Raw genomic sequence first — 125,200 nt, 5'->3', positions numbered from 1 at the left:
TCCGCATCTTCTGCTTCTCAGGAACAACCTGGGTGCAGAGTAGCCCCTACCATCCCCATACCCCGCTCCTGCTGGAGAAAGGAATTTGGGTTTTACACCTCAGTGGGAGCCCGTTCCCTTAAAGAGGTGAACTTGGCCAAGTTTTTCTGAGATCTAAGGGTCCTGTCTCCACTTCTTCCACCACTCCTGTTCTATCTCACTGCTTTTGGCATGACTTCTGCCAATTTTGTGTCGTACACGTACATAGCAACAAGCAAACAAAAAGCACCCCAAAGGTATGCAGGAAGTAGGTTTTCCTCTCATCCTTGAGACGCATTCAGTCCCCAAGTCACCCCCAAGAGTCAGTCTCTGCTCCCCATTTCTTGTGTGTCCCTCTAGAGATAGTCTATACATATTCAGATATATGAAGCTGCAAAAAACTAACCTGGGGTGTTTTTATTTTTCACTGACTGTGACTTCCTACTGTGCTCTGTCCAACATCCCTTCTCTGCCGGATGGGCAGAAGATGAACAGATCCCATAGCTTTCTGTTTGCCTTTAGTTATTAAGAGTCTCATCTAATTCAGTTTAAAATTCCAATCTCGGGCTTCCCTGGTGGCGCAGTGGTTGAGAGTCCGCCTGCCGATGCAGGGGACACAGATTCGTGCCCCGGTCCGGGAAGATCCCACATGCCGCGGAGCGGCTGGGCCTGTGAGCCATGGCCGCTGAGCCTGCGCGTCCGGAGCCTGTGCTCCGCAACAGGAGAGGCCGCAACAGTGAGGGGCCCGCATACCGCAAAAAAAAAAAAAAAAATCCAATCTCATATCAGCTCAAACTCCACCCCCGTTGCTGGCTGGGGAACCTGCAGCAGGCATATCTACTCCTTCACTCCTGACCCAGTCCAGCTCTTGGGGTGGACACGGGAGGGACATGATCGGCTCTATGAGATCTCTCCCCATCTTTTTTCAAGGCTGGGGACTGAGAGGGACGAGAGGGAAGGAAGGCAAATATCTCTTAGTGGCTTACATTGTGGTCCGCTCCCTGTGAATGGTCACAGCTCCCTGGCCAGCACTAGCCCTTGGTGATGTGTTGTGAGTGGCTAGCACCCTAATGCAGGCTCTCTGGGGCTCACAGGTAAGGTCTTCAGGGAGAGCTCCTCCCACACAGCTTCCCCAGTGTGGGAGATCCAGCTGCAGGTTAACTGCTTCCAACCTCCTCAGGTCCCTGCTGCTACAACAAGACGGCTCAGTGCTGTCACCCTTCCTGGTGTTCATTCACCCCAGGGGAAACTCACACATCTTCTTTGAGCCAGGCCCTGCCATCTCTCCCGAGGCTCTTCGCCCTCCTCGGTAGGCACCAAGGTACTGACAACCTGAGCAGCTGACCAACTGGCAAGTGAGGTACCAGTCTCCCTTGTTGCAGGTACATGCCAATCTTTAAGAATGCTTCTCTTGGAGCCCTTCTCACTTGGCTTGGAGGAGGAAAAGGAAACACACCCAACATTCTTTTCTAGGCCCCCAGGGTCGGGGGAGGTGGTGGGGAGAGCATGCTGATCATGGGGTCAGTTCCGTCGTCCTTCGGCAAGCCCTGAAAAGGAAGTCTCACCAGCTGTTGGTGGCTTTCTATAGCAGGTGCAGTATTTACCCTTCTTCATCCCCAGCTCTGGCCTTCCCAATTCTAGTGCAAAAAGAAAGTCCCACTCAACATACCATTTCTTTGTACACAAGTGATGATAGATAGCGTACTGCTGCCATCCTGCTGCATCTTAATAAGAGACTGTCCCAAACCAGTTCACATGTGTCTGCCTCTTCATGGGACATTCCCTGGCTGTCCAGTGATTGAGACTTCGCCTTCCAATGCAAGGGGTGCGGGTTCGATCCCTGGTTGGGGAGCTAAGATCCCACATGCCTCACAGCCAAAAAACCAAAACATAAAACAGAAGCAATATTGTAACAAATTCTATAAAGACTTTAAAAATGGTCCACATCAAAAAAAAATGTCACAGTCTTCCATCATATTCCTATATTATTACTAAATTAGTGCACACCGATGGGTATTCAAGTTGAGCACTCATCAGTGTTTTCTTTTGTACTGACATCAAGGGAATTAGCAAGAAATAAAGCCAGCTTGTAGACTGTTCAGGGGAGTGGATGTGTATCAACAAGAGGTATCCAGATAAAAGCTAGACTAGAACTTAGGTGATAACAGGAATGTCTAATTTGCGTCGTAGGGTGAGTTCGCCATAGGTCCAGTTAAGCTTTCTGGGCTTTACCAGCTTTGTGGAATCAAGCTGAGCTTCAAGGAGTGAGTTGGCACTCAGGCCACCAGCTGCGGGAGAGACACGGCTAAGAGACTTCAATATGAAAGAAGAAATGTGCTCAGGTGTGCTCTCAGAAAAGCCTGGCAATGTGATTTTATCTTCACTCCCATTTGGAACCACTATGTTCTTTGTCCCAAGCAAAGCTGTGATTGTCTCTCACATGATGTCCTTGCACACACCTGCTGCTTTCTTCCTCGTCCTGGCCCTATAATCCGCATGAAAGTATCAAATGTTCCCTCCTACTTGAAAGTTGTGTTCGGGTGGGGCGTGGGCATTTGCTTCACAGCCAGGAGCAGGCTCCACCCTCTGTGGGAGATGCCCAGCGTTCCTTCCATTGATTCCAATCCCTGCCTGTTCTGCGGAGGGGCCCTAGGGCAGGCTGAATGAGCACGGCAGAAAAATGCCCTGGCGGGGATGCCAGCACGCGACAGGGCTAGTGTAGGTGGCCTTTGAGGCCCCTTCCAGACTGACGCTGGCCTTCCTCTAAGACCAGGGGCTTTGCTGGGCAGAGCAAAGCAGAGAGCGCCTGCTTTGGGCTCAGACACGCCTGGGCTTGAATCCCAAGTCTATCGCTGGAGGGCCTTGGACAGCCTCCAAACCTGCCAGGGGCTGCTCTCCTACCTGCAAACGGCAGGTATACAGAGGGGATACTTATCAGATAGATATCATTTTGATAACCTGCCTTCGGAAAGAAGGAAGTGACAGATCTGAAACCGCTGAAAACATTTAGGCTTGGAAGGCATTGCGTCAAAAAAGTGGATACAACCATCTATTCGACAGCAGAAGCTGTCATCCTTTATTTCAGGGTTTTCAGCTTCATTTGACTAAACAAGATAAAGTCCCTGCTGGCGGCTCTCTGCTTCCACGAAGTTTGTCCTGGGAGCTGGCGGTTGCCTCTCCCACGTCCGTGTTCCCCTTCCTCCTCCCAGCTTTGCCCAGGAGTCCAGTCCTCCCCAGCATGGCCCCCGCCCTCAGGAGAGGCTAAACTGTCTCCACTCCAGGCATGGGCCTACTCTCTCCAAAAGTGTGGTCATTCCATGTGCTAATGTGTGTCAGGAATGAGCCTTTGAGGCAAAGCAGACCGACACCACCAGGTGAGGTTTGGGAAATCTTCAGAAGTGACCCTCTCTCACTTCCCCTGGACATTGCTGTTCACAGAGATGAGGGATTCCACCGCCAGGCTGAGGGTGAAGCCATCACGTGGACAAGGGCAGGGGAATGGAGCTGAGGCCTATCAACTGTGCCAGCCCCGAAGCTGCGCTACTTCAGACTTTTGTTTTTTTTGAATATTATTAGTTAAGCCAGTTTGAGTTGGGGTTTCTGTTCCTTACAGCCAAAGGCATCCTAGCACATACAGGAATGATGGACTAGTCCAGAAAATCCCTTCACCTCCGATGTAGCTACCTTGGGAAGGAGGCACCAGTGAAAAGCAGACCCCTGCTCTTGATGGTGAAAGGTGGGTGTTAGTCGATAAAATCAGAGTGCCACGTATGACAGAGAGTAAGGCGGGTCGATTATCCAACAGCTGTGCTGTCTCTTTTTGCTGGCCCAGAGAACTCAGGTATCAAGCACACATCAGTGGGCTTAGGGGAGAGAGGCCCTAACCTTGGGGAGGGTACGTGAACCAGTTCCAGCCCAGGAAGTATAACGGGAGTGTGCTGAGGGGAAGGCATGGAGGAGGGATGCTCTACCTGTGTCACCCCCTGCCGGGGCCACCCTCTTCCTCCTACCTTTGAACACAGTTATGTGAGGACGGATGTTTGGACCAGCTGCAGCCAACCTGCAGCCATGAGGGGAGGACCAAGACAATCTCAGATACACCCACCCAGAGCCCTGGATCCCTGAGCCTCTGAGCCTGCCTCCTACCTCCAACTTCCTGATAGCCAAGAAAATCAACCCTCTAATGAAAACTGGTTTAAACTGGGTATTTTGTTTCTTTCTACCTAAAATATCCAAGCTGATAAACCCGGTTAGAGGCTGGAGCTATAAAAGCAGGAGTTATCATATTTTGCTTGTTTCTACGACGCTCTGAAGTCTAAATCTATGTGCTTTCTCTCAAAGTACCCTAGAACCCCTTAGAGGGAATCCAAGTCACAGCCCAAGGGGAATCCTTCACCTTTCATCTTTCCCCAATCACAACCATCCCAAAGGAGACAGGCCAGATGCCCTGTGAAATATCCTACCTCGGCACCAAGAGTTGGGAAAAGAGAGAAACATAATGCCACTTCCTTCCTGCTGTCCCTAATAAAGAGATTCCTAATAAACGGCTCAGTTTGGTTTGCCTGACATGATTCGGTTGAGGAGAGCTCAAGAGAAAGCCCTCCCATGAAGCCAATAGAAAGAGTAAGAGCTGCATGTGGTGAAACACTTGGAAAGGTAAAGGATACAGTCTTGAGCTCAAATGATAGCAAGAAACCTCAGTGGGTCCCAGGGACTCTCAAGGCACCAGTATCAGTGGGTGACATGCTATATCGAACTGAGCCTGGATCTTAGAAAAGGTGGCAACTTTTGGAGAGACTTCCCAAGTATATGGTGGAGCCTATTGGAAAGCAGCCTCTACTCCTGACCTTGGTTGAACTTCAAGTCCTTCAAGTCAGGGACCCTCTCCTTATTCCTCTAGTCAGTTTGGGATCCAAAGTATCTACCTTTCAAAGTCGCTGTGAGGATTAGAGATGATGTATGTAAAGCTCCTAGCACTGAGCCTGGCACACAATAGGTCCGTAGTAAATGGGAGCTGTAGTATTTCTGAGTTCAGCACCGAGCAGCCGCCCTCAGCGGTAGAAGGTGAGGGACCACAGTTAGGGTCAGCATCAGTGTCTCCTGAGGTCAAATTGGAGTTAGAGTCTACAGTGAGAGTCAGATTGGTGCTCTGTGGTCAAATCTAGAGAGATCCAGAGAGAGAGCATCAAACAAGATAGACTCTGAAAACGGGCACAGCCACACACCAGAATCTTCATGTGTCTGAGGCTGGAAAGGGTTGCTGGCAACGTGGTTCATTCACCTGAACTCCTGCAGGTGCACGTAGACAGGGCCAAGGGCAGCCATGATGAGTCTAGAGGTCTTGAGGGCAGCTCAGAGCACCGGCAGCCCATCACCCACTGAGCTGCCCTTCTGCACACTCCAAGCCTTGTGGAAGCCAGGACCAGTCCCAGGGTGAGCCTTGAAGGACCCTAAATGCTTACCTGCTTCAAAGCATCCCTACCACTCCTTCTGTGGTCAAATTGCATTTGGCCACTCACTGTGCTAAATGGAAGATGTCACAATATGCTGAATTCATCAAACATTGAACTGCAAATCTACTCGTGCCTAGAATATATCTATTACTGCCCCTCACTGCCTATATGTAAAGTCCTTAGTCTTCAGTTTGGTAAAAGACACCCATGATCCGCCTGCTCTCCAGCTGTCTCTCTCCTCTCTCCCCACCTCGAACCCTTAATGCTCTATTCACACGTGACTACACATAACACCAAGTGCCCTCTATGTCGTTCTTGCACTTCCTGTTCCCTCTGCCTGAAGTGCACTTCCCTACCTTGTAGACTCCAAAACATCTCCTCTCTCAAGATTCAGCCTAGCTCATCTTTGTCTACCTTTCCCTAAGCACCCTCCAGGCGGGAATGACCAGTCTCTTTTGGTCACCCTCATTCCCACACATACTTCTATTATACTACCTAGAATACTTTATAACACTGGGTTCATTTTCCATGTCTGTATTGTCTCCCCTAGACTATAAAGTCCTAAGGGCTGGGGCTGCATGTGATCTTTGTGTCTGGCCCAGAGGCGCTGATTCATGTTTGTAGGGTGGATGCATGGGTGGATGGATAAGGACCAGTGTGCATCTGGCCTCTGGTAATACAGGGATAAAAGCTCTTTCCCTGCCCTCAGGGAGCTCACTGTAGACGACAGAAAAAGAGTAAAAAAGAACAATGAAATGGCATGAGTCAGGGTACAGCATGTTATGTGAGCTCAGCTGAGGGGCACCCAACCCAGCAGGGAAAAGAGATCTGTGTTCAGGGGTACTTCCTAGAGGAGTCAAGCTATGATCTGGGTCGTGTTGGACCAGCAGGAGTCCGCCACACAGAAATGGGGGCTGGGGCACCATGGACAGAGAGGGGAGCAGGTGCAAAGGCTCAGACTCGAGATAGCTGTGGGATAAAGGAGAAATGTGGGGCAAAGGCAGTGACATGGCTAAGGCAGGGAGGACCAATCACACAGGGCCATATTCCCACTAGGGAATCTGGAGTTTATCCTGGAGAAAAATGGAAGTTTCCTAAGAAAAAGAGAGAACGTGACAGGATGTACATACATAAAGATCATCCCAGCAGCCGTGTCAGGCCAGGCAATGAGGTCAAGGTGGAGATTCTAACAAGATCCGGCAAAGAACTGATGAGGGCTGGCCCAAGGCAGGGGCCATCAGACTGGGGAGCTACTTAGGAGGCAAAATTGTTAGAGGTTGGTCACTCTGCATAAATAAAAAGCAGGGAGCAGGGGAAGAAGCAGCAGTCAAGATGCCTCCCAGGTTCCTGCCCTGGCTGATGGATAGACGACAGTACTCCCGGGAGGATAAGCAGGGATGGAAGAGACAGGAGGTTGCCTTCCATTTTGGTCACGCAGAGGCTGAGATGCCTGAGGAACCCCAAGTGGGTCTTCTCAGTAGGCAATGAACTATCAATTCCTGAGGCTTAGGAAAGAGTTCTGGATGAGAAAAATAAATGTGGAGCTCATCAACAAAAAGATGATAGCCACCTTTCTGGAGCCACGTGTGCAGACAAAATCTTTCAAGGAGGGTGTACACAGAGTGAGAAGAGGACCAAGCCCCAGGATATACCCCATGTGCAGGCAAAACTGAGGAAGAGGCTGAGACAGAATACCCAGAGACACAGGAAGGAGAAAGAGATCAAGCTGCAAAGGACATTGGGAACAAGAGAGCTGGGGGGAGGAGGGGAAATGGAGAGACAGTGATCTATGGGGTCAAATCCTGCAAAGCGGGCAAGTGAGCAAAAGAGCCTGAAAAATGCTCATTTGTGGCCAGATTGTCCCAGCCCTCAACAGCCTGCGGTACAAATGAGATCGCATTAATAGTAATAGCCCGTATTTCACATTTCACATGGATCACTAGCTTGTTGCCAACTATTTGCAGAGCGGGACCTCCACTGCCTTGAAAAACGTCCTTGCTTCCCAGTATTTCTGGGAGTGCCTGGGGGGTGCACAAGCCCAAGAAGAGTCCTCATGTCTCTTCCACACACACCCCCTCTTGATGTCCACAGCACTCCAGGACGGCAGCCCCCATGGTGGCTGCCCACCCTGAAATACCCCCGAGATCCATGGGTTCCATCTCCTGATGTGCCAAAGCTATAAACTTTCATGATGTTAACGCAACAGAGTATTCTATGCTTTGAATTCTCCACTGAAGTGAAGCCACGGCATTTTCTGAAAAGTGGAGAAGACTCCCCCTCTTTGCCATCTGTTTTTGTTCCAAGTCTCATGAAAAGGCCTTCTTCAGCTGTGTCCCGTGGCCATCTGTCCTAAGGCTTCAGACACCAGTCCCTGGGCCTCAGCTGTAGGGCAGACAACAGAAGCCCTCTCCTCCTGCACCCTGATCTCTGCCCCAGGTACCCAACCCTCCAGGGACCCTATGCAAACAGATCCTTTGGGAGTTTCACTCCACCAGTTTATCAGAAACTCCACACCCACACTTCTGGGTTAGTCTCAGGCAGGACACCTGGCTGCAAGGTGATTTAGCAACGTGGTGGTCATGATTGACGTTGGCCAAAGGAGTTTCAGCAGAACGGTTGAGAAGGAGGTCAGACTGCACTGAGGTGAGGAGAGGATGGGAGGTGGGTCAAGTTCAGATGGCAAACATAACAGCAAGTCCTATGAGACCTGGCTTTTCGGGAAGGGCAGGAAAGCAGGGTCAAGGAGATGGAAGGTGGTGGTGGTGGTTTGTAACAAGGCAGAGACTTGACCAGAGTCACATGCTGAGGAAAAAGAGCCAGCAGAGCGGGAGAGGCTACGCCCAGACGCTGAGAAGAAAGCGGTTCGGAGGGAAGTGCCCGGCGCGAGGCGTGCTGCGGACCCTTGCGCGGGAGAGAAGAAGGCGGCCCTGAGGAGGCCCCGGGATTCAGCGAGGGGCCCGGCCACAGGAGTCCGAGCGAAAGGACGAAACGAAGAGAGACGACAAGGACTCTGCCAGGAGCTTATTCGGGAGAAAATGAAGCTGCAAGTCCCAAGACTGAGTGGACCCGTCACCTCAGGCCTCCCGCCCCAGCACATTCTTTCTGGTGCCAGAGATCTCGTATCTTAGTGCCTCTCTGTGACTCAGAATCTGGGATTCTTGCTTTGCCATTTAATTTTAGTAATAATTAGAGCTGCTTCCGGGAGTCAATTTTCTTCCCTTCTCTCAATCATGCTATGCTTAGGATTCTGACGTGACAATCAGTGAAGGTGTGCAGCTCCAGCCTGGGCCCTAGTTTCAGTGGAAAACCTCCTGGGGAAAAGGATAGTTCCCTTTTCAAGGAGGTGGTTTTCCTTTTTTCCTTGCTTTGTTTATTTAACTTACTGCACATGGAGGGGTCAGAACTGGCCCTAGAATAAAAGACTTCGCTCACCCCACTTGGGAGCATGGGCACCACAGGGAAGAGCATCAGGTCCTAAGCGTCTTACCACACTCAGGTGAATGTGAGAAGTGGGTTATTACACCCCTTAGACTCACAACAGTGAAAACCAAGGGTCACACACAAAGGGTCAAACAGAGAAAAAGACCTTCATTGGACCTGCAGTTTGAAATTTGGGTTTGTGTTGCAATTCACTTCCATGCTAAAGTGCAGTTCAAGGGTCACAAACTCAAATGCTTAGGGACGCACAGCAGGTGTCTGGAAGGCGTGAGCCAGCCCGGCGGGGGGCAGGCAGTGGCATACCTGAGCCGCTGTCTGCCCTACCCAAAGAACAACAACTCCTCAGCCCCAGCTGCTGCCACAAATGAAGACGACCTGACTTTTCAGAGAGAGGTCGCGGGTCCAGATTCTTTTGTGAAATCTCCAGATGTTTAAAAGTGGGGAACTAATTCCACTGAACAGTGACCACGACAAACAGTGCAGGCCAAGCAAGACGGCACACAAAGTCACCATCTGAATTTCACTCCTTCTAAAGAGATTTCAGCGCATTCTGTTTCTTGAATGATTCTGTTTGCATGTGTTTTTAGAAACTGTGTCTGAGACAACAAAGGTTTGACTCTGCCTTCTCCGCCCCCTCCCTGGGGCTGGGCTGCACACTTTCTGCTTCCCCAGAGAGTGACAAGACTCTGTTCCCTTCCCAAGAGCAGGCGCTCCCGAAAGGGCTGAGGACAATGACACCCTGGACATAGCTACTGGACACACCAGCGGGCGTTCCTCCGAAGCTCTAGCTGCTGAATCACTCCAGACTGAAATGACTTCAGGACTGGCCCTTTAAAAATCGAGCGCGCTACCGGGCAAACTCCTCCTCCAGGGAGGTTCCTTTAAATAAGAGCCAGCTGGCCAGGGCCCCGCTTTTCTCCCCAGCGATACCTGCAATCGAGGTTTCCTCCCCAGGAGATAGCAGCCTGTGAGCATGGCTCAAGCATTTGTGAACAGCAAAATCCAGCCTGGGAAGGTAGTTGTGTTCATCAAGCCCACCTGCCCCTACAGCAGTAGGGCCCAGGAGCTCCTCAGCCACTTGCCCTTCAAACAAGGGCTTTTGGAATTTGTCGATATCACAGCCCGCAGTGACACCAACGAGATTCAAGATTATTTGCAACAGCTCACCGGAGCCAGAACGGTGAGCCTGGGGTTTCCTTCTAAAAGGCTGGGGAGGAGGCTCCCAGATTCCTTTTTCTTGTCGGGGCTGTGAACGTGGTACGCCTGTGCCTTTCTCTAGGACACCGCTAAGGTTCTGTCACTCCAGGCGGCTGGAGGGCTGTGCAGGTGGGGGAGGGCGCCTGAGAGAGGACACTGCTTCCTTGAATGGACGGCTGGACTTCGGCCAACGGTGCTCAGATCAGAGGAGGGAGCACAGCTGACTGTGTTGGGCGCCAGGGGCAGCGGGCCCAGCAGCTGCCCAGGAGTCACTGAGGAACTATCTGGACTCTTTGTTTTAAGCACTGACAGTCTGCGCTTGCAGGGCTGGGGTGGAAGGAGGGATGCAGGGGCCATGTGTGATCGGTGCAAGAATCGCGTGCACTCTTTGCATTCACAGGGCCAAGTGGGATTTGCTGTCCTTCCATCTTTTCTCTAGGCTCTCTTTAACCTTCATCTAAATCGCTCATTCTTCCCTATCTTATCTAACTCCTCCCTCTGGAAAAATCTAACGGCTCATTATTGCTCCTTAATCTAAATTATGGGATGTTTCCAGGCCTGTTAGGGAGTCCAGAGGCCAGAGCTCCGGATGGCTCTCACAATGGTTTGCTGTGTGATCCGGGTAAGTCACCAGCTCTGTGACTCTCAGGGACCTCCTGGCTGCAGCACCAGACTGGAGGAGGTGACCACTACATCCCTTCTTGCTATAAGTAGACAGTGGGACCCTAAGAACCGCTGTCCTTTACGTGAACAGCCTTCCTCTTTCTCAGCACCCACGGCTTCCCAGTGAGATAGCCAGCCGACCAGATCCCCAGCATCAGTTCAGGTGCTGGGGCGGGGGCATGGTGGTAAGTTCTGTCCCACCAGATCACCCAAACTCCCTTTCAGGGCGCACATTCTAGGACACAGGGTTTGCAGAAGCACATATCCTAGCTCAGGTTTAGTTTGACTTACCGTGTTCTTTCTGGCTTCTCAGTGTAAAGCCTGGGAGGCTGTTCTTCCCGCCTCTCCAGTCAGAAATCAGCCTTCTGGTGCAGAAAAAGGCAAAACACGCTACCCCCATTGCTTCCAGGGCCCCTGCTGTGAGCTGAGGACCCTCGTCTCTGGAAGGAGGGAAAGGGCAGTGTAAGTACGGCTGTGGACCCCGCTGTGAGGCATCCCTCTGGGCCAGCGGTTCCCAAATGTTGCTGCTCATTAGAATCACCTGAAGAGCTTTTAAAAAAAAAAATTCCCAATGCCCAAGTCACACCGCATGCCAATTAAATCACAATATGGGAGGTGGCAGCTAGGCATCAGTAGTTTTAAAGATCCCTAGGACATGGATACAAACATTGAGTTATAAGATGAATAAGTTCTGGGGATGCAACGTCCAGCATGGTGACTATAGTTAGTAATACTGTATCGTATGCTTGCAGTTTACTACGAGATTAGATCTCAGGTTTTCTCACCACACACACGTGCAAATGGTAGCTGTGAGGTTATGGGTATGTTAATTAACTTGATTGCGGTAATCATTTCTTAATGTAGTATATGTGTATCAGACCATGACATTGTACCCCTTAAATACACACGTATTTATCTGTCAGTTATACCTCAAAAAATCCGGAAGTGAAAATAGAGTTTATCTCCTGTCAAAAAAATAAAAAGGTAATTCTAATTTGCAACCAGGTTTGGGAGCTACATCTTTCAGCCCGGCAGCACCTATTCTCTAGCAGGAAAAACCACTTCACGCATTCATTCAACACCTGTTTTTTCAATTCATTGTAAAGCAACACTTTTTCTTCTAGTGGTCTTTTAAGTTTGTTTTTGAATTTTTCAAAATACTTTTCACAGGTTCTTGAGTCCTGAATGACATTCCTCCAAGGGAAAAAACAAACCCTTTGAAGTTGTATACTTCATGATCCCGAACAGTGAAGGGTTTCTATTAGAAGAGACTGGAAACCTTGAGAGCTGTCGCTATCTTGCTTATCCTGGGATGCCTGTGTGCTGTGCAAATAGTAGGAGCCCAGCAAGACTTAATTGGTTACAGAGACGTAGGCCTTCTATCAGGCCATGTACTGGAGAAACTGGTTCTGGTTTCGCCATAGCCACAGCTGCTAGATCAGTGCATTCACTTATTCCTTTTCCTGATGTTCTTTCTTTATGTAAATCCAAGTTTCTGACCTCTATCATTTTCCTTTTCTCTGAAGAACGTCTTTGAATGTTCCTTACGAGGCAGATCTTTGGGCAACAAATTCCCTCAATTTTTGTTTGTTTGAGAAAGTCTTTTTCTCCTTTGGTTTTGAAGGATAATTTTGCTAGATACAACAAATATTTTTAAGCACCTACTACACTAGGCACTTTTCTGGACATTGGAAATACTGCCATGAACAGAACAAACAAAAATGACTGCCTTTGTGGAACTTACATTCTAGTAAATGCAATTAATAAAATAGTATGTTGGAAGGTGGTAAGTGATGTGTGCTATGGAGAAAAAAACAGGCAGGAAAGGCAGGTGGGCTGTAGGCAGCAAGGTACGGTTTTAAATGGAGTCATCAGGGCCTCACTGATTTTAGCAGATCTCTAAAGGGAGTGAAGGAGCAAGGCATGCACAAATGTAGGGGTAGGGCATTTCATGCAGTGGGAACAGCAAGTGCTAAGGTCCTGGGGTAGAAGTATGCCTGGCAAGGAGGCCTCCATGGGTGGAACATTATGAGTCAGGAGGAGATGAGGTCCGACAGATCACGCGGTATAGGTTGGCGAGGCCTTTCAAGCTATCACACGGAGTGTGCTTGTGACGGGAGATGAGATGCCACCGAAGGGTTTTGAGCAGAGGAATAACCCTATCTGACTTGATTTTGAAAGGGTCGCTCCAGTGGCTGTGGGGAAAGAGACTACAGGAAGGCCAGGGTGAGGGTTGAAGCTGGGAGACCTCTGGAGGCTAGAGCAGTAATTCAGATGAGAAAAGATGGTGGCTTGTACCAGGGAGTAGCCAAGGAGGTGCTGCAGAGTGTTGGGAGCCTCTGAGTAACACCAGAGTGCAGGAGATGCCACCTAGCTGAAGCTGGGGCTGGAGAAAGCTCCGGGAGAGGAAGGGCCCCAGAATTCCCAAGCTTGCTTTTATGGTGGCAGCTCGCTGCTTCCTGGCAGTAACAGACTCAAGCTCCTCCGAAGAGGCGGATGGGCCAGGAGGGGAGGGCACGGAGGACGAGTCTCCCTTCCTCAGCTGCATCAACAGCTTCCTGTTTTGTCACCACAGCCTCCCACACTGTCCTGCTGCCAACTGATCACACTGACCAGAGCCAACTGTTGCCTAGCCTAGAGGGTGGGTGTGAGGGCAACAGGGCCTTTCAGCTCTCAGGCAAGCCAGCTTGCGTGCCAGATGGTCTGCACAGAAGTCCGCCCTGATCATGTTTCAGGGCCTGCCTCAGGTGGCTGGGGGCTGCTGCAGAGCTGTGTGTTCCCAAAGCCTCAGTTACCGCAGGAGGAATGAACCACTATCAGTGCCAACCAGTGGTTTGCAGATGTGACCGCTGAGAGTCAGCATCACCTGGGAACTTGTCAAAATGCAAATTCTTGAGCCCCAGCCTGGATCTCCTGTATCAGAAATGTGTGGGGAAGGAGTAGAAACCTATGTTTTAACAAGCCCTCTGCAGTTCTGATGCCGGGTTCAAGTTTGAGAACAGCTATCTGAGGAGAAGACTCCTTACTCCTCAGGGCCTTCTCTCGAAATAACTGAACTCAAACCCCCTGGGCCAGCACCCTGGCCAAAGGTGGAGATGTGGCAAGTGGCAAGAGGAGTGACCATTGCTCAATTCTTTCTGAAAATAACAGAATTGACAGAAGTTCAAGAATGAATACATCTCGTCCTTATTTAAAGCTCAGATGAGTTTTACTCATTTAGGTAATGGCTTCAACAGAAGGATCCCTGTATTAGAATTACATTAGAATTACATTAGGATTCTGTTTTATTTACCATTGCAACTGACCACAGCCAACTGTTCCTGGGGAGATAGAAGCCAAAAGGCCCCCAGCAATTTGAGAGGTGTTTTATTTTCCCTAAAATGGCCAGATCCAGGGGGAAAGTTAGGTTTCTGACCTCGTATTTCTGCATATTCTTTCAGCTAGTAAAAAAGCAGTGCTGCCTTGGTGGCGCGTCCATTTGCAAAGTCCCCACACAGGCGTGCAGTGCAGGTGGGACAGGCGTCACCTTCTGTGACTGAGGTGGACATTACCAGGCTTTCTCGCCAGAACACAGTCCTGTGTGCTCTTCCCCACTCTTGGGACATAGGAAATTGCCATGGCAATGGAGTGTAGGAGTCTTTCAATTGGGGGCCTTAATTTTTAAAGCCTACTTCCACTCAGACCCCCTTCTTAATAAAAATAAGGTAAGGACTTACCTGAAATAATCCTGCCCTTTTTCTCAACTCTCACACTTAAAAAAAAAAAATTTCATCTGAACATGCACCCCAATGTTCATAGCAGCATTATTGACAGTTTCCAAGATATGGAAGTCACCTAAGTGTCCATCAACAGATGAATGGATAAAGAAGATGGGGTGTATATATATATATATATATATATAATGGAATATTACTCAGCCATAAAAAAGAACGAAATAATGCCATTTGCAACAACATGGATGGACCTAGAGGGTATTATGCTAAGTGAAATAATTCAGACAGAGAAAGACAAATACTATATAATATCACTTATATGTGGAATCTGAAAAAATACAACAAATTAGTGAATACAACAAAAAAGAAGCAGACTCACAGATATAGAGAACAAATCAGTGGTTACCAGTGGAGAGAGGGAAGGGAAGAGGGGCAATACAGGGGTAGGAGATTAAGAGGTACAAACTATTATATATAAAATAAGCGACAAGAATATGTTGTATAACACAGAGAATATAGCCAATATTTTATAATAAGTGGAATATAATTTATAAAAATTGTGAATCACTGTGTTGTACACCTGAAACTTATATTGTACATCAACTATACCTCAATTTAAAAATGCATCTGAATTACTATGCCTTCTGAGGAAAGTCGAAAGCTTTGAAAATATTCTTGCCGCCTTCTGTCTTTCACCTCTCCTGCCCCTTCTGGTATGTTCCTAGTGTTCTGGGACAGGACCTGCTTGCTCCTGACCACTCAGGGTACCCGCATTGTGGTTGTTTCTTCACTGCCAGTCAGCCTTTCTGTAACATCCCTGGCCTGGAATTTGCCTGAGCCACAGTGAAAAGACTTCCTCCTCTCCTCCTTCCAAGAGCCGTCTAGAACCCTGGAACACGCCTTACCTAGCAGCAGGGAGGGAGCCTGAGTGTGACTCAAGATGAACATGTTCAGCAGGTAGAATGACTGTGTCAGCCTGGCTGACCCTGGGCCACCCACCCATGCCAGGTGTGAAACCAAAGCAGATGCATGTCCTTGCTCCCAGGGCTGCAGCACTTAAACATCTTATGATGGGCCAGGTATTAGAGAAGGAGATTCAGACACTACCACCCCTTCCCCAGCTGAGGACAGAGCTCACAGATGAGAGAGACGACTCTAATAAACTGTGAGTCTAAAATCAGAGACAGAGAACTGATGCAAATACTTTTCCAGCTGTACTTAGAGACAGACTCCTTCCTGGTTGCCATGGCTCAGTTTAAGGGCTCAGGTGTGGTCCCAGCTGTAGGGAAACCAGAATTCAATCAGGGTGGTCCAGCTGCGGCCAACCAAAACTCTTTCCCTGAAACAGAGTAAAATTTTTAAATCCCTTTGACAAGTTAGACAATCTCACACACACAGAACATTCTATTTGAAAAGCATCTTAGCTTAAGAAGGTTCTTGAATGAATAATTTTATATGTATAATAAAGTTCCGCTCTGAAAGAGTATACATGAGGAGGTTGTGAAGTGATCTGAAAAGCTTTGGATCATGGGAAATATTTAGAGGAAGGATAAAATGTCTAATCTAATAATGATGTTCTCTAAATGTCCTGGCTTGTTTGCTTTTTTAGGTACCTCGGGTCTTCATCGGTCAAGAGTGCATAGGTGGATGCAATGATCTAGTAAATATGCATGAGAAAGGGGAGCTGTTGACAAGGCTAAAGCAAATTGGAGCTCTACAATAATTATAGGTGAGTGACAGGTGGGACGCCGGGCCAGGAACACTGGGAGATGGTGGAATTGTACCGCCACGTTTTATTACAATCTAGGAAGGCACTCTGGATAGGGAAAGAATGATCAGGGGTGATTTGAGGAACTGTGATGTCATGTATGAGTTTCCCATTTTACAAATGGGTTAATTTCATCAATGGGAGGAAAGCTTTTCACTCAACCTTCATTTAACAAATATTTATTTAGCACTTACTATGTGCCAGACACTGTACGAGGCACTGGGAATACAGAGATGAACAAAAAGATAACATGGAACTTATATTCTAGAGAGGTAGACCGATCCAAAACAAGTAAATTCCTGAAACAAATGAATAATTTGATAGAACATGGCAGGGGGATGGGGAGCAAATTAAGCTAATGTAGTAAGGGAAGGCCTTTTTCAGAGGGGCTGGTTGAGCTGAGACCTGATTGACAACAGGGAGACGGCCATGTACAGATGAAGCAGAAGGGCTTTTCGGGCAGAAGGAATAATAGCGAGTACAAAGGCCCTGAGGTGACAAGTATGGAATATTCAAGGAACTGAAAGCAAGACAGATCAGACTGAGTGAAGCGCAGAAAGAAGGAAAAGTAGTAACAAATGTGGGCAAGGACCAGAGCACAAGGCCATGGGAAGCAACCTAGATTATTCTAAGTGCAATGTGAAATCAAGGTAAGTTTTGCTTTACCTGTGTTCACGCTGCAAATCCATTCAATCTAATTGGCTTCCCAAATGACAAAACAGAGTTTTCTAAAATTGTAACCTAAAGGAGATCTTTGACTGAATGGAAAACCACAGGGTGATGAATTCTTCAGAAAGGAAGCAAGATACCTTTGGGGTCTGATGGACTCCCCTCCCCGCAGCTCTTGTTAGTGCAAGCTAGCTTCTAAGCAGGCCAATTGCACTGACTCACACGTGGAAAGACTCTGTTTTAGCCAAAGGAGAAAGGGGTTCAAATTAAAATGTTCTTTGAAGAGTATTTATTGCCCACTAATTAATAATTAACCCTTGAGCAATGAGTATGTATAATTTGTGGTGGTTACTCAGAATAGCAACAGGAAGTGACAAAACAAAGTCTGAAAAATGCAACTGAATCCCTTGAAATAAAATAGTCAATGTTATAAACTTTTAATCACAATTCTACAACATCATCCCCTCAAATAAACACTGTGTCTGTTTGGGTTAGCTTTCTGGCCTCACCCCATGCACAAAGCACTCAAAACCCAATTAACTGCTGTACCAAATGTTTCCTTTTCTGGAACACTCTTTAGCAATTTAGGCTTAGATGAGAATGAAAGAAAACTTACAACTTTCCTGGGAAGGTGGGAAACACCATTTCCCCAGCTACCTCTATGTTGGCATGGGCACTAGAGTCCGCCATATTCCCCAGGTCTCTTTATCTGCATTGTCCTTCAGTATATTATACTCTCAGTATTCTACTGGCAACTTGCATCTCAAGGCTATCTGTAACCGATTATGCTTAAACAGCAAGAGTAAATGTTCTGGTAATGAAAGGGAAATGAGAGGAATTGATCTTTTCCAAGAAAATCCAATTCTTTGTATTTTTTCCTAGCAGAGCAGACCCCAGGCTGATATCCCCCTTGAGAGCTGGATGGCATTGCAGATAACGACAGCACTTCCTTATGGATGGACCTGGGGCTACGTTTACCCAGCTACAGCAACTGTTTACTTAAAAGTTTGAAATATGTTAATGCAAATAAAATGGGTGGGGGGCATTTTGGGGGCAAAAAACAGCTTTTTCTTCTTTTGACTCAGTATTAAAAGGGGACCAACTTGCCCAAAACAACAGGTCTGAGAAGTTCAATGGGTGTCTCAGGTTTCTTGTGGATTGGCCCTTTGGTTTCCAAAAAGACAAGATATGCTTAGGATTCACTCACTGACCCAAAAGATGTTCCTTCTCTTTGGCACATGTTCCTTACTACGTGTTCTCCACATGCTGGGGCTCCTCTACCTCAACACCAGTGTTTCTCAACCAAGTATATCCCAGACCTCCTGGGTTGAATCTATAGTTGGTTTTCTGCTACTGTCCAAAGATTATTTTGTTGAGTTTGACTTTATAGAATGTGCATTATGAAATCAATAGATATTCTGAATATGCTTTTTCAAAGGGTATCTCCCTAGCCACCACCCCCACCCCACCTCCTACGCCCTCCTACTGTGAGAATCACTGCCGTGAACCAGTTTTCTGAACCGTGACAACTCATAGACCTCATAGGAAATATTCAACAATTCCGTGAAGGGTCTGAGCACGCAGTCTGAGAGACGCCACTGAAAAGTTAAGCACAGTTGGTCTTCATTTTGGGCCACAGGGATCAGAGGTATAAATGCAGATGCTACGATCACGTGGTAACACTCTGTTATGTAACATGGTTGTCCAGGGAATCCTGAACAAGTGTGTATTAATTTGTTTATAAGCAAAAGTAAAACATAAGGGCTTCCCTGGTGGCAAGTGGTTGAGTCCGCCTGCCGATGCAGGGGACACGGGTTCGTGCCCTGGTCCGGGAAGATCCCACATGCCGCGGAGCGGCTGGGCCCGTGAGCCAAGGCCACTGAGCCTGCACGTCCGGAGCCTGTGCTCCTCAACGGGAGAGGCCACAACAGGGAGAGGCCCGCATACAGCAAACAACAAAAAAAAGTAAAACATAAAATTTTAAATGTTACATAGAAAACTTGTATCCCCACCTCCAAGAATATGTCTGTGAAAGTAGCCAAATTTGGGAAACTCTGTTCTAAATGATTTTCTCTCTCCCCTTTCTTTCCCCCTCACTCTATGAAAACTTAAGAATTCCTTATTGTGAAAGTTATTCTAGAATTGCAAGATTAAGTTAATTTCCCTCTGTAGTCTCTGGTATGAATGGTTAATTTCTTCTCTAATAAAGAAGTACCCATGGATCACACAGTGATTTTTGTCCAATTCTTTTCTACGTTCTCAAGACCTTAAGGAATGTGATTATTGCAGAATATACCAATTTAAAGTTTTTTCATGTTCATCCCCTGCAGGCACATGCTATTGTCCTTCATTGAGTATAAACGGTTGGTGTAATTTTGTAAATTTCATAATTTGAATATGTCAACACTGGCCTATTGAATAATGTTTAGGATTCAGTAATAGTCTTTTTCATACCACATTCCATTTTCCTATTTCTCTCCTAATGCTTCCTCTCCCTTCCCTTATGCACCCCACCTCTGGAGGCTGTGCAGTGTGCAAACTGCACAGTCCCTGATCACCTCCCGACCGCTTGCCTGCTCTTTCTTTCACATTTCTATGTCCTTGCTCATTGTGTTCCTTCCTCCTGAGATACCCTTTCTTATCCTTTGTTCTTCTTTCAAACCCTGCCTTCAAGGCCTGATTTACAGACTCTCCCCTCTGGACCTGCCCTCTCCTCTCACTGCCTCTTGACTAAAAAAAGTCATTGCTCCTTCTTCTGTAATCTTAAAACATCAGGCTGTATTGTAGTTAATCATCTGTACTGGTCTCTCACCACATTCAGAAATACTCAAAGGCAGTAGCCTCGACGTAAAAACCTTCATATGCCCAGTTTCTAGCACAGAGGTTCTATTTTATCAAAGCAATACATGCGTGTGGTTTAAAATGTCAAACAACGCTACAACACTACTCGACCCCTCCCAAACCCCAGTCCTGGCCACACATTTATCAGTGTCATAGGTATTTAAGCTATTTAGAAATACTGTAAAATGTATTAGACACATATAAGAATATACAGAATGCATAGTTCTATTTAAATGAACACCCATGTAATCTGCTTCCAAAGTTAAGAAGTAAAGCACCCATATAACAGTGTGCTTCCAGAGGACTGATAAAGTACCTTAGAGGCCCAGGACTTCCCTGGTGGTCCAAGATCCCACATGCCGAAAGATTAAAAAAAAAAAAAAAAAGTACTGTAGAGGCCCATGTGCCCCCTCCCAATGTATCCCCTTCCTCCCTTCACAGAGATGATCTCTAGTTCATTTTGTTGTAATCATTCTGATCCTTTATAGTTTTACTTCCTACAATATCCCTCAGCAATACATTTTAGTTTTGAAAAGCAATAGCAAACACCAACCTAGCTGTGTAAGGAAAGGGCAATATTCTCACCATCAGATGAAGGGCCCCAGGAGAAGATAAGCTGAACAGAGGCTCTGAGTCATAGATTAGCTTCTGTTTCCCTGGGAGTTTACCAGAGGGGTATTCCCAAATGAGTCTTTGGAAACACTGGGCAACCCATGGCTGGGGAGGTTACTGTATGAACAGGTACTGGGCATCCCCCAGAAATATGTAATGGAAATGGGCTGCTCTGCATTTTCGGCTTCCATGGCCAGCCTCCAGCTTTCAGGAACAGGTCCAAGCACACCACGTCCATAGCAGTGTGTCAAGCCCATACCCCCTCAACTAGCCAAGGTTGTGTCATGGAGAACAGAAATGTCATCAACACAAGGCAGACTAAGTTCAGTTAACAATCTGATTCAGGCTCATTTAAGCATTCTCACCTCAAGTTAAAAAAAAAAAAAAAAAAAGACAAACAGTTGAGCTCTCAACATGGGGCATTTCACTGCTCCAATCTGGACTGTTTGCTGTCCACGTCAGAGCACAGCTCTCTTCCTGGGATCACCCTTCACTGTCATCCTGGGGATTCCATTGCTCTCTATCCTGAGTTGGATCTCCTGTTTCCCACACCCCATAAGTATTTGTTATAGCTAAAGTGCTGTAACAAAAACATAATGACAGAAGCTTATTTCTCTCATAAGAGTTCAGAAGCAAGCAGGTGGCTTTGCTCTCTGAAATCACAATCAACCCAGGGGTTGTGTGCACCACTTCTGCTCATATCCCATTGCCCAGAAGTTAGCTGTGGGTGACACTAGGCAGTGGTGTCCCTGCTGGCAAGCCCCTTGCCCAGCTAAAACTCAGGGAGGTGTACATTGAAAGAAAATAGGAGTTTGGGATTAACAGATACACCCTACTATACATAAAATACATAAACAACAAGAACCTACTGTATAGCAGAGGGAACTATACTCAGTATCTTGTAATAACCTATAATGGAAAAGAATCTGAAAAAGAACATATATATGTATATAAACGAATGATTTTGCTGTATACCTGAAACTAACACAACATTATAAATCAACTAAACTTCAATAAAAAGTTGTTTGTTTTGAATAAATAAATGCTTAAAAAAAAGAAAGAAAGAAGGGGAGAATGGCTATCAAAGGAAAATTAGCACATTGTATCTTTCTCTTTTTAGTCTTGTTCATTTTGGAGGACCATATATCCTCCATAAGTTTTAAGGAAAAGAGAATGGGAAGTAAACTTTTTGAAACCTTGCTTTTCTAAAAATATTTTTATTTGATTGATATTTGATTGATAGTTTACCTGGATAGAGCTTCTCGTTGGAAGTCATCTTCCTCTGGAAGTCTGAAGACACTGCTTATGGTCTTTGGCTTTCACTGTTGCTGTTAAGAAGTCTGAAGCCGTTCTCATTCTTGATGACCTGTTTGGTTTTCTTGTTTGTTTTACATTCTGGAAACTTAGAAAATCTTCCCTTTGAAATATCACAGTGATGTGCCTTGGGGAGGGTCTATTTTCATACATTTTAGTGGCTACTTGGAGGTTTGAAAGGCCCATTGGAAATTTCATTGGATTATTTTATGGATACTTTCCTCCCCTCCATTTTCCTTGTGTCCTCTTTCTGGAACTCCTACCAATCCGATACTGGCTTTCCTGGACTTGTCCTCTAGTTTTTGCTATATTTTCTCTCCTATTTTCTTTGTTTTATTCTGAGGGATTTACTCATTTTTCCCTCCTTGTTTTTCTATCAAGTTTTAAATTTCTGATAATGTTTTTAACTTTCAATAGCTCTTCAATATTATTTGAGTGTTTCTTTTTTTTCTAGAATTGTTTTTGCTTCATAAATGCAGTACCTTACCTTGCTGAGGTTATTGAGATTTTTAAAAACATTTTTACTGAGGTTTTTTTCCAACTGTGATTTTTTTCTTATTTCCAAGAATTTTTCCTTGTTCTCAGTTGTTTCCTTTTTAATATTTTTTTGTTCTTGTTTTATGGATGCAATCTTTTTTTTTCTCTCTCAAAGGATATTAATTATAGTTGGGGCTTTTTAAAAAAGCTGTCTTCTGATTCCAGCATTATCTCTGAGTTCCTAATGTTCTGTTTCTGCTTAAATTTGAAGATCTTCCAATGTTCTGCATTGAACATTTGCAATCTGGCTGTGCGTAAATATTTAAGAATGAGGCACCAAAACCTGGTTGGAAGATTTGTGTGTGCATGAATTGGGCTTGTCAACTGGTGGGCTTCACCATAGAGCCTTTGTTCAAATGTCACCTTCTCAGCAAGTCCTCACACATCACCCTATTTAAAATTTCACTTGGCATTCTCTATCCCTCTTCCTTGTTTTTTCTCTATAGCATTTATCACCTAATATGTTGTATAATTTGCTTATTTACTTTATTTACTATCTGTCTTCACCACTAACCCCTTGAGACCAGGAATTTGTGTCTGTTTATTTACTGCTGTATCTGCAGCCTCAAGAAGACTGCTTGCACATAGTAGGTACTTCATAAATATCTGTTAGGTGTTTGAATGAATGAATGAGTGAATGAATGAATGATTAGCTGCAGACCACCCATCTGTTAGCTCCTGGACGTTTTTCTTTTCAGCTGTTCAGTTTCCAAGGTGGGGGTTGAGGCATGCCACCAGGTTCTGGCTGCCAAGCAGGGGAAAGGGATTTGGCAGCCCCCTGGTCAGTGTGCAGACTCTCATGTAATCTTCTGTTTTCTGTCTGTTCCTTGCTGAGTAATTCTGTGTGATATGCAGGGATAGAAAGCACTGTCATCCAAAGACCACCAAGAAGTTGGCACACGGGGTTGGCAGAGGGAAGCAACAAGAATAACCAGGCGAAAACTTCATAGCCAAAGCTCTATTCCTTTGGTTTACTTTAAAAAGCAAATGATTCAATCTCCTGCATGTATCTCATTTTAATAACTGCCTTCAGTCTGCCCCTTCTAGCCTGGCCCCTGTTGTGGGACACCTGACAGCCATTCTTCCCAATTCAAGGTTGTCCAAAGAGATGGCCCTTAAGGGGAAACAACAGTCAGGGGTGATCAGTGTGGCCCAGATCACACCATTCATATCTCCAGTGGGTATCATTAGGCCATTATCTTGAAATTTGGTTGTAAGAGAAAGCCATGCTCCCTCATTCACTGCGCCATAACAATTTTTAGTGGGTCCTGGGAAATACTTTAAAGAATTGGGCTGAGATATTTTAACTAAAATCCCTTTGCTATATTAATAGTGATCTTTTCTTATTAAGTACATTGGACATTTGAAGGGGAAGAATTTAATCTTCCTAATTAGTGGAAAAGAATTCTGGCCTGGTCCCTTTAAGCATAAGTGATATTTAAACACGGGTCTATATTTACACATGATTTATGTTTCCTATCCGCAGGTGACTTTTCTGGTGAGCTATGCAGAGCTGAAGAGGGGAGGAGGGATGAAGGGGTATCGCAGAGCCAGTGAAAGCGCAGAACTTTGCGTAATCTCTCGGGGGCCTCGCCTAGTATGCCTGGGATTTTATTCCTAGTGGGTCTTCCTGCTCGTTTGGGGTCCTCCGTCCCACCCAGCAGGGCTGGAGCCTCTGGATGCCTGTAGCTGAGCTTTCTCAGGAGAGAGCAGAGCAAATGCCTTCTTAGTTTTCTGTCGTGTGCCTTGTGAAACTTGGAATAGTCTGTACGTAAAATTACAAGCTGTGGGGCTTCCCTGGTGGCACAGTGGTTGAGAGTCCGCCTGCCGATGCAGGGGACACGGGTTTGTGCCCCGGTCCGGGAGGGTCCCACATGCCGCGGAGCGGCTGGGCCCGTGAGCCATGGCCGCTGAGCCTGCGCGTCCGGAGCCTGTGCTCCTCAACAGGAGAGGCCACAACAGTGAGAGGCCCGCGTACCGCAAAAAAAAAAAAAAAAATTACAAGTTGTCTTTAAGGTGGGAAGGTGGGGATTTTGCACTGCCTTTCTTTATGATTCTTCCAAGTCATCCTGAGGGCTGAGGATGGATGACCTTTAACCTAATCTGCCCTGGGTTCTAACTCTGGTTAGACTATGGGGACCAGAGGACTCACTCTAGGAATGGAGGACTGACGGCTCCCCGGAAGACCAAATTAGCTCAGCTGGAGCCTGTGGCCACCCAGGCTGCCCCCCAACATCTAGAATGCAACCCCCCTGTGTGGCAAGAGTGGATGTGCAAAACTGACTCTAAGTGCCCTTAGCTCACTACTTGGAACATCCCAGTCACAAGCACAGTCGCTGAATGTTTGGACAGTGCCAGAGAGGGCAAGAGAGTGCAAGGGAAGGAAAGGATGGGTCTCAGGCTGCCTCCAGAAAGGGAAGAATGTGGGTATGTGGGTGGTCCCAGATAGATAAACCACAGGTTAACCAGAGAGGAGCCCTGGTTCTTCTCTCCATCTAGGAAGCCCCAGGCAGGTAGCACTAGTGAGGGTACAATGTGGCTTTAAGCCACTTTCCCTTTTTTATAGTCTGATTCCATTTATTTTGTTGACATGTATTAATATTCTTTTTCATATTCTTTTCTGGTTTATCACAGGATATTGAATATAGTTCCCTTTGCTATACAGTAGGATCTTGTCATTTATCCACCCTACATATACAGTTTGCATCTGCTAATGCCAAGCTCCCAATCCTTCCCTTCCTCGCCCCTCCTCTTAGGCCACTTTTGAGGCCAATTTACCCCAAACTCTTTGCATTCAGGTGAGGTCCAATGGCTGATAGACTGTCCTTAACCTACCTGAGAAATTCCCCTTGTCCACATTAGGGATGGATCAATGGATGCAGAGTGTTCCCTTAAACACCCCTGAGCTGGCACAAGAAGGGACATCCCCCCTTTGTAAGATTTTGAGGAGTGAGGGATAAGTGTTTCTTACTAAAAGGATGGTCTTTAGTATGAGGACCCTTTCTCCACTGATTATTCTTTGACTACAGGAGAGTGGACTCTGTGACCTGCAACCTGGGGAGGAGGGGGTCTCAGAGTTACTGAGAGGGTCAGAGAATATACAGATACTCTGATTTTCCACGGGTATATATAAAGAGGTGCTATCGCATGTATCTTTCACTGCATCTATATTTTCTAATATTTTAATAAAGGTGAATAATTGATATACCCAGTTAAAAGGATTTTGGGGGGACTTCCCTGGCAGTCCAGTGGTTAAAACTCCGTGCTTCCAAGGCAGGGGGCCCGGGTTCAATCCCTGGTTGGGGAACGAGCATCCCACATACCACGTGGCATGGCCAAAAAAAATAAAATAAAATAATAAAAATAAAAGGTTTTCTTGGTCTATTTCCTTACATGGCAGCAGCAGCAGGGAATAAAACATAAATTCATTTCAAGGATCACTGCGTGTACATATAATTATCTATTTAAAACATTTACTTTTTAAAAAAGCATCCTAACATTGATAATAGCTTTTGATTATTACTGTTGTCTCAGTCGATGGTTAAAGCACAATGACTACATGTGGAGAGGCTGTGGCCTGTCCCATTTTTTAATATTGAAAAAAAAGAGGGGTGTCTACAAGTTTGGAAATATTGGAGACTAGTTCCCTGTACCAAAGAGAGGGCTAACACTGGTCCTCCTCCGTCTTCCTACTTATACAGATCAAAATCTAGAAAACAGCTGCAGTGTAAAGGTAGTATCAAATAATGGTTAACTCATACCAAAATCAAGGTATGGGTTTTATCCCATGTTTCCTAGGCATTTTAAAGAGGCTATATAGTGTCCCCTTTGGTTGAAACAGGTGAATGTGAGAGTCTGCAGGGTACACTGATGGAAGAAGCTTGGAAAGACCCAGCTGCACACACTGGGTGCCAAGCACTTTCTAAGTTTTGACCATGTTTTCACTCATGTGATCCTCACAGCAGCCCTATAAGCCAACTAACATTAGTCATTATCATTTCCATTCTACAGATGGCAAAACTAAGGCGCAGAGAGATTAAGTTGCCCAGGAGCTCTCAGCAGAGCCAGAATTCGAGCCCAGCAGGGTTCCAGGAGCACACAGCACTGCTCTGCCTTTAACCAGGGCTTTCATTGTAAAGGGGACTGTGTTTCCTGGTTTAATGGAATGACCAAAGGAGGGCCTCCCTGGGCCTCTGGGTTCTGAGCCACAACTTCAAGGAACAACTTGATACTTCTCCAGCATGGACTGTCCTCGAGCTCAGTGTTCCTCAGAGTAGGTTCTTCAGAAAACTGGTTCCATGGCATGTTGATAAATGGTACACGAGGAAAGGGGCTTCATGGTCAAATGCGTTTGGGAAATGCCGGGCTACGTGATGTGCTGGCCTGCAGGACTTGCACTCATTTTGAGAGTCCGGGCCTTTTATCTGACAAACTTTTTTTTTTTGTGGTACGCGGGCCTCTCACTGTTGTGGCCTCTTCCGTTGCGGAGCACAGGCTCCGGACACGCAGGCTCAGCGGCCATGGCTCACGGGCCCAGCCGCTCCGCGGCATGTGGGATCTTCCCAGACCGGGGCACGAACCCATGTCCCCTGCATCGGCAGGCGGACTCTCAACCACTGCGCCACCAGGGAAGCCCTGATAAACTTTTTAAATGTATGCTACTGAGGACTTCCAGTTTCCAATTCGGCATGTAAGATGCTTGGAAGTTGCCACTCCATCCTAACAAAAAGTGAAAAGCTGAATAACTGAAAAATCAATAACTCTTCTTAGATCCATAAGAGAAGTGAGGTCATAGAGCAAACCAGTGCCCCCCAAACTGGGGAGACTGACACGCAAATACCGAGAATCTCAACTTATATGAGAATTAGTGCTGGGGGAGGGGAACCTAAGCTGTGATCCAGGAACGGCTGGAGGCTCCATGTGGACCAAGCTCAGAGCTAAAAACTCCAAGAGGACCCAGTCATCAGAGGGTCCATGCTTTTGTGAGTTTTACCACCTGGAGTTCTAATGAGCTTCTCACAGTGAATGCTGGAGGGAAAAGCCCTCATGCTTTAAGCAGGGGGAGCAGAAATGGAACCATTTGGAAATAAACCAGAGCATTCTGTCTTTCTTAACAAGGTCTGTTTTTAAGAGTTAACTCTCTAGCTACAGCCTAATGTTCTGGGGTTTTATCAGAGCCTAACTGACCTGGGGGAAGGGAAAACCCCAACTCCAGCTCCCTCTGGCCTTCCTTAAGGGAAAAGGGAAATACCCAACTCCATTCTAGCTGCCCTACTCTACTTAGACAGGGCAACCCATCCCAGGGTGTGGGCACCAAGAAGCACATGTGAAGCTCACAGGCTCCCTAAAAAGACTGAGACCTAATCAAAGGGATGTAACAGGCTCCCCTCCTTCCATACATCTTACCACCCCATTACTAAATACCTACTTAACAGCAGTTACCCAGTTCATTGTCTCATGCTATAGAGAAAACATTTCTAGTATATTAAAAGGCAAAAACCACAGTTGGAAGAGATGGAGAAGCATTAGGCAGGGCTGTTGGAATGATCAGACTGGGAATTTAAAACAGATATGATGAACATGCTAAAGGCTATAATGGATAAAGTAAACCACATGAAAGAACAAATGGGCAATGTAAGCAAAGAGATGGAAATTCTAAGAGCCAAAAAGAAATGCTAGAGACCAAAAACACTGTGACAGAATGAAGAATGCCTTTGATGGACTCATTAGTTCACTTGACATGTGCTATGATCTGAATGTTTGTGTCCTCCCCAAACTCATGTTAGAATCCTTATACCCAATGCAATGGTGTTAGAAGGTGGGGCCTTTGGGAGGCAATTAGGTCATGAGGGTGAATTAGTAAATTAGTGGGATTAGTGCTCTTATGAAAGAGATCCCACAACACTCCCTTCCATCACGTGAGGATGCAGTGAGAAGCCGCAGGCTATGAACCGGGAAGAGGGCCAACACCTTGATCTTGGATTTTCCAGACTCCAGAACTGTGAGAAATAAATTTCTGTTGTTTATAAGCTACCCAGTCTGTGGTATTTTGTTATAGCAGCCCAAACTAAGACTGAAGAAAGAATCTCTAAGCTTGAGAATGTCTCAAAAGAAACCTCCAAAACTTAAGAACAAAGAGAAAAAAATACTTGACGCAGGAAAGAGAGTGGGACGCGAAAGGATGGTCACATCCCAGGTCATGTCTGAGTCCCTGGGACGGCCGCCAAGTGTGGGTTCTTGGCTTCATGCAGGAAAGAATTTAAGAGCCAGCCACAGCAAAGTGAAAGAAAGTTTATTCAGGGAGAAACACACTCCATAGACAGAGTGTGGGCCATCTCAGAAGGTGAGAGAGGCACCACGGTATGGGGTTGTCAGTTTTTATAGGGGTGGGTAATTTCATAGGCTAATGAGTAGGAGTAGTATTCTGGCTATTTTGGGGAAAGTGTGGGGATTTCCAGGAATTGGGCCACCACCCACTTTTTGACCTTTATGGTCGGCCTTGTAACTGTCATGGTGCCTGTGTGTGTGTCGTTTAGCTTGCTGATGTGTTACAAAGAGCATATACTGAGGCTCAAGGTCTAGTGGAAGTCAACTCGTCCACCATCTTAGGCCTAGTTGGTTCTGATCAGTCATGTCCTCTGGCTATGTCATTCTTGTAAATGTTGTGCCCTACCCACTTCCTGTCTCATACTGAAAAACCCAGAACAGGATATCGAATAACTATGGGACAACTACAAAAGGTGTAAGATATACATAATAGGAATACCAGAAGGAGAAGAAAGACAGAAAGGAACAGAAGAAATATTTAAAGAAATAATGACTGAAAATTTCCCCAGACACCAAACCACAGATCTAGAGAGCTCAGAGAACACCAAGCAGAAAAAAAATGACGAAAAAACCCACTACACCTAGACATATCATTTTTAAACTGCAGAAAATAAAAGATAAAGAAAATATCCTGGGCTTCCCTGGTGGCGCAGTGGTTGAGAGTCTGCCTGCCGATGCAGGGGACGTGGGTTCGTGCCCCAGTCCGGGAAGATCCCACATGCCGCGAAGCGGCTGGGCCCGTGAGCCATGGCCGCTGAGCCTGCGCGTCTGGAGCCTGTGCTCCGCAACGGAAGAGGCCACAACAGTGAGAGGCCCGCGTACCGCAAAAAAAAAAAAAAAAAAAAAAAAAAGAAAATATCCTGACAGAAGCCAGAGGAAAAAACACTTTGCTTATAGAAGAGCAAAGATAAAAATTACATCTGACTTCTCAGAAATCATGAAGGCAAGAAGAGAGTGGACTGAAATATTTAAAGTGTTGAGAGAAAAACCCCACCAAGCTAGAATTCTGTATACTGGGAAATTACTCTTCAAAAGTGAAGAGAAATAAGGACTTTCTTGGGCAAACAAAAATTGAAGGAATGTGTTGTCAGCATACCTACCTTTCAAGAAATGTTAACAGTTCTTCAGAGAGAAGAAAAATGATATAGGTCAGAAATTTGGAACTACATAAAGAAAGGAAGAACACTGAAGAAGGAACAAGTGAAAAATAGTTTTATTTTCCTTATTCATAATTGATCTAACAGATAACAGTTTGTTCAAAATAATAATAACAACAATGTATTTGATTACGGATGCTTATGCATATATATGAGTTTATGGATGCTTATGTATGCATGAAATGAGTGACAGAAATGATACAAGGAACAGGAGGGAGGAATTACGATTATTTTGTTATTATAAGGTACTTGCACTACCTGTGAAGCAGTATATTGCTTTTTGAAAGTGGACTTGAATTAGTTGTAAATGTATATTGCAAACTCTTGGGCAACCGCTAAAATAGAGAAGGAAAAAAAAGTGTAACTGATACACTATGAAAGAGAAAAAACACAATCAAATAAAATGCTAAATTAAAGCCACAAATGGCAGGAAAAAAAATGGAAAACAAAAATTGGAACAAAGAACGTGGGCAACAAATAGAAGGCTTTAACAAATACAATAGATAATCCAAGTATATCAGTTATCACTTTGAATGTCAATGGTTTAAAGGCACCAATTAAAAGACAGAGGTTGTCAGAGTGGATCAAAAAACAAGACCCAATAAGATGTTGTCTACAAGAACCCCACTTTAAATATAAAGACACATAGAGGTTAAAAGTAAATGAATGGAAAAAGACATACCATATTAACACTAACCAAAAGAAAGCAGACAGACTTCAAAGCAAGGAAAGTTACCAAGGATAAAGAAAGGCATTACATAAAGATAAAGGGATAAACTCTCCAGAAGACATAACAATGCTTAACATGTATGTGCTTAACAAAAGAGCATCACAATACATGGGGCAAAAATTGACAGAACTGCAACAAACAACAGATGAATCCACCATTAAAGTTGAAGACTTCAACACTTCTCTGTCACAAATGGACAGATCCAGCTGGCAGAAAATTAGTAAGGACATAGTCGAACTCAACAACATGATCAATCAACTGGATATAATCAACATCTGTAGACTACATCCAACAACAGCAGAATACACATTCTTCTCAAGCTCACATGGAACATTCACTAAGATAGACTACATTCTGGGCCATAAAACACACCTAAAAAATTTAAAAGAACAGAAATCATACAATGCGTGCTCTTGACCACAATGGAATTAAGCTAGAAATCAACACAGAAAGATACCTGGAAAATCCTAAAATACACGGGGGTCAAGCAACACACTTCTAAATAAGACATGGGTCTAAGAGTAAATCTCAAGAGAAATTTAAAATATTTTAGACCTCAATGAAAATGAAAAGACAACTTATCAGAATTTGTGGGGTGCAGCAAAAGCAGTCCTTAGAGGGAAAGTTACAGCATTAAATTCATATATTAAAAAAAAAGAAAGATCTAAAATCAGTCATCTAAGCTTCTACCTTAGGAAACTAAAAAAACAAAAGCAAATCAAACCCCAATTAAGTAGGAGAAAAAAATAATGAGAATGAGAGCAAAAATCAACAAATTTTTTTTCTTTTTCCGGTACACGGACCTCTCACTGTTGTGGCCTCTCCCGTTGCGGAGCACAGGCTCCGGACGAGCAGGCTCAGCGGCCATGGCTCATGGGCCCAGCCACTCCACGGCATGTGGGATCCTCCCAGACCAGGGCACGAACCCGTGTCCCCTGCATTGGCAGGTGGACTCTCAACCACTGCGCCACCAGGGAAGCCCTCAACAAAATTTTTGAAAACAGGAAATTAATAGAGAAAATCAACAAAACCAAAAAATGATTCTTTGAAAAGATCAGTAAAATCAATAAGCTTTAGTTAGGTTACTTAAAAAAGAGAGGGAGAGAGGAAAAAAGAGAGGGAGGGAGAAAGGGAGAGAGGGAGAGAAGGAAAGAGAGAGAGAAGAGACAAATTACAGATATCAGAAATGAAAGAAGGTACATCACTAAAGATCCTATAGACATTAAAAGGATAATAGGGACTTCCCTGGTGGCACAGTGGAAAAGACTCCATGCTCCCAATGCAGGGGGCCCAGGTTCAATTCACGGTCAGGGAACTAGATCCCACATGCATGCCGCAACTAAGAGTTCACATGCCACAACTAAGGAGCCCACGTGCCACAACTAAGACCCAGTGCAACCAAATACATATATATATATATTTTAAAAAGGATACTAAAGGAATACTATAAACAACTCTATGCCCACAAACCTAGATGAAATAGATCAATTCCTTGAAAGACACAACTTGCCAAAACTCACCCAAGAAGAAATAGACAATCTGAATAGGACTCTAGCTATTAAAGAAATTGAATCAATAGTTAATGATCTTCCAAAACAGAAAGCACCAGGTCCATATGGGTTTGCTGGTGAATTCTAATCAAGCATTTAAGGATGAAATTATACCAATTCTCTACAATATTTTTCAGAGAAGAGAAGCAAAAGAATTCTTCCTAACTCATTATATGAGGCCAGCATTACCCTAATACCAAAACCAGACAAAAACACTACAAGAAAACTACAGACCTATACATCTCATGAACATAGATGCAAAATTCTCCAACAAAATATTAGCAAATCAAATCCAGCAAAGTATAAAAAAAATTATACACCTCAATCCAGCAGATTTATCCCAGGTATGCAAGACTGGCTCCAGGTTTGAAAATCAATTAATGTAACCAATCACATTAACAGGCTAAACAACTGAAATTACATGATCATATCAAAAGATCTAGAAAAAGCATTCGACAAAAATCCAGCACCCATTCATGATAAAGACTCTCAGTATACTAAGAATGGAGGGAACATCATCAATCTGATAAAGAAGATCTACAAGAAACCCACAGTTAACATCACATGTAATGGCAAGAAATTTAAAGCTTCCCACTAAGATCAGGTACGAGGCAAGACTGTCCCCCTCCTTTACAACATCATACTGGAAGTTCCTGCTGATTCAATAAGACAAGAAAAGGAAACAAAAGGTATACAAATTGTGAATAAAGAAATAAACAGTCATTATTCATAGATGACATGATTGTCTATGTAGAAACTCCAAAAGAATCGACCAAAGAACTCCTAGAACTAATAGGCAGTTACAGCAAGGTTTCAGGATACAAGGGTAATAATATATGAAAGTCAATTGCTTTCCTATTTAACATAAATGAACCTGAGGATTTTTAAAAAACTCAAAGGGAATTCCCTGATGGTCCAGTGGTTAGGACTCAGAGTTTTCACTTCCAGGGCCTGGGTTCAATCCCTGGTTGGGGAACTAAGACCCCACAAGTAGTGCAACATAGCCAAAAAAAAAAAAAAAAAGTCAAAGAACTAAATAACTGGAGAGATATTTGATGTTCATGGATAGGAAGACTCAATATTATCAAGATGTCAGTTCTTCCCAACCTGATCTATGGATTCAATGCAATTCTAATCAAAATCCCACCAAGTTACTTTTGGATTTTACAAACCGATTCTAAAGTTTACACAGAAAGTCAAAAGACCCAGCATAGTCAACAGCAGAACAAAGTTGGAGGACTGACATTATGAGACTTCAAGACTTACTATAAAGCTACAGTAATTAAGATGATGTGGTATTGGCAAAAGAATAGACAAATAGATCAATGAAACAGAATAGAGAACCCAGAAATAGACCCACATACATAGAGTCAACTGATCTTTGACAAAGAAGCAAATGCCACGCAACGGAGCAAAGAGAATCTTTTCAATATATGGCACTGGAACAACTGGGCATCCACGTACAAAATAATGAACCTAGACACAGATCTTACATCCCTCACAAAACTTAACTCAAAATGGATCAAAGACATAGATGTAAAATGCAAAACTATAAAACTCCTAGAAAATGACATAGTAGAAAATCTAAATGACCTTGCGTATAGTGATGTCTTGAGATATAACACCAAAGGCATGACCCATGAAAGGAAGAATTGATAAGCTAGTCTTCACTAAACTTTTAAAAATTCTGCTCTGTGAAAGTGTTGGAAGGTGGAGATATTGAATAATATCCTCCAAACTGAGAAGGAACTTTGAGACCAAAAAACAAAGCAGGCAATTCCATAAAGTGTAACTATGAAGTTTATTGGGGGTAACTGACACAGACAGGATCGGGTGTTTGATGATCCAGAGGCATTAGCAGCTGTATGCCACACTGCCTAAAGGGGTATAGGGGAATTTAAAGGGGCCGAAGCTAAAAATAGAATCTGACTAGTAGGGAAAATCACATCCTCACTGACAGGAACCAGGGGTCTCATTATCATCTGGTTCAGCAAAAGGCATTCTTCCAGTTTTCATATCAGATGAAGGAAAGGGTAAAAGTTGATAGGGAACCTAGCTGGCTTGGGTGCATTCCTTGTGAGTAGACTAAAGCTCAGTCCTGCAGAGAGGAGGGCAATACAACTGTGGGCTTAAGGTGGAGCTGACAAAGTGGAGTCAGTGTAGTTCAGCCACACCCAAAACACTGTGAAGGGAATGAAACAACAAGCCAGAGACTGAGAGAAAATATTTGCAAAAGACATATCTGATAAAAGACTGAAATGCAAATTAAAACAACAGTGAGATATCTCTGCACACCTATTAGAATGGCCAAAATCCAGAACACTGACAGCAGCAAATGCCGATGAGGTTATGGAACCACGGGGAACGCATTCATTGCTGGTGGGAATGCAAAATGGCATACCCACTTTGGAAGACAGTTTGGTGGGTTCTTACAAAACTAAACATACCCTTACCATGTGACCCAGCAATGCACTCCTGGTAATCACGCAAAGGAGCTGAAAACTGATGTCCACACAAAAACCTGCACATGGATGTTTATCACAGCTTCATTCATAATTACCAGAACTTAGAAGCAACCAAGGTGTCCTTCAGTAGAAGGTACTGAAAATAGACTGTGGTACATCTAGACAATGGAATGTTATTCAGTACTAAGAAGAAATGAGGTATTAAGCCCTGTAAAGACATGGAGGAAACTTCAAAGCATATTACTAAGTGAAAGAAGCCCATCTGAAAAGGCTACATACTGTATGATTCCAACTATATGACATTCCAGAAAAAGCAAAACTATGGAGACTGTAAAGATATCAGTGGTCGCCAGAAGTTGGGTGTAGGAGTGATGAACAGGCAGAGCACAGAGGATTTTTAGGGCAGTGAAACTATTCTGTATGATACATGTTGTTACACCTTTATCCAAACCCACAGAATGTACGACACCAAGAGTGAACCCTAATGTAAACTACTGACTGTGGGTGACTATGATGCATCCATGTAGGTTCATCAATTGCAACCAATGTATCACTCTGGGGCGGGGGGGGGGGGATGTTGATAATGGGGGAGGCTATGTACGTGTGGAGGCAGAAGGAATATGGGAAACCTCTGTACCTTCCTCTCAATTTTGCTGTGAAGCTAAAACTGCTCTAAAAAAAGTCTATTAAGGACTTCCCTGGTGGCGCAGTGGTTGAGAGTCCGCCTGCCGATTCAGGGGACACAGGTTTGTGCCCCGGTCCAGGAAGATCCCACATGCCGCGGAGCGGCCAGGCCCGTGAGCCATTGCTGCTGAGCCTGCGCGTCCAGAGCCTGTGCTCCGCAACGGGAGAGGCCACAACAGTGAGAGGCCCACGTACCGAAAAAAAAAAAAAGTCTATTAAAACAACAACTATGCTCTTAAACTCACCAAACCCCTCACATATACACACTTTCATCTCTCTCCCTTTGCTGAGATATAGGAAGAGGACAACAAAGGATAGATGGCAGGGAAACAGCCTCCCTGAGGGGCACCTCCAACTTAAAGGGATAATGTGGGAATGGGTCACAAAGGGTCATAAGCAGGTGAGCCGAACCAGGCCCTAAATCCAGTCTAACTCTTTAGCCCTTCCAGAGGTACAGAATCAGCATCTGGGATGTGTTAGTAAACAACACGGTCCTAAGCATCAGCAGCTGTATAAATGGCATCCTTAACACAAAGCTCTTTCAGTCAGTCTGAGATCCTAGGACTCTGTGGACTGCAGCAAGCATGCCTTTACCAAAAGCAAACATACGCACAAAAAGGTGTTTATACTCGCTCTTCACGGAGTGTAGAATTCTCTTGTCCCAAGGCTGTACTGTGGGTGTGATATGCAGTGGGGAAGGGGGAGGGGGGAAGGCGGGGGGGGGGGGGGAGATAAATTCGCAAGCAGTTCACAAGGGCATATGCAAAGCGTTTACCCAGAAACAAAGTTTTCCAGTTTTTATCCAGTTCTGTGGGGCTTCACTGAACCCAGGCCACTGGTTTACAGTAGTTATTAAACCAGTAAGAAAATATTTTTCTAGCTACTCGTATTTTCCCTTCCTCCTTCCCTCCCTCCCTTCTTTTATTCCTTTTTTCCTTTCTCTTTCCTCCTTTCTTTTTAAAATAATTTTATTCAGGCATACTTTATAGCTTATGTAATTCATCCATTTCAGTTGTACTATTTAACAAGAGAATGTTCGTGTTAAGCTGCACATTTCCTAGAGGAACTGGCCCAAGAACCCAAAATTGCTGCTCCAGGTATATTCTCCTGGAGTAGAAGCCACATGGACATTATTCAAATCCTGGTTAGGCCATTTCTTAGCTGTGTGCTTGTGGCTAAGCAAATCTCTCCAGCTTGGGTTCTTCCTATGAGAATTAAAAGTAACTAAGTTAACTAATTAAATTAAAATTGATTAAAAGGAAAGAGGACTAACAGAGAAACCTCATTCCCTGGCTGTTCGTGCCCTGAAACCAGCTACCTTCCTCTCTGACACTTCATACCAGGATATGCTGTTTGTTTTCCAGTCATCGGTCTCAGGTTACTTAACTTCAAATATTAACCACAGGGTGGTGTGTTAACCCATCATAACATTTGAAGAATCATGATCAGATTAGACCTTGGAATAGCATCCTGGGAGGAGGGTGGGGATGAAGGTGGGAGAGGAGTGATGACCTGGATGACTCCTTGACCTTGGAGCCAGGACATGTCCAGACTCCATTTGTTTTCCCACATTGCACAAAGCCAGCGGTGTTACAACACCTTCAAAGGGAGCATCAATTCCCACCTAAGCTGGATGATTTTACATTTTTCTTAGGATGCTTATGGAGGCTGTTTGCTAGTTGGCAGAGCATGTGGGCTTTGCGGTCAGGTATGAGTTCTGCCAGCTCTGCCACTTATTGACTACGTGGCCTTAGGCCGTCACTCACTGTGCTCATGCTAGAATGGAGATACTGAGAGCGCCTTGCTCACATGATTGCTGGGACAATGTGATCATACTAATCCTCACAGAGCACTAACTCTGCACGAGACACTGGTTTCAGCCCTTTACATGTATGATCTCATTTACTCCTCCTAGTGAATCTACGAGTTTGCTACGTCCGTTAGCTCCATTTTATAAATGAGCAAAGTCCAGAGAGAGCCTACCTCACCTATCCGTGGTCACACAGTAAGAGGTGGAGCCGGGATCTGAGTCAATCCGGGCAATCTGGCTTCGTCACTGGTGTTTAATCACCTCACCAGATGACTTTTCTGTGCTATATATTATCTTTTTGAAGAGGAAATAACATATGCAAAATGCCTGGCACTTAGTAAAAGGGCAATAAATAGTAATGTTGAAATAATAAATAGTACTTCAATTTCCCCAAGCCTCGCCAGCTTATGGAGTTCCTATAAAGAGTAGTAACAGAAATTTCACTCGATTACATCTCTGCCTGCAGGACACGAGCCCCAAAGTCTCCTGAAGTTATCCCTCGGGTGTCTCCTGTCCTCCCACACTCACCCCTCCCTGAAGGCCCTGCCCTTGAAGTCCCTTGAGAGTGGGGCCTCACTCTGCTTCTGTTTTGAGTGGCTTCTCTGCCCCTCCCTGGGGCCAAACCTCTGGTCAGGTTCCTTGGTCCCTAAGCAGAAATGGGGCCCCTGGGCCACAGCAGTCAACACTGTCAACTTGGAGGCCAGTAACTCTGCTGGGTTCTCCATCAACTGTGCCCCATTACATTCAACAGACATTTCTGAAGCAACTATTATGTTTTGGAAATGGTGATAAAAGACACATAAAAATGAAGTAAAATACAAGTAGTCAGATGCCTACTAATACTAAGGTCCCATACAAGATCAGCCTTTCTTACCATATCCATGAAAACTAGTGAGGGATATAAAAGAGGAAGTGTTGTTTCTTACCATATCCATGAAAACTAGTGAGGGATATAAAAGAGGAAGTGTTGTTTCTTACCATATCCATGAAAACTAGTGAGGGATATAAAAGAGGAAGTGTTGTTTTTGTTGTTGGTGGTGGTGGTGGGTACCTACTTTAAGTGATCATCTTCACGTCTGAATTCTTGCAAAGGAAATTATCCTAACTTCTTCTTTCTAAGTCAAGGAAAGCATGTGAACCGTACCTGGACATTGCAGCACTTTGATCTGCCTTTCTACCCTATCACCAGGGGTTTTACCCATAGCCTCTGAAGGACTTTGGTATGTAGTTACTCTAGACCAAAATGTCCTAATTTACTCTGAGGCAATTCATTCCTCAGAGAAACTCACTATAAATTTAGAAAAACCACCCTACTCCTATTCCAACAAAGGGGCCATAAGACCCAAGAACCATGATGTGTCCAGTTACCCAGGTGACCCTGGGGACAGAATTAGACAAGAGATTTCTAGGAAAATACAGTCTACATAAATTTTAATTTTATGAAAACTGCAACTGAGGAGTTTGTAGTTATTTTTCAATAGCCTTAAACTTACTAAAGTACAGGCAAAAGCAAGATACTTCCATTCAAGAGGAGGAAGAGAAAAGCACTCAGAAGTTGGAAGCAAGCCTGTGTGAGGGGACAGTGGTCACCTGCTGCCTATAAAAAGAATTCCCAGGACTCACAAAACTGGTTTAACCAAACTTTGTCCTATGAGGCCCTCTAGAGTAAAAAACATAATTTATTTATGATTGTGCTCCAATATTGTTTCTAATTCTTACAGGGAAGGTGAATATATATTTTTTTAATTGGAAGATAATAAAAAGGTAGACAATTTTCAGGAAAAAAAGTAGATTCTGAGATAGTAGTAAAATCTGTCATTATAAACAGAAAAGATTGATGGACTCAGATTTCCTGTTTAAAAGTGCATATAGGGGGCTTCCCTGGTGGCTCAGTGGTTGAGAGTCCGCCTGCCGATGCGGGGGACATGGGTTCGTGCCCTGGTCCGGGAAGATCCCATATGCCGTGGAGCGGCTGGGCCTGTGAGCCATGGCCGCTGAGCCTGCGCGTCCGCAGCCTGTGCTCCACAACGGGAGAGGCCACAACAGTGAGAGGCCCGCGTACCGCAAAAAAAAAAAAAAAAAAAAAAGTGCATATAGGGCTGTTTCTAAGTCCTTTCAGAATTTAATTTTACACTAATTCACTGAGAATTCCCAGCCCTATATCATCTGTTGGATAACAGGGTAAAAGGCCCAGTACTCAGCATAAGCCTAAAGAAAGCCCAAGCTCGACAGAAGATTGGAAGGTCAACGGCAGTGCAAGGTGAGGCCTGCAGGCCTAGTGTGTGATTCTGAGAGTGTCTGAGTCGAGACCCCACCTCCTGAAACCTCCCTCATTGCTTCCCCAACCAGCAGAAATCATCCTGGGATGCTCTGCTCTGCCTGACTGCTCCACAGGCCCAGGCCTCAGGGGGAAACTCTGGTCTTTTGGTCAAACCCTTATGAAGCAGAATTAGCAAAATGAAGGGAAGGTGAAAGAGCCAGAAGAACTATCAAGAAGACAGAGAGGGACATGGGTCTAGAAGTCAAGTTAAACTGATGGAGGAGGGAGCCCTGGAGTAGTTGGGTGCTTCAGACCCAAGAGACATGGAATTGTTTAGTGGGTTCTCAAGGCCCAACCAAGACTGACAAAATCAGAACTCTGGGGCTGGAGTCCAGGGTTCTGTTTTTATTTTATTTAAACTTTTTTAAAAATGTGGATCGTCTTTATTGAATTTGTTACAATATTGCTTCTGTATTATGTCTTGGGTTCTTGGCCATGAGGCATGTGGGATCTTGGCTCCCCGACAAGGGATCGAACCCACACCCCCTGCACTGGAAGGCGAAGTCTTAACCACTGGACCACCAGGGGAGTCCCGGGTTCTGTTTTTAAAAGGCCTTCAGGTGATTTGATGATGGCTACAGTTTGAGAACAACCAGTTTAATGAATTACTAATGTTCAAGGTATTGAGACCCACCCAATCCTCCTTAAAGAGAACAAAAGATATAATTCATGTCATTTTTATATAAGAAAAGAGGTATATTTGTTTCCTTTTGCTGCTTTAACAAATGATCATAAACTTAATGGCTTTAAAACAATACAGATTGATTGTCTTATAGTTTTGGGGGTCAGAAGCTCAAAATCAGTCTGACTGGGCTAAAGTCAGGATGTCAACAGGGTTGGTTCCTTCTGTAGGCTCTGAAGGGAGAATTCTGAAACCAAGCAGGAGCGAATGGGGCTCCAGGGGATGAAAGTCTTTCTACGTCCCCTATTTCCTGTTTGTAGGAAATAGGCTTCATTCAGCCTCTGTGACCTTCCCTGAGTTCTAAAGGGCAGCTTCGAACAGTTGCTAAAATCAGGGAAGTGAGAGAATGCAGAGACAAGGGAGGAGCAGTCAAGAAACAACAGTGTAGCCTTGGGGCAGGGTCCTGGTTCCCCCTCAAGGGATGTACATAACAATATCTTTGAGCTCTTCTGCAGAACTAAAACCCCCAACAAATGGAAGATGTTAACTACTGGATGAAGCATTCTTCATTCCAGAAAGCAGGTCACAGTTCAATATTCTGAGAACCACAGATCACAGGGATCACCGGATGCCAGATGACCTCTAGACTGAAGGGATGCAGGCCCTGCAGGCACCCTGATCCTTATCAGAAATCCCGCCCCTTGACTATAAGACTCCTCACAACCCTCACCCTCACCACCACCCCCACCCCGGTATGGGATACACTGTTTTGAGGATATTAGCCCGCTGTGGCCCCCTTTGCCTGGCAAAGCAATAAAGCTATTCTCTTCTACTTCACCCAGAACTCTCTCTCCGAGATTCAATTTGGTGCCGGTGCACAGAGGCCAGGGTTCGGCATCAGTTCGTTGCCTTTTCCAGCTTTAGAGGCAGTCCTTCTCCCTTGACTCATGACCCCTTCCTCTATCTTCAAATGGTAGCGTCTTTAAATCTCTCATCCCCACGTTGCCTCCTCTCCTCTTGCTCTACTGCCTCCCTCTTTTAAGGGCCCTTGGGATCAAAATGGACCACTCGGGATAATCTTCCCCTATCCAGAGTCTTAACGTAATCATGCCTGCAAAATCCCTTTTGCCATGAAAGGTTAACATTCACAGGTTTGGGGGATTAGGATGTGGATGTTGGAGGGAGGGCATTATTCTGTTGACCATAGGGAGAAAGATGAGACTATGCATTTTCCTTTGCCTGTACTCCCATAAATAAACACTGTAATGATGCATAAAAAACAAAGGAAGGTGATCACCTATGGGAATGTGGGAAATGGGGTGATGAGGGACAGAGATGGGAGCAAGAACTCTCTTCCCAAAGTATACTTTTTGTAGTATTTTGAGCCAGGTAAATATATCACCTATCACAAAATGACAACACTAAAATATAAAAAGAATGAGAAACCTTTTAAAAAATGTTTGGCTGTTCTGCTTGAACATGACACATCCGAGACGAAACCACTGGGAACTCTGGAGTAAAAGGAGTTATAGGTATTAAGAGAAAAGTATTTTAGTGGTGATGCAGTTACTAGGGGAAGAAGAAACAAGATAAAAGGATGCACCATTTGGCTTGGATGTGAACAAAACAAGATAAGCACTAAGTCCTGGATGAAGGACTAAGCTCAGCCTTTAAGGAAAAGTTACTGGTTCAGTTTTGGTTAGTTTGTTTTGAGTTAAAGAGTTCTGCGGACTCTCCAGTCCAAGTTGCCAACAGAGGAAGAGGGGCTGAGATCCCATCTCCTTTTCACTTAATTTTTTAAAATAAGTAATATATTGTGTCTACTAAATTGTATTTTCTTAAATAGGAGTAAATAAGAGAGCTCTTTGCTCTGAACATGTAAGAGAATCTCAGATACGCTCCTAATAATCTGATCGTTACTGAACATTAAGCTGTGACACTAGAGCAGGACAATTAAGATTCTGAGAACACAGCCAGCGCATGCCAGGGAAACTATTTGTATGCAGTTAAACATTATGTGTAACATTGGAGTTGTTCCCCCTTCGTTACGCACAACAGGAACTTTTCTGTCCGCCACAGCCCATCTCACTGCTAACTGTCGTGGTCCGAACGCGGGTTGGAAAAGAATTTCCAGACACAAGGCAGAATGTAAAGAAGATAGAATTTATTAGAGGGAAGGGTCACTGTCAGAACAGCGGGCCAACTTCCTAGCAGTCTGGGAAAGTCGAGCCCGAACATGTGCTATTGATCAGTTTTTATAGCCAGAAAACAAAAGAATGGTCTGAGGTGAAAATTTCGTTCACTGATTTGTCGAGGCACATATACCTTCCTTCTATAGGGTGGGAGTGGGACAGGCCGGATGCCTTATTTGGGACAGGTCCCGTTGCCCAGGTGGGCTCAGGAATTTTGTAACCATCGCAACATGGTGGGGAGGGCGATTAAGAGTCCGGTAGAGGGTGTAACGCCGACACTTTTTCAGGCAGGGTCGTCCTTTGTCCTTGAAGCATCATTGTCCTTGGAGCACCACACTAACCTCCAGTGAAGACTCCCAGGCAGAAGTGTCCCCAAGGATCATTTTGTACATGTTCTGCGTCCCCTCAATGACCTACCACTCTTCCAGTCTATCTGTTCATCAACTCCCCATTCAGCCAACCACCTGGGTCACAAAGATAAATCAAGACATGATACCTGCCCTCAAGTTATTACCATAGAGAGCCCAACAATACGTAAATACCTAAAATGCAATAACTGCCGTAAGAAAGGTATGAATAAAGAGCTAAGGAAAGACACATGCAGAAGCAACTAATTCTTCCTGGGAGAGTCACGGAAAGCAAAAGAGATATGATAATACAAGTGGCACTCCACAGCATATGCTGGAGTTTGCAAAGTAGACAGAAAACGGCAACACGACCCAAGCCATGGGAAGAGCGTGAAGTGTGCACGTACACAGACATCTGGATGGACAGCTCTACTTGTCAAGGCAGAAAAGATGCGGCTAGGCTAGGAAAGGCCTTGCTGGCAGTGAGGACTGTGGAGGTTCTCTAATAAGCAATGGGAGTTTTCTAGAAGGGTACGTTCCCAGGTCAGATTTGTGTTAGGAACAGAATTCCAATGGAGCTGTGGAGGCCTTTATGGGTTTAGGAGACTTAACTGACAATTCAGGAAACTTCTAGGGAGGAGTTGTTGTATTATATAGCACACATTCCATCCTCATGTTATGGCTGCCTGATCTCTCTCCCCCTGCTACCTGGGCTCCTCCACCCTGGAAAGGTCTAATTTTTAAAAATTGAGATATAATTGACATATAACATTATATTAGTTTCAGGTATACAACATAATGATATTTGCATATGCTGCAAAATGATCACCACAAAAAGTCTAGTTAACATCCATTGCCGGACTTGAGGACACGGGGAGGGGGAAGGGTAAGCTGGGACGAAGTGGGAGAGTGGCATGGACATATATACACTGCCAAATGTAAAAGAGATAGCTAGTGGGAAGCAGCCGCATAGCACAGGGAGAATCAGCTCGGTGCTTTGTGACCACCTAGAGGGGTGGGATAGGGAGGGTGGGAGGGAGACGCAAGAGGGAGGAGTTATGGGGATATATGTATATGTAGAGCTGATTCACTTTGTTATACAGCAGAAACTAACACACCACTGTAAAGCAATTATACTCCAATAAAGATGTTAAAAAAAAATCCATTGCCATACATAGTTACAGATTTTTTTCCTTGTGATGAGAACTTTTAAACTCTATTCTCTTAGCTTCCAAATATACAGTATAGTAATATTAACTATAGTCACCATGCTGTACATTATGTCCTCATGACCAATTTTGTAAGTGGAAATTTGCATCTTTTGATCCCCTTCATCCATTTCACACTCCCCCCATCCGTTGCCTTAGAGAACCAATATGTTCTCTAAATCTATGAGCTTAGTTTTTTGGGGGGTTTTAGTTTGTTTAAGATTCCATATATATGTGAGATCATATGGTATGTGTCTTTCTCTGTCTTTTTTCACTCAGCATAATATCCTCAAGGTCCATCCATGTTGTCACAAATAGCAAGATTTTATACTTTATGTCCGAATAATATTCCATTGTGTGTATATATATATATATAGCATATTTTCTGTATTCATTCATCCACTGATGGATACTTGGGTTGTTCCCGTATCTTGGCTATTGTAAATAATGCTGCAATGAACACAGGAGTACAGATATCTTTTTGAGTTAGTATTTTCATCTTCTTCAGATAAACACCCAGACGTGGAAATGCTGGATCATATGGTAGTTCTATTTTTAAGTTTTTGAGAAACCTCCATAGTGGTTGCACCAATTTACCTTTCCACCTACAGTGCACAATGGTTCCCTTTTCTCCACATCCTCGCTAACACCTGTTATTTCTTGTCTTTTTGATGACAGCCATTCTGACAGGTGGGAGGTGATACCTCATTGTGATTTTGATTTGTATTTCTCTGAAAATTTATGGTCTTGAGAATCTCTTCAGGTACCTCTTGGCCATCTGTATGTCTTCTTTGGGAAAATGTCTATTCAGAACCTCTGCATATTTTTATTTGGATTATTTGGGTTTTTTGCTATTGAGTTGTATGAGTTCTTTACATATTTTGGATCTAACACTTTACCAGACATATGACTTGGAAATACTTTCCCATTCAGTAGGTTGCCTTTTCATTTTGTTGGAAAGATCCAAATTCTCAACCCTCTATTATGTGAAGTTGCTTCTCCATTTCTCAGAAGTCTTGCCCCCAGCCAACACTAAAGCCTATAAGGGCTCATTTCTAGGCTACATAATTATCAAAGCATTTTTCTAAATAATTGCAGTTATTTTTGTTAAGAGAAATTCTGCTATCAGCTGTTAAAGGTAATATAAATTTCTTTATCTCATCACACACATCTAGCATATCAACATTCTAAATATTTTATGCATAGTGGTTTTCATGAAGCACAATTATGCTTGAGAAATACAAGGCAGAATTCCCAAAGTTACTTCAGCAATTCAACAAGGTGAAAATAACTACATGACACTGTGTTGAACTTGTTTTAAAAAAAGGTTTATTTGTTACAAAAATGTTAAATACTGAAACTAAAAACATATAAATTCAGGTCAGGCTATATTAAAATACACACATACCCTTCTTTGCAAAATTATTAAAGATTGAATTAAACAGATGCCTTAAATTAAATAAAATACTCTTGAGGATGTTTTTATCTAATTAGCTATATCAGTGTAGTGTAGTTTTTAAAACTACAGTTGAAAAGTTCAGCTGTCTTGGAAGTCAACTTTATCCAATTCTTCAGTTTTCTGCTTCTGCCCAATATGAAGCCACCATGCTGGCTTAGAAAGGGTGAATTTCAGCTAAGTTACTGAACCTTCTATATTATAAGCCTACTCTCTACAATATGAACACAGAGTAGTCAGAAGTATACAAGGGTTATATAAGGTGAAAACCTGGCCCAGAAAGAAAAAGCCTTAGTTCTACCATATAGTATCTTCTCTAATTAAAATGATTGGTAAATATATTGAAGCAGAGATCAGCACAAAGCATACATTCATCTAGAAATAATCTTTCAATTAGAAAAACTCAAAAAGAGCACTCATTTCTCCAAGACAGTCTGTAAGGTTTTTTCTAAAAAGAAAATTCTTGTTATTTTAAATTGAGTTAATTCAAAGGTATTGAAGAGTCTAGTCTAATTTGACTACTGTTCTGACTAGCCCAGGAGAGCTGTGACATCGGGGCGTTTGAGTTACTCACAGGTGGCAAAGAACTTTCATAATAAAAACTACATGCACAGCACCAGCAGAGCACCAGCTCCCAAACCCAACTTCCACTTTTGTCCAACAACCTAGAAACTATCTATGGTCTACTGAAATGCTAAATAGTATTTTCAAGAAAATATTTTGCTTTAGAACTTATATTTTTTAATTTCCTAGATTAAAAGTTAAGATTGACTTAGAATTTTAAGTGTTGTAATTAATGCAGGGGTAAGAAAATGCTTATGAAAAGCAAAAGGCTATCACTGTATTTTAAAAGGCCTTAAATGTGAATGAATTTCTAAAAATCTACTACAGTATCTACTCTTTCCAATGCTAATCTTTGTCAAGTGGAATTTGTCAATAGTTGATTAGCTCAAGTAAGTTAAATACAAAAAGTAAAAAATGCATTCCAGTAATATTTATCAACACAATCCAATTAAAATCAGGTTTCTTGTAAGATATTTGTAGGGGATTTTTACTGTTTTACTCTTGACAGTGTTGGTATACATCCAAGAACTAACTGTATAGTACTGTGTCTATACTATGGTATAAAACTGTTTAATCAAACCTTTGAACAGTTGGAAAAACTATGTGTATTCTAAAGTCACTGGCAATTAGAAGAAAAATATATTCCAATACTGAATTACAGATGAAAATGATGCTAACAACAAACAGTAATCTGGTTTTCCATCTCTCAGCTTGTGAGCTTCTGATGTAACTGTTTCTGTTGACATGTGATACAAGAGAAACTATAATTTTGTCCTCTATCTTAGTACCATTTTCTCTATATGTAACAAGTCTTGATTTATATCCTTTCTCTGAACTTATTAGATAATCTTGAAGGACAAGATTCATGCTATTCCTCATCAAATACCCTTTCAGTCCTCAGAAAGAATTCACAAAATTCAAGCCACTGACATCCTAATCTTAGTAAATACACTGAAAGAAGAAAAACTCTTGAGCCTTTGATTGCAAATTCTCTAGAAAGCGTCTTTTCCTATGAGCATTTTTATAAGTGCATATTAAAGTCACACTGGTCAGTCACTTTTACCAACATCCTGGTCTTAGAGAATGATCAAGAAAGTATTCCTCTGTGTAGTGCCAGAATTGTGAGTGTTACAAAGTGAAACCAACATGATGCATTTCTCACTTGCCAGCGGAGGTGGCAGAGGAGGGAGGCCATGGGTGGTACAGACTTTCCCATGGGGGGAACCCCATATGATCTCTTCCCTCAGCAAGCTTCCTTCTCTTTCCTTGATGTCAGTGCCTCTTTTCTGCTTTCAGAGATAATAACGTTTGAGCAAGAAAACATACCCTGCGAGGAGATATGCATAATCTGGGGGCCCAGTACAGAGTGAAAATGCAGGGGGCTTCTTCAAATTTTAAGACGGCGATCGCAGGGCACTGAACTGAGCATGGGGCCCTTCTAAGCAGGAGGCCTTGTGTAAGCACACGGGTTACATGGCCACAAAGCCAGTCCTCTATAGATTTCTTGCCTAATCAGAATCCCAAGGGAGAGACAAGGTAGCTCATTGTTCAGATAAAAACCAGATTTTTTTTTCCATTATGGTTCAAACACTGTCATTGATTTGGAATGAAGTGGCATTTCACTTTCAAAATCCTAGGCAAACTTCTATTCCTAAGACCTCAGCCTGATCAGTCTTCTCCTAGATTTCTCACTATAGAAACAGTCATACTGGGTCTTTAAAAGGCCCTTATTTTAATAGAGCAATTAATCAGACATGATGAAATTTCTGTATTAATCCTACATGATATTTTAAAAATTTAAACATTTCTTAAATGGAAGGGGTATTAATATCACTAAACCAATAGGGCATCTTAAAGGGAAAAATAGCTGTACACAGCCTTATATACTCGGGTGAAGTCTTAATTTTAGCCTATGGTATATTTTGTTCCCTTTTAAGATCATAATAGTAGTTTTTTTCAATAAGAACTAATAAGCATATTAAGCTGTATGGTGATTTTTTTTTTAACTCCCATACTGGGTGCAGTCACAAGAATTTTCCTAGAACCCAGAAGTACCCCATTCTTCATAATAACAAGAAAAAGTGTATGTATATAAAAACTCCAGGGTTACATTACTAAGCAACGACATTTCCGGGAGTGAATATACTTCCTGTATTCCGCAAGCTGCTTCAAGTACATATTTGATGGCCATCTGTGCTTTTCAACAAAACTGCGTTCTTCCACTAAAAGTTTCAGAAAAAGAATATTAATTGAATATATTTTATTTGGGATCAAGCTTCGATATTAACTATTGGTTTCCTATGTAATAGGTGAGATCCAAGCTCTGCTGTATACTTCCTCCCCTCCCCTCAATCAGTCATCAGTATTTATGTTATTCTGTGATTCACAATTATATACTGTTTTAGTTTTTTTCCTTTAATTAGTTTTCTTTGTAGCTAACTCAACCTTCCAAACTCTTTGAAGTCCTCTCAATTCTGTTTTCCACGGGGCCACAGTTATCAGAGGATCTAGCCATTCCTATGGGGGTGGTGGCGGTGTTCCCCTGGGAGACCCCTCTCTTCACAGCCCTGTACCCTCTTGCCTTCTATGCCTGCTTCATGCTTTTGCATTGGATCTCTCCACTCCCGGACTCCAGATTCTTCACTGTTTTCTCTAGTTTTGATGAAGCACAACTTTTATTAGCTTCCTGAAGCAGAGTATGCATAAGAAGTATTTTTGAGACCTTGCTTGTGATGAAACGTCTTCAATCTGTCCTTACACCCAATAGATCATTTGGTTTGGTATGAAATTCTAGGTTGAAAATTTTCCCTCAGTATGTTGAAGACAGTACTCCACTGCTTTCTAGTTTCCAAGGCTGTTAAGAACTCTACTACCATTCAGATTCATGGTCGCTGATAAGTGATCTGTGGGTTTTTTTATTCTGTAAACGTTTAGATTTTTCTATTTATAGTCGGTGTTCCTGCACGTCCCAGTGATAGACCTTGTTATTCGTTAAGCTGAGCACTTAGCAGAGCCTTTTAATGTGTTGACTCAGTTCCTCAGTACTGGGATAACTTCTTGTATTATTTCTTTGACAATTTCCTCCTCAGCATTGTTTTTCTTTTTTCTTCCTGTATTAACTTCTATTACTGAGATACTTCACCTCCTGCATTGAGCCTCCAACTTTTTTAAAAAACCTTTTTCTGTCTCTTCATCCTTTTTGTCCTACTTTCTAGATTTCCTTACCTTTATCTTTCTATTCTTTTATTTATTTAGTTGTTTTTTTTTGTTATGGTTTCATTTTTGCTATACTAATTTTCAAGAGCAACTTCTTGTTCTTTTATTGTTTTTTTAAAAATTATGGTAAAATACACATAATATAAAATTTACCATCTTAACTATTTTTTTTTGTTTTTCCATCTTAACTATGTTTTTTTTTCACCTAACTATTTTTTTTTTTTTTTTGCGGTACGCGGGCCTCTCACTGTTGTGGCCCCTCCCGCTGCAGAGCACAGGCTCCAGACGCGCAGGCCCAGCAGTCATGGCTCACGGGCCCAGCCGCTCCGTGGCATGTGGGATCTTCCCGGACCGGGGCACGAACCCGTGTCCCCTGCATCAGCAGGCAGACTCTCAACCATTGCGCCACCAGGGAAGCCCCCATCTTAACTATTTTTAAGTGTATAGTTCAGTAGTGTTAAGTACATTCACATTGTTGTCAACCAATCTCCAGAACCCTTTTCATCCTGCAAAACTAAAACCCTATACCCATCAAACAACTCCGTTTCCCCTTTCCCCAAGTCCCAGCAACCACCATTCTATATACTCTGTCTCTATGAATATTGTTTCTTTTTTATAACATTCTATCCCTGTTTTATGAATGTATATCTCTTATTCTTTGAAGATATTAATTATAGGGTTTTTTTTAAAGGTTTTCTTCTACTCTTTGTTCTTGTAAGTTCCTTCTCTTCTGTTTTTATTCATTTTGTTTTGTTTTTGGTATTCATCTTGCACATTGGACACTGCCTCAAATATCTGTTGACCCTCAGTTGGCCTCTTTATATTTAAGAGTGAGATGCTAGAAAGCTGTCTGGAAATCTTTTGGGCATGGGCAGGACTTGCTGACTGGTGGAATACACTGTAGCACAACTGAACAGATATCCACTGGGTTAACTGAGAGAATTCTCAAATGACTGCACCTACAGTTTTTTATGTGAGGTCAGGGAAGGATGCTTCAATTTCATGCCCAGTGTATGAGTGTCAAAGTGGTAGTCAAGGTGGGAGTCAAATACCTGGCTGCCAGAATTCCAGAACCTGGATATGGGAAGAAGGCTGGAGGGTTACTATATAATGTGACACTTTCACATATCTCTGTGTTTTCAGTCCAGCTCCTTGCCCCAATCTCAGCTATACTCTGAGTTCATGATTCTATAACTTTTTTGGTTTAACTTATCCAGGAATAAACCTCCAAACTCCTGTGATGATGAGGGAGAAGCACTTGCCTGCCTGGGTGGGATGGAGTATAGCAAAAGCATTCAACTAATCCTATGGCTTTCAGTCCCAAGCCTCATCCTGCTTTCTGAAGTACCAGGTACCTCAAATTTCTACGGCTTTACAGTATTCTGCTGGGTGAATCAGTTTGTCTCTCATCAGTATTCCCTTCTGTGGGCACTTAGGTTTGCTTCTGCTAAGTCAGTTTTCACTTCTCCATCTACTGTTTGACCCCATCTATTATAATTTGTATTAACAAGGTCTTGATCCAGGCTGCAGGGCCTGGATCAGAAGAAACAACCTAGCTGCCCGGGGAAATTATTTGTAGGTTTATTAGGGAGCAAAGGTGACATAAGGCTGCTCCCTCAGTTAAGATTAAATAAACAAAAGCAAAAAAACAGAGAAAACTTGTCAGAGATGAGCTCTGGTAGCCAGCAAAAATCAAAACGAGACAAAAAACTCCATAATATATAATATATAACATAATATTGAGATAAATTAAACTGTGAGAATAACGAATCCATGAATGCCAAGGGTAATATATTCCTGTGCATTGCTGTTTGTTTTCGTATAAGAGTCCAGTATATAAAATATGCCTAGTATTTAATGAACTATTTCACTGAGTTCTGATGTATTGGTGCCAGCATTAACCTGAGAGCTTTTCCAGTCTCACTTTTAAATTTCTAAATACCTCTAAAGAAGAAAAATCCCCAGTTAAGGGAAAACATTTCATAGAATTCCAATAATAATTTGATGATTTTTGAAGTTGAAAACGAGCAATTCTTTAAGGAAACTGTAAAGAGACTGTGACAAGAACCCTTTTCAATTTCAAGTGACCATGTGAGGTAGGCCAAGAGTAAGGCAAGAGGGAGGAGAGGAGACTATGGCACCATGGAGAGGACACGTGCCTTTAAATGAGTAGCCACTGCTCAGTTCCAGGCTGTTGCCATGTGGAAAGATGGGCCCAGAGAAGCCAGATCTTCCAACTTTGTCAAAAGAAGCCAGAAATTTGGATTTTCAAATGTGACATGTTACAATTTTTAATACTGACACTAAAAAAATTATAATACCATGTGGTCCAAATAAAATCCCTTAGCAAGTTACATTCAACCCATAGACTGACAGTTTATGACTGCTGATATAGACTATCAAATTCTTCCTTATCCACAGGGGCTTTCTTTTTCTCTGCCCAAAAGGACACATCACAGCAGGTCCTGGACATGAACAAGCACCGCTAAATCAGAGCACTCAGGATACTGTTTTAATTCCCATCAAAGGAACATAAGACAATCACTGACACAGCCTCATTTTCTTACCCTGCCTTCTCAACTTACACCCTGGAGTCCTGCTTCTCACTGTGCCAGGTGGTGGTCATAACACACTTTATAGGCAATTGTGTAAGTATCAGAATAAAATAAAGATTAATAACTCAAAGGATTCAGAGAGTATCCTTCCCCCAAGGTTGTAATAGTACTCTATGTGTATCACATATCTACACAAAATAGTAAGTAGAAAATCATCTGACTAGTCTTTTACAAATGAAGGTGACCTCAGGTGGCATAATAAAGGGGGTCCTAAAATCAAAATGTTCATTTATTTCATTTTTAATTGCCTCCTTAAAGAATAACTGTGGAAGAATGCCCCTACTAACTAACAGCAAGGGGAAGTATGCCTTATGTTTATGAATGAACTTTGTTTCTTGCACAAAGTAAATGGTTAGTAAATATCTATTGTCCTGCTATGATTTATTATGTTACTCTTCTGCACTAATAGTTAAACTCTATGTAAACAGCCTCCCAATAGGCATACAATGTTTGTTGACTGGCTGAATACATCTGCCCAAAACTGACTATCTATTTCTTGGCTTCCTTAAATATGCAATGAACAGCTGAATGAAACCAGAGATGCTCACCTCTTCTAGCAGATTCTCTTTTACAAGCAAAATTTTACATAGAATTCTAAGATCTCAGCAGATCAAAGTGGAACCACTCTGGATGAAGGTGGGAGGGAGGAGTCCAAGAACAGCGAGCGCTAGCCTCTCCTCCCCTCTCCTTCTTCTGCGCCACCCACCTCGCTCTCTGCCTCCACCTCACAAGAACTGCGGGCATCATCGCCAAGGAGGTTTCTCCACTTAGAGTTTGAAACTACTTGACTAGGAGATCTTTCATTTCCTTCTCCCCTTACCTTGATTATTCCTTGGGTCTATTCTAGGCAATAACATGAGCAAACCATTGTATCTAAGCTGTCTACTTTGATGACTATTCTATTTTCATTTTCTTTCATCTTATGCAGCACTCAGAAGCTCACCCTTTGATTGGTTTTAATCTTTATAATTTACCTTAAAAAATCACATTAAGTATACTCTCTGCTCAGTAAATTTTGCACCACTCTTTGATCAATAAAAAATTGGTACTGTCGAATGATATAATGGACTCGCAGAGACAGGAGATACCAGTACAACAGAACTATATACTAGGGATAATTTTTTCTTTTTAAGAAGAAAATTTAAAAAGCTGTACTATTTAAATTTTGCTTCTGACTTAGGTGGTTAAAACCAAATCTCATTTATCACAACCAAATGTCATGTGAGGCCCCCTTCTCTCTCTGCTTCAGAAAAAAAGGCACTTAAAAATGGATGGGAGCTATGAAACAATCATTAGGAAACTTCTTGTGTAACACAGGTCAAGCTTCTTATGAAACACCGGTTACTATAAGTGTCCTCAATTACCACACTGCATACTTAAAAGGAATGTCTTACACTGACTTTTTATTTTTAAAAACTACTATTCCTACAAATTATGTCTCAAATCTAAAAACAAAGAACGTAAAGGTTTTTCGTTCCAAAAACATTAATTAGCAATCTACCTGAAAGATCTTGAAATTCAGGCTTCTGACTGAAGATGAGGTAGTTAGTGGCAATGAAATGAAGCAGCCAGGTTGAGAGGCAATCAGAGTGGTGAAACTGCAAGAAAAATGGAAAGTGAAACAATATTGTACATAATGACCATCAACATGATGATTAGATTGAGAGAATGGTCCAGGACAACTCATGGAGGGCCCAATTCCACATTTAATGTGTCTGTATGTGATGCAGCCTTCAGTCTACTCTGACAGCAGAAAGGAAAATGGAGCATTATTAACAAGTAATAATAAAATCACATCAATGAAGAAACCAAATCAAATGAAGAACAAGCTACGGCTGCTATAGTGGCTGAATGTCTTTAAGCAGATGTATGGTCGCATCTGTGGGTAACAAAGACTACTAGAAGTTCTTGAGGACTTTCATTTAAGCTTTTCATCTAAGGTCATGGCCTTCACTAACTGCACTTGTATCTGTGTAACAGAGAGAAGATTATGGTTAGCAAAGGTAAACATCTGGCCATATCTCAACAACTTCACCTGCAGAGAAAATCAAAGAATATTTTGAGGAGGAAATGTCATCAATCTAAGGGTATGGGTTTCCACATGTAATTATTTCTATGAGAAGGTTATGTCTGAATAATTGCTTTTAACTGGGATGTACAGTTACACTGAGCAGGATTTCTAGCACACTTACCATCCATCCTGAATTCCAATAGCTAATGGAAGGGAAACTCAGAAACTTGGCCATGACATCATTACCTTGGTGCCAACCCAATGACACTCACTAATCCATCTAACCACGCAATTCAGATTACAGTAGCATGCTGCCAGGTAACTTAGGAACATGAGTATAGTTCTTTTATTATTACTGTGGTAAAATATACATAACATAAAACTTACCATTTTAACCATCTTTACGTGTACAGTTAAACAATAACTCCCCTTTCCTCCTACTCCCAGGCTCTGGTAAACACTATTCTATTTTCTATGAATTTGGCTATTCCAGGTACCTCGTATAAGTTATACAAAATTATACAATGTTTGTCCTTTTTCTGACTGGTTTATTTTACTTAGCATAAGGTTCATTCATGCTGCACCATGCATTAAAATTCCATTCCTTTTTAAGGCCAAGTGATATTCCATTGTATATATATACCACATTTTGTTTATTCATTCATCTGTTGATGGACATTTAGGTTGTTTCCACCTTTAGGCTAAATATAGCTCTTTTAAGGACACTCAAAAATAGTATATAAGCAATAAGTAATGCTAAATTGAAGACAGATTTGTAATCTCAAATCTTAAGAATGAAACTCAAGTATCACTCTTTTTAAAAGTTATAATGTGTGAATATTTTACATATAAATTCACAGGTCCCTCTGATTTTAACTATAGACACTCAATTTTTGAATTGTAAGAGACGTCATGGTTCATCTAATACCACATCACATATTAACAATCTTTCTTCACTTAATGTTTTAGCAGATGAATATGAGTGATCTCAAGGGAATACAGCAAGAATGTGGAGCTATTTTAACAGAAGCCACCAGCACTACTAGATGGTTAACACAGAGGAGAACGCCTACCAACAGACGTTCAGAACACTGCCTAAGGGCTGTGACTTCGAAAGAGAGGGAGACCACAGAAATGAACAGCTGGCTATAAAAACATGGTTCAAATGCAGAATTTTATTTTTGAATAAGATTTAAGATTTCATAATTGTGGGCTCTTGGCAAGAGATGGAATGCATCCCACTGGAAAGACTACATTTTTGGAAGAATACGTGCTGACCTGAGAAGACAGTTTAAACTGAAATAAACAACAGAATTTTAAAAAGAAAACTTTAAATATACCATAAACCAAATGCTACAGCATTTAACAGCCCTGTGAAGAATAATAATGGTGGAAAAAGTACCGCAAAACTCACAAGGAAAAGGTCAGAAACAAAACTGGTGGCCTGAAGAAGCCAAATATTAAATGCACAGATTATAAGCAAGAATTTGAGTTTAAAACTTTAATATGAGAGTAAACAGGACTTCATAGGAATCACCAAAGTTTGCCAAGATAAGGTTTAAAGGGGAGGAGGAATAAGGAAATCTCTACCTCAATCCAAAGGAACTGAAACGATTAAGGGAAAAAAGCCTCTGTTGCGTGTTAAGATTTCAACGTGATGGAAACATATGAACCTGAAGGTAGAATCATGGTAAAGAACTGAGAGAGGTTAAAGGAGAGTTCCAGCTCATCTGTATCAAAACTGCTTATTTGTATCAAAAGTATGAATGATGCTTTCCTGATACACAATACAAAACTGGCAGAGATGATAGAGGGATTGGAAATTTCAATTATTCAGAGAGCTACTGGAAAGTTAATTCTGCCAAAAGACAATTTCACCTCCTAGAAGTCAGAGAAGCAATGAGGGAAAGGTTAACTAAATTTTGACCAACAGATGAACGGGTTGGCGAAGTTGAACCTCAACCTAAGAACTTCAAACAGGAAGAAAATTATCCTGTTTCTGTGATTCATAATTGGCAAATTAGGGACCACCAGGAATAGACTAAAGGAAAACCGGTAAAGGTAGGCTTAATCTTAGCAAACAGAAAAGTCTTCAGAAACAAATAGTAAAATTCAAGAAAAGTTGGTATCTTAGACTTTTAAAATTCAAAGGGAAAAAGAAGGATAATCACATAGTCAGAAACCACACATTCAGGGAATACAGGTCAGGAAGAATTTCTGACAATACAATCATAAATGATGCTAATGAGGAACTGTGTGTGCGTGTGTGTGTCTGTGTGTGTGTGTTTTTTGGGGGGGCACTTAAAGAAATCAGTGCAACCAAGTAGGAAGTTCTCTTATGCATGAACTATGTAAAAGGATACTACAAGATAAGGAAAGAAAAGCTTGTGCCCATTTTTTAAAAGTATGACAGACTTGTTAGAATGTACGAAAATGATACATCAAAAATGCAGGAGGGACTTCCCTGGTGGTGCCATGGTTAAGAATCCACTTGCCAATGCAAGGGACATGGGTTCAATCCCTGGTCCAGGAAGATTCCACACGCCATGGAGCAAGCCCATGCACAACAACTACTGAGCCTGTGCTCTAGAGCCCACGAGCCACAACTACTGAAGCCTGCGTGCTGCAACTACTGAGCCCACGTGCTGCAAGTACTGAAGCCCACACGCCTAGAGCCCATGCTCCACAAGAGAAGCCTGCGTACTGCAACAAAGACCCAACGCAGCCAAAAAAAAAAAAAAAAAATGAAGGAGGTTGTAAAAATGCGAGAAACAATAAAAAGAATTTTTAAATCTAGAGAACAGCTATTAATCCCAAGCTCAATGTAATTACATTACAAAGAGATGAAGGTTACTCATTTTTTGAAATTTTTTTTCCCTAATATTCAATACGTATGATCTGAAGACTTGATTATGAGAGAAATGAACTCCAAAATAGTTATGCAGATAATAAGAGAAGACCTAGGTGCTTTAAATAAATTCCCTTCCATTCTGAGCAATAGACATATTGATTAATAAATTCATCTCAGCGTGGAGGCAAGTTTTTAGCTGTCACAGAGTCAGTCCTTTGCCCCATTACGTGGCTCTATTTTAGAAACTTGGGTGAAGACAAATTTGTCATATTTTCCTAATTCTGGATGTCAAAGTTCATAGGGACAGTCAATATGTTGTACACCAGATAATATTTTACAAAGTCCTGATCGTCTGTAACAATGGATCAAATATATTCCTATGAAAAAGACTTAGAAGGTTTAGCTTAATGCAAGTTCAGTACCCATCACTGTGCCATGACTGCTGCAACCCTACAACTCTCTTAGGGCAGGCGATGGAATGGTAGGATAACTCCTCGTACAATGAGACATTTCAACAAAAGGTGTTTGAAAGAATTGATGAAGTACACCAATACCTCCTACAAACAACCAGAACTTTAAAACATGCTCGTGAAGTGAATGAATGAACGAATGAATGAACAAACGAACAAATCAATGAATTCTGCGTAACCATCTCTATCAGTATGTACGGACCAATCCTGTCATTTTCCATTCAGGAACCCTAAGATGTGATCATTTGAGGGAAATTCAATGTAAATTCTGTTTTCTATAATGCCTATACAAAATAATACAGCACCACACTCAACTGACACTAGTAAGGGCCACCATTCAGTTGAAAAAATTCTGTATTGATAAATCCTACCTCCTTAGAAAGGGATTGCTCAAAAACACTATGCTTCAAAATTATCTAGCTGCAGAAATTGTTGTGAGGGCACATTTACTTCATTTAGCCAAATTTCCAAAGTACGACAAGCACTAATATATCTCTTAATGAACAGAAAAAATGAGTGAATAAAATTTTTGTAATATTTTTTAAAAAATCAAACAACCAGATACATAGGGCCAATTACCTTGGCTTTTTTGAGCAGGTCAACTATATCGAGGTTCATAGATGCCAGTTCCCGGCTTGGCATGCTTTGCAGCTGTGTAATGATGAACAGCTCACAGATGTGCTGCAGCCTGGACACTTGGTACATCTCTGCACAGATCAGGAGACACATAGCCTGGAAAATGCCAGCTGATGCAAGAAGGGAAATAAGAGAAAATGGACCATAAAACCATTTCTTTTATGACCTAAAAACAAAACAACAACAAAAAACCAAAAAATGCTGACTACATCATCCAATGTAGAATAGAATGCCTAAAAAAGCCTTGAAGGGGTAAGTCAGCAATCTAAACTATTACTCCATTTTAAAAGGAATTCATTCAAGCCTTCACACACAGAAATGAATCTGTTGCTGTTGTTTTTAAGTCTCCAGAGAAAGAGATTCTACAATTGCCCTTAATAATCAACTCCAGGGCTACTGGGTAATTCTGTCTGCTAGCTATACTAAATCCTTGCAAGTTTTCTCCTTCTGGCTTTAGTCCCCAGGTTTGTTTGTTTTGTTTTTATTGTGGTAAAATAAACATAACATAAAATTTACCATTAATCGTTTTTGTGTCTTTTTTTGTTTTTTTTTTAATTTATTTTTTGGCTGCATCGGGTCTTTGTTGCAGCATGCAGGATCTTTTGCTGTGGTGCGCAGGCTTCTCTCTAGCGGTAGCGTGTGGGTTCTCTCTCTCTAGTTGTGGCGCACAGGCTCCAGGGCACGTGGGCCCTGTAGTTTGTGGCACGCAGGCTCTCTAGTTGAGGTGCGGGGTTTAGTTGCCCCGCGGCATGTGGGATCTTAGTTCCCCGACCAGGGATCCAAGCTGCAACCCCTGCATTGGAAGGTGGATTCTTTACCAGTGGACCACCAGGGAAGTCCCTAGCATTAATCAGTTTTAAGTGTAAAGTTTAGTGGCATTAAGTACATTCACGTTGCTGTGTAACCATCACCACTACCTTCTCCAAAGCTTTTTTCTTCTTCCCCAACTGAAACTCTGCACTCATTAAGCACTAACTCCCCACTTCCCCTTTCCCTCAACCGCTGGCAGTCACCAAGGTTTTTTTGTTTGTTTTTTAAACACTTCTCTGTAATTCTTTCTTGTCCATCTTTAAACTCCTTACATTCTTTGTAGCTAGGAACCAAGAAGAGCGTGTATGATAACTGTTTATCATAATGAATAGATTATTTTTCTTTCTGCAATTTTCCCAATGCAAATTTTCCATTATGCAGCTTAATTTTTTGATTATTCATTTTGACTCATTTCCCCCCACACACACCTTCACCTTTTACCAATTTTTAAAGTGTTTTGTCTTATAGTTATTATTGCTCTTCTGAGCATTTTTTCTAATTAGTAAAACTTAAAATCCAAAGCTTCAATTACTCTAGTGAGACAATGATTAAGAAACCAAATTTCCTTATTATTTCAAAACTGGTCAAATTTTTAAATTTAATATATAAATTTGCCCATAGTGAAATAATAAAATACACAATAACACACGTTCTGATGAGAATCAATGATGTCTTTTTTTTTTTTTTTTTTTTTTTGGCTGCATTGGGTCTTCGTCGCTGCGCGTGGGCTTTCTCTAGTTGTGGCGAGCGGGGGCTACCCTTCACTGTGGTGCATGGTCTTCTCATTGCGGCGGCTTCTTTTGTTGCGGAACACAGGCTCTAGGCCCGTGGGCTTCAGCAGTTGCAGCATGCGGGCTCAGTAGTTGTGGCACGTGGGCCCTAAAGCACGCAGACTTCAGTAGTTGTGGCGCACGGGCTCTAGGGTGCATTGGCTCAGTAGCTGTGGCTCGCGGGCTCTAGGGCGCAGGCTCAGTAGTTGTGGCGCACAGGCTTAGCTGCTCTGCGGCATGTGGGATCTTCCTGGACCAGGGCTCGAACCTGTGTCCCCTGCATTGGCAGGCGGATTCTTAACCACCACGCCACCAGGGAAGTCCAATGGTTTCATTTTTATTAAACAGAAATGATAAGCCAGTCTTTAACACTGATTTTGTAACTGGCTCCAAAATACTCTACAGAAAGCTGCAAGACCATAATTAATTCAATTAAAAGAATGTTCTGTTCTGGAACTTCTAAAACTTTTCACTAGAGGGCTCATGACTTGTTTAAAACTTAGGAGATTTCAATAACGAACATTGGAAGTCTTCCAAATCTAAAATTAAAGCAGTAAACCTGAAGAGAGGTATGGTCTGAAATGTGTATTTTCTTGGCCAGGTTCTGTAACCAAGGTCTCAGGCTCCTGGACTAAGCCACCACGGGCTTATTCTAGTTGTGTTTGTGGTGGGAGCCATCTGTTGGCCAAAAGACAAAGACTAATTAAAATGGGCTTCCATGCCTGCATCCCAAGGCTCCAGGCCTGTTGAAAGGATTCTGCAATTTCTCCAAAGTGCCTCCAGCTACAGGAAACCTGCAAGATCTGTTCCAACCTGAAGCTGCCATAGACAGTTCCTAGTTAATGGTGAGTAGGAAAATAAATCCCACAGTCCACTGGGCATTCTAAACCATTTAGGAAAAGTTTTTGGATAAGTCAGCTTTAGGAGAGTCTGACTCTAGGAGAAGTCAGGAAAAGTCAGACTTTTTAGTTTTTAAATAAAAGTCAGAAAAAGGCCATCCTCTGGGCCACAGAGATGACCAAAGGAGTCTCAGAATATTGAAATTCCTTCAAGTGCCTCAAACAGAAGTCAGAGCCATAACAGCAGCTGCCCAGCCCTTTTCTCCTCATGAAAGGGACAGTGTTCTAAGGAGCTCTTTGCTCCAGTGTGTAGAAGTGAAGTAGCCACTGGGTACCACAAGACACCTCCGTTTCCAGGATGCCTACAGCGATCAGCATGCTGTTGGTACTGGCTGGGACATGTGAGCTTATCCCAGGGTCTGAGTGCCCAGAAGAGGTACCCAGTCACTGCTCTTCCACGTGAATTGACTGAAAGTTCATTGCTGTCCCCAAATCAGCTCCACCTGCTTATTAGCACATTCCATGACGTCAACTCTCATACACCTTAAACAAAAAGAGATTTCATAGAAAGCAATTTCTCAAAATGGGTTATCAGGAAAGAAAGAGTTATGAGATTCTATCTAACATTTCTAATGGCTCACCTGGGCAACAGGAGTCTGTGTATAGGTATTCTAAGAATGACAAGAAAGTCTCTTTGGAAACACCATAAACTGGAATCAGAACACTCTTTGCTTCCATGTAATTCCCATTAAACATGGCCGCCATCACTTCACACCGGGCCACCAGGACGGCCCTGTGGGCTGGCACCGTCGTACCTGTAAGGTTCCACAGGGAAACAAAGCTAAGGGAGATAAACTTGCAGAGTTATTGTCCTAGCAATTTTACTTCTAATTAGAATGGTATTGCATTAGGCACAGCTAAGCTGATATTCAGAAACCAGATGTGGGTGTGATAACCTGTATTAAACTTTGGAGACTTCGTAGTTTTAAAATAAATTGAAAAATTAAGAGTTGAAAAGTTGACTTTGAAACCAACAATTTGCAAGTCAGGCAATTATTTGTTACTTAGTTTTTATTTCCTAAAGATAGAAACACTGAAATGCAATATTTTGCTTCATGTCTTTTTATCATGAAACATCTATTCTTTGCAATTGGCTTGAGACACCACCACCCTCCCCTGCCCATGTGTCTCACAAGAAAACACAACCATTACTCATAGTACAGTCCTGGCTGGGCTTCCCTGTATCAGAAATGGTAAACCATCCTTAGCCTAAGTAGTCCATAGATCACAGCAGGAATGGCAAGGGAATCTCTTCTGGGGCCAAGGGGAGCATTGCAGACTTATGGGTGATGTGGATGGGGATGACCTAGTCCCCTGCTTCCTCCCTGTCATACTGCCTCCACAGGGAAACTCTTTCCTAAATGAACAATGCCTGCCTGCTTGTGGGAGCGCCAGAGCGGCTTTCAATTTTTTTTTTTTTTTTTTGCGGTACGCGGGCCTCTCACTGTTGTGGCCTCTCCCGTTGCGGAGCACAGGCTCCAGACGCGCAGGCTCAGCGGCCATGGCTCACGGGCCCAGCCGCCCCGCGGCATGTGGGATCTTCCCGGACCGGGGCACGAACCCGTGTCCCCTGCATCGGCAGGCGGACTCTTAACCACTGCGCCGCCAGGGAAGCCCGGCTTTCAATTTTAAAGGACCCTCAGTGCACACCCCTCACTGAAGCTCATTACACTAAACTGACTCCCCAGTGAAAGCTTGCTAAGCTCTCCAGCTACTGTGCCACCGCACCAAGGCAATGCCAGATGGGACACATGTGGCCCAGGGCTCACAGGTGGAGAAGCAGTTCTTACCACTCCCACCACCTTAGGAAACCACGAACCCATAGTGAGCCCTCAGTTCAGTCTAGATCAGATCAACAGATCATCACCAAGCATCCACCAGGTGCCAATCACCATGTTTGGTACAAAGATGAGAAACATGGAGCTATCCTGCTTTGGAGCAGCCAAGCTTTTAGTTTGGTGGAAGACACCACAGCCAGTGTAAGTGACAAAACTGTGGCTTTCCAGAAAGTAACACCATGAGCCAGACCACGCTGCTCTGCCCAAGAGTCTTCACCCAGCAGCCCCTAAATCTCATACTTCTCAGGGACATATATTCTTCTCCAAAATATTTACAATTACTGTTCTTCATCCTCTTGAAATCCACGCAAAACATCTTCTGGCTCAGAAAAAGAAGAAAAAAGTTCCACGTAAACCCAGTGACTTTCTCCAAAGCCAATAATCCCTCAGGATCCATATGCAACGCCTGACAGTGCCAGTTCTGAGCTCACTGCTTGGCACTGTCACCCACACAGGCGCACCTCCCCCAGGAGGGCGCAGGGAGAAGCCACAGGAGCTCTCTTCCCAGGTCCTCACACCTATGAGCAGGCAGCCTCCCCTCTCAGCCCCTTCCCCTTCCTCTCTGCCTCCTTGCCTTTAGGTCACCTGCCCTCAAGGTTACAGTGTCCATCTCTGGGGGATAACCAGTTTCCATAACTAAAGCATGCTGGATATATTTGTACACGGTAATTAAAAAGGAATTCAGGGCTTCCCTGGTGGCGCAGTGGTTGAGAGTCTGCCTGCCGAGGCAGGGGACACGGGTTCGTGCCCCGGTCCAGGAGGATCCCACATGCCGCGGAGCGGCTGGGCCTGTGAGCCATGGCCGCTGAGCCTGCGCGTCCAGAGCCTGTGCTTCGCAACGGGAGAGGCCACAACAGTGAGAGGCCCAAGTACCGCAAAAAAAAAAAAAAAAGGAATTCAAACAGGCGATGTTATTTGACTTGCAACTTTAGTCTTAAAATCTTAAATAGGGAACCATGAAAAAAAGAAAAAGAAAATTAGAAGTATGGCTTAAACAAACTAGATAACCTATCATTTGGGTTAAGCAGAGGGATTTAAGATTGGCAAGAAAATACCTAGTAGATAGTAGCAGATGGGAACGAAGCTTGATGGGTAACCTTAAAATTTTAACAGAAATTTTCCGTTGATAATGTAGTTACAACAGAGTTACAAAACCAGCAACAAAACACTCAGTACCTTAAAGCATTTTCAAAGCCCATTTCAAGCTTCGAATTTAGTTTGAAAAAACATTATAACTCCAAGAAAACATCCATTTCTGTTTCTCACCTTTTCAAACTACTGTTTTGGTGTTATAAATTGTTCTATTTGAAACTGTAATACAATACCTCAGTATAGTCACATTTTTAAACATTGTATATAAACTGTATAAATGTATAAGCACTGTATAAAACATGCTGAATGAAAATAATGCAATGATTATTTATGCAACAGCAACAGGATAGAGCTGAAGAATTACTGGGGGCAAAAGGACATCAATTTTCAAGCTAAGAGATAAACATGTCCTTTCAAAATGTCAAGGCCTAAAGTAACTTTCCTTTGGAGTATTTAATTGTTGTTATTGTGTTTTAAGAATTTTTTTTAAGGAAAAGAGTTTTAAGAGTGAAACAAAATTTAAAAGCCCAAGTTTCTAGTAACTTTGCACAGATTATCAAAGATCTTTGTTTTTATTATATACTAAAATAAAACACTTCATTTGTCATACCTTCTTCACACTACTTGCCAAGTTTCAAAAGTGAAATTTTTAGAATCATTTTTTGTTTTATTCTGAAAACAGGAAACCTGCCTAGCTCAAGAGAGATTTAGAATATGTACTAAGTAAACAAGACAGAATATAACTCTGTAAAAGTATTTTTCACAAGGCACAGATTCAAATGTCAAAAGGAAACACATCTTTCTACATCAGATCCAAAAGTTTACCATGACTAGTTTTAGAGCTGCTTTTTTAAAAAGTATTTAATGGAAAAAGATACAAACTCAAACAACAAATTGTGGGTGGTACTTTTATATATATACATACATGCACACATATATTTGTGTATATATATATATTTGTATATGTATATATTTGATGACTATTTATTTCAGAGATAGTAAATAGGTTTTATGTCCCATGTCAACTCCAGCCAGTTGTCAGTGATGCCTGGAACATTTTTTAAAAAGGATTTGCTGCAGCCCTCGGTTCAGAACACAAAAAAAGCAGTGATCCACCAGTGCTGGATGCCACTGTAGGGGAAGAGTAGTGGAGTCTGCCCATCAGGCCTCTAAACACACCTTTATATGCACCATCTCCATCTCCATGACCACTCACCACTCTCAGGTAGACTAGTATCCCCATTTTATAGGTGAGGAAACAGAGGATCAGAAATGTAAAGTAACACAACAAAACCTATTATATATAGTATTATATATAAATAATTATATATTATATATATATAAACTATTATATATAGTAAATATGCATCCAAGCAAGACCCTGACGTGGTCTGGTACTATCATCTCATCAAGCTTAACACTAAAAAGGACCTTTTAGAATCTACATGGTTCACTTTCTCCACTTTACAAATGACAAGACTCAAGGCCAGACATATTAAGGACTTGCCCAAGGACACACACTGGTTGGAATGCAAAGCCAAGGCTAGAGCTAGGGCTCCAGACCCTCCTCCAGAGCAGACAACACTGCTGCTTCTACACACTGGAAGCTGCCCTCCCCACACTCCTCAGAGCACGGTTTGCCTCTCCAGCTTCTGGCAGAGAAGCTGTTGCTGGACCCTGCTTCCACCCATTCCTGCTTCACTCTGCTCCTGATTCCCTTGGAGGCCTTGGTTGTTGAGCTGAGGAGGCTACAAAGGGCACTAGAGCAGCTGCCGTTCAGCATCAGCACAGGCATTACAAGGAATCCTTGCAGATTCAGCGTCTGCAAAGGTGGGGTGTGAGCAGGTGCCTGCAAAGGGTCGGTAGGTGGAATCATGGAAGAAAAGCAAAAGACTATGAGAAAGGATTCTCCACATCACTGCTGTTTCTTTTCTCTTAATACAACATATATTTTCATGCATTAAATATTCCCCATGAAAATCTTTTCAGTAGGTTACATTAACAATGTTTGGTGTCAGTGCTTCCTATGCAAATTATAAGCAAATTTAGTCCCTTGTTAGCTTTCTTTTTTCCAAATCATTTTTTATATAATTTCAAGGTCACTCACTGTCCCATTCTCAGTGGCCCACGCTCACATTGCAGCTACTAACAGTAGCTTAGCCAAAGGCCCCTTGGAAAGTTTCCAATTCACTGTTTGTCTTGGCAAGTGACCAGAGTTACAAGTAAAATGATCTTTCTGGGGAAAATTTTTAAAAAGTAAATTACTGTTAGCTGCCATACATTTCTACCATAAAATTAAATTATATCTTCCTTTTGGTAATAGCCCACTTGAAGTGCTACCTAAGTCATCTGAAACAACTCCTTCGAGCCTTCTTACATAATTGAAGGTATTTCACAATTCATTTTTAATACTATGCTTTCAATCTACTAAAGTGACCAAAGTATCCAAGCGAATAATCAATAATGGGCATTAAAACAGTTCATGTTTATTAAAATTAGGTAGCATTACTTTCCTACAGAGATAAAAAGCAGCTCTCCGTTGCTCTGGTGATAATTCTGAGTGCCATAAGGAGAAAATGAAGCAATATCTATGGATGCCTGATGTAAGCCAGGCATGACCCTCAACCAGAGTAGTTCCTTTTGCTCAATTAAGAGAGCTGAAAAAATAAACTACAGGTAATATAATGTTAAGGGGGCTGGTTTCAGATGATTCAAAAACTAGGATCTTAAAGAAACACACAAACAAAAATATACAAGGGGGTGATATTACAGATCACCCCATCCCTTGCTGGTGCCTAAAAGTTAATGAAATATTGGGTAAGGAAATAAAAAGAAGGAAAAATATATATACATTTCTTTTCTTATTTTAGTAAAATATCTCATTTCCCTAGAAAATTTTTGGAGAAATTCAAGCCGTGTTAATCTACATCCTACAATAGAGGACAGTCATTCCTTCACCCAAAATATTCGAAGTTGAAATAGAAAGTTAGGTAAGAAAACAAGAAATAAAAATGAATAATGAACTTTGTAAAAATTGAACTATACCTTGTATTTCGAAGACAACATCAGCAAGCATTGGTTTATTAAGGAAAAACTTGAGGGAAGTGTTATAAAACCACAGGGGTTTTCTGGCTTGATAGGTTTTGCAGTTCCTCAGGCAATTAAACTATAAGGAAAAATAAAAATACAAGGGGAAATGTTATACAATATGCTTTGGTAATTTGCCTAGAGAATTTGGAAAACTGTGCTAAATGTCTAAAGAAGTAATGATTATCTACTCTATGGCATCTCTGATCACAGCTTTCACGGAAACTTACCCTCAAGAACTACATCTGCTACCTGTCAATGAGCAACACTGCCCTATGCAGCACTCAGGGCGGTGAAGGAATTGGCTAAGTGAAAACTCGACCCTACAGCTGAGAAGCTGTGGGGTCCTGAACCCCCACGGGCTTTTGTTAGCTGGGAAACAGACAACAGTAGTGCAATCTCATATGAACACCTAGTAAAATATGTTTGCATATACAACCTGCTTGTTTATTCACTAATTAAGAAAATATACACACAAAACTTAATTTGTAATTAAGAAAACATGTTTCACCTATCACACCATGTCCCACTGCTCACTAGATCCAACATTAAAACACCTGAGAGTGATGGATTAATTCGTCTCCGTCTTAATCTGCAAACTTATAATCCTAAATATCTTTCCTGCCCACAGTCGTCATTGCTGGAATCTTGATTATCAAAGGTTGCCTGCATCTGTAACCTGGAGCTCTAAAGAACCTGTCCCATGACCACACCTATCTGTCCTCTCACAACTGCTAACTGGCAGGCTCCCCGAACACCATGTCTGACCTTGGGGTTTTCAGCCTTCCTCTGCTCCCCACTCAGGATTTGGTGCTTTGTTTATCCTTTCTGTGATCCTTCAGACAATCCTTTCTGCCAACCCCAGAAACTGAGGGCCAGCTGCTCTTCCCTCACCCATCATCCATTTCCCTGGCTGACGCTCAGAACCTCAGCCTGGGTCAGACTCTGACCCTCTGCTTGGCTAGGTAGGGAATTCAGAAAGCTTTATCCCTAAGAAATAATCAAGCATACAACTTTAGCAATAAGAATAAACGGCACCTACTCCCCACTCTGGGTTAATCTACTATGGTGCGAAGTTAAAATGTCTGGAGAGAAGGAAAAAATGTTATCCTTCCTCCCAAAGAAGAACATACACTCCAGAATGACATCCATGAGCAAAAGAGACAACCAAAACAGGATCATACAAATCCTGCTCTTATAGTCTCAGGTCCTACACACAATATACTTTAATACACATTGAAGGAACTCATGGAGAGGGTTTGTGACTGCCACACATAAAGGAGAGGAACAGTGAAAAAGCATCACCAGAACCTGAGAGCTAGCACGGGCTTTAGAAATCAGCCAGTTTATCCCTCATTTTATAAAAAGCCCTGAGAAGACTTACTCAAAGCCACAGGTTATTTGCAGCAGACTCACAAGTTAAATGTTTACTTCCTGATTCCCAATACTCAATGAAGGAGAGAGACCCTTACCCGAGAAAGCACAGGAAGAAACCACAGAAGAACTCTTCTGTCCTCCTCTGCAAAGGAGGGAATTTAGTTCAATTTCATGGAATAATATAGTCCCCAGAAGAATCTGTTTTATTCTTGGTACTCAAAGGAATGACTGTGTTCAGAATCCAACCCAAGGAAAGGCTCAGGTTTAGAACAAAAGGCAACACTTCCATCCTAACCATTTATATAAAGCTTATGAATTTGTACATCATGAATATGTGTAGATTTATTTCAGGTATGGATATATACAGATTATGAATCTGTATAACAGATTTCCTTGTCACCTATGCCTTGAATTTTTTTTTTTTTTTTTTTTTTTTGGCTGCATCATGTGGCTTGTTGGATCTCAGTTCCCCGACCAGGGATTGAACCCAGGCCATGGCAGTGAAAGCCCAAATCCTAACCACTGGGCCACCAGGGAACTCTCACCTACGTCTTGAATTTGAAAAAAAATGCGAGGGCAGAAGTTTGCAGAGAATACAGATGTACATTTTCACTGGTCCATGAACAAGTTAATCTAGGGAACTTATGAAAAGCAGAATGCAAGTTTATGTGCATGTTTCTACAAAAGAATTATTTAGTTGAATTAGATTGTAAGAGAGCTACCACCCTGCCATACACCTGTACAACTGGACAGCTTCTGTGTACCTACTTCAATGTGTTATTAAAACAAGAAAAGAAAGGTCTTGCCCCTTAATTCCATGTTACTTTGCTTAAAAAAAAAAAGAGAGAGAGAGATCATTTTCTCAATTAAAGAATAGTTGGGAGTCTTTATAAAAGTTGATGCAGTTTTAAAATATTAACTTAAATTGTTAATAAACTTAGGTGGTAGAATTGACAGTCATCTGTATAAAAATTAAAGAAATAATCTTTTTTTTACAGTTAATATAAACCTATATTCTGCTAAGCATTGCACACAACTTACCTTTTTTATCTACTGTAGCCAATTTGTTTATCACAGAATCTGAAATAAGAATACACTGGCTAAACTGTATAATGCAGTCATCTTAAAATTTAACAAACCTACTTTTAAGGCCCTTATAGACTCTGCACAATCTCAGTTACTAGAGCTTTCATGTGTACAAGTTTATGACCATATACGAAGTCTACATTTTTATAATCTTTGAACCTAATGTATAATTTTAAATCTATACTAGGTGAGAAACAAATCCTTAACTGTCTACCTAGTCAAACAGATTTCTCAGAACTCCTGAAAAAGACACACAAAGAAACTGCCTTGCCCCTGAAAGCTGTTTGGAGTGAAATCGTGAGCAGTGAGAAGGCATCCCCCCACAGCAAGCTTAACTGTAACTGGACAAATTCAACAGCCCTTCATTCTTGACATAGATTGCATATTCCCAGAGCCCCAGGGGAATGTCGCAGAGAATGGAATTCACAAACCAACATTTTAAAGACATGACTCACACATATTTGAATTCTTACATGAATTAAAATCACAGATAGCAAGAAATCATGTTTATATTTAAAATATTTAAATGGAAAAAAATATACTTAAGGAAAACTATATATTATTGACACTCCTCACGACTCAGTATATTCATCCATAGTATATCAGTTATAATTCAGAGAAGTCAAAGTAATCTAACTTACAATAAACTAATTTACCTTTCCTGGTGTTTTTAAAATACATTTAACTTTCTCAATTACATTTGAAACATCCCCAGAATCTTTAAACTTCTTCCTGATATCTTCTTCCAATTCTTCCCACTGGAAGGCGCCTGTGAAAAAATTAATATACATTGGATTTTCTGTTAGAGCAGGAATAAAAATAAATCTTTTATTAGGTATCAATGTTCTTTTTTTTTAGTATTTTCTTTTAATTTTTATTTATCAAATATATATCCATGTAATTACACTAAAACATTTAAACAGCTCTCACATTATAAAAAAAAAAAGTTTGGGGCTTCCCTGGTGGTGCAGTGGTTGAGAGTCCGCCTGCCGATGCAGGGGACATGGGTTCGTGCCCCGGTCCGGGAAGATCCCACATGCCGCGGAGCGGCTGGGCCCGTGAGCCATGGCCGCTGAGCCTGCGCATCCGGAGCCTGTGCTCCGCAACGGGAGAGGCCACAACAGTGAGAGGCCCGCGTACCGCAAAAAAAAAAAAAAAAAAGTTTGCCTTCACCTAAATTATTTCTCAAAACCTGGAGTCCTTCTTCCTGAACAGCTACTATCTCTTTATAGTAGGTGATCAGCTAGTGATAACAGCAGTGGCTAGTATATGAGTTCCCGTCACAAGTGGTCCAAACCCAAATTATTTACTTGCCCTGAGTAAGAAGTAGTTGTGGTCCTTTCTAAGGTTGGATTAAATCATACTCATCATGGAGAGTAGTGACTGCCATCAGGCAAAGGAGCAGAATGTATTCAGAAGGTCTCATGCATTGTCAGGGCCAGAGTAGGATGTTCCATAGCCAAGTCTACAGAACCAACCTGAAGAAGGGAGCTCGATAATTTTCTGATGAGCTACACAACCATGACATTAGAAAAAAATCACCCCACCTGGTCCCTTCCTCCCTTGTTTTCACCCCAACCCACTTTAAAGCCATCTCTTTCTAGGCTCACTTCGCTTCTGTCAGCCCCTTTTCCTCCCTGTCTTACAAAACACAGGGTCAGCAAAAGCTCCCCTTTTCCCCAAACACTCCTCTCACTTGGCCTACAGCAGCCTCCTACCCAGCCTCCCTGCTCCCGGGTGGCCTTTTCCCCATCAAATGTATCTTGTTATCAATGCTGATATATTTCCAAAAGTGTATTTTGAGATTACCCCTATCTATCCCATGGCTTATAGAAAGTCCTAACTCCTAAAAATATAACTCAGAAAGGTGTAGACACAACTGGGAGACCCAGTTTCTAGTTTTATCTCTGCCAGTAATGACTGGTGTTAATTTAGGCAAGTCGCTTCACCTCTCTGGGTAACTCGAGATCCTTTTCTATCTACTCTCAATCTAGCTCTTCTGATGTTTCCCTTCATGTACCCAGAACTTTGCCAGATGCCTTCATGAATACTGGGGAGTGGAGAGGACACAGAATAAACATTTATTGAACCAATGAGATCAGGCAATTGCAGCTAGGCTGTACCAAGGAGATCCAAAGCTCATCGGAAGAGTCAAATTGACAGTCCAGTTGCTCTCAGGCCTCATTACAGCTGAGCCCTGCAGTACTTAGCATGTTTGCCTAACTTCTCCTTACCTGCCCTTGACAAGAATGCTGACAGAAGCGAAGTGTAGTAGTTTTCCTCTTCCTCGACTAATACTTTTCAACTTAAAGTCACGTACTCTTTTCACAATCTGATAAATTTTTGGCTCACCACTCCCGAAAATTTCCAATGCACATACAGACATTGCAGCCTGTACAAAAATGTTAGGAGTATAGCTGATTCACTTTGTTACAAAGCAGAAACTAACACACCGTTGTAAAGCAATTATACTCCAAAAAAGATGTTAAAAAAATAATAAAAAAGGTAATTAAAAATATTTTTTTAAAATGTTAGGAGTAGAAGAACCCCTTAGAAGCCAAGGGACCTCAAATCAAGACAATTCACTCTATGCCAGGGATTCTCACCTCTAGTTGTGCATTACATTTACCTGGAGATCTTTTATAAAATACCATTGGAGGAGGTTTTATCCCCAGACCAGTTAGATTAGAATTTCTTGGGGTGAGGCCCGGACATCAATTTTAAAAGCCTCCTAGGGGATTCTAATGTGTATTGAGAGCTGACAACTATTGCTCTTCTTTTAGACATTTCATCCACTATCAAAACCCAGGGTCAGGGGCTTCCCTGGTGGCGCAGTGGTTGACAGTCCGCCTGCCAATGCAGGGGATGCGGGTTCATGCCCCGGTCCAGGAAGATCCCATATGCCGCGGAGCGGCTGGGCCCGTGAGCCATGGTCGCTGAGCCTGCGCGTCCGGAGCCTGTGCTCCGCAATGGGAGAGGCCACAACAGTGAGAGGCCCACGTACCGCAAAAAAAAAAAAAACAGGGTCAGTGGCATGCAACAGTGTATGTATGTAGTTTTGACTGTCTACACTCATGCATGTTAAAGGACAGCACAGATATTGTTTCTTAAAAGTAAAATTATATTAACTAAAGAACATCTATACAATATATCTTCATTCAGAAGAGTATCTGAAAGAAAGTAAGCATCAAATCTAAATATATGGGATTAGTAGCAGGTAAATCTCTACAGTCCACCAATCTGTTTGAGAACAGACACAGAAAGATCCAACAACTGAAAAGGAAAGTAAGACTAGTTCATAAGGGCACTCTAATGATTGGGCTGTTTTCATAATTAGAAATACGAATCAAACCATCTTTGACACTTAGGTCCTAATAAAGCAACAGTCAGACTAAGATTTTCTTTTCTTTTTGTGTGTGTGTGTGGTAATAACATTTAACATGCGATCTATCCTCCTAACATCATTTTAAGTACACAATACATTATGTTAACAATAGGCATAATGTTGTATGTACAGCAGAGTTCTAGAACTTGTCGTGCATAACTGACTGTGATTTTCTTTAGTTAACTTCTGAGAGCACCTATTTACTTAGACCCTTAGAGAGCATGGTCCACCCGTGTGCATTCAGCTGTGTTTTCATGCAGTGCAGAAAAACTTCAGGAGCTGGAGAATACTCTGCTCATTTCCACAGATTCATTTACTCTGGCAGCATTTCATTAAGTGATGTGAAATTCTAAGGGCCATCTGTGGCAGGAAGAGCTCAAAGCTAAATTCTTGAGGCTCTTACAAAGACTTCAATTCCTCACCATCTGAGATCGCGTGACTCAGGAATTTGCCAGCATAAAGACTGTGTAGTGTATTATAAGAATGTTACAATTGTACACCATTTAAGGATTACTCCTCAAGACCAGGAAACCACTGGCCTCACTTTTCAGATTATTCTTCCCTCAGTGTTAGTCATTAAGTACTCAGACATTATGCAGTCTTAGCAGTTTCCAAGAGGAAATTAACATATGCAAAACATACACACTTTCACTGTATCTGTTTGCTCAGAAATTTGAATAGGAAAATAAACAGCACCCTTTATTATATGGGTAAAGTGTTAACCAGAGGATTAAACAGGCCCTTCCTAAATACAGGCCCCAAACGTCCATGGTGACACAGTACCTACAAAATTTCAAATTCCTAAAGGTTAAAAAAAAAGAAACATGTTATTTAAAAAGAATTAAGACAGTCTTTGTAATTTGGTTCATTTTTTTAAATACAAAGCAGGAGATAGGTTTAATAGGGTTTTCCAGCCCATGTTTTTGCTCAGGGCAAATATTCCCAAGCACGCCCTGTCATGGAGTTCTGCCTGTGTATCCCAGCCCAACTGACGTGAGTACAACTGGCTCCTGTCCTCCGCGGTTCCCTACATAACCCGCGGGCAGGCCTGGGCTGCTGTGAGGAAACCAGTGTGTAACTGGGTCTTAAGACTTGTGCTCTGTTCAAAAGTTTTTAAATGTTCAACAACAATAAGACAAACAAACAAACAAAACACACAAGCCTGGCCTCTTTATTGAAGTCTCTAAGAAAAAAAAAAATTAGGTTTAATATTTTAGTTTGCTTTGATTAAAAAAAAATTTTTTTTTTTTTTTTTAAAGTAACCTATTCAGGGCTTCCCTGGTGGCGCAGTGGTTGAGAGTCCGCCTGCCGATGCAGGGGACACGGGTTCGTGTCCCGGTCCGGGAGGATCCCACATGCCGTGGAGCGACTGCGCCCGTGAGCCATGGCCGCTGAGCCTGCACGTCCAGAGCCTGTGCTCCACAACGGGAGAGGCCACAACAGTGAGAGGCCCGCGTACCGCAAAAAAATAAAAAAATAAAAAATAAATAAATAAAGTAACCTATTCAGAAAGACTAAAAGGGTAAAACAAAACATCAATAAACGCTTAGACATTTGAGAATGGGAATCTGGTTGATTTTTCTTCTCTTAACAAATTTTCTGCATTTTTCAAAATTGTCTTTACTGTGCAAATATAGCTTTAATGTCTTTTAAACACAGCAAACAATATCATTTTTGCTTGAGTCTAAGGTTATACTTTGTAAATAATTAAAGAATAATTAACAGGTACCTGCTGAAGCATTTATTTTCCCGTTTCCTCAACCCACATCCGGGTCTCCCTGTAGCCCCAGGTCAATGGCCTGTGGCCCTGGTCATACGTGACACCACCTCTTGACTGGGTCACGGACAAGCAGAGTTCAAAGCAGAAACGTTAATAGCTCCGTATCAGAATACAAAGCCTGAGCTCTGAACTGGTCAAGGGCTTGTAGCTCAGCAACTCCTCCCTGCCATCAGGCCCCTCTGCCCTCTAATCACTATTCCCAGGCTCACTTAGTTTCCACCCAACTGCTAAGCATTCACTTTCCCCAACTTCAGGCAGGGGCTACAAGAAGGCACAGACAGCCCCAGTTCCAGAGAGCTCCGCATCAGTCAGCCTTGCAGCTGACTCCATTCTGACCCTGTGCCCTGAGACTAATAACTGGGTTCCTCTCCTGGGCCTCTGGGCTGAATTCCAGGCCCTTATCCGCTGTGGCTGGTCCCAGTTCTTCCAAGAGCAGGTGCTGCAGCTACTTGTGATCCATGGCATCAGCACTGCCTGGAGACTGTTGGAAAGGCAGAACCTCATGCCCGACCCCTGTCCCACTGAATCAGAATCTGTACATTAACAAGATCGCCAGGTGACTTGTATGCACTTTAAGGTTTGAAAAGCACCGGTCCAGATGATGGACAAGCCGCAAGACCAACCAACTACCTATTGTCAGAATGTTGGCCTTCCTAAGGCTGAGCTCCAGAATGACAGGGCCTTCTGACTGGACTCCTGTCTTGCCTGCTCTATTCCATCTTCCCACCATCACCAGAGATGATCTTTCTAAAGCCCAGTCTGATCATGCATAAAATTCTAGATCAGCTTCTAAGGACAGCAGGAAGAGCTCCCACTGGCCTTGCCAGCCTCAGCTCCTTCCAGCCATCACCTCCCACTCTGTGCTCCAGCCATGGAAACTATCTGTGGTTCCCAGAAAACAGCACTCACCAAAAATTACATTTTCATTAATGCAAGTTTCTTAATATATTAATTTCTTTCAAAATGCATTAGAGTGAACACATGAAAAAGTTATAATGGACTCTGGGGAAGGGGACTGGGGGATGAGGATAACTTTTTCTTTTCTTTCCCCCTTTTTTCCATCTGCAAGTATTAATTTTACAATTTTTAAAAAAATTACTCCCTAGGAGAAAGACAAGCAGGTTCTGTCACTGGAGAGACATCTAGCTATTTTATTGCTACCATATTAAAGAGGATAAAACTGACCTCAAAGTGTTTGTGTGCCTTTGAAAGTGTTTAATGGATACTGTGGTAAACTTGCTAAATAATTTATAATTTCAACAGCAAACTCATTGAAAAGAAAAGCCAAACACTTCCTTCATGGTTCTCTGACATATCATTAAAGACTTTTTTTTCTTTAACATGTAAACATTTTGGTTTTTCAAAATTAGTCTTAAATTCTGAACTGTGAGATTCTAAGTTTAAACATAAAAATCCGTAGTACTAAATGAAGTCTCTAACTTATCTGGTTTATTCGTATGATTCACAGCTACTAGAGTCTACTCACTAGTTCAACCAGCACTTACAGAGAAGCCTCCATGCTGAAGGCACTGTGCTGGTATGCTCTCTAGGAGTGGTTATTTATGCCTTTTCCAAGCCAATATTCACTGAACAATGGATTTAATATCTACCATCACATTCTACTCCAATATGTATATTTTTAATCCACTTAAATCTGCATGCTGCAACTGTATTTTTCACAACCATTAATTTTTATTTTAACTTTTAAAACTAAAAACAACCCAAGTGAAAAAAAGGGAAATCTTAACATCAATCATTTCAACTGAAGGCTACCCAAATCTTTGATGCTAAATAATACTTTTGTCTTTATTTGCAAACTTTTATAAACTTGTCATCAATCTCCAATTCTGAAGTCTAAAAACAGATCATAAATGTTTTGCCCGACACATTGCAGAGAAGGATCTACTTCAACCTAATAATTCATCAGCACATGATTCCAAGTAGAAAAAGAAAATTAAAGAAGAGAGAAATCTGGGACTTCCCTGGTGGCGCCATGGTTAAGAATCCACCTGCCAATGCAGGGAACACAGGTTCAAGCCCTGATCCGGGAAGATCCCACATGCCGCAGAGCAACTAAGCCCGTGCACCACAACTACTGAGCCCGCGCTCTGGAGCCCGCGAGCCACAACTACTGAGCCCACGTGCCACAACTACTGAAGCCCGCGCGCCTAGAGCCCGTGCTCCGCGACAAGTGAAGCCCACGCACCGCAACGAAGAGTAGCCCCCGCTCACCGCAACTAGTGAAAGCCCGCGCGCAGCAACGAAGACCCAACGCAGCCATAAATAAATAAATAATATTTTTTTAAAAAGAGAGGGATTCGCTGGTGGCGCAGTGGTTGAGAGTCCGCCTGCCGATGCAGGGGACCCGGGTTCGTGCCCCGGTCTGGGAGGATCCCACATGCTGCGGAGCGGCTGGGCCTGTGAGCCATGGCCGCTGAGCCTGCGTGTCTGGACCCTGTGCTCCGCAGCGGGAGAGGCCACAGCAGTGAGAGGCCCACATACCGCAAAAAAAAAAAAAAAAAGAAAGAAAAAAAAAAAGAGAGCGAAATCTTCAGAAAATGTATATTTAGATGCTTACTTTAAAAATCACTTTACATCCATGCTTTTCCATTCTTATATAGGACACTTAGATGTGAGACCTTTAGTTCATCTGCTAAAATAACTCATAAAGAGTCTAATTTTTAGAATATACATGCTACTCAGTTTTTTAAAGGACAAGAAGAAAAACAATTGATAAGCTGAATATTACAAAGAGCACAGTAAATAAAAGAAGTAAAGTCTAAAATAATCATAGTCAAAGTTGATCAGATCTCAGCTTGAACTAACTTTAGACTAACTTTAGCAACTGTTTCTAGTTGCTAAACTGAATGCAATTACCATGCTAACTTCTCTCCTCAATTCCCTCCAAAATCTGGGTCAAACAAACAAAACAAATGAATAAGTAGCTAAAGACACTTATTTTCATATATACTTGAAGTATTTTATTTCTTTAAAGTTAAACTGGACAATAAATTCTTTTATTTTCACATTTTGGAGTTTTTAAAAAATGAAGTACTAACATAGCTGTTCAATAGGAAAAGAGATTATTGTTTTTACAAGTAGATTTAAAACCAAGGCAAGGAAACTTGTAAAGAGACAGAAAGCTTGGACCAATTCCTATCGATAAAGCAAATACTACTTCATGTATAATCGTCACCTCAGATGGTAGGAAGAAAAGAAACGTGAAACCAACCAGTATACCTGAGACCACAGGCCATACTTCATTTCAAAAGCTTATGAGAATGTGCCAGAACCATTTGACAAGATACCTGAATAAATGAAGCGCAGAATGTCCGATAAACAAGAACAGAAGAGGGCATCTTTAACAATGACTCGTAAGGGTGGGTTGCCTGGAGACTCCTGGCTAGCACCTGGAAACACAGGATCTCTGTTTATAGCAAAGAGATCCTGGGTAGTTCGGATGATACTGGAATCCTGAATGTCAGCAGGACTCTTCACATTGAAAAGCAGCATGAAAACATGGCTGACGGCACAGAGAACGATCTTGTGGGCCTCAGCCGCTTCCTTTAAATCTGGGTTGTAAAATACCACGTCCACGCACTGGCAGCAGAACAGCAAGTTATTTAGGTCAGCATTATAATGTGATGCTTCAGCCTTCAAGACAGGCATTTTTTCTGTTTCAAAGAAGAAAAAAAATAATAAATTATTCTTTAGGTCTATGGGCCCCCATCATTTCCGGTTTATTTTAAACACAACAAAACAATATTTTTTAGTATTATTAGGTTGAACTATATGAAGTTGCCAATATTTGGCCATTTTTGACCTATAAAACAGCACTTTCTGTATAGCTTAATCAAATTATGAACACATATAAACTAACTATCCAGGGATTAAAACAGACACACAGAAATACTGTATTTACTTTGTGTAGTGCAAATGAAAAATGTACTAATGCCATAAAGAGCATTTCTCACTATGTGTGTCCCAAAATAAAATTTTTCTCCAAATACTGTATTTTAGTATGTTGGTTGCCATCATCCTTTACTTTCACCTGATAAAAAAACTCAAAGAAATTACTGAATAAATTCTGAAGAACCCAACCTCACATCTGAAGTTGTTTTCTTTCTGGGACTAGAAATGGAGGTGGAGGGATAAATTGTTAAAACTGCAGCCGTTCAAAGCTAGGGCTCAGAGTCTTAGACTCTACTGTTTGAAACCATCGTGAACATTTTATTCTGATGCTAAAATTTTTTTTTCCTCCTAGTAAAACACTATACTGCCCGAGAACCAGCTCCTTCCCCTCAGCACACCTCAGGGAGATTGCCGTTAGGCTCCCTGAGTTCCAAGAGGGGATGTTACCTTCCATTTCCTAGCATGATTGCTAACAAAATTAGATTAGCCTCCATCAATGCAGGACCTCCACACAGAGGACCACACTCTAGGCCCTCATCATAGGTCCTAATTGTGAACTCTCTGCAACAGCTGCGCTGAGGACAGTGTGATCTGTGAAGGGTTGCTTGAAGGTTATGCAACCATTTAAACAAGTGCAATTCAAACTTCTTCAGGAATAAAAATTCTTTATTCTAAAGCAAAACTTCTGTCTACAAAATGGACAACAACAAGGTAGGTTGGGAGGCAGACTCTTTCTGCACTGTACCCTACCCAGCCTCCTCTCCACTGCCAGAGGCACCTTACAGACCCTTAAAGTCTGAGAACAGTTTGAAAACCATGTGCCCCAGAGCCCAGGATCTGTCCTTAGAACAAGTCAGCACCAGAACAAATGTGTACCCAGACTGGGTTATGTTCAGTGTGAACCCAGACTAGACCCTGGGTTACAATCAGTGCAATTCCACATCTCTCCCATTGGAAGGGGTACAAGAGACAGCCTTGTGGAAGCTGAGGCTGTACTGCTGACAGGACACTCCTGAAGGCCCTGCCCACTATCCCACCTAGCGTTCCCAAATGAAGACCCACAGGAGAAACCCCTTTTAGTGCTAAATGACATGAAATGCTTTGCTTTCTCTGAGGAACTGGTATGTTTTCTCTTCTTGATTAATAAGAACTAAGAAATTATCTGTCAATATTATTTATTTGGCTATTCCCCACTCCTCTTCTCATCCAGAAGGTACTTAAGGCTCCAGTGTTTGCTACATAACAGACCATGTGGCCCCTTTCACTGTGCACACCACAAAGTGCAAAGTCAATTTAACGGTCTATGTATTCACATTTTTTAAAACTTGGAATTGACTTCCTGTACAAATCTATACTTTCCTGGTTTGTTAACTTACATTCATTCATTCAACAAATATTTATCAAGTACCTTTTAAAAATAATATCCATAATTAATTGACCTGAATAGAGTACTAGTCTACCATTGCTATCACAAAATTATGCAATAAATTCTGATAACAGGGCTTCCCTGGTGGCGCAGTGGTTGAGAGTCCGCCTGCCAATGCAGGGGATTCGGGTTCAAGCCCCGGTCTGGGAGGATCCCACATGCCGCGGAGCGGCTGGGCCCGTGAGCCATGGCCGCTGAGCCTGCGCCATCCAGCGCCTGTGCTCCGCAGCGGGAGAGGCCACAGCAGTGAGAGGCCCGCGTACCGCAAAAAAAAAAAAAAAATTCTGATAGCAGTTGATGTAATTTTATTTATTTTTAACTATTGTCTTCTAACCTTGTATTATGAACATTTTCAAACACACAAAAAAGTTGAAAGAATGATACAATTAGCACACATATATCTTGTCCTTAAATTCTATAATTATTAATATTTTGTCATTTTTGGCTTTATCTCTAGATTTTCTCTCTCCCTCTCTCACTCACAAACCATTTAAAAGTAAGTTGTAATCATCAGGATAGTTCAGTTCTAAATACTTTCACATTTATCTCCTAAAAAATAAGGACATTCTTCTATTAACCACAATACTATTATTGTACATAAGAAAATTAACAGTAATTCCATAATATCATCTAATTTCCTGTCCATATTGAAATTTTACCCAACTGTCCCAAGAACATCTTTTAGATGTTTTTATTGAACCAGGATCCACTCAAGTTTCATGCATTACATTTGGTTATTTCTCATTAGACTATAATCTAGAACAGCTCTCTACCACACACACTATTTTTAAGAATACACAGGCTCAAGTTTTCAAGACAACAGTCCTCAAAATATGGTCCAGGTACCACCTGCTTCTGAATCATCTGGGAAGCTTATTTAAAAATCAGATTCAGGCTCCATCCCAGATTTACTGAATCAAAATGCCAAACGAGTCCCGAACACACTCAAAATTGAGAACAACTGCTATGACTTGTGAAATGATCTACAATAAATATCAACTGAATGTCTAGACATTGGCTAATAAATGCACCTGGTTGTTCAAGCTGAGGTGGTCTAATTCCGTGAAACGAGTTGCTCATTTTCCTTTTCTTCATTTTTTCACTTGTCTTCTGATTTAAAGCTTGAATCATAAAATACTCCAACTAAAACATGAATCAAATTTTAATTAAAGCTCCAACGAAATGATGTATCTGACATGATTATTTGTACCCCAAACTACATCTGCCAAGTGTTTTTAATGCCAGTACCAACTACATGTATGCTTTAGCAAACACTTTTAAACAATTTGTTTTATTAAAAAAAGACAAAAATCTTTCAAGTAGAACAGATTGTGCCTTGTCTAAACATAAATAAACTATCAATCAAGCAGGAACTGTATTTTCTCTTGAATAATCAAGAAAGCCAAGCAGTACAACTGTGTGACTGCCAATAACCATCTTGTGGGCAACCACAGCAACTAATACTAGAGAAATTCAAGGCAAGAACAGATCTGGCTCTATGCTACATATACCCATATCAACTAGGAAAGTTCACACGCACTCTACTTTTTTTCCTGAGTAAGTTACTTTGAAATACATCATTTATTTTATAAATTAAATATCTTAACCACATGCACTTACATAGCTCTAGGCGTATGAGGCCTGGGGCAAAAGTACAAATGGAGGTCCACATACCACATACCTAAATATTTAAGCATTGTAAATCAAGAAAATAAACTGTTATGTAAAATATATTCTATCCTCCTGCTTTGACCAGTATGTCATCATTAAAGCCTGGAAAGCCAGGCTCAGATTTAAATTCTTAGAGTCCTCGGAGTTTCATGCAGCATAGGGAGAGCTGGTCCCTAACTCCTGGGACCGAAACCCACCCCTCCTCTTCTCTCCCCCTCCTCCAACACACACCTGCTCACCTGAGGAGGCTGGTGCATACAGGCGGACATCCACACCTATACAACCAAGCTCCATCCACTGTCCCCTCCCCAACTCCTCATATGCAGTCACCCCTCAGCCACCATTCAGGACTAGGGGTGCAAACACCAGCCATGCAGTCCACCTTCAAGAGGACAGACCCAGGAAAGAGGCTTGTACAGATCTGGGAAATAGATTCAGAGCCAGCTGGTCAGAGAATTCTGGGGTCCTGGGTTTGGAAGCATGGTTACAGCACTGTTCCACAGAACTCTCTGCTTTGTTTTGATGGAAATGTCCTATAACATTGGTGCTAATCATCGGAACAGTAGCCACTAGCTACATGTAGCTGTAGCGTACCTGAAATGTAGATAGTTCACCTGAGGAACTGAATTATTTTTTAATTAATTTAAATATAAACAGCCACGTGTAGCTAGTGGCTACCACATGGATGATGCAGGTCAGGAAGGGAGCTACTAGCTGTAGTGGGCACATCCCCATGGCTCCATCAACTCGTGCCCTATGGGAAGGGGTGCAACTGGAGGACGACCAGATAAGGCTTTCTAGAGCTCCACGGCACATGCCACCCTTGCCCAGGTCTGAGGCTAACACTGCACAGCTCTTCCTCCCCGACTCTTAAACACAAGATAGTAAAATGTTCCTTTCACTCTGACATTATCACTCCATCCATATTCCTGCAAACACCATTGTTTCTTACACTCAAGATCCCAGCTGTACTTTACTATTCAAGAGTCTAAAACGAGATCTTTCTCATCTTATTTTCATATTCTCATTAAGTCTTGAGTTAGCGAAAAAAGAAACCGCCAAGTTTTTCTCCTGAGTTCGACCACATCTTCAATTCTCATCATGCCTCCAACACTAGGTGTTAGGAACAAAGAGAAACAATGAGAGAAAAGAAGAGAAAGTGGGAGTTGGGAAATGGGAAGAGCGATCCTGAGAAGTTCAGGGTCAGGAACCTGGAAAGGGGAACCAGGAGACCAAAGGCCCCCAAGAGCTCCATCTTCTCCAACAAATGAAACCAGACTATCTTCCCCAACACACCCACAACTCCCTAGGAATTTCAGGGAAATGTAAAATTCTTAGAACTAGGATTTTTTTAAGCCACTACAATATAATCAGCTTGACAGAAAAATTATATTTCACCCCTCTTTACCTTTCTACCCACTGCTCATCACTAAACAAATAAGACAGAAGATTCTCACAGTCATTGATAACATCAATTGTGAGTGTATCTTCCTTAATGCTGTATTATTGTTTCTTTACATTACTGAATGAATAATAGCCATTTATATTTGACAGAAATCAGAACTATTACATTGGGTTCTTATTTTATCTTTGGTTCTTATTTGGAGTTGAGTAACTCTAGAACAAATGAAATTTCTCTGGTCATCTGTAGAAACCTCAACATTTCGACATGAATATATACAATGAATAGTCTGGCATACTGGATAAAGTACTTGATGAAGAGCTAGGGAACTGATGGAGAATCCAAAGTACTCCCGCTTAATGTAGGGTTTACTTTGGTTTAAGTCTCTTGTCAATGTTTACTAGATTTGTCTGTTGAAAGAAGTCACTCCTTAGAGGGTTGGAAAGAGTTCCAAAGTCAGTAGTGCTTAAATGATACAACTCCACAGGTATTCTCCAAGGGCCACGCAGTCCTAGTGTCGTAGGGTAGGCGCTGTGGGCTAAGGTGGGCCTCAAAATGCCTGCAGGACCCAATGGATGCCTCTGCAACAGAGCAACAGACCTTGGCTCCCCACTACCCGTCCAAAAAGAAGCCATTTGTACAAGTAGTTCCTCTGGATATTTTTTGAGCTACAGCAAAATCAGGAGTATGTGAAACCTTGCCGAAGCACACATAGTGAAGAAAAATCATTCTTCTCAAGTAGTAGACAGAAATGAAGGAGAACTTCCAGGCCCTGCTGGTTCAGGTCGCCAGGCTCATCAAGCTGTGTAAAGATTACTAAATCTTTTCACTAAAAGTGACAAAATGTCAGTTGCTAAACAGACATCATGGGTTTGTGTAAAGTGTCATCAAATGGAAAATTCAAATTATGTTAGACAACAGAAAATGTTTCATTTGGAGAGAGAAGTAAACTTAGAGAGTTTTACTCTGACAAAACCTTTTTTGTATTTGCTCCCGTTTTATTTCACAAGGTTAAACACGAATCCTGCTTTTAAAACTAAAGTTCTAATTGATGCTATGGAAAACAGCTAAAGAGCCAACCTGACAAATGACTCTAATTTATGTGACTGGAATTTCCACTTACCACTCCTCCAAAATATTTTCCTATGTAGAAGTCATCAAGGCTGTGTAGTTCCAGATAGGTGGCTCCTAGTTCTTTAGCAAGTTGGATCCCTTCCGTTGTACTGACACAGCTCCCTCTGTCTGAGGTACACAGTGGGCATGTGCAAGGTAACTCTTCTGAGAAAATGAATATGAGGAACAAAGACTTTTGAAATTAAACATGAAAAGATGTACCTAGACAACCTGGACATTAAACAGCAAATTAAGAGCTCATGCCAGAATCACGCTTCAGGGCCATTTAATATATCCACTATTCACTAGACTCTGAATAAGAAGTGTCAGTGATAACAGCAAGGTCCCTAAAATAAACAAGCTTTAAATGCAAGAAGAATGAATAGGACCTTAGAAAACAGAAGAATTTTTAAATAGGTGAATGAATATTACCAAGGCTATTATAGTAATTAGACCAATCAGACGGTAATGCCAGGCCTGCTTCCTTTTATACAACCTTGACATCCTGAATATCAATACAAAATCAACAACCTGACTGCCCACAGAAACCATGGATTGGCGCTTTTTTTTTTTGTAATAAACTTTAAATATATTCAGTAAGTTTGAATAGATCTTATACTTTTATTTTAATAGAATCCTCAACTTGACCTCAACCTCTAAGGCTGCAAAATTGCCAGTCTTCGTAAATTTCATATGAAGTACATTCTTATTCATCCACACATTTCAATTATTGAACTCTAAAGCATTTGACTGCAGAGATCAAATCCAGTCACTTTTTATCTTCTGCTTCAAAATTAAAAAATTAAAAACTGAAGGAATAAAAAGTAATTACTCAAAATGTGAACTGTCCCAAGAGTCATGGCTGTACCACGTACAGATCTATGGCTGGGGAGGTTGTACATCAACCCATCTCTAAGGACACACCTTCATAATGCTAAAAATGTATGTTCAACTCCATATCCGTCAGCCAGCTTTGTTTTGTTTCATGCTACATTATCAGATATGTCATTGGTCAAAAGGCAGCCAAGTCAAAAGGGGGTAAATCCGTTTCTAAAAGAGCATGTTGTTGTAGGCTGGCTTCCCTGAGAAGCAGACTCTGAGATGGAGACTGATGTGCTGGAGGTTTACTGGGGGGTAATCTTGAGAACGTCATTTCTCAAGGGTGTAGGAAGCAGGTCTGGGCAGAGGAAGAATTTGAACTGCAATGCTGTTGCAACAGAGACCTGAGCCATTTGACAGGGGCCTCTGGAGCTTTGATGGCCCTTTAGAGTGGTTCTCCATACAAAGCTGGGCCTTTGTATCCCTACATCAGCCAGTAATTAAAGGAGGGCTGCCCTGTGGAGGGAGCAAAACCTTGGGCAAGCGGCTTCTATCAGCCCAGGGATAATGCCTGGAAAGGGACTCAGCTGTTCACCATCAGCGGCCTAAAGACCAGGTAACTGAGGGAGTAAGTACAGTGGTCCTGAAAGGGCATTTAGGCTACTCCCCACCACAGCATACACAACAAATGTCCTACCAATGAACTGCATAGAGATGGAGCAAATGTATGTACACATGGTGTGCACGCTAAGGATATTCAGTGCACGCGCATACTATACATGTAACATGCACGTGTGCACATACACATACAACTTAGATAATTTAGCTTCACTGAAAGCATTTTGAGCTCAGAAACCATGTATTCACATCCTCATTTTGCAGAGGAGGAAGCTGAAGCTCAGAGAGGTTAACTGACTTGTCCAACTCTCCTTGTGTGTTAGAGATGGAGAAACAATACAACTGTTACTTGCTCTACCTGATAAGGAGCCATCAAAAGATAAGATAAAAATTTAGTTTGAGTAAAAAATTATTAATTTCAAAGATGTGGTGATTTAAAAATGAAGCCTTGGTTTCTCTAAATTATACAACAAATCCTAATCCGAGTTCTTGCATTTACTTTTTCTAAGATCATTTTTGGTTCGGAACAAATAAAGTTACCAACACAATTTAGCCTATCTTGAAAAATAACACATTGGTATTTCACATTCTTTACAAAGCCTTCATAAACAGCGCCTTTGATTTTCTGAAGACAGAGATCTTCTTATGACTACAAAGCTCTCCTTATGCTGATGGAATGGGGTGGGTAGGCAGATCATCTTATTAAACTTTATTTCTGGACAAAAATAAAGTCAGCAGTGTGTTGAGTGAAAAATTAAGAGAGCATAATGTAAAATAATGGCTAGGAAATAAACTTGGTTTCAGGGAAAATCCCGCTAGTGTCAGGTTTAACCCAGCTGAGCGGGGTTTTCCATTGTGTGTAGCCACAAGCATCTTACCAACCTAGAAAGTGCCTCCTTATATCCAATCATTATATCTCCTCTATGTCACAGAAGACATTTTTTTTTTGTTCACTTGCACCCAAAAGGAAAAATGCCTAGTCATTACATATTAGGTAGGAGAATCAATAAAACATTATGGATTAAATAAACCTACATTTAGCATTTCATCAGGAACAATGAGAAGACCCAATATAATCTAAAATTGTGGTACCTTCTTCAGGACTCACTCCTATGAGCCTACCTCAGAGTCCTGGAACTTCAGAATCAGTGTTATTCTTCTAGTTAACACTGTAGTCTTTTATTTTTTTTCTTATATATTATCTTTCAAGGTGTTATCACAAAATGTCTATTATTTTTAAAAGCAAACACAATGTAACTCTGGAATTAAAATGAATGGCATCTCTTTCAAGGCAATGGATTTGAGAACCTATAGGGTGATTCTTACAATCTTGCCAGTGCTTGAGATTCTTAGAAATCCTTTGAGGAATTCCGGCCTTGCAATGTACTAGGCACAGTCAGAGCTCCAAAAAGAAAAGATAGGATGCCCGCTTTCAGGAACTTAAGGCTATGAATACACCTTTGTCAAGTCTGGAGAAAAATTTCTACTCTAAAGATAGATTCAATATTTAGTAAAAGCCAAAAATTTATTCAGAGCCAAGTATTATGAAGACACACACACAGTCAAGCTTGTCAAAACACGTATAACAAAGGAAAGAGATGAGACTGATTGTGTTTGCCGAAGTTGTTCTTAAAGGAGCTGGAGAGAGGAGTTACCAGAACACCTAGCACAGTTCCACAGACTGCAAGGGAGTGGAGGAGGGAGGAGCGATACGTGTCCTTGAGTTGAAGAGACAGATTTAGCTTTGTAATGACTTTGTAATCACATTTTACAAGGTCAATTAATTTCATCCTGTAAGTGAAAATGATCTTTTCACTTCTGTATATCATTCATAAAGCCATTCATTCACTCACTGAACAAATTGAGCACCTACCACACCTCAAATAGCGGGGATATAAAGATACACAGATAAATGAAACTCATGGTCAACTGAGCCAAGACAGATACGACTGCAGATAATTATAAGTACTGGGGATTGCTTGGTGGTGCAGTGGTTAAGAATCTGCCTGCCAATGCAGGTGACATGGGTTCGAGCCCTGGTCCGGGAAGATCCTACAAGCCGCGGAGCAACTAAGCCCGTGCGCCACAACTACTGAGCCTGCCCTCTAGAGCCCACGAGCCACAACTACTGAGCCCACACGCCACAACTACTGAAGCCCATGCACCTAGAGCCTGAGCTCCGCAACAAGAGAAGGCACCAAATGCAAAGTCCAAGCACCACAACGAAGAGTAGCCCCCACTCGCCACAACTAGAGCCCACGTGAAGCAACAAAGACCCAACGCAGCCAAAAAAAAAAAAAAAAAACTAAAATAAAGGTGTACAAAATCACCATAGGAACAGAGGAGAAGAAATTAACTCTGCCTGGGGGATTGTGAAAGGCTTCACAGAAGAGGCAACGATTTAAAGGGTAAGGATGAATTCGCTATGCAGATATGACAGGGGTTGTGCAGAGGGCCGGTCCACTCAGAGCATGACACAGTATAGCACATGCTGAGGCCTGAAGGTGAGAAAAAAGGGAAGACATCGCTTCCACTTTCAAGAGAGCAAGCTAAGCCCACACTGCAATCTCCTCTCCCTGCCAAGTCACAGAAATCATGAAATAATGAGGGGGAGGGGGAAGAGGTTGGAAGGAGAAAGGAAGGAAGGAAGAAAGGGATGGGGGAGGGAGAAAGAGAGAGGAGGAAGGGAGGTGTGCACATGCAGCAACATTCAAACATTAGGAGAGACTCTCATCAGCCCAGAAACTAGGAACACCTGAGGGGCTGCAGGCAGTACGCACAGGACGACCAAAGAGGGATGCTGAGGCTTGGAGGACAGGTGGGACCTCATGCACTGCAGCAACACGTAAGTGCTCATTGCCTCACGAAGGGGGTCGAGGAGGAGACCAAGGGCAAATGAGTGGAGGTTAGCTGGAGGACCCCAGCAGAAGTAGAGAGGCCCATGGGTCCTAGAGCAGGCCAAGCCTAAGATGAGCCTGGAACATCTGTGCCAGAAAGCAAGGAAGGACTCAAATTAATTGGAGAGAGCATGAAGAGGCTCCCTCTAGGCAAATTTGGGGTAACTGGAGTATCAGAAAGAATAATGAGAAGAATGGATTATAAAATACTGAATTTAAAAAACAAACCCATGGGGGCTTCCCTGGTGGTGCAGTGGTTGAGAGTCCGCCTGCTGATGCAGGGGACATGGGTTCGTGCCCCGGTCCGGGAAGATCCCACATGCCGCGGAGCGGCTGGGCCCGTGAGCCATGGCCGCTGAGCCTGCACGTCCGGAGCCTGTGCTCCACAATGGAAGAGGCCACAACAGTGAGAGGCCCACGTGCCACAAAAAAAAAAAAAAAAAAAAAAAATCCATGAATCATAGTGACTCTTAAAGAAAGATGTGGGAGCAGAGAAAAGGGAAAGCCCTATTTACAGAAGAATGCCAACTAATAAGTGTAGAAGGAATGATAAGAAATCACTATTTTGTAACCACAGTTATCACAACTGAAGGAATCATGCAAAATAATGGGCTTGGATTCTTTAAAAATGTCAAGAAAGATACCCCACCCCCCAAAAAAAGGCTGGGTGATTGGGAACTGTTCTGAATTAAAAGAGACCAGGGAGACTTGACAACTAAATGCAATGCATAGTTCTTAATTTCATCCTGGATTAAAAGAACAAAAAACAATAAAACCAGCTTTGGAATACGTGGAAAAATGTGAATATGGGTTATATTTTAAATAATAGTATAACAGGTAATAGTATATTTCTTGAGTGATGATTGCATTACGGTTAATAGGAAAATGGCTCTGTTCTTAGATGAGACATGCTTAATTAATCAGGATTGAAGAAATCCCATGATGTTTACAATTTACTCTTAAATGGTTCAAACAAAACAAAGTGTGTGTGTGTGTGTGTGTGTGTGTGTGTGTGTTTGTATTTGTAATTTCTGGAGTTCACTGTCCTATTCTTATCAAGTTTCTTAGATTTGAAATTTTGCAAATAAAAGTTAGAAAAAAAAAAAGAAGAAAGTTTCTCAAGATTTTCAAGAATTGAGTACCATGATCTGACATATTCTAGAATGATTATTCTGAGAGGATTCATTTCAGAAAGAAGCCAAGCAGGAAAAGGAGGCCAGAGGCTGATTTACCAGGAAGCCTAAGTTTCAAGGCCCTTCCTTGTGGGCTGTTTCCAAAGCCTTGGGAGAAACCTAGGCATTAGATTCTTTCACATGACGTATGCTTTTTTAAAATCTGCAAAATAAGATATTCTGACTATGTCTGGTTAAGACATAAGTCTCTCTCCAGTCCAGCTCACTTCACCTTGCATCAGGCAGCTCTGGAGTAGCCATGGACATTTTTAGGATCCTGCTAAGGGGAATTTAAATTTAGGTTTAGCGAGATATTATTTGTGGTTTGTAGTCACTTCCTTGTAAGTGTTTGCGAGCTGTCTTGGTACATGAATGGCCTGCAGGAATGCTTCTTCCACCCACTGTGCAGACTAATTTGGCGTCACGACACAAAGAGGCAGAGCTGAAAGACAAACAAAACAAAAACCGAAGTGCCCAGCATCACAAAGATATGGAGAGTGAAGAAATACGCTGGAAGAAAAACTATCATTCTCTTCTCCCTATAGAAAATCTCAAAAAGTGGTTATCATGTGAAGAACTGCAAAGACTGTGAGCACAAAAAACATAAGAACAGTTAAAGAAGTGTCAGGTTCTTTTTGTTCTTTTAATTGTTTTATTTATTTATTTATTTATGGCTGCACTGGGTCTTAGTTGCTGCGTGTGGGCTTTCTCTAGTTGTGGCAAGCGGGGGCTACTCTTCATTGCGGTGCACGGGCTTCTCATTGCCGTGGCTTCTCTTGTTGCAGAGCACGGGCTCTAGGTGCGCAGGCGTCAGTAGCTGTGGTTTGTGGCCTCAGTAGCTGTGGCTCACGGGCTCTAGAGTGCAGGCTCAGTAGTTGTGGCCCACGGGCTTAGTTGCTCCGTGATATGTGGGATCTCCCCAGACCAGGGCTCAAATCCGTGTCCCTTGCATTGGCAGGTGGATGCTTAACCACTGTGCCACCAGGGAGGCCCAGGTTTTTAAACAATAGAAACTTTTTTTAATGTCTGTGGTATTTGACAGCTTTTTCGGAGTAGTAATTTCTTGTGCTTTCTTTTCACATTCTAAATAAGTATTCATTTGTATACATATATGTTTCTGTAATTTTGTAGTTTTTTTTCTTACAAAGGACCTCTAAAATTGTGTAAGTTTCAGATCCTGCAAATCTGGAACTGCCTCTTTAGACCAAAATGAAGGTCATTATGAGAGATAATTAAATGACTAGGAACTGAAATCCAGTGAAGATGATGAGAAAGCAATGAATTTTTTTTTGAATTTTTGAATTTTATTTATTTTTTATACAGCAGGCTCTTATTAGTTATCTATTTTATACATATTACTGTTTATATGTCTAGGGGTATGATTCTTGGCTTGGGTCCAAGAAAGCAATGAATTTGAGGTTAATTTAAAATATAAAATCAAAAGAGCTTCTTAGTCAACTGGATATGGGGAATAGGAACAGAAGTTGGGTTGGATGATTCTAGTTTGGGTGAATGGATAGGTTTGGCATCATTCACCAAGACAGGGAACTCAGTAGAAAGAGGAAGATGTCTGTGGAGACATGGGTCAGGGGAGAGACTGGAGCCAGAAAAACAGTCTGGGTAATCACCAGTGTCTATACAGGGGAAGCTAGGGCAACAGGTTAGCAGGTCCATGGTCACAGTAAATAGCAAGAGGTGAAGCTAAAGGATGGGACCCTGGGCAACAACTACTGGATGTATTGATTTGGTATATGTGTGTAAGGGAGGATGAGGGTGCCAGGAAAGAAGAAAGAGAATTAGGACAAACAGGAAAGAAAGAGTAGCTTTATTAAGTGGAGGGAGAGGTGTATTTGAATAATTTCAAAGGGAGGATTGTTATTAAAATGTAAATTAAATTTGGCAATAGGCATATAACTGGCAGCCCTGAGTGAAAACCAACCCAGCGTAATTGTGAAAGTCAAAGTCAGACTGTAGAGGACTGAAGAATGAATGGGAAGTCAGGAAGTGCACTCAGGAAGTGTGGATGACTTGTTCAAGAATCATGACCAGCAATAAAAAGAAAGTTAGGGAAGTAGAGGGGACATACGGTCAAAGAAGGGTCAGGCCTGCTTTATTCGTATCTACTAATACTAGACACATACCTACCACATGACCCAACAATCCTAATCCTAGGAAACTACCTAAGCATCACTAAAAGGAGAATACAGAAATAAATCATGGGGGACTTCCCTGGTGGCACAGTGATTAAGAATCTGCCTGCCAATGCAGGGGACACGGGTTCGAGCCCTGGTCTGGGAAGATCCCACATGCCGCGGAGCAACTAAGCCCATGCACCACAACTACTGAGCCTGTGCTCTAGAGCTCACGAGCCACAAACTACTGAAGCCCTCATGTCACAACTACTGAAGCCCATGCACCTAGAGCCTGTGCTCCACAACAAGAGAAGCCACCATAATGAGAAGCCCACACACCGCAATGAAGAGTAGCCCCCACTCTCCACAACTAGAGACAGCCCACGCACAGCAACAAAGACCCAATGCAGCCAAAAATAAAAATAAATAAATAAATTAAAGGAAAGAGAGAAAGAAAGAAATCATGGCATATTCATACAATGGAATAATACACAGCAATAAAAAGAATGTATTACAGATAAGTTCAGCATGGATGAATCTCCAAAGTATCACGCTAACTGAAATTAGGCCAACACAAGACACTACATACTGTATAATTCCATCTGTATGAAGGTCAAGAATAGATAAAACTAATCTATGTTGTCAGAATCTAATCTATGAAGTCAGAATAGCAATTATCTCTGGGGAGGGGTGTTATCAACTGGGAAGAGGCATGAGAGGCTTCTGGAGTGAGGCAAATGTTCTAGATCTTGAGATATGTGATGGTTGCATAGCTGTATATATGTGCAAAAATGCATTAAACTGTGCTCTAAAATTAGTGAAGTCTAATGTCCTTTATTTTGCTATACTTCAATAAAAATGAAAAAATGAGTAAAAATGAAATTTTAAGACACATTCACTGAGGAAATAACCACTAAGAACTATAAAATACCACCAATTCAAAGTGGATTCTGAGTTGACCCTGAGATATCTGCCAACAGTATGCACAGAAGCAACTACTGAAATTGACTGAACCAAATTAACCCATCAGCTACGGAGTCAACAATCCTCTCTCTTAGGTGGTGTTGTCAGTGTATTCAGCTCACTCACTGCTACCTACCTAAAAATGCTGCTCCCAATCCCACATCCTTATGGGAACAATCTGTCCTTCCCAACTGAATAGTCCCTGAGATTGTCAAAAAGAGTTTTCCAGGGCTCAGGGTCAGCCTAATACCTCTCCTATATGAAAAAGAACACAATTACTGACTTCCTTCACTTCTATAGAACAGAAGTTTAAAAGACAAACTTGTACCCATCAGAATCACAGCAGTCGTTTGTGATACTTTCCTTTGATGTCCCATTATCATATCCAATGATGAAGAGAGAACAGCTTGCATTTAAACCCAGTCATTTTGCTTTCAAAAAAAAAAAAAAACTGTACTAATCATTAATAAGCTTAATGCTATTCAAAATTAATACGGTACCTGCACTCTCATATAAAAGAAAAATTAAATACTTACCATTCTGTCTTGTACCAACAGCAGCAATGATTACTGGAACTGAATTTAATGCTCTTTTTATCACTGGGATATAATCATCCTTCACTTCGTGAAATGAAAACTTGTCATTTACGTTGTATTTGATCACAATGATGTCAGCACCTCCAATTAGATTTCGAGAGGTGTACCAATCACTGTCAAAAATGTCCTAAACCAAAATGTAAGGAGCGATCTTTAGTCTGCTTATCTTCAAATCCATCATGAAATAAACTGTAACATATTAGATTAACTTTTTTACTCTATTTTGATTTTTGGAATTCATTTTTAAAATTTATTTTTAAAAAAGTAACTACGTAAAATTTAAAACATTTGAAGTCTATCAAGTCTTTATATTTTTTAATTTATTCATTTAGCCTGGACAACTACGTAGTGATAAAACAGAATCTAGAGAATTCCTGAGACTCTGATGAAATAAGCAACCTCTTTCAACACCCGTGCTTAAAAATGAACACTTTGTTTTAAAATTATGCCACAAAACATTAGCCAGGCTCATCAAGAAAAAATGGGATAAGACTCAAATCAATACAATTAGAAATGAAAAAGTAACAACTGACACTGCAGAAATACAAAGGATCATGAAAGATTACTACAAGCAGCTATATGCCAATAAAATGGACACCCTGTAAGAAACGGACAGGGGCTTCCCTGGTGGCGCAGTGGTTGAGAGTCCGCCTGCCGATGCAGGGGACTGGGAGGATCCCACATGCCGCGGAGTGGCTGGGCCCATGAGCCATGGCCACTGAGCCTGCGCGACCAGAGCCTATGTTCCGCAACGGGAGAGGCCACAACAGTGAGAGGCCCACGTATTGAAAAAAAAAAAAAAGAAATGGACAAATTCTTAGAAAAGCACAACCTTCCAAGACTGAACCAAGAAGAAATAGAAAATATAAACAGGCCAATCACAAGCACTGAAATTGAGACTGTGATTAAAAATCTCCCAACAAACAAAAGCCCAGGACCAGATGGCTTCACAGGCGACTTCTATCAAACACTTAGAGAAGAGCTAACACCTATCCTTCTCAAACTCTTCCAAAATATAGCAGAGGGAGGAACACTCCCAAACTCATTCTATGAAGCCACCATCACCCTGATACCAAAACCAGACAAAGATGTCACAAAAAAAGAAAACTACAGGCCAATATCACTGATAAACATATGTGCAAAAATACTAGCAAACAATCCAACAGCACATTAAAAGGATCATACACCATGATCAAGTGGGGTTTTTATTCCAGGAATGCAAGGATTATTCAATATATGCAAATCAATCAATGTGATAAACCATATTAACAAATTAAAGGATAAAAACCATATGATCATCTCAATAGATGCAGAAAAAGCTTTCAACAAAATTCAACACCCATTTATGATAAAAACCCTCCAGAAAGTAGGCATAGAGGGAACTTACCTCAACATAATACAGGCCATATGTGACAAATCCACAGCCAACATTGTTCTCAGAGGTGAAAAACTGAAACCATTTCCTCTAAGATGAGGAACAAGACAAGTTTGTCCACTCTCAGCACTATTATTCAACACAGTTTTGGAAGTTTTAGCCACAGCAATCAGAGAAGAAAAGAAATAAAAGGAATCCATATTGGAAAAGCAGAAGGAAAGCTGTCACTGTCTGCAGATGACATGATACTCTATGTAAAGAATCCCAAAGACGCTACCAGAAAACTATTAGAGCTAATCAATGAATTCTGTAAAGTAGCAGGACACAAAACTAATGCACAGAATTCTCTTGCATTCCTATACACTAAGGATGAAAAATCTGAAAGAGAAATTAAGGAAACACTCCCATTTACCACTGCAACAAAAAGAATAAAATACCTAGGAATAAACCTACCTAAGGAGACAAAAGACCTGTATGCAGAAAATTATAAGACACTGATGAAATAAATTAAAGATGATACAAACAGATCAAGAGATATTCCATGTTCTTGGATTGGAAGAATCAACAGTGTGAAAATGACTCTACTACCCAAAGCAATCTACAGATTCAATGCAATCCCTATCAAACTACCAAAGGCATTTTTCACAGAACTAGAACAAAAAATTACACAATTGTATGGAAACACAAAAGACCCCAAAGAGCCAAAGCAATCTTGAGAAAGAAAACTGGAGCTGGAGGAATCAGGTTCCCGGGCTTCAGACTATGCTACAAAGCTACAGTAATCAAGACAGTGTGGTACTGGCATAAAAACAGAAATATAGATCAAGGGAACAGGATAGAAAGCCCAGAGATAAACCCACGCACATATGGCCACCTTATCTTTGATAAAGGAGGCAAGAATATACAATGGAGAAAAGACAGCCTCTTCAAAAAGTGGTGCTGGGAAAACTGGACAGCTACGTGTAAAAGAATGAAATTAGAACACTCCCTAACATCATACACAAAAATAAACTTGAAATGGATTAAAGATCTAAATGTAAGGTCAGACACTATAAAACTCTTAGAGGAAAACATAGGCAGAACACTCTATGACATAAATCACAACCAGATCCTTTTTGACCCACCTCCTAGAGAAATGGAAATAAAACCAAAAATAAACAAATGGGACCTAATGAAACTTCAAAGCTTTTGCACAGTAAAGAAAAACATAAACAAGATGAAAAGACAACCCTCTGAATGGGAGAAAATATTTGCAAATGAAGCAACTGACAAAGGATAAAAAATTCTCCAAAATTTACAAGCAGCTCATGCAGCTCAATATCAAAAAAACAAACAACCCAATCCAAAAATGGGTAGAAGACCTAAATAGACATTTCTTCAAAGAAGATATACAGATTGCCAACAAACACATGAAAGAATGCTCAACATCACTAATCATTAGAGAAATGCGAATCAAAAATATAATGAGGTATCACCTCACACCAGTCAGAATGGCCATCGTCAAAAAATCTACAAACAGTAAATGCTGGAGAGGGTGTGGAGAAAAGGGAACCCTCTTGCACTGTTGGTGGAAATGTAAATTGATACAGCCACTACGGAGAACAGTATGAAGGTTCCTTAAAAAACTACAAATAGAACTACCATATGACCCAGCAATCCCACTACTGGGCATTTTTTTACTGAGAAAACCATAATTCAAAAAGAGTCATGTATCACAATGTTCATTGCAGAGCTATTTACAACAGCCAGGACATGGAAGCAACCTAAGTGTTCATGGACAGATGAATGAATAAAGATGTGGCACAGATATACAATGGAATATTACTCAGCCATAAAAGGAAACGAAATTGAGCTATCTGTAGTGAGGTGGATGGACCTAGAGTCTGTCATACAGAGTGAAGTAAGTCAGAAAGAGAAAAACAAGTACTGTATGCTAACACATATATATGGAATCTAAAAAGAAAAAAGAAGAACTTAGGGGCAGGACAAAAATAAAGACACAGATGTAGAGAATGGACTTGACATGGGGAGGGGGAAGGGTAAGCTGGGACGAAGTGAGAGAGTGGCATGGACTTATATATACTACGAAATGTAAAACAGATAGCTAATGGGAAGCAGCCCCATAGCACAGGGAGATCAGCTCGGTGCTTTGTGACCACCTAGAGGGGTGGGATAGGGAGGGCAGGAGGGAGACGCAAGAGGGAGGAGATATGGAGATATATGTGTATGTATAGTGGATTCACTTTGTTATAATGCAGAAACTAACACACCATTGTAAAGCAATTATACTCCAATAAAGACATTTAAAAAAAAATAACAATCCACTAGGACTAAGTACAAAAAATCAGAATGCTAGATTTATGCACATGAAGTAAAACATAAATAAAATACCATATACAAGAAAAGAAAATAAAATTATGCCATAGCTTTATCACCCAATAGTTTCAAAAATTAACACTATGCATTAGATGCAAGAGCATCAATGTGAGTAAGGGAGCTTCAGAGGATTTTCTGTGACCCAGTTAGATAATGCAGGATTGTTCAGTCATTTAGATTGTATTGATAATACCCTGTGAATTCTGTGGAGTTCCATATATTTTATCCATATCTCAAAATTCATATATATTTTTCAACTTTATCCATTCTTTGGACAGTACTGCATATATATAGTGTGCATGTGAGGGGAACAAGGGGCGCGGAGGGGTATGCCTCCACAAAAAGATAGTGTGTATTATAAGATGATGTTAACATGGTAAGGAGTATATGTGCAATTCATGTATTTTGTTCATATCAATTAAAAATTCAGGATAAACCTTTCCAATTTTGAAATGTTTACTTTTGGACTACAGCTAATAATATTTATATTTAGAATTAGGGCCAAAAGTAATTTATTATGGACGCTATTCCTTAAAACTTTGCACCTTGATATTTTAAAAATAATTTTTCAAAGTTACTGCGTGAATAGTGGTATAAGAAAAATATCGTTATGTACCTTAATACCATTGCTAAATATGCATAAGTGGCTTCCTTCTCACATTCTGGTTAACTATTAATCATTATTTGTCCTTTCATGTGGCCTTTGGTATGTATTCCTAGGATGTAATAAAGCTAGATTAAGAAAATAGACAGCTAGATATGGCTAACAAGTCCAAAACTGTTGGGCTATGAAAGTCTGCACTTTGAAATATGAGTCCAAACCAGGGTTTGAATCAATTAGTTGTGACAGAGCTTTTATCCTGTTAGAAAATTCTGGAGAAGTGTCACAGCAATGCCCTTTTGCAGAGAGCTTCTTCTCACCAGTACACCGCCATGCCCCAGCAAAGTCTCTCCCAATTCCCTACACCCTCACAACCTGCCCATTTCCTACAAGTATATTCTGCATAACAAGAATTGCAGAATTTTTAGATATGAATACTTTACTGAGAGTAGGATGGACAGAGCCTTTTTAGAGGAAGATTTAAAAACCAAAAAATAAAAACGCAAACTATGGGGATATAAACAGCAAAGGCAAAATTCTTGAACTTAGTGGAGGATGTAAGAGGAGGGAGAAGTGAATTGGGACACAGATCAAGAAAATGTGAAAGCTTCCCAGCAGAGCTCTATGCTAATTTCCAAATCCCAAACCACAAAACCCATTCAGTTCCAGCTGTATCTGTTACAGTATTCAAGCTCAAAGTATATACGTACAACAGGGTATATAAATACAATAAAGAAAGAGGACAAAGTCAGATGAATGGGATGAACAAACTAAACTTAAGTGGGACCAATATCAAGCAGCCGTTTAACTCTGAGAGAACAAATCAAAAGTAACTGCTCTCTGCATTCCAAATAGTTCAAAATTCCAGAGTTACTGGAGACGTGTAGAAAGAAAAAGGAGACATTTAAGGGAAAATGTCATGAGGAAATGGGTTTTGGCTTCATTAACTCTGTGGTACTGAGGATATAAATCTATAAATAATTTTATTTTTAATACAAATCAGAGCTTCAAACCCTGCCCAAGAAAAGTGTGCATATATTATCTCATTGCTTCTTATGGAATATTTTTGGTAAACAGGAAAAGATCTAGAAATGAAATAATAATATAACAAAAAAGGGTGGGTTTCAGAGACATACTAAACAATAAGCTACATGTAATGAATTTGAAGCACATTTATTTAAAAAGTGCCAAGTATATATGGCAAAGATCCAGAGTGAGGCTGCGGATATACAGAAGAAAACTAGGGAAGAGAAGCACAACTATCTCACTCTAACTCCAAGAAAACAATGCCACATTTCTTCTCAAACTGTCTCAAAGAGAAAATGCTCCACTGGTTTCTAGAAATATGAAGGAAATCAAATTCTCCCACCCCTTGTAAATCAGTTCCAGGATTTCCTCTAGGCAGTTATGCAACACAAGGCTTGGAGCCACATTTGGGGAATGGAACTCATCTTTTGAAAAATAATCTTAATTTTTACAGCAAAACAACAATTTTATTCTACTTGGTTGTGAGGCTGAATACAGCATCTACTAAGTACTGACACGGCTGCCTCTATGTACTTTGTTTGTGTGGAGATCTTGAATCATGTGTGGGCAAACTTTACTTTTGCTTCATTTAAGCAATACACGGATATACTAAAGTTGTGATAAACACTTTATTATTATCGTAGCTACCGCTTATTGATTACTTACTACATGCCCGTCTAGATGCTAAGAACTTTACACATACTAACTCATTTATTCTTCAGCACAGCTCTGGGAGGCAGGGATTATTATGTTTATTTTACACACAGAGAAAATAACGCTAAGAGAGGATGAGTGACTTTACCCAGCAACACAGCCACTAACTCACAAGGTAAGGATCTGAAATCAGGTCCTTTTGATATCAAAACCTGTGCTCTATCTGCTCTGCTATGTTTAATATTCTGATTCAGTACATGGCAAATACCAGCTGATGAATACAATCAACTTTCATATCTCTAACGGGCTTTTACTTACCACCAAGAGAAGAAAAGCACCTTATAAAGAGTAGCTCTACAAATGTATTCTACTATGTCTGAAGACCACTATAACCCAGAAAACTGTGCCTGGTTACAAACTCAATGTCTTAAAAAAGGCCAGAGTCTAACCAAACAAAAGGTGATTAACATAATAAAACATAACAATAAACTTAAGACCAAAAAAATCCAGACTGTGAAGGCTTATTTCAATCGATTTGGAAGATTTCATTTACTACAATCCATGGGATCGCAAGTATTTGCTTTTGCTAAACTAACAACATAAAAAGGAAAGAGTTCACTGCTCAAAGAAAAAGCAAGAAAGGTTATCCTAACATCCTAATTCAGCTTATTTTATTTTCCCTACATTTATTTACTCTATTCACTCTACATTTGTTCAACTGAGTGTAGAACCAATTAGTTTTTAGACTAAGATTTTTCACAATGAAATGACCAAAGTAGAAGAAGGGCTTCATTTGCTTGCATGGACTCCAGCCAGTAAGTTCTCTACCAATGCTTCCTATGATCAGCATCATCACTGTCATAATTAGGAATTTAATAGCATCCCTGTTATTGAAAAAGCCCATTTTTCATTTATTTTAGCTGAAAATTTATTTGGGCAAGTGATCTTTTCTTTCAGTAATATGGAAATTTGCATAAGAAATGTTTTTATGTACATTCTATACATTTCTTTGGAAAGGTGTATTAGTTCCCTATAGTCCCTAATTCGGTCTTCTTAAAGTGCAGTTTAAATGTAAATCTCACATAATGATATCTGTATTTTTTTAGACATTAAACTTTCTTCTGTTATAAAATATAATACTTAGCTGCAACATAAGTTTTATACTAGTAAAGAATCAGAAACTTTCGAGTAAGATTACATGAAAACATTCAAAACATGATGCTATTGTGTACTGAAAACATTTATACATGTCAGAGAGTAGATTTCTTCTTTTATCACTCAAGAATTAGACTAGCATTTATCAACTTCATTACGATTTCTTTCAATTATAGCAAATTTTAAAGCTTTTTCAAGTCCCAAAACAGTATTAGCAATATTTCTGATTTACAGGTCACTAAAAAGAAATGGCTAAATATATCAAGAATATCCGCATTATTAAAATTAAAAACACTAATTAAATTTTTTCAAAGGTGGATAGTGCTATAAAAGAATCGTTTAAAATTAATTCTCAGTCCCTGTCTTTCCCACCCCCTTTCCAGGGGTCCTATTTCTGAGCTGCCCCAGTGAAATGTATTTTTGCTGTGTTGAGCTTTCAGAGATCTTTATTTTTAGAACACTAATATTTTATATCACCCACAGGGTAGGCATGAAAAAACATTGCTGTCTGCTGGTGAAACTTAGTGACCTCGTCCCTTGGGGTTGGGACATTCAGTCAGCTGTCTACCAAGGGACAACCCACAGTCGTGAAGTGTACGCGTTAAGTGCTTCACATTCCCACTGGGGCTTTTTCCCTTCTAAGAGTGTTCTCTGACTAGACTGGCCCCTGCCCAATGAAACGAAGGACCAAAGATTTTCCCCCAATGTTTAAAAACTCTCCCCAGGTGACCCAGACGTCCTCATTCATGAAACGGGAAAAAGGGGGAGGAGAAAAAAAAAAGAGAGAAAGAAAGAAAAGGAAAGCTCCATCAGCCTCTGCACAGAGCAGCTGCGGGCCCTTACCCAGACGGGACAGTCGTGGACCACTAGCTTGACATTCCCAAACGCGCTGGCCTGATACTCGGTGAACACGGGACGCGCGACCGCACTGGTCGCGTTCAGCAACAAGCTGCTTTCGTCCCCTGAGACCAGAGGGCTTCTCCCCAGGTAAGTGCGGATGAGCCCCGACGGCCGATTGTCCTGGTGAAACGCGTCCCCCTCGTTCCCCAGCGCCACGATGTGAATGGACCTACACGGCAGAGACGGGGGAGAGGGGGAGAAAAGGCGCGTGGTCAGCGCGAGGCTCCCTTTCATCCCAACAGGAAGTGCGGGGGGCAGCGCGCGGCGGGGGTGGGCACGAGCCCCTCGCCCAGGGGCGCACGGCACGCGCTGGGGTAGAGACAATGGCAGGACCGCGACGCCTACATACATGATCTCAAATCCAAGGGCAGGGCGGCGACTCGGAAAAAAGCGGCTCCTCACGGCTTCTAGGAGCCCGTCCGCGGCGTATCCACCCGCAATCAGCTCATGCCGGGCCGCGTCCCCCCTAGCGCGCCTCCCCCGCTGCGCGGCCGACGCAGAGCGGGCCCGCGCGAGCCAGCGAGCGAGCGAGCCACGGGGGCCGAGGGCGTGCGAGTCTGGCCGTGTGCGCGCGGCCAGCCAGTCAGGAAGTGCCAGGGAACATCCCGGCCGGCTGCGCCGCTCCCGCCTCCCCGGCGGCCGCCGAGCGTTGCCGGACGCCGTAACCCCGCTCCGCCGCTCTCCCTCGGCCGGGCAGCAGTCGCCTCCTCCGGCTGCTGCTGGCTGCTGCTGGCTGCTGCCGCCGCCGCTCCTCCTTCTTCTGGCCCAGAGAGGGTAGGAGAAAAGCCGGGCCTCCGCCCCCTTGGCGGGCCGGGCGGGCCGGGCGGGCGGGAGCAGCACGTGCCGGCTTTGGGGGTCGGGAAGACGAGGGGGCCGCGCTCCCCGCTGAGGCCCCGGAGCCCGGGCGGCGGCGGTCGGGTACAAAGGAGCGGCCCGCGCGCGGGGCGCCGCGGAATATAAATTAAATACGAAGCCCCAGCCCGAGAGCTCCCGATCGCCAATCCGCCTGCAGCAAGTTTGTTCAACTCGACAGGCTGTAACCAGAGCCGGGGAAAGGGGAGGGTGGGTCGATGAGGCCCCTGCTCCCTAAAGACTGGAAAAAAAAGGTGAGGGAAGCCAGCTTCCCTGGGAGTCCAGCTCGCTGGCCGCTCCAGCAGCCCCATTTTTTTTTTTTACCCCTCTTGGCCTTGACCAAAAAGTGTTTTAGCAAGTCTGCCGCTTTGTCATTTGTCAACATGTAGTACAGCTGTTTTCTAGAATCATACTTGTGAGGAAAAAAATAAAGGCAACATTCATCCTGGTGCAGAAAGGGTTCTTTGTTCACGCAGCAACTAATTCGCTAATATCGCTTCAGAAGGATTATTTACTATTTCAAGCTATATTCGGCATCTTTTACCAAAAACTTAAGGATTTTTTGCTTTTTTTTTTTTAAGTGTTGAGGTTCTTATTATGATAGTTTTAGAAACCAGTTACGAGTGAGGTGTTTGTGTTTACATGCTAAATGCTAGTTTATTTACGTGGAGATTTTTCTGTACACATTATGGCCACATGTTTAATAATACCTCCTCAGACCAGCTGAAAAAATAACGATCATGCTAATGCAAGGATACTTTAGATTTTTTCATGATAACGCCCTGAAGTAAAGGCTATGAATGTCCCCAAAGGGCCTCAAACTGCCTCAATGCAAATGAAGACTGGAATCCACTAATTCCAAGAAGGGCCAGAGTTTACTCTGGGGCTCTGCTTCTCCATAAACATGAAAATTCTTACAAGTGCTCTGTGTTGAAAGAGTTCTTGTTTATCCTTTTATTTATTTATTTATTTAGCCCGACTTTAAAATGTTGCTGTTTCTTTTCTCAACCGAGCTATTTTGAGGGTATGAAACAGGAGGTGCTGAGTTGGACAGTGAAAAGCCTAGGGTAAGAGCCCTTTGGAATGTGAACAGCTTTTTATTATGGGCCCTTGGTTGCTCAGCTGAAAGTCGTTTAATAGTTTCTCATGCTCAAATAGGGTATAATGGGGGGCATTCTTTATGTTGTCACTGATTTTTTAAAAATCTGATTTCCTTTGCACTCAGTATAGTTTCTCTTTTAGTCTCTAGAACCTAAAACATCCTGAAATCTTTGAGAGTACAGGATCACCTTTTCTCTGGCGTCATCAATCCCCTCCAGTAACCACAAGTCAAAAACAAAGACACTAGAGCGGGTGAATGAATAAAGAAAAATGTAGTATATACATACAATGAAATATTATTCAGCCTTAAAAAAAGGGGAAAATCTTGTCATATGTTACAACATGAATGAATCTCCAGGGCAATAAGCTAGTCATAGAAAGACAAAGACTACTTATTCCACTTACATGAGGTATCTAAGGCAGTCAAACTCTTAGAAACAGAAAGCAGAATGCTGGTTTTAAGGGGCTGAGGGGAGAGGAAAATGGGGAATTCTGTGAGTATAAAGTTTCCATTTTGTAAGATGAAAAAGTTAAAAGATCTGTTGCAAACAAGGTGCATATAGTAATGTATACTTTTAAACGGTGAAGATGGTAAATTTTGTGTTTCACCACTATATATATATATATATATATATATATATATATATATATATATATATATATATATATGAGAGAGAGGGAGTTAAGAGTTAGAGTTGCTGGGAAGTGGAAGGAAGGGAGACAGTGTTCATTTTTTCCTCAGTTATTGAGTATGTGAGCCAGGTCTGTGCTGGTAGGCATGGGAGATACTAAGATACATAAGACTCTGTCCTCACCCTTGAGAAGCTAAATCTATTCAATATTGTTAATGGTCACCGTGTTGTGAATATTAATGCATCCAATCCTTTTGAAAACATACTTGTTCTGTAAAAATTATAATACAGGCTTATGCATTCAGTAATAGAGGTAGGAACAAAGTACATGGATAAAGTTCAGTGAACATTAAGAAGAGATATGTGCCTTGTGTGTCATCAGAGAGACGTTCATGGAGGAAGTAACCATTGTGTTAGGTCTTAGAAGATGAAGAGAAGCTTGCTAGATTTGCAGGAATCGGTGGTTAGAAGTACTGGTGGAAAGACTGGACAGACGTCATATACAAATCACATGCAGAGGTAGAGATGTGGAAGATCGTGGCTGATTCAGGGAACAGCAAGAGCTAAAATTAGTGCTGGTGTTCTGAGTCCTTTATTACAGCAGGCAGAAAAGAGAGTTGTAGAGGCTTCCCAAGGGATTTCCAAAGTCAGACCTGGTGATACTCAAGTTATAGCTTTGGAATCCCTAGACCAACCTCTGTTTATATGACAGAAGCCTGTCTAGATGCTCACCAAACCCATTTCCTCTTCCAGAACCCATAGATAAAGTACATTTCCCGAAGTTTTTGCATGTAGATAGGGCCATGTGATTAGTTCTCACTAGTGAAATATGATCCCTGCTGAGCAGTTAAGAGAAGGTGGACCTTCTCCATTTTTTTTCATCCCTCCGTCTACCAACTGGATGAAGCCGGGTCAACCTTGAAGCCATGTGTTTATCTGCAGCTTAGAAGAAGCCTGAGTCTCTGAATGACTAGCTACAGCAGAGCCCCCTCACAGCATGCTTTGTATTGTGATATGGGTGAGAAAATAGATCTTTACTGAGTTAAGCCAGACATTCTGGGGTCAATTATTACAGCAGCTAGAATTACTTATCTTGGCTAATACAGTGTCACAGATGGTCCATTTCCTGATATCTTAAAGATTCTTTTCATAATTATCTTAAGACTACTTTTTAAATAATTCTCTTTTATGTACAATTTTTATTTGGTTTATATATTTGTAGTTTCCCTCATTAGTAGCATTAAGTGTTTGTTTGTTTGCACTTTTACCAGGATGTAACAAATTGGATTATCATATGTCCTCCAACTTCAAGGTCACTGCAGAACACACAAGGAAGGTCCTCCAGCCCAAACAGTATGTTTTTCTATTTTCCTGGCTCGAATGCCACTGTTTCATATTCATTCTGATAGATGTTCTTATCCCCAGATAAAATGTAGCCACATATGAGTGTAAGATACAGAAGTTGACCCCTGAAATTCCAGAAAAGATATTTGAACTTTTATCTTCAAACACGTATATTTCCCCCCCTCAAAAAAAAGAGGGAAAGAAATTAAGCCCTACTAATATTTAATGTGAGGATTGGTAGTGGCACCCCAAACTTGATCCATTAAGTGGGCAGGCACTCAGGGTGCTCTGGGGAGAGGGTGGTAGCACAGCCGCTCACTGTGTGGGGAGGGGAGGACTCTCTCCTTTGTTCACTTTTAACATATTGCCACATGTTGCAGTTCCTGTATCTAACTAAATGGATTTATAGATCATATTTAAGTAAACTATTATAGCATGGATCAGTGGAGACAGTGTTAATAATGCAAGAACAGGCAAACACAATGGGCTGAGCTGACATTTCTGGCACCCTTTTTGGAGCCACACTGCAAGATGAAAAACTAATGACTAATTAGATCTGACAAGAAGTTGGCAATGCTAGTTAAAATTATTTCTAAAACTGTTTTAAGTATGAATTTATATTTACTTTTACTAACATCTTCACCCAAATTATGTATTACAGATAATGATGTTCTGAACTGATCACTATTAGCTAACCACTTAAAAAGTAGACATCCAAACTCATAAAGCTCAACAATATTTCTAAAATATTTAAGGAGTGTATGATTCAAGCCAATACTTTAAAGAAAATTCACCAATTATAAATGCTATGAAGCCTTTTCTGAGCTTCCTTAAAAATAAAAAGTCAAAAAGCAACATACCATTGGGAAAATAGTTTTCTTCTTGTGAAGATAAAAATATTTGAAATAACACGTGGAACACAGATGGAAAAAAGAAACTGCATTCCTTTGACAGCAAATACCTTGAGAATACGCATATAAAACATTACTAAAGACCTAATGACACAAGTATTGGAACATGTTACACAATGTGGGAAGTTTACTATAATGTTAAATGGAAAGCACAGATGTTTTTAATATGTCTCACATTATGGTATTGGATAGATTCTGTTTCAGTGCAGTATTTACTAGATTGTGTTTCAATAATGAGATGCATTTTAAAGTGACAATTCTGTGAGCCGCCAAAGGAAAGCTATAGTAGAGAAGGTATTTTTTCTCTAATACATCTTTGAATGGTATTTTCAACAATTGTGTTTTATGCAAAACTTGTGTAAGTGTAACACAAAAAAATAAATAAATAATAAATAAAAACTGTGTTTTATGCAAAACTTGTGTAAGTGTAACCACCGACGGATGAGTTATTTAGACTTAAAAAAATTTTTTTAAAGAAAGGAAGGATTCCAAGTTAAGATTACAGGGAGAGCAACCACATGAAATTCATTTGAGGTATATCTCATAAGCAGTTATTCCAGCAAAGAAGCTGGAGCCAGAAACTGAGGTTAATTTTGTGGAAAGAAAACTTGTATAACAGTTTTAAGATTTTTCTTCACTGTGAAATATAATACATACAGAAAAGTGCGTAATACCTATGCACGTAGTTAATAAATAATTATAAAATAAACATTCCCAAGCAATCTCCTAGGCCAGAAGATAGAACATTATCACCACTCATGCAAGGGTGCACACACCCAAACACTGCCCCCACACACACACACAGGTGCCCCTCCTCAGTTACAGTTTTCTTCTTTTTCTTAAAGATAATCATGAGCCTGACTTTTGTGATGATTATTTATTTATTTTTCCTTACAGTTTTGCTACCTATATGTGCATTCCTAAGCTAATATTTTGTTTTTTCCTCTCTTTGAACTTTATATAAGTGGCATCACACTCTACAGACTCTTTTGCATCTTGTTTCTTGTACTCATCATCATTTGTAAGATTCATTTATGTTGATGTAGCCGTGGTTTGTTCCTTTCATTCCTTTGTATTGCTGAATAGCATCCAGTGGATACATAAATTATCATTTTCTTATCCATCCCATTTTATTTTATTTATTTTTTTAAATTATTTATTTATTTATTTATTTCGTTGTGTCAGGTCTTAGTTGCGGCATGCGGTCTTCTCTCTAGTTGTGGTGCATGGGCTCTCTAGTTGTGGCACATGTGGGCTGTAGAGCACGCAGGCTTAGTTGCCCCTCGGCATGTGAGACCTTAGTTCCCCGACAAGGGATGGAACCCACTTCTCCTGTGTTGGAAGGCGGACTCTTAACCACTGGACCACCAGAGGAGTCCTTATCCATCCCATTTTAGATGCACATGTGGATTATTTCTAGTTTTTGCCTATTACAAGCAAAGCCACTAGGACCACTCTCGTTTTAAAATATAATATCTTGGTGGGTATGCTAGATCACAGGGCATGTGTATTTCCAACTTTGGTAGATAGTACCCAACTGATTTCAAAAGTGGTTTTAAGTATTACATTCCCAATAGCAGGGCATGAGAAGTCTCCCTATGTTTCTTAACATACTTAAATAATACTTAGTATATGCCAGATATCATATTAACTGCTTTATAAATGTTGACTTTTTAAATTCTCAAATAACCCTATTGAGTTGGTTCTATTACTATCCTAATTTACAGGAGAGAAAATTTTGGCACAGAGAGGCTAAGTAATTTGCCCACAGCTATACAATTAGTAAGAATCCAGGAGCTGGGATTCTTAGACAATTGGCTCCAGGGTCTATGCCCTTATCAACTATGCTATGTTTGTTTGTTTTAAATTAATTAATTTATTTATATATTTTTGGCTGCGTTGGGTCTTCATTGCTGTGCGCGGGCTTTCTCTAGTTGTGGCGAGCGGGGGACTACTCTTCATTGCCCTGTGAAGACTTCTCATTGTGGTGGTTTCTCTTTTTTGTGGAGCATGGGCTCTAGGTGCACGGGCTTCAGTAGTTGTGGCACATGGGCTCAGTAGTTGTGACTCACAGGCTTAGTTGCTCTGTGGCATGTGGAATCTTCCTGGACCAGGGCTCGAACCCATGTCCCCCACATTGGTAGGCGGATTCTTAACCACTGCGCCACCAGGGAAGTCCCCACTATGCTATGTTGATGTTTGAAAATTTTCCCTTTATATGTAATTTTTGCGATTGAAAATGCATGTAACCTATAAAAACTCTGATATCTTATAGGATTTTTTAATCCACTTGAGTAACATTAGGTAAAATGGAAATGCATCGATCAGATTTAACCAAAATCTTTGCATAATGAGTGATGAGACTGAAAAATAGGTATGATTTAGCAACCCAGCTAATGAAGCAGTTCTTCCATTTAAATACCCGTATCTTTGTGAATTCTTTTGAGAGAGCCTTTAAATAAACTGAACATAAAAGCAGACATCTGTGTTGCTGTATCACAAAATGTTGACCCAAGATCTAAAGAATAATGAGGCATATTCAATTATTGTTCCCCTAAAAGGCTTTGTTAACAATAACATGCTAGAGAAAAGTACATTTTGTATTATTAGTAATACATTTTGAAATTATTTAAAATATGATTTACTTCATCTTTATCTCATCTATTGAAAATTTTCGATTTCAGTATGTTTTATTGTATTCATAATATATTAACAGTAATACATGCATGTCATTTATAAAGATATTGGGGGTATGCTCAAAATTCTTTCCAATAGGGGACTCAGTCAGAAAAGTTTGGAGACTACTGGTCTGGTGTCTAATGCTGTGTCTTAGCAGGCTTAGAAGGAAACCACAGTGGAGTCTTGGACTGCCAGGAAGCAGAACAGGGCATTGGGCTGGGGACTGCTGAAGGAAAGCTGTGGGAGAGGAAGTAAAGGGAAGATAGGAGAAGGTAACACAGATAAACTGCACACCTACTTGCCTAGAAATCAGCCCAGTGAAAAATGTATTTGTATTGTATTAAGTAATCTAATGAGAGATAAAGTTTGCAAATTTACACAAAAATCACAAAATTCAAGATTAGCTTTTTTTTAAACAACTATAGCTTGCAGTACTTCACATTGAGTAACCTAAGCAAAGTCATGTACCAGGGTCAGTAACCATAAAGTCAGTCATAAGAAAAGTTGTTACTCATTTTATTACTTGGATAAATCTTCCCAGAGAAATAGCCAACAGCTTTCTTCTAAATTGTGGATTTCTTCTAAACCACAAGGCTGCAATATCATTAATTCTGTTTGGAGAAGCTAAAGTGAGAATCCAGAATGTTATGTATGTGCAAAATCCAACTACCCTAAGCTCTTTCGGAAAAGGTCTAAAATGTTCGTTTGAACTTATAGTGTCCACCCACCTCTATTATTGTGCCCAATCATGTTTTTCAAACAATTGTTCTGTTTTTCAGTTAAAATGTTACTTTAAAATGCCAGAAAATATGTTCCTTGGAATCAGGATTGCCCATTTCTTACCAGCATTTTTCAAAGGTTTGAACTTCAAAGAAACCTGGTTGTTTGGCCTTTAATAGGCCTGCTCTGTTATTCAGCCCTGGAAAAATATATATGCGACTATTATAATCAAGCACTATTGATTGTGTCATTTATTTATGCATAATATTTTGTGAAATGTTCCATTTGTAGCCATACAGAAATATAGGATATTAGGTTTAAATGGTACAATACTTTGCTGGTAGACCTCCTTTTGGAAGAATTCGAATACATTAAAAAATAGATTGTTATCATCTGGCTCTAGTTTTAACTGTAATAAAAGTTATGCCATTTCCAATGGCAAATCCCTTTCAAGTCTTCTCCATCTCTTGTACTCCTTTTACTTGCCGTGTTCAGGTACATGCAGCTCTGCCATGGCCATCCATTGGGCATTACCCCAACTGGAGCATTTCACAAGCATGCTTTCAAATGTTCTCCTTTTTCATTCAGCAGCTATCACTAGCTGTGTAATGTGACTTCTGCCCTCAGACAATACTGCTGATTCTATTTTTCTAGACTTGCTTTTTACTTTTCACTTCTGAGTCTTTAATCCTGTCTGCAGTTAAACTCTTTTTACAGTGAACAACAATTGACATTTTCTTAGCAATCTTTTTTTTTTTTGCGGTACGCGGGCCTCTCACTGCTGCGGCCCCTCCCGCCGCGGAGCACAGGCTCCGGACGCGCAGGCCCAGCGGCCATGGCTCACGGGCCCAGCCGCTCCGCGGTACGTGGGATCCTCCCAGACCGGGGCACGAACCTGTGTCCCCTGCATGGGCAGGCAGACTCCCAACCACTGCGCCACCAGGGAAGCCCTTAGCGATCTTTTTTTCTGAGGAAAGCCCTACTGATACCATTAAATATTAAGTTGGCAGCTTGTATCCTTGGGGAATAGTCCTTCTGGTGTTCTAACAGCTCATCTAGCTTATCTGAAGGATGTTGTTTTGTCTTCCCTTTTTCCTGCTTCTCACTTTCTCTAGAGATCCCCTGGGGCACATTTTTACTGACATTGCTCTCTACACTCCTTTCTAGAGCCCATTCAATTTTAAAAATCTAAATCTGGGACTTGAGAACTATTTTTGGTGGGTACTGTCTCCTCTCACCTTCAAACTAAAACGTCTGGACTTGTGTGATTATTATCATCTCTCCAGCGATATTACAGTTTCTCCCTCCCCCCTGATCCCCACCCCCTCTGTAGCCAGATCCAACCCCTTTTCACCCAATAACTGCCCTACTCCTACAGGGCCAATACAGTTTCTGCTAATGAAGGGGCTTGTTCCATGTCCTCCCTCAAGATGTTCTAGTACTAGTTACAAGCTCCTTCCGGAGTTAGGACTAGGGTGAGACCAGGCAATTCAGTCTACATTAAACGGCATTCAGACCTTCCTCCATGAAGTGATAAATAGGGAAAACTAAAAGCAAAGGCACTTCTGAACTAATCCCAGTGGCAAGCACAGCCTCTCAAATTTTCCACTGAATATCCCCCAAATGAGAGGTACTTGAGCAAAGCCCCTAACATTCCCATCCCTAACCTGCCACCCAGGTAGCAGCATAAGTTCCCCACCACAAGCCCAGATTTTTTTTTTTTTTTGTCTTCTCAAGTTTTGTCAGTAAGTCATAGTATCATTGTTGATTTAATACAAAAATAATAGTTAAACTACTTAACACCAGGTAAAATTAAAGGATGGGCCTTGTTTACATTATGACTTAAAGAGAATTTATGAAATCTTAAAGAGAATTTATGAAGTTCTGAGGGGCAAGAAAACTCTTTCCTTCTGGAAAGAAACCACATTTTGTTGAACTGGTTAGTTAGAAACTATCTTTTTGTGGGTGAACAGAAGGATAATCAGTAATTGTTATTGGAACGTTTGCCATGTAGGAAAAAATCTTGTTTTTACGGGTCATTATGTCTAACTCTTCAGAATTCTGGGAAAGATCTATGATTCCATGAACAAAAAGAATGAAACTCAGAAATGTGCAACACTGGCATAATGCAGGAAGCAGTGAAGTATAACAATACAAAAAATACAAAACCGACAAGAAAAGCAGAGTTTCCTTTGTTTTGTTTTGTTACAAGAGTTTTAGTACTCATTAGCTGTAGCCTTAAAATGGAACTGTCTGTTACTAGGTTGCTACCCATGAACAGTCACAAATTGTACACAATTAGTAACTCCCCATGCTGGACTCTAGAATTAGGAGTCATTTTCAGCCAGTGTATTTTATTAACTCACTATGGTTTCTAATAATTTAGTCAGTTGTCTCGCATTAATGGTGATTACAAGTGTTTTGCTAATGACTTCATCATGGTCTCAAAGATTTTTATTGCAGGAGGTCAAATTGATTTAAATAGAGTCACTGTTCTAAACAACCATGCCAGAAATGTCACAGGGAGAGGCCAGCTGGGCTGCTCAGGCTAGCCTCAGGATGACATTGCCTCAGTCAAGTCACATTTTCCAGGGCTCATTCCTTGGTTTTACAAGTCCAGAAACTTTATTTTGTCAAGGTGTCCAGAGCTGATCATACTCAAGAGATGAAGCTTGTGCTAACCCAATGCACAAAGGGGCAGTGCAGAAACTAGAATACCAATTTGTTCATTTATAATGACAAGGTTAACTATCAAAGGGCTTAGAAATCTAGGATACGTGACTACCTTCTTTTTCCTTTAGGAAAGTCTACATGGGAAGCCCTTTATTACCTTTTCAGTTCAACAAACATTTATTAAGCACTTAAGGTACAGGTCATTTTGATCCCAAAGATGTTTTGCATATGTAAACACTTTAATTAGAGTTATGGCAGCATTAAATTGTTATAGAGACATTATTTTCCAGAGCAAACTGCATTAAGTCAATTTATGCCTTGATCAGTTTTCCCAAGTTTTCCCTTCTGATTGGCAGGTTCAGTCTTTTAGAAGAGGCTAATATCTGTCTGCATGATGGAATTAGCAACAAAGTTTATCCAATAGCCACATTCACAAATCCACCTTCTAAATATGGTTCTTAACAAAGACTTCAAAGGAATCTGATAACCTGCTGAACAGGTATGCAAACAACTGTGTATAATGCACATGTGTGTTTTACTACTACATTCTCATAGCAAGGAGTGACCTAAAAACTTGGAGCCTTCCAGAGCCAACCTGGCATCTAGGCCACCAATACTACCCACTACTCAATATCAGGGCATTTCTAGGGCAAATTCTTCTTGAAAACTTTATAGCCCGTTTAACCTAACATGCTCCATTCCCCGATATCCTTATTACAGGCCCAACTATACGTTATCCTGATCATCTAGGTTTGCCCATACTTTCCTTCCTGCCAAAACTTTCCAGTTTACCTTCTGGAATTCCAATCAGAGTAGAAAGGGAGAACCAGACCATTACTCCTCCATCCTCCTGAAGAACTTCTGTTCTCTGAGACCCAAGAGAAACTATACTCCCCTCTCTCTCTCCTGTTGCTGAGCAAACTTCCAGTCAACCCCCCTACCTCACCCCCGTACACGTAGACTGTTCACTGTTCGTCTCTCCACCCCGAGAAGTCAGTGGTCCTCCATGATGTCAGTATCCACATGAATTCTCTTTTCAACATCTTAGCCTCTTCATCTTCAGTGACCTTCACTTCTACTCCACTTCAACCCACCTTTCCCGTGGTCAGATCCTAGGTGTCCTTACCACCTGCAACTGCTTCACACCTAAACAATGCATGCCAACATTCTACAGCCTGGACATACAACATTCTGTGATTTTTTTCCCATCACTCAGTTGCCCCCTGCTCATGCTCGCAAAGAACCTCCAAACCGTTGACCCTTCCACTTTCTCCCTCCCTGCTAGCCCTCTTCTCTCTTCATTTCTTTCCCTATCCATTTGAGGTCTCGTGGTACATCTCCTGTCTTTATCCTCACATGCCTTGTTCTAGTGTCCTTCAGTCCGAAACCCCAACAACCCTGGATCAATCCAGGTGTCTGATTTTTCTGTGCATATCTGGGTTGCTGCATTTTACTGTAGAAATCCACAAAACTCTGCACATTAATGGTGCTACAAATTCATGGTCTCCATCTTCAATCAGGCATTCGGTACTGCCTGGCAAACCTAGTTAATGCTCTTGTTTTCCAAAGTGGTCCAAGCCTTCTCACTGTCTGCCATCTCTGACTTTGGCATCTTCTCCTTCCTTCACCTCCCTCATGTTTTCTGTCACAGAGGAAAAAGGAAGCATCAGATGGGGAACCCTCCTCAACTTCCCACTGCTAAGCTGACAAATTGATATGCAGCCACATACATCCTTTTCTTTTTCCTTCAGTCACAGTGCAGTAAACATCCTTCATCTTATTCAAGGCTAGTCCCTCTGGTGGTTCTATGTGTGCTTCCCCTTTTGACATTGGAGGGACTGCGCTCCATCTATTTCCCCTTTCTTCTGTGCCTTCAACATTTACCTCTCTACTGTTTTTTACTATCAGCGTTTAAACACATCCAAGTCTCCAGCTACTATTCTTTCTTCCCCCTCTGGCTGGAAGGAACTTTTTACAAGTTTTGAGTTCTGAGTTATTTAGTTCTTTCACTTGTCAGGACTTGTATGGTTGTCTATAATAATTTTTCTAGTGTTTTAGACAGACTTAAGTGCTACAAACTTGCTCACCTGGAAAATTATTATGACTCTTAGAACTCATATATTATACAAGTTCTTATTGTTGAATGTTGTTTTCTTCTTTAAACTTTTAAATATGAAAAGTTTATTATGAAATACAGAAAAAGCACAAAACATAAATGTATAGTTTAATGAATAATTGTAAGACAAACACTCATTGACCCACCCTGCTGATCAAGGAAATACACCCAACCCATGGGTCCCTTCTGTATCCTTACCTTCTCACCCCTCTGTAGGTGACCACCTTCCTGAATTTTATGGTAATAATTTCCAAGCTTTTCTTTATGAGTTTAACTCTTTGCCTGTCAAGGCCTGCTCTTCTCTCTTCTCCATCCTGCTCTGTATACTAGGAAGCTAACTTGTATGAACTATATCAACAGGCTTCTTTTCCTTTCTGGCTTTCAGTTTCATTTAGTCAATGGGGAGATCAGAGGGAGAAGAATGAGACAGGATATTTCCCTCCTCTGGCTGCTGTGCTACGGAGTCTCTCCAAGGGCTAACTAGGCTGGTTTTATTCATCGGGGTTAGCCAGAGAAATAGAAAAAATAGGATATGTGAGTGTGTGTGTGTGTGGGTGTGTATACATATAAAAAACACTGTTTTATATATATATATATTTATACGAGAGAGAGAGATTTATTTTAAGGAATTGGATCATGTAATTGTGGATGCTTGGTAAATCCAAAATCTGCAAGTTAGGCTAGCAGGCTGGAGACCTGAGGAAGAGTACAGATCAAGTCTAAAGGCAGTCTGCCAGCAGATTTCCTTCTTAATTGGGGAAGTCAGTCTTTCTTCTATTAAGGCCTTCAACTCATTGGATGAGACCCACCAATATTATGGAGGGTAATCTGTTTCACTTGAAACCCACTGATTTAAGTGTTAATTTCATATTTAGAAAAAAAAATCTTATCAAATCCAGAAAGAGTTTGACCAAATATCTGGGCACCGTGGCCCAACCAAGTTGACAAATAAAATTACCCATCACACCAACCAAAGGCCACAGTTCCTGTGAGGCTTACCTCTTCATGCAACTCTCTCCTTCTGGGTTCCCTCTGCTTACCCCTTCCTGCCTAGGGATCGTTATGGCTCCTGCTGTTATGAGCCCTAACACTGCACTGTTTCCTATAGCTTCTCTTAAACCCTTCCCACACCTTTTATTAAACAATTCTCAATTACCTGGCTTGAGTATACCAAAACACTACCCAAGTATGCAATCTTAGAGAATGTAGTTGCCTGCTTTTGAACTTAATATAAGTGGAGTCATGGTGTATGTATTCTGTTGTGTCATGCTTCCCTTGTCAGTGTTATTTACAGAAGTTTCATCCATGCTGTTATATGTAACAACTGGTCATTCATTTTCATTGCTGTATATAATTCTGGTACATGAAGGTACCATGGCTCATATGTCGATTCTAGTATTGATGAATATGTGTGTTGATTACAGTTTCTGGCTATCATAAATAATACTTATGAACATTTTTGTACATGCACCTATGTACACTATTTTTTATACAGCATATACATAGGACTGAGATTACTATATTATAAAATATGCATACATTTAATTTTATGAGATAATGCCAGACAATTTTCCAAAGTGGTAGCTCCAATAATTTACACTATACTACATAAGTGAGTCTATTTATTCACCAAAGTAACCATCTTGTTATTTTCAGACCTTTGAATTTTTGCCAGTTCTAGTGGGAAGTCATTGTGATTTTAACTGGCATTTCCCTGACAAATAATAAGGTTGATTTTATTGGCCATTTGGATTTATTCTTTTGAGATATCTGTTGAAGTCTTTTGTCCATTTTTACATTGGGTGGTCTTTTCCCCTTGATATGAATTTCTGTATTCTAGATTATAGTCCTTTATTGGCTATATCTGTTGTAAATGTGTCTTCTCATTCTTGTATCTTCTCACTTTCTTCATTTTTCTGAAGTTCTTCAATTTAATGAAGTCAATTTTATCAGTATTTCCTTTTTAGTTAGGACTTTCTCTGTCTTGTTTAAGAAGCTTCTCCCTAACCTGAGATCATAATTTTCTTTTCTGTATTATTTCAAAAGTTTTATATTTCACCTTTCACAGGTAGGTCTTTAATCTACCTTGGAAATGACTTTTGTATATGATGCAAAGTGGATGTACAATTTTCTTTTCCTCCATATGAATATCCAATTGTTCAAACATCATGTATTGAAAGAGTATCCTTTCCCTATTGCTCTGCAGTGCCACATATTTCCTATGTTGAGTCTATAAATGCATGGGTCTGTGCTTTACATTGGTCTTTTGGCTATCCTGCCAATACCATGCTGCCTTGATTATCATAGTGTTAGGATAGCTCTTACATCCAATTCTACTTTTTCAAGTGTCCCTTGCTGTTTTGACCTTTTGCAATCCTATCTTTAGAATCCGATTGTCAAGTTCCATGAAGAAAATCAGTTGAGATTTTAATTGGGATTGCATTAAGTCTGTAAGTCAATTTGGGATTTAGTCTTCCAGTTTATGACAATAGTATATCTATCCATTTATGTAGGTCTTCTTTAACGTCTTTCAATTCGTTCTGTAATTTTCTCCATCGAGGTATTACATGACTCTTTAAAGTTTACTCCTAGATACTTGATATCTTATACTTCATTATATAGGGAAACTTTTCCCTGTTTCATCTTTTACCTGTTTGTTGTTGGTATATAAAAATACAGTTGATTTTTTTATATTGATTTTTGCCTTCAGGAACTTTTGCTAAATCCCATTATTAATTCTAATAATTAAACCAAACTTATTCAAAGAGTTGTTTACATATAAGTCTCTCTTGCTCATGTGCTACTCATTTCTCAACTCACTACAGTCTAGTTTTCATCCCCACCATTCCAGTCAAACTGCTTTTTCCAAGGTCACCAATGGCCTCCATATTGCCCAATCCAGAAGACTCTCCTCAGGTTTCTCAAGACCTTGCAGATGTTTTCCCCATTCTTGAAATGCCATCTTTTTTCCTTCTGTTACAAAGCACTCTCCTTGTTTTTTCCTACCTGTCTGTGGTCACTCTCAGGGTTAGCTTGTTCTGCCAATCTTTTACATACTGGCATTTCTTAGGGTTCTGTCCTAGACTTTCTTTCTTCCCATGCTATACACTTTTCCTCCTGGAGCCCTTTCATCTGTTCTCATGGCTTCTACAATTGTCTATACATTGATGATTCTCAAATTTCAAACTCTCAGACCCCAATTTTCTCTCCTGAGCATCAGAACTGTATATACAATTGGCAAGGCATCTTCACTTGGTAGTTCCTCAGGAAACTTACTCATAAAAGAAAAGTTTGATAACTTTAACCACTTAAAAATAAATGTATGTAAACTCAGCATGTATAAAACATAATTTACCTAAGACAAATAGAAAATAAAAATAAAATAGAAACATAAGAAATTGGAAAAAGGAATAAAATCATTTTCAGATGTTATGATCGTATGCCTGGAAATCCCAAGAGAATCAATAGGAAAATCATTAAAACAATAAGAAAATCAAGTAAGTTGGTTGGGAACAAATGAATGCATATAATCCATACATATATAAACAACATCTAGTTAGAAAATATAAGAAAATATTCCACTTATAATAGCAACAAATAGGCTAAAATGTTTTGGAATGCAATTAACAAGAAATGTATGAGATCCCTATGAAGAAAACTAAACATTAGTAGGAAAAACAATAAAAGAACTGAACCAATGAAAAGGCATTCCCTATTCCTCTAGTTACTATTTCCAGGATAACAAAATTATCCTGAAAATAGTGGCTTCAAACAGCCATCTAATGCTCACCATTTCTGTGGATCAGAGATTCAGACAGGACGCAGTAGGAATGGTTTGTCTCTGCTCCATGATGTCTGGGGCCTCAGGTGGGTAGACTGTAACGGCTTGCAGTAGTGCATCTGCTTTGAGTGGTCCGATGATCGGGGGCTGGAATCATCTGGAGGCATCTTCACTTACATGTCTGGCAGTTGATGCTTGTAGTGACTGGGACTTCAGCTGGGGGACGACAGGATGGCCTACACATGCCCTTCCCTTGTGGCTTCCTCATAACCTAGAGACCTTACGATAGTTGGATTTCTTGCATGGTGGTTCAGGAATACAGAAGTGAGTATCTCACTGAACAAGGAGGAAACTGCATCACCTTTCATAACCTAGTCTTAGAATCCATACAGTGTCACTTCAGCTGTATTATGTTGCTTACAAATGTGTGACAATTAAAGGGAAGAGGACAGATTAAAGGGAAGAGGACATAGACCCCCATCTCTTGATGAGAGGAATGCTAAGGCCACATTGTAGCAGAGCATGTGGGTTGGGAGATATTGTTAGAGCATCTTTGGAAAATGTAATCTAGCACACACCACACACGTTCCTGGATAGAACAATTTAACATTATGTGAATGTCAAGTCTTTATCAGTTAATGTGTAAACTTAATGTATAATGTCCCCACCCCACCCCAACTTACATGTAATTGGTGTCCAGTATTTTAGCTTGTGTTTTTTAACTGCTAAATTTAGCCCTTGTTATTATTACTTTAAAGGTTAATGTTTGTTTAGTTTTATCCATGTGCTAATAGATCTTTTATTAATATTACTTCTCACATCCATCCTTCCTTCAGAATTTTCTTCTTTTAAAATTCTTCAGCTAAGCTATCATTCAAGAATAAAATGGACAGGCCCCCTCTGTGGTAAATCCTTCTGATTTTTGTCTGAAAAAAAGTTATTTTACTGTTATTGTTGAATGGTAATTTAGCTGACTACAAAATTCCAATATTCATTAATGTTTGTTTCTGATATTAATTATTTTTATTAAAAAATGCTTTTGTGTCAAAACACCCTCAGTTCAAAAACAGTAGGGTCAACATGGCAAGAACAAACCCTCTATTGCCCCATTATATCATACAAGTAACTTGATGAGTCTTGTTCTTATTAGCAAGGAGCTTGTTATCTCTAATATAAAGCAGAAATATTAAGCAAAAAAAGAATAAAGATATACTTTACATACAGATTTTATATGATATATATTTTTAAATATATATATCAAACAAAATAAATATTGTTTAAAGTTTGGATGATGTACTCAGAGTTTCTGTTTAGATAAGATTGAGAAGGGGAGAAATTGCCCTCTTTTCTAGTTACTGAAAGAAATGTTAGAATTTAAGAATTTATGTAAATGATTAAAGGAGTGAGCCAGGGAAGGAAACATCTAATTTACCTTTCGGATGTCAAGCAGAGGATCTGCCTGAGATCTACCTGAGACTGAACTGTTGTGCAGTTCCTCTAGGAAGTAACTGAGTCCTCTCTTGATACCGAAAGACTTCCTAGTCTCAAGGAATCAAATGAATCATCAAAGGATTTGTTACTGGGACTTCCCTGGTGGCGCAGTGGCTAAGAATCCACCTGCCAATGCAGGGGACACAGATTCGAGCCCTGGTCCGGGAAGATCCCACACGCCGCGGAGCAATGAAACCTGTGCGCCATAACTACTGAGCCGGCGCTCTAGAGCCCACGAGCCACAACTATTGAAGCCTGCACGCCTACAGCCCGTGCTCCGCAACAAGAGAAGCCACCGCAGTGAGAAACCCACGCACCGCAAGGAACAGTAGCCCCCGCTCGCCGCAACTAGAGAAAGTCCGCGCGCAGCAACAAAGACCCAACGCAGCCAATAAATAAATAAATAAATTTATAAAAATAAAAGAAGGTCTGGGGAATGTTGGGGTTTTTTGTTTTTCATTGAGGGTGGGAAGAGGTCAAATTGCTGTGCTTTGGGAATCGGTGACCCCCCCACCCCAAACACTGTAGGAAACGTTTTGTCTTTCATCCCTTTCTCACTGCGTGCCTCCCTTACTTTCCTTACAGAAATACAAAAGTAAGGAGATAGATGACTCCCTCTGGAATATCAAAAAGGAAAATCTGGGAAAGTTTCTGAGTAATAGAAACCTTGGATTATTTATGTTTGAATAGAAACCATGGACAGACACTAGAAATATAGTAACCTTGAGATAGGTTTTGACTAACTCCTGTGTTGTTTGAGATTTCAGTTAATATTCGTGTGCTTCCTGACAGTTATTAGCTATAAAAATCATTTAAAACGAAAAGGCTTCTAGATAGACAAAAATCAAACAAAAAAATGAAAAGCCTTCTTACATGACATAAAAAATTGGGTAGCTATTAGAGTATAGTGAAATTCAATCTAGTCTATAGTCATTCAAATGAATGTATAGTGTTAGGTTTAAAGCAGATTCTCCACAAATACTCAGTTAATTTTCTTTTTACAAAACTGTATTAGGGCAATGTAATACTTCATAAACATTATTACCAGCTGACATTTATTGGACTTTTAAAGAAAATTTTAATCACTAGCTCTGTACATAATTATAAAACTGAAAAAGTTGAGAATCAGAAAACTTTTCATTGTGACTAAATCATTAAGTGAAAAAATTACTGTCTCCTATCAACTGTTCCATATTAATCTGTTTTGATTCCCCAAAGCCATTTGCCATTTCCTTAGACTACCAGCTGCTACAGCCATGTATCTGTCACATGTCCCAAGATAGTCTAATACCCAAAACAAATAGATGGAACAGACGATTTAGGCACAAAAACAAAAGCCCAAAAGGGGGTCAATCAGAGAGCTATCATTATACATTTTGTAATATGCAAGCATGAAAAATATTGCATTCAAGGGTTTCAAATGAAAAATAAAGAGAAATTTAGAGAATAATGAAAGCTATTTCCAAGATTAAAACCATCAGATCTCTGCCAACTCTTTCTCTTACACTAAAGTAAGTTTTCATGAGACTGTGTATCTCTGTGTGTGTTTCTGTGTGATGTGGTGTGATGTGGTGTAGCTTGGTGTGGTGTGTGTCTACTGTGTAGGAGACTGTCTTATATCCATGTATTTGTATCTCTGAGTGCATGTCTGTATGTCAGTGTTGGTGTATCTGTTGTGTCTTGGGGCAGGATCCAGGAAGCGGGATTTATAGTGGTATAAAAGAAAGAAAGGAATCCATTTCTACTGGAATCCGTCTTCCATTGGATAAGAAAAGAGAGGTATATATTTATTACCAAACCCCCCACCCCGGACATTAGGTGAAATAACTGAATAATTTTATGCCTATAAGTTTTATACTTTTTAATAAAAATTTATTACAAAAGAAATGCATGTTCATTATTTTGTTTCAAATAAACACCCATTGATAACCACTATATATATGTCCTTCCAGATTTTTTATGTATATATACATTTTTTCAAGGTGGAATTATCCTAAATAAACCATTTTTTAGCAATATGGCATGAAGTCAATAAATACTTACTCATTCTATCCCCAACACATAGCAAAATGTAGGGTATATGGAAGGCATTCAGAAAATAGCTGTTAAGTAAATGGAGGACTCCTTTGTGGTTGTCTTTGCCAATATTTTTTCTTTTGGCACGTATATATTTATTTATGAATTCGATATGAATTGAAGATTTTAGCCCTTTGTTATATATGTTACAAATGCTGTTTTCCCCTATTTTACTTAATTTTAATTTTCTTTTTCCAAAAAGTAGAAAATAACATTCAGTTTAATTTAATTGAATAAAAAAGTCATCTGATTTAATACAACTGGTGCTTTATTGAGACTTTTAAGTAAATAAATAAATGCAATATACAGGAGCAAAATGCTGAATGCTCCCTAACAGAAATTCTGTTGTTTATATAAGTAAAGATATGGGAATGATTTATAGATATTAGCATAGAATATGCCTGAAAGCAGTAAATATTTGCGTCAGACAGACTTGGTCCTTATCTCATTTCTGCCTCTCAGCAGCTGTGTGGTAGGGGAAAATCACTTAAGGCCTCTGAGCATCTGTAAATTGGGAATATTCAGGCCTCCCTCCCTGAGTTAGTAGCATTCCTCCCTTGATGGGTATTTCCAAAATGGATACTTATTCTTAAATATGAGAGTAAACTAGATCTACAGCCCAAATTGGGTTCAGGTTCTCTGCCAAAAATTTATATGTGCAGTAAAAAAGTAAAACTTTACACTTATTGGAGAGAAGTTTTTTGTTTTTTTTTTTTCTCTACCAACTCTGTTGATTAAAAGCAAACACTTTGTGTTCGTAAGTTTTCCCTTGAGAGAATCTTGGTACCATGAAATTGGAACTACTAGTACAGTTTTAAATGGAACAAGCTACTGAACAATTCTTTAAGAATTTAAATTACTCCATTAACTTTAGTCCAGTGAAAGTAACATCATGAAGTGCTTTAGTTCACTGTTTTTTTCCTAGAACATTACTGAATTAGAAATCTAACTTGTCTACTGCTGTGTTTTGCCATCAATACGTAAAACATAGGAAGTCTGTCAAGCTTTCTAATGTGACCACTGTACAAAGTCTATATCTCATGGCAATTTTTACAAAGTGGTGTTTACTCAGCCTACAAATATTTACTTTAACCCTGAGCTTCCTTACATGGATCTTCTACTAACACTTTTGCCTAAGCACAAAATCTTTTACTATTTTTGTGAAATCAATTACAGATCTTTTTGGGAGGGATAAAGGGGATCCAGTTTACAAATATTAATTTTCTTGGTAGTTGGTCTAATACTATTGTCTTCCTAAACAGAGGAGGCCTCCCACTTGTCTGGCCCAGGTCAGAGTATCACAAATTTTGATGATGTTTTAGTTAAATTATTATTAAAAATAAGCAGGTAACAAATATTTTTATTCAAAAATATGTTTTTGAACAATTATTAGTTTATTCTCCTATTACCTAATATATGCAAGCCCTTCTGAGGCAGCAGCCACATGTGGAAGCTATGTTAAAATCTTTCAAGCTAATAGGGTCTTATTTACAATAAGACAACGATGAACTGCCCCACTGGTCACCTGTCTGATAAGGTATGAGACTGACCCTGACTCAAAAGAATTAATGCAGTAATCTCAAGTTTCTGCTTTATGTCATGAGAACAAGTGATCTTAGAATTTTAAAATTGTAGAACTGCAGGGTTATAAAGGACTTCAGAAATCATAACGCACATTTTACTGATACAGAACTTGGGGAACTGTGAGTGACTGGCTAAAGGTCTCAGAAGAATCTGGCTCAATATATTCAACAGTGTAAAATATTTACAAGTTCCTTGCTAATTAAATGTTTTAAAAATCTTTATGATCTTTGCTATCCTTGGCTGTTTGAACATTAGGGAATATCAGTAAACTACCAAAAAATGCTTTAAAAAAATTTCTGTGGTGTGGATTCTTCAAGTTACATAAGTAACTGGAATGAGGAAAAAGAAAAAAATTTTAACAATTGATGAAATACGACATGAATCCATACATGGTGTAATAACATGGCATAGCATTATACACATATAGACACACAAATGAGTGCATGTAAACCTGGTGAGATCTGAATAAAGTCAGTGGATTATACTGACTCCACTTTACTGGTTTTCATATTGTACTATAGCTATGTAAGACGTAGTCATTAGGGGAAACTGGATGAAGGGCAAATGGAACCTTTCTACTATTTTTGCAAATTCCTGTGAATCTATGATTATTCCAAGATAAAGAGTTTAAAAAATATGAACAGCTACTATAGAACTCCTTTTTTTGTTCATAATTAAATATTTATAAACTGTAGATGGTTAAAATTTAATATAAAAATAATTACAACATGTGATCCTGATTATTTCTCACCCATAGGCCATTTCTTCTGTCTCCTTAACTGTGAATATACCCAGAAATTATCTCCTCTTGACACACTCCGTTAGAAAGTTGATTAATACTCATGGTTTCAGGGAATAGCTTTATGATAAAGGCCCCCAAGTCTGTCTGTCTGGCCCAGATGTCCCATTTAAACTCCAACTCTTTACCAGGTTGTTCTCCTTAGAGCCTAGCATGGTGTCTGAATCTAATTAGCCTCTCAAGACAGATGAATAAATAAATAAATGACTTTCCAAATATCTATAGGATATTTGCACTTGGAAGTCCCACTGTCACCTAAATTTGAAATGTAACAAAACAAATATTTTCTTCCCACCACTCTTATTCACCCAATCATGCTCATTGTGCCATGGCTCTATTTCTTCCATTTCTATTATTCTCCCATCTAACCAAGCTTTAAAAATTTAAGCTGCTTTTGACTCTTCCTTCTCCTTTATTTACCATATTATATCTAAGCAGGTACTTCTTACATTCATTTTCCTCTCAAATATCCCTTATATTTGTCTATTCACCTCTTTTTCATCCCTATGTTTACCACTCTAGCCTCATTTTATTATTCAATGTTCCTAATTTTTCTCCCGGATTCTAATCTTGACTCACTTTCAATCTATCTCACATGCTAATAGCTGGTAAATTTTTCTAAAATAGTATTTTTGGTCACTACACTGACTAAGATCATGATGATCGATTCACTTTGTTATAAAGCAGAAACTAACACACCACTGTAAAGCAATTATACTCTAATAAAGATGTTTTTAAAAAATTTAGTGATAAAAGACTCTGGCTTCTGTGTTGCTTGCTCTGGTGGAAGCCACCTGTCACATTGTGAGCTACCCTATGGAGAGGCCCACATGGCAAGGAACTGAGGGCCACCTTTGACTAACAGAGAGCAAAGAACTGAGGATCGCAATCCAACAGCCCATCAGGAACTGAAGTCTGCTACAAGAAGTGAGCTTGGAAGGAGAGCCTTTCTCAATCAAGCTTTGAGCTGAAGCAGCCTAAGCTCACATCTTTATGTAATCTCATGAGGGACTGTGAGCCAGGGGACCCAGAGATGCCACCCCTAGATTCCTCACCCATAGACACTGTGATACTAAATGTTGTTGTTTAAAGCCGCAAAGTTTGGGGGTAACTTGTTACACAGTAGTAGATCACTATACACATAGCCGAAAAGGGGGGAATTTTTTTGGCTCACTTAACTGAAAAGTCCGGGAGTAGAGTTTGTTTCAGGTCGGGCTGGATCCAAATGCTCAAAGGTCAACAGGAGATAGGGATTGACATATATACACTAATATGTATAAAATAGATAACTAATAAGAGCCTGCTGTGTAGCACAGGGAATTCTACTTCACTTTGCTGTACAGTAGAAACTAACACAGTGTTGTAAAACAACTATACTCCAATTAAAAAAAAAGATCATAATCATTGCTACCATTTATTGAGGGCTCACTATGTACCAGGCGCTGTGTTATGGCACCTGTATTATCTCCTTCACTCTTCACCACAACCCTGTGAGGTAGGCATTACTTATTTTCATTTTATAGATGAAGAAACTGAGAGTTCAAGAGATTAACAATGTCACATTTTTTTAAGTAGCAGAGCTAGGATGTGAACTCTGGGTAGCCTGGTTCCAATCTCTCTGAAAACACCATTTTCCTAAACATAAATACATCTTGGCCATTCATTGAAACATGGCCAGCAGAACCTCAGCCTGCAAAAATAAGTGCTCAATAAATAGTTATTGTAACCACTTCGTTACAGGAGGTGAACTTAGTAGGGTGCAAGCTGAAAGCAACTATGTCCACTGTCCTTCAAACTTGCCCTGTCAATTTGTGCCAGCTCACTGTGCTCCACCTCTACTCCCTTGAATTCTCAGGTAGATTTTTAGTTTTGTGTTTGCTCTCAGGTAATAATATTCTCTTTTTAGTAATTAGAGTCCGGTCCAGGATAAGAATCCAAACTCTAATCTCATTCCATTTAAAACTTCTTCCCTTTCGTACCTGTTTTGTGCCAGGCTTGGAAATCGACAGTGGAGAAAGGAGGCAGCTGTGATAAGCTGCGCTTCCTCTTCTCAGT

The 125,200-nt window shown here is 41.1% G+C and overlaps 3 protein-coding genes across 7 annotated transcripts; 2 read left to right on the top strand and 1 right to left on the bottom strand.

The window, feature by feature from the left end:
* The first annotated feature begins 9,647 nt into the window (after positions 1-9,647).
* On the top strand, positions 9,648-19,146 carry GLRX (glutaredoxin). 4 transcript variants are annotated; one of them, XM_089909123.1, is made up of 3 exons: positions 9,648-10,089; positions 11,083-11,231; positions 15,208-16,024. In XM_089909123.1, exons 1-3 carry the CDS (start codon positions 9,883-9,885, stop codon positions 15,317-15,319), a joined length of 468 nt encoding a protein of 155 aa, XP_089765249.1. In that variant the 5' UTR covers positions 9,648-9,882; the 3' UTR covers positions 15,320-16,024. The 4 variants fall into 4 exon arrangements, with proteins under 4 accessions (XP_089765249.1, XP_089765250.1, XP_022448229.1 ...); XM_089909124.1 differs by lacking the exon at positions 15,208-16,024 and adding an exon at positions 16,092-16,197 and having other exon boundaries at positions 9,658-10,089; XM_022592521.3 differs by lacking the exons at positions 11,083-11,231; positions 15,208-16,024 and adding exons at positions 16,092-16,211; positions 17,802-19,146 and having other exon boundaries at positions 9,699-10,089.
* A 25,524-nt stretch (positions 19,147-44,670) lies between these two features.
* Positions 44,671-101,468, bottom strand: RHOBTB3 (Rho related BTB domain containing 3). The gene is made up of 12 exons (XM_022592535.3): positions 100,736-101,468; positions 100,330-100,555; positions 92,240-92,426; positions 83,113-83,267; positions 79,948-80,059; positions 76,887-77,252; positions 69,070-69,182; positions 65,909-66,029; positions 60,515-60,688; positions 57,398-57,564; positions 52,988-53,084; positions 44,671-47,877 (listed from the first exon to the last, which is right to left on the bottom strand). Coding segments are annotated over exons 1-12 (1,836 nt in total). The 5' UTR covers positions 100,738-101,468; the 3' UTR covers positions 44,671-47,761.
* On the top strand, positions 99,140-107,134 carry LOC149749591 (uncharacterized). 2 transcript variants are annotated; one of them, XM_089909125.1, is made up of 3 exons: positions 99,140-101,160; positions 104,243-104,324; positions 104,977-107,134. In XM_089909125.1, the coding sequence occupies exons 1-3, from the start codon at positions 100,834-100,836 to the stop codon at positions 104,994-104,996; spliced, it is 429 nt and encodes a 142-aa protein (XP_089765251.1). In that variant the 5' UTR covers positions 99,140-100,833; the 3' UTR covers positions 104,997-107,134. The 2 variants fall into 2 exon arrangements, 1 of the variants encoding a protein (XP_089765251.1); XR_016392725.1 differs by lacking the exon at positions 99,140-101,160 and adding an exon at positions 101,508-102,305.
* The last annotated feature ends 18,066 nt before the right edge of the window (positions 107,135-125,200 follow it).

This window comes from Delphinapterus leucas, chromosome 3 (genome assembly GCF_059928025.1).
Source record: "Delphinapterus leucas isolate spDelLeu-1000000601 "Yukka" chromosome 3, BTC_Dleu_Yukka2, whole genome shotgun sequence".
Taxonomy (NCBI): Eukaryota; Metazoa; Chordata; class Mammalia; order Artiodactyla; family Monodontidae; genus Delphinapterus; species Delphinapterus leucas.
The sequence above is the reverse complement of the archived record's forward strand: the minus strand, read 5'-3'. Positions and strand labels throughout refer to the sequence as shown.

Bases quoted from the DNA above. Each gene is read 5' to 3' on its own strand.
- RHOBTB3 (XM_022592535.3), bottom strand. The intron at 57,565-60,514 runs GTGAGCCATTAG...TTCTTGCATCAG, and splicing joins CACAGACTCCTGTTGCCCAG to CTGGCATTTTCCAGGCTATG. The intron at 47,878-52,987 runs GTAGATTGCTAA...TGAAACTTTTAG, and splicing joins TGAATTTCAAGATCTTTCAG to TGGAAGAACGCAGTTTTGTT.
- LOC149749591 (XM_089909125.1), top strand. From the start codon at position 100,834: ATGCCGGGCCGCGTCCCCCCTAGCGCGCCTCCCCCGCTGCGCGGCCGA. The intron at 101,161-104,242 runs GTAGGAGAAAAG...CACTTTTACCAG, and splicing joins CTTCTTCTGGCCCAGAGAGG to GATGTAACAAATTGGATTAT. The intron at 104,325-104,976 runs GTATGTTTTTCT...TATGTATTACAG, and splicing joins AAGGTCCTCCAGCCCAAACA to ATAATGATGTTCTGAACTGA.
- GLRX (XM_089909123.1), top strand. From the start codon at position 9,883: ATGGCTCAAGCATTTGTGAACAGCAAAATCCAGCCTGGGAAGGTAGTT. The intron at 10,090-11,082 runs GTGAGCCTGGGG...CTGGCTTCTCAG, and splicing joins AGCTCACCGGAGCCAGAACG to TGTAAAGCCTGGGAGGCTGT. The intron at 11,232-15,207 runs GTAAGTACGGCT...GTATGTTCCTAG, and splicing joins GGAAGGAGGGAAAGGGCAGT to TGTTCTGGGACAGGACCTGC.